Source organism: Parasteatoda tepidariorum, chromosome 4, assembly GCF_982258835.1.
Source record: "Parasteatoda tepidariorum strain Cologne lab strain chromosome 4, Ptep-v5.0, whole genome shotgun sequence".
Lineage (NCBI taxonomy): Eukaryota > Metazoa > Arthropoda > Arachnida > Araneae > Theridiidae > Parasteatoda > Parasteatoda tepidariorum.
The window spans coordinates 68,149,252-68,293,430 of record NC_141758.1 but is presented as its reverse complement, the minus strand read 5'-3'; the positions used below and the strand labels follow the sequence as shown (position 1 = coordinate 68,293,430).

General features: G+C 28.4%; 1 protein-coding gene across 1 annotated transcript; it reads right to left on the bottom strand.

The window, feature by feature from the left end:
- Positions 1-23,468: 23,468 nt before the first annotated feature.
- On the bottom strand, positions 23,469-110,156 carry LOC107438572 (uncharacterized). Its single transcript, XM_071182405.1, has 4 exons — positions 107,966-110,156; positions 29,548-29,639; positions 27,748-27,931; positions 23,469-24,045 (listed from the first exon to the last, which is right to left on the bottom strand). Exons 1-4 carry the CDS (start codon positions 108,978-108,980, stop codon positions 23,750-23,752), a joined length of 1,587 nt encoding a protein of 528 aa, XP_071038506.1. The 5' UTR covers positions 108,981-110,156; the 3' UTR covers positions 23,469-23,749.
- Between the last annotated feature and the right edge of the window lie 34,023 nt (positions 110,157-144,179).

The window sequence follows — 144,179 nt, the reverse complement described above, 5'->3', positions numbered from 1 at the left end:
AAAATCGGTATTTTATTACTTCAATGTAGACTATTAGTTATTGTAATTGTCTCATAATCCAATTAATTGGATAATTAATTAATTTACTAATTAATAAACAAATCAGAAAATTAATTAATTGTTAATTATTTATTAATTGATTTGCTATTACATACTCCAGTTATTAATTTGACACTAATCAATTTGGCTTCCGGACCGGGAGAGGGACTGATGACGCTCTTTTGGAGGTTGTCAATTTTATTGAAGAAGCGCGGCTGGATAATAAACATAGTGTTGGGGTGGCTCTGGACATTGACAATGCATTTAATAATGCTAACTGGGCAACCTTGAAATCTGAAATTAACAGTTTAGGACTTCCAGATAATTTGGTTAAAATTATTTTTGGCTTCCTTAGCCAGAGAGTGGTCACTTTTATTGACGAGGAGGGCAAGTGCATTTTTAGGCAATCCATTTTTATGGGAGTGCCACAGGGCTCATCACTGGGACCGGTGCTGTGGCTGATATACATTAACTCGGTTTTTAGCTATTTTAATTGTATTGATTTTAATGTTTTCCACGATTTTAATCTTAATGATTACCGCATAATAGCATTCGTGGATGATTTATTGCTTTTACTGAGACACCCAATTTTATATCGCTTCGATCAGGTGGCCACCTACTGCCTTGCTGAACTCTCAGCCTGGGCAGAGAGTAATAATCTTAAATTTAGCGATACCAAAACGAAATGCATAACTTTTCCAAAAAATAGAAAAAGAATTGGCAGACAACCAATTATTAAAATGAGTCCAAATCATAAATATTCAGTGAAAAAAGTACAAGAACTTAAATATCTCGGTGTTGTACTCGACCCAGGTTTGACCTGGATCTCACATCTAAACCAGGTCAAAGAGAGAGTCAGCAACTTTAATAACTTAATTAAAAGGGTGGCCAGGGCAACTTGGGGCCTAAAACCCTCTATCCTTAAGTTGATCTACCTGCGGGCTACGGAGCGAATCATTTTATACGCCGCCAGTGTCTGGTACCACAATACTGTTAAAATCAACGAAAAACTTAAATCCATACAGAGAATCTCACTCATTAACATCACTAAGGCCTACTCTACAACCAGCACGGAGGCCCCCCAGATACTGGGGGGGGGGGTGAAACCTATCCATCTTAAGATTTTGGAGGACACTTGCATTAAAAGACTTAAGTGGAATTGGAGACTTAACGACTTTGACTCAGAGATGCAGCAGATTCTCCTCACAGCACATATGGATGATCCACCAACTAGGATTCACCCATCAAAACTTATTTCCGTTCCCTACGGTAGATCACTCCCAACAAACAGCGGCCTTGAAATTTTTACTGATGGATCAAGGATGGAGGTTACCGACTCCGCTACTGATACCACAGAATATAGAACTGGCTTCGGCATTGTTACTAAAATGCACGGTACTTTAATCGAGGCAACCTCCACCAGGATCTCAAATAATAGTAGTGTTTACATGGCAGAATTGGTGGCAATCAATAATGCTTTTCTCTGGCTCTCTAAAAAAGAATATCCAGACGCCACTATCTATACTGATTCGCTTTCCTCGTTGCAAGCCTTACAAAACCCAGTATCAAGCTCAAAAATTGTTGAAAACACTAAACAATTATGGCGATCTAATATACTCTGCAATTGGGTTAAAGCTCATATAGGTACTCAAGGCAACGAGGAGGCGGATCGAGCAGCTAAGAAAGCCACCGATCTCTGCCAAGTTGCCCTTGAGGTCCCAAGCTCCATCGCCCAAATTAAAACTCAGGTTAAATTATATAGCATGAAGCGCTGGGGGCTGGAATGGCGGAGTTCCGAGAAAGGGAGACAGACATTCAAATTTTTTAAAGACCCGAAATTAAATAGACTACAAGCAAACTTCTATCTCAATCAATTTTTAACAGGCCACGGAGTGTTTGGAGAACACCAATATAAATTATTCCACAAAAATCCAGAATGCAATTACTGTGGTGAATATCAATCTATTGATCACTTGTTAATGAATTGTTCTCAATTCCAGACAATCCGGGGCAATAACTTTAATAATATTGATCAACATCAATGCTATGCTAACCTGACTTGTAGAAATATCATAAAAAAGATTATTAAACAAACTTTAGAGGATGCATTGGGGGACGGTCTTTAATGTCTCGGAACTTGTTCCTTCCAGCTTGTGTGTCTCATTTTTTTTACTATGTCTTTTATAAACTCTTCTTCTTTTACTTGCTCCAATTTTATTGTTATTTACTTTTGTACTATTTAATTGGTTTTAAAAGTAATGTTTTTAAATATCTTACAATATTGTTCTCTTGTAAATTTTGCACGTTTATCTTTTAAATTGCTCTTTTAAATTATTCTTTTAATTGACACTTTTAATATATTGCTGTTTTAATGTTTATCACCTTACATGATTTTAGCTGTTCTACGCCCGCCATGTTCATGAGCTGTTGCCATGTCTGATGTGTATTTTATGTAATTTATGTTTGTACTGTTCTCTGGATTTTTTTTGATTTTAATAAACATTTACCCGTATGCCCTAAATAAGGGCGGGTCGGGGTAAATTCTTCCATACTCCAGTTAATTTGGAAAGTTTTTCGAAGGAAAAAAAATTAAGAAAATTTGATGTCAATTTTTTTTTAAAAATTAACCTAACAGGTTTTTCTGAAAAACTACAGATATATAAAATTTTCGAGATCAATTTTGACAATAAATATGCATTATATAGCACGTGAAAGTACCACTAAATTAATTGGAGTATGAGACAATTACAATAACTAATGACAATAACAATAACTAATAGTCTGCATTGAAGTAATAAAATACCGATTTTTCTATATATTGAATTATTTTTTATCTCTCTATGGGCCGAAACGAATGTTTTCCCCTAAAATTATTCCTCATAAGGCATACATCCCACTAGTTTATTTCAAAATTGGCGAGTCACACTTCCCTAGTTTCCCTTGTAAGTCATTAAAATAAATTTCAATTCAAATAAAGACTCATTGACTGAGACTCATTTCTCAATGAATAACTAATAACAATATAAAACAAATAAATTCGTGATATAAATCAAAAATCGTCAAATAAATTCGTAATACATAAATTCGCGAAAAAAAAGCGCTTTCGACAAAATACTAAAATAGAGATCTATCGACAAAGACTACTCACTTCTGCCTAGCTTAATAGAATGAGATTGCCGCAGCTTAATTGTTATTTCCGTTTCCGTTTTTAAAAGCGCTATATGTTGAGCCACCACAGCTAGATTTGGCATGTGACATTTTTAGCGGCAATCATTGGTCGATTTTCTAGCGTTGCCATTCGAGGAGTTGTAATGAGCCTTTTTTTTTGTCGCCGTGTAATAGAAATATATATATAATATAAGTTCAAAAAACTTAATCTAAGTACTGCATTTTGTTCTGAAACTTTAATGTTACTGAAAACCTTATGATCTAAATAACCGAAGTTTTTGAGTAATATATTTTTCTGAGATACATCAGTACATCGTAAATTTTGTTAGGTCTTCGTTTGTTAATTTCTCGTCTCTTACTCCCGTTCGGGTACACATATAAAAATAAACAGAATTTGCATGAAAAAAGATGACGAATCTGAAGTTTCAAGATTATGAAATCAGGAATACTTTTTGTATATCGATATATATAATTGCATTAGAAGTACACTAAATCCTTAAATATTCGTGTAATAGTCACTTACTTAAATTGAAATCTGTGATTATTTTCCGATATGTTCTGAAAAACTTATCAGGTCATTACTGGATATCTTCAAAGCGTTGTGATTTAAAAATTAATTAAAGAAAAACGACAAGCGAAAAAAAATTATAATGTGCTGTATTTTGTTTAAAGTTCCAATTATTTACTCACTAACTTTTAAAACCAGTGATAAAGTTTCTCAACAGGTGGCACTTCTGTCGTAAACTATACAATCATGATTTCTGCTTTATATCAGGTCATTACAACTCAAATATTTGTAAAGAAGTCTGTAAATTATGTGGTCAGACTGCATCGCATTGATGATGAAATTTTTTCATATTGTAGTTTTTTCAGTATTACCATCGGTTGAGAAATTGTAACTAATTGGAAAATCAGGGGAAAAAATATTGGAGGGATTCCATTCCAATCCATTTTATTTTAATACAGTTATTTTCGGGATGATCTATAATTTGCTTTTAAATTGAAAATAACTTTATAATAGTCTACAGAATCTTACAGTCATATATATAATTGTAAAAGGATTATACCTTACAGTTTATAAGAATAGTTTATTATTATTTCTAGGAAAATACATTATTTCCCAGAATAATGAGTTATTATTAAACTAATTATTATTTTTTTTATTTCTATTAGTTTCATCGTAATTCAAATAAAAATGAATTATAATACTTTTAGTGGTCGTTCCGAAAATGATCATTACTTTGTTGTTGTAGTTCATTTACGTCGCACTAGAGCTGCACAATGGGCTATTGGCGACGGTCTGGGAAACATCCCTGAGGATGATCCGAAGACATGCCATCACAATTTTGATCCTCTGCAGAGGGGATGGCACCCCCGCTTTGGTAGCTCAACGACCTGCACGTGAAGTCGAGCACTTTACGGTAGCACAGTTTAACGAGGACCAATACCGCACACCCTCGGTCCCTACGCAGACTGATCCAAGTGGGTCACCCACCCGCACACTGACCGCAGCCAGTGATGCTTGCCTTCGGTGATCTGCTGGGAACCGTGTCTTAACGGTCAATCCACTGCGGGACGATCATTACTTTGAAAATAAATTTAGTAAAATTTGAAAAAAGATAGGAAATTATGGTTTGTAACACACTACGATAAGGAATTAATTCTTTAAGTTTTAAAATTGGTTTCAAATTCATCGTCTGGTGGTAAAAAAATAGCAATATAACGCAATGTTTTTTTGCTACAGATTCGACAGTTCCAAATTAAATATCTCAAAGGTATCTGTTAATTTTATCCGAAGATTGAGTCATTTTTTTCTCCTTCATACAGAAGCGCCATCTGTTTACAAGCTTTGTTAATTACTTCGGAACATGGTGGCGATAAATTTTTGGTTTCCTTTACAGAAGACGAAACATTTCTTTTGTTTTTCATTTTTCATCAATTTGTTTTTTAATCTTTGGGTATTATTTGTGGACACCAGGTAAACATACAGTAGCAATTTTAAAAAAAGAAATAATAATATTACATTATACGGATAGTAAATATTTGAAAGTAATTAAAGCAGCAAGAAAAATATGGAAATTTATACAGTTATAACTGAAAATAGGATTAAAGGAAATTAGAATAATAAAATTTCAAACTTCATTTAATGCTGCAAACAATCATTAAAGTTCGGAAACAATAGGATACATTTATTTATTTAAAGACATTAAAATATTTATCATTTTCTGTTCTGTCTCAGATTCCACATACTTAAAATATATTCAATTAGCGGTAGTATTTTTCTATTGCATACGCGGAAGTAAACATGGTTTATAAAATGATTTGGGGTACCAGAATAGTTTTCAAAAAATAATTGGAACATGATACAATATTTAAAAAAAAAAATTTATACAGGCACTTCAAAATATGTTTTTGAATTATTTCTTTTTTTTTTAAAAAAAAAAGAAGAAAACTGATTTTAGACTTCATTATTTGAAAAATGATTCAGCTGTCTCCAATGTTAACGAGGAAAAACAGATTCAAACAGTATTTTAATGAGGATAGGGAATAAATTAGAATATCAAGTACATATTTCTTGTGGGACAAAAAAATAAAATATTCTTATGAGGCAAAAATATTTTGAATATCATTTAAATTGAAAATATTCATTTTTAATAACTCAAAACTTCTGATTTTAAAATATATATATGCATGAAGCGGTTCTACAATCTTAATTATCCATTATATGAATTATTCACTTATTAACTGTATAATGAATTAGATCTTAACACTTTTAACCTTTTTGGTTATTCTTCTTTATTACGTTTTTAGAATATTTTAAAGAAAACAAACTGTAGTGTATCTACCTTGTGGATAGGAATAGGAATTCGCCAAAATTATTCACTGTAAATGGTAAACTGTGACGCCCGGTGGCTGAGCGGTAGAGCTTCCCGCTGTCGTGCCACAGGTACCTGGTTCGAACCTCGGGCCGGGCAAGGCTGACTCAGCCTTTCATCCCTTCAGTGGGTTGATAAATGAGTACCAAGCATGCTTGGGAACTAAACACAGGGGGTTCCGCGTTCGGCTGACCATCTGATCGTAACATCTGCTCCTGCACCCCAGAGCCCAAGGTCAAGAAAACTGAGATGGGCACAGTAGGCCTTAGCCTTTAAGGGCTGTCGCGCCGCTGAGTTTTAGTTTAGATGGTAAACTGTAGTGCAGATGCACTACCCAAACTATTTTAGCTTAATCTTTTTTTGCAATACTATATTTTAGTACCTTTGTAAGAATTTTTCAAAAATACTATGAGGTAAAAATTATTTATTTTCTTCCACTATAGAAAATTCCGGGTCAATTTATGGTAAAAAGTACCATTACTCAGTGGGCTGGTTCTTTTAATTTTTGCTGGTTCTTTTTTCAAAATCCATTTTTACCGAAAAAAAAAATCGGATATACCATACATTTTTATTGTAATAACTAGCTGAATACACGTGTTTCGAACGGGGTGATTAAAAAATAAATAAAGAATTAATAAATCGGTACTGAGAAACTCGACAAAATCATGCTCAAAACTAAAAAGCAAATACCGACACAGTTAAAGAGACTGATGGAGGAACCACAAAAGTGACATTTTTAGGGGAATTAATGAATCAGAGGAAATAAGAAAAAAGTTGTTGCATCAATATGGGTACGTTTAATAACATAGAACTGTTTTTGCCTTCACTTAAATCTTAACATAACCTAAACACATCAGTTTTTAGTAAGCCAGCGTGATTTTTATTTCAAATTAGGCTAAATAAAAGAAAGCAAGGAATTATCAGTCATGTCTTCTAATAAATTGGTAATGAAAAAGTTCAGATACAACTTTTTTTTCGTTTTGAAAATGTAACTTGCCTGATTCTTCCACTAAGTTTTTCAATTAATATAGCTAAAGTAATTAAATTTGTTTATTTTTATTACTTAATGCTCTTTTCTGCGGCTTTACGCTAGTGAAGTAAGCAACACTCGTTTTTTGTAGTTCATTCCACTAGAATAAAATGTATTCAGCATCACTTGGTATAATACTATTGCACTATTAAGTAGTTTTCTCCTTTATATATCCCTTTCGAGGAGTAGTAAAACGCCTATTTCCAAAGTATCGGTGGTAAAATTGCTTATTATTGATGCTGTTTTAACAATCATCAAAATATATCAATATAATTTTTGCGTTTTATTTAATACTTATATTCGTATTTGGTACTTATTTCATAACCATTCAACATTTAAGATTTTTAAAAAAATAATTCGTCAGGGACTGTCAACTAAAGCAGGATTTTTTTATAAAAAATTCAATTGCTATTAGAACTTGATTAGGGTTTTGGAACATGGCCATTTCTCTATTTGACATTTAATTTATTTTTTAAATATTTATAAGTAGTAGAGTAACATAGCTCTTTTAATTCTAATTCATTAAAATATTAATACACTAACTTTGCTACTACTGAAAAAAGTATTTTCTGAAACTACAGAAAACCAGTTGTAGAATTCTTATCAAAACTGCACCAATTACCAAAATACCAGTAGTAAATATTAGCGTGAGTGCACAATAATTAAGCGTCATCTGTGAATGGCGAGTTTCTACGGTTCTCTTAAGCGAATTTCCTATTAAACTTTTTTTCCCCTTTAACTTTGCTTTTTAGTACATTGTTCATTTTTTTTAATTTCACTTAATACGTATTATCAATTTTAATAAAGCATTAATGTCAATAATAATATGTCGATTTTTTACGATTTTCCTGCACGAATTAGTATCATATTCCCATTAATTTTGCATTTAAATGAATGCATAAATATTTTTTCTATTACCATTGATTTTAAGTAAATATTGTTTTGGAAACACGTCTTAAAAGAATAAATATAAATAAAAAAGCGAATGTTATCAGACAACTTTAAAAGTATAAATTTGGGGGCGTAGACCACGCCTGCAACCACGTAATGTTGTTCCTTGAATTTATCTGACATAGCGCATACAAAAGGATTAATTATTTAAATACGTGCAGTAAACAATTTTTTTTAATCAAATACAGGTCTAAGCCAGTAATTATCACTGATGCTATCGTTAAAATATGTGAAAAATTGAATTGTCTATAGTTAAGTTTAAAACAATGGCAAACTCGCAACCAATCAGAAAATTCCATTTCGTTTATCGCTCATGATTTTATAGATGATGCACCCAAAGTGATGCATAATTTGACCCGGAATTATGTTGCTTAAAATGATTATCATTTAAGCAACAATATTATGGTGAGCTACAGATCTAGCCTCACCTAACTTTATTTAAAGTTTTAAGTTTATTTAACACCGTTGGCAACGTTCGGTTGACAACTGTATTTGTAATTTGGTTTTTAATTTTTTCAGCTTTACTTTTCATTCTCGGCCGTCAGAGCAGATGGTTGTGTTCTTGTTTTAGTTAATAAATTTAGTTTATGTATGAATGATATTTATTTCTTTATGCATAACGCTCAATAGACTCTCGAAGATATGGGGGCCTAAAATTGACAATCATAGCAAACTTTTTTTTCTGATTAATAATTAGTTTTCAATACTATATATTAGTATTTATATATGAAGAAATGCGATGAGATTAATTTGATTGACGTTTCTTACAGTTCAAGGTGAAACCTTTTCTTAAAATGATTATGGGAAATAAATTATAGATACTTATTTTTTTTTTAAAACTTATACTTATTTTTAAAAAATTTTACTGAATGTGGTTTGATCATTCTACTGTAAATGCAGCAATCAAATTCTGGTTTCCTAAATGTATATTTTATTAAAATTTTCATTTTTATGGAGAGTGATAAAAAACATAGTAATTGCAGCGTTGGAAAATATTTTGTATTAAAAATAATAAGCTTGATATCAAAGCATTTGAATTCTACCCAAAATCGTTGGCTTATGACATAAAGAAAAGAATATATCCGCACTACTCTTAAACTGAAAACCGATTAAACTCTTCAGTTTGTTTTCGAACGCCATCGTCAGAAAAGCTTGAAGAGCGCTGACCACTTATACATAAAAGTTTTGGTGTGACCGTTGAGATGAATTAAAAACGGTTAAGATGACTTGCAAGTCTAGAAGGAAGAACAAAAATTTTAACAATTAATGAAATATGCAAACTATTCTAACGTTTAAACGAAAATTTTCAGTTTTAAAATTTTTGTTTGCTTCAATGTTATTTAAACTAAAAAATGGTTATAAAACTTATTTTTTAGCTTAATATTTATTTGTCACTAACATGCGAAGAATATCTATGTACACTCTATAACAAAAAAATCGACGCACCAAGAAACAATCATCCGATTGCTTTGAAATTTCGCATGCATGAATGTTTTGAACAGATCAGGCTGGAATGATGAGGACTGGGGACGTATAGTCTTTAGCGACGAATCTCGCTTCCAACTGTGTCTTGACGATCATCGAAGACGTGTTTGGAGACGCACAGGCAGAGGGGGATCCTGCCTTCACTATTGCACGCCACACCGGCCCTCAACAAGGCATTATGGTCTTGGGTGCCATTTCCTTTGACAACCGGACCCCTTTGGTCGTCAGTAGAGGTACACTTACTGCACAGCGATACGTCGACGACATCCTAAGACCAGTTTTGCTACCGTTCCTTTTGCAGCACCCTGGGCTGGTTTTTCAGCAGGACAATGCCAGACCACATACGGCACGTGTTGCTATGAACTGTCTGCAAGCTTGTCAAACTCTACCTTGGTCTGCCAGATCACCAGATCTCTCTCCCATCGAGCATGTCTGGGATAAGATGGGAAGGCGATTGCATATGGCACGGAATGTTGATGACCTCGTTCGACAATTGGATCGAATTTGGTAGGAAATACCGCAAGAGACCATCCGGGAGTTTTATCGGTCTATGCCACGCCGTGTGGCAGCTTGTTTCCAGACTAGAGGCGGGACAACACCTTATTGAACTTCTTACTGTTACTCTGCAATAAATTATTCAATTGTTCTGAAATTTCAATCATTTACTATTCTGTACATTGTCTTCCTATCCACCAATTTTCGTTTCAATCGGACAACTCCTTCTTGGTGCGTCGATTTTTTTGTTATAGAGTGTATTTAAAAACATTAATTACACAGTATGGAAAAACAAGTTATAACTTACTACTGCTAAACAATTTAAATAGTTTTAGTTAAATTTTTATATCATTGAGGAATAACCAAACGAATTCAAAAATTTCACTATAGATCTCTGAAAAGAAAACTTTCAATCTCAGGAAATTTAAAAGTAAGCCATGTACAAACCTTTTTCTTAAATCTCAAACGTTTCAAATACGAATACATTTTCAATAAATTTTCTTCTTTTCACTGATTCTTATCTGAGATTTTATAAAAGTGCTGCAGTGGGAATTTTCCAACTTTTTCCTTTTCTTCTTCTTTTTGCTTTTGAAATAAAGTTTCCACACTCATACATTGTATGAATTCATAGATATATCTCGACTTACTTTATTTAGTTTAAGGGGATACCCTGACTGAAAATTTCAAAACAGGGATATTTTATATCTCTTCTTTTGGTTTTTCAGCATTTTAAGAGTAGAAGATTCGATATTCGTATGCATGCGGTAGAAGCTTATACACATGACAAGAGCTCAAATAAAACAGAAACTCATTTGAACTTATATAAATAATAATCGAATTAAGTTTATAAAAAGTGAATGCATAGAAATTCAAAAATTAGCACCCTGCTTTTGTGGAAGTGTGTAGATGGTTGTAATAAGCTATCACAAATAAAAATGGGCTAACATAGAGCTTAATGTAAGTAAAATAAAAAAGAGAACGAATAATATCACATAAACAGATATACGATCGTTTCAGTACTATAAGTACAAATATATAGGTACCTAAAAAATTGTTTAATTTCTTGATTTCGAACAGATTTTTTCCCGTCTGTTAAGTCAAGTATTAATCTTAAGTATAAAACCAATTAATTAATATTTGTCACGTTATTTAATATTTGTCAGTTATTTTATTTAAGATGCAATACAAAAGCAAATACTTATGTTTCACGACGTTTAAAATTTACTCAACCATTAAATCTTGAGAGTAACTTTATAAATAGCGTTTTTTCTAAAATATTGACTTTTATAAAACTTTGTCAAATCTCATTATCCCAGTCATATTTTAAAAAACACTTTTAAGCCATAAATATCTTTGACATTCATAAGACCGTTTCCACCGTTACTTCAGTTAAATTTATTATTTGCATAGAAAATCTCTAAAAATTCTACTTTCGTTTATTTTTTCGATAATGTTACGAACTTTTCTTTAGTTCATAATGCAATTTACTTTACGAAAACAAAGATTGAAAAAAAATAATAAAATAAACATTTATTGAAATTTTTTATAGTATCTTAAGAACTTTAGTCAAAACTAACTAAGGAAACTATAAAATCTAACTATATTTATCAGGTTAAATTTTTGTTGTTGTAAATAATAGTAAAGAAATCTCAAGTTAAAAAAAAAAAGGTGTAATGGTTTATTGTCTTTATGTTACTTTGAAGCACTGGAGTGCTAATAAAATGCTAATATGATATAATTAAGGACGCAACATGTCGAATGGTTGATTAGCTTGATATGGTACAAAAGATATATTAAATTATGCCATGTCAAAATTTTGGATTAAAAACGTAATAGAAGGTGTTATAAACAAAATATTAAGCTAAAGTAATAGAGAGAAGAAAAAGAACAAAACTAGCCACAAAGAAAATAAAAGATTTGAATTCTTTACTGTTACAGGTTGAGAAGGATTAGTTTTATCTGGTAATTCATATATCTCCTGTGTTTATTTTATAGTTAAAATAAAAATACATTTTACATAAATTTGCGAATAAAAGAGTTTTTGTAGCTTTTAAGGACATTAAATTGTCCCTGCGTGTCTGCTGTAAGGTAAATCCATAATCACACTAATGTACCTCGCCATTCATCGATTTAAAAGAAAGCCTGCATTTTACTAATAATATTCATAAAAGGGTTGAAACTTTGAGAGTGGAAATTATTTATTTATAATTGCAAAAAAAGATACAAATACTAGTTACAAAGTATTATACCGCCTTTTAAAGTAGCAACCATCAGTGTCTTAAGCTCTTTTTCATCGATAAAAAAGGCACTAGATATATCCATCCGAACCTATTTAGTTAATATTTCGAAAGGAAGGTTAATATTTCAATTAAGTCAAGAAAGTATGGCTAGCGGTACAGTACTTTCCTGCCCCATTGATTCTTTTCTTCTGAAACTGCAATCGGACGACCTATCTGATGCATGTCTGTTACAATTTGGGTGCCTTATTGAAGACCATTACCCACCAGACCATTACCCACCATATTGCAATTAACTTGCAAGACGCTACAGATACCTTGGAAAACCTTTGAAAAATATGGTGACTCTGTCGTATCTTAAGATGTCTGGTGCATTCAATATTTATGTAATCCCGTTGTTTCTATTTCTAAGACATCGTGACAATAAATTAGATTGCTAACTAATTAGACACCTCTTCAGAAATTCTGATGCCGTCCCTGCCAAAAAAGTGACTTTTTCCACAATTGAAGGGAGGAGACGTAGGGGACGACCACCTACAAGATGGATAGATGACGTTGAAAAGGACCTCAAGCTATTGGGAGTCAACCGATGGCGGGCCGTCGCACCGGACAGGGCCAGATGGAGGAAAATCTGCGAGTCAGCCTTGGCCTGTGAAAGGCTGTTGCGCTTATGAAGAAGAAGAAGAAGAACTAATTAGAGGATCTGTTCTTTTCCTCAGTGCGCACGCGCGTGATGTTGGAAAGGAGAGTCCATTTGTTTTGAGGTAATATTGGTATATAGCTATCGGGTTTAAACGAGATTATTCAGTTCCACTGTATGGTGTCTGTTAAGCAATGTAGCCCCTATCAAAATTAACTGTCATATGGTCTTTTCATTTCATCTGAGTGATGTTAAAAAAGAGAATTTATTTGCTTTGGAGTAAGATTTGCTTCAAGGCAAATAAACTCTCTTTCTCAACACGTTAGGAAACTAACGCGCGTTGTAAACAAACAACATTATTCGGTTACGTTGCATGGCGTCTCTTCTGCTGTGTTACCCCTGTTAAAGTTTCAATTCTCATTTAATTTAAATGGATTGAGAAATTGATTTTTTAACACAAGTGCTTGGAGTGTTGAAATGTATTTATGTATGTTTGTATGATTTATAGCTATTATGGAAACAGAAACAAGCAAACAAAAATGTATGGTTAGTAATTTTATTGATATTATACAGATATTCAGAGAAATAGAAAATATTTACACATAAAAGTTTATAATGTAATATATTATTTACAATTTGATCTCTTATTATAGTAGCTCCTATTTTCTTTCATTACTAAGCTATTTAATACAGAATCTTGACATTTTAGGAAACAAATTTTACAAACAAAGGTTATAAACATCAAAAAGGTAAATTAAGAAAAAATATTTACATTAAAAAATTGGTGCATATATTGGCAATACTTGATATATCGTGCTATCTATTCCATTAAAATTTGAAATACATAACAATCGCTTTATGTACAAATATATTTTTGAATAAGCTTCTTATTTTTTATAATTTTTTCAAAATATATATTTTAGACTTATTCACACTTTTTACAATTGTATATTCCATTGAAAACTTGTTAATATTTAGATAAGAGTAAATTACATTCCAAACACTTTATGTTATAAAATATAATATATTGTACATAGTTTATAGTCTTTTAATTTAAATTTTATAAAAACAACTATACTTTTTTAAATTGTGAACCTTAATTCAACATAAACTTTATTTCAGATAACGTTTTTTAAGCATTTTAATGATTTCAAAAATAAATAAATAGATAAACTGTTATACAAACATATTACTTAATCACTGATGTATAAGTTGAAATAACAAACTTAATTACTTATTATAACACTTTATTTTAAATTTATAGAAAAGTTAATAAATACTTACAGTAATGCACTTAAAAATGACTACTTATAAAAATTAAATAATATTTATTTCAAAACATATTTTTGAGAGAAAATTTGGAAACATTTTCGAATTTTCACAAAACTTTTAAAAAAGTTTAGAATAATGTGAGTAATTAAAAATGCTGCCATCAAAGTATAAATTATATTTGTTTAAAAAATATATTCTTGCGAGAAAATAAAAAAAGGACAAATAATTATACATTACAAATTCTAATACTAATCAGAATTCTGTATGAATGCAAGCAGCTGCATACAAATAACTATAAACGACATTTTCAGTTTTCTAAGACTGTTTTCTGTTTTTTCAAGACATTCTGTATCTAACGTAATTAGAGATTTATGACACCTAGTTTACAATCTAAGATTGGTTTTTAAAGCCAAAATAATGAAAATTGCTGAATAACTTCATTTATAAAATCATGAATTTATGAATTAATTGCCAAAATATATGAAAAAAATTTGAAATGAAAATTTTACCTGAGACATACAATAGAGTGATCGTTCTATCTGTGAAATCTCTAAATATATTCTTTTCTCTTCTTCAAAATTATTCTTTACTACTAAAAATATCTGTTATTCTCAAAAAACCATGATAAATAACCAGAAACTTTGTACAATAATAAGCTTTTAAAAACTATGATACCTACAAATAAGTAGTTATCTAACTTTAGAAAGTAAATAAGTAGATAACTAACTTTGATAAGCCTTTTAGTGTTCTTGATAGGAACAAATTGCGTGTAGAAAATTCTACCAGCGAAGGAATATTTTTATAAACGTATAAGTTTTAGATCTGAACCAGTTAATTAATTAATAACGCAATTTCAGTGTTGTGCGTTAATAATAATAAGAAAAACTCATGCAGTACCAGGACGAAAAATAACAAAGCGAAGTTTGGGAATAACAAGCATAACCGACTATCCTGATATCAATCTAGAATATTTTGATATTGCTTGTCATAACTAACTACGTTAGAGACAGGGCCTTTAGGTTCATTCAATACAGGAAAATACTTTTTCATTAAGTTAACATATAATTATTTAAATAATTTTGTCTCTCCTTATAGTTGCATAATTTCATTTTGCCCAGGTAATTATTTATTGCCATTCTTATTAAAACACTATATAATTCGCAAAAGCTTGTGTAAATATAGTTATAAATGTAATTACAATTTTAGCAAGCAAATGCAAACTTTAGCACCAAGGATTGAGATGCTAAACCATGTAATATTAGATAAGAAAAAACCTTCTATTTTCACTACATATGAGTTATTTTGTTTATATGTCTTTGATATTGTTAAACAAATAAGCTCTACTTATATTATATTGCTTATTTATATCAGTTAAAAAGCATTTTTCCTTTCTTTTTAAATTACGAAGCAGACACGCGCATGTGAGAGATATTCTAAAAATGAATTTCATTTTTATAATCCTTATACCGGTGCAAAAAAACGCTACAGGGTTATTTTTCTATTCTGTCTACTATGAAAAAATCCAGATCACATTACGCTAAAAAGTACTGGTACTCAGAGGGTTAGTACTTTTAACGGTAAAATTCATTTTTATAAGAACATTCGTTTTTTCCGGAACCTGTTACGGAACAAAAAATCTGATAAACCGGAATATTTTACAGTAATAGTTTTTGTGAAATCATGAATCATTCTAATTAAATAAATATTTCTATAAAGCTTACTGTTGAATATTTTATGGTACCATAAAGCCCAAGTTCAAGAAAACTGAGATGGGCAAAGTAGGCATTGGCCCTCTATGGACTATCGCCCCACTGCTGAGTTTAGTTTTTTTTTAAAATATGGATTTTATGGTCAAATGAATTTTAAATATGCACCGAAAGTGCCGGTACTTTTTAACGTAATTTAATCTTAAATTTCTTACAGTGTCTTTGTTTAAAGATTGGGAAGTTCTTTGTTTAAAAATTGTAAATCTTTGTTTAAAGATTGCAAAACTCTGCAATGAAACAACTCCAATGAAATTTCAATGCAATGAAACTACTTTCTTCTTTATCCTATCAAAATTTCCATTATATTATAACTTTCACATAAATTTGAATTTGATATTGCAGTTGTCAGTAGAAATGTTGGCAGTTTATCTATTTTATTTTGACAACATTTCAGGACTTCTTTTTGTCTTTATATATTGTTATGATTTATATTTTTATTGTTTCACCACACTTTTATGTAAAAAGTATTTAAATGAGCTGCAACTATTAATCTTACTATGAATACTGTAATTAAGAAACAATAAACATTAAATAATATTCCTTAAAAATAAAAATAAATATTATTTAATATTTATAGTTTCATAAACCCACAATTTGCAATAGCGTATCTAGAAAATACGAGTGGCCTTTAACATTGGTATGAAGAACGCACTTGTTAAATGGTAAAACCACAAATCAATTCTTTAAAAGAATTTGTGTTTTTTTTATCTTCATTAAATATACAAATGATGTTAACAAAATCTCTAAAAGCATGTAAAAAAATAGAATTTGAAAAAGTTGGTGCTGTATTGTTTTTATATAACCTGATTCTACATTTATAGATTTGCACCTATTCTTTATGGATTTTGAGAAACATTTTATTTTTAATTTTGAAAACGTGAGAAAAAAAAAGCATTCAAAATGTTAGTATATTTTTCAAATTCAATGCACGGAGGAAAAATTAAGTAACATATCACTTTCTAATTGCGTTAAAAACATAACTGATGAGCCATTGAAAAGTGATTTAAAAACATGATTTTTCCTATTAAAAGAAATACTTATGGGTTTCATACCACTAAAATAGAAGTCAATTTTTTTAGAAAAGTTTGTGCGTGTTTCACAAAATTAATTAAAGAAATATGTTATTACTTTTTAATTACTTTATATTACTCAGTGTTTGTAAGTCCAAATAAATTAACTATTATCATACAGAAATTAAATTACATTTACAGAACATTAACAATGCAAAATTTTACTGCATGAAGCTTGATGTAAGCAATCTATTTATGATACACACAAAAATTCAGGTGATTATTTACAATGTATATAAAGAAGTCGTATTATAATAAGTTACAAGAGTGTATAGCAGAATAAATAGGAAAGAGAAGTTATAATTAAATTCTATTTATCTTACGTTAAGTAGTAATTAATTAAGTAATTATCCTACTTAAGTATATTACTTAAATAGTCGTTTTCTAAGCTTAATTTTTAATAAAAAGGTTAGAATGAAGTATTAAAAAAGTAACCCTTAATTTTCGAAGACTAACATATTTATAAGTTATAAGCAAATATAAATAGCAAACTGGAGAAGATAAAAAAATAGGGTGGATTAGTTAAAAGCAAGTTTTTAAATTTTATTACACTGTTAGAAATTTTTTGATGAAAATGGTTAAATAGCAATTTATTTCATTGTTATTTTAAGATATTCTATCGAAATAGTCAAATAACTATAAAAAAGATGATATTCAAACTGTTAAATGTAAGGAAAAAAGTTAATTGATTCTTTTTAACTAATACGGTTTAACAACAGGAATTCTATCCGTGCAAGCGAGATCCACTTAATGAAGCTATTTTGTTCCATTTTAGCTTGGTACATACTGTAGCTGAGAGGGCTAATCGATTAATTTCATGATTGACAGAACAGGGGTTCGAATCCCAGCTCGGATACCACAATATTTCTTCTATTCCTTCAATATATGAAAAGTTTCTAGTCTCCTTTAGTCCTTACCCTAGACTTATTAGTTACCCTACACTATAAGAATACGAAACTATCATTCACGCATTAACGGCGAAGCACTTACAAAGCTCAAATGTCCGGTTAAGTTTTATGTTTATGGTTCAATACTATGATGCTTATAAATGATAACAAAACCATGTAGTTTTGTATTCATTTTTTTAACTATACCAATTATAAACGGTTTTATAACCGTAAAAGTAAAGAAATGCTTCTAACCCTAAACTTAATGGTTAATTAGATAAGCAGACTGCCGCTTGTTATTTTCTTATAATATCAGAATAAAAATTCTAACAGTGTATACTTGATATGGTAAGAAACTATAATGCTATTACCTACATTTTAGTAATAACACTTAAATAAAATGTACACTTCTATATACAAGAAAAAAATGATAAAACATAGAAAAATCAATCATAAGCAAAAACATAAATTACAAAAATATTTAGGTCCCTAAATTAATTTACAAAATAATAAAAACTCTCAAACTACAGTAAAAAATAAGAACTCTTTTATTTTCTGTTTTAGAAAAAAAAAATAATTTGTATAATTTTTAGGGAAGTCAGCATAGTTTTAGTTTAATTTACATTTGCTTGATGTAGTAAATATTTTTACAAGTTTGATAGTGAATTATCAGTGAAATGCATTCTTAACTGCAGAATAAAGTATTTAAAAGCATGCTGGAAATAATAGTTAAAAATAGGTTGTTCAAAAAGTTTATTCAGTCTCAGAATTACCGGTTAAATGTTGAACCAAATATTTAGTACATCGTAATACTATGTGATTTTTTTTAACCTTATTACGGTGCTAAATTGAGTCATTACTTTATTCATTGTCAAGAAAGTAATAGTGTAATCAAGTTTAAGAAGTTGCATAACATGGTTTAAAATGGCACCATATTTGAATTATTATAAATTTGAAAAATATTATGGATCAATACGCTGAAAATTTTTTTATGAAACTTTAATATAATATATGCTTTATAAATCAAAAATGTATTAATTAGATAATTTATATTAAGAATTAAGTAAATATAAATAAAAATGCTTACAAGTGGCACCTTTTTGTGCTCTGAGCTCAATATTAATGATAAGCTGTATACGCATTGTGTATCGAAATTTTAGGAACTCTGTATATACCAAATAAATAACGCTTACTGCTAATTTATTCAAAATATGATTTTTATTTTCATAAAATATAGAAAAGTTAGAACAAGTATTAAATTTCCTTTTGGTTTTAGTTGAATAAATGCTAACAAATCTTATGTGCACTGCTTAAAAGTCAAAGAATATACTCAAGTTTCTAAATTTGTTGTATGCTATATATTTATTGTATAAACTATTTATAGGAAGATTTTTTTACAAATAACTATTTTAAATTTTATATATTAGTTTATTTATTACCTATTTAAGAGCAGAAAGTTTCGAATATGAAACTGCGTTTAAGAAAAGGGTAATAATAAATATTTTGAAATTGGTCAATAATTATAATGCGCTGTATCAACATTCTTGTGTGTTTTCTATGCAATAGAACAAAGGGGTCTAATTAGCTATTTAAACGTCGTTATACAAAACATCAAAAAGACCAAAAGTTTTAATCAAAATTTTTTCTCAACTTTGTTTTTTCTTTGAAGTTAATAAACTGAAAAATATTTTTTCAGCTTAAATTTTATAAGAAAATTATATTTGTTTTAACGGAATGAATTGAAATGATGGACAGTATTCTGGCTAAACTATCAATGACAACGATTTATGAAAAGGATTTAAATCAATTTTAGAAAGTGCATAACGAGGAGATAATATTTAGTTATGATATTGTGATATTTAGTTATTCATTTATAAAAACAGTAATATGTTAAGCAAATAACTTAAATTTTCTTAGAATTTTATTTAAAATAAAAGTCAACATGAATAGAATTGCTCGTCAAAGAGAATATAATTCCTTACTTTAAACCACGAAATGTTTTAAATGGGAACTTTTTATGTTAGAATTACAAATTACTTTATAGCAGCAATCATACAGCTTCACAAAATTATCGTTTGTTCAACAATTTATAGAAACAAACGAAGACCATGTTCTGAGAAAAAATAGCATGGTCAAAAATAATAGAATATGGTAAAATTTACCGTGTTTCTGGATCTAGAAACACCAAAAATACGGTAATTTTTTTGATTCACTCCGGAAATGACTTTCGCTAAAATTAAGATTATTATATGGTTTTAACCATGCTTTTAGGTCGTAAAAGTGGTAAAATGGGGTAATTTTATCATGATACCTTAGAGCATGACTTAAAAACAATTTTTTTTGGTTAAATTTGTTCTACAGCTTAGTATTCATACTAAATGCATGGTAATAAGAACTATAATTTTGAAAACCAGAATACCCAGTAAGGCATTATCATATGAGGGCAAAAATTGCGAAGTAATAGGTTAAATTACCCTATATTTTTGGTCTTTTTAACCAGAATTATAGTTTATTATTGACCTTATATGTAATTACCTGTAAAGATAGCCAAGCGAATGGAAAAATTACCAAATAAGTGGATTAAAAACCGTATATTTTGTTTTTATTACCTGAATTATGTTTTTAACTAGAAATATACAAGAATGGAAACATAAGACACATACAAGAATGAAAATTTTACCAGAATATTTTTCCTTGCTCTTGCATTTGAGACTGATTCTTTTCTATGCTTTTCAGCATATCTTATGTAAATAAATCGTAGTAAAGTAAATAAATTTGGCATATCTAAGGTAAATAAATTGCAATTTTAAATGCTGAAATACTAATAACTGAATCGTAAGAGACACAGATTCATGAAAATATCGTTATTTTATAAATATGTTGCTGTTAAAGTGCGCTTCTTTAATCGTTAAAGTGTTTCTAGCTGCTTTTAGTCAGTTTTGAACTGTTTTTAGCTGTTTTGCAATGAAGTGTGTGAGTGTTTAGGCCTCATTTTGTCGCGTTTAGACGTATAATTCAGATGGAATTCAGAAGGTTAGCTTTTATATTCAATTAATCATCAATTGATTAATTACCAATTAATCATCCGCAATAGGGATAAAATGCATTTTTGAGAGAGTTTAGTTACTTAAGATCAATTAATTTATAAAATAACTTTGAAATTGTTTATTTTCACTTTAACAATTTATAATTAGTTATTTCATAGAATAACTAGGTAAAGTATGAAACTTTTCATCTATTATGTACTTTAACTGACATGTCTAATTATTTCATGAAATACCTAGTAGCTCTATGAAATAACTAAACTGTACACTTTAACGGTATCATATATATATATATATATATATATATATATATATATATATATATATATATATATATATATATATATATATATATATATATATATATATATATATATATATATATATATATATATATATATATATATATATATATATATATATATATATATATATATATATATATATATATATATATATATATATATATATATATATATATATATATATATATATATATATATATATATATATATATATATATATATATATATATATATATATATATATATATATATATATGTTTACTTTTTCTATATGCAATGTGCAACACTTTGATTGCAATATTTGTTAATTCATGATTTCAGCTGACTGAATCATGTTTAAATACTATGGTTAAAAAAGAAGTTCGAAAACTCTTTCATTGGATTAACAGTAGAAGCTTATAAGAATAAATCTGAACCTTTGTAATCGAATGATTTATACTAATTCTACTGTAATACGAACGATAAAACCAAAGTAAAATAGCTAACCTTTCTATATTTATACAAAACAACATCTAGTGCATAAATATAAGAAATAAATGTCTTCTTATTATAAAGTTTTGTATTTTAGTATGAGCTAGGAAGGTGCATGAGGCAAGAGAGGGCTATTTATGTAAAAAAAGGATTTTCATTCAAATGTATTATCATGACTACAATTTAAAAGTTGTTTGCAGATGCATCATTATTATTTTTTTCTCTTTTGAAACATGTATAGAAAAAAACTTTTATTTTCGTCTTAAAAATGAAGGTTATCTTAAACAAAAAGAAGTTGAACCACTGTAGTGAAAGCCGCACCAACAAAAAGGAATTTCAGTGCGCATTATATAAATAAAACTGGTATTGAAAGGTTCCTATTTCACACTTAGAAAAATTATGGTCAAAACTACCAGAATTTCGTAAAAGTTTCTGTGTTTTCGGATCTATGGAACAACAAAAAGCTCTATAATTTTAAGTGGTTTGGCAAATGGTTTTGCAATACGTGATAAAACTTGGTAAATGTAGTAAAATTTGGTATTTTCATTTGATGTCTTAGAGCAAGCCATAAAAATCATTTATTCGGTTAAATTTACTTTTATGTTTTGTATTAAACATATGAATGATTATAAGAACTATAATTTTGAAAATCAGAATTTGCAGTAAACCGTGACTACATGAACAGAAAAATTACCAAATGAATGGTTTAAATAACGAATGTTTCCGTTTTATTAGCCAGAATTACGGTTTTCGTTCACCAGAAATGTCCTTACCATCTAATAAGATGGTTTTATCATAATATTTTTGTCCGTGTATTATACGACAGATAAAATTTTTCATTCCATGTACCATGAAGGTGTATATAGTGTATATTTTCAAGCAAAAATGTAGAATATTTTAAAAATTAGGGTAAGTGTTTTTTTTAATTCAAAAATAATTCAACTCCGTAAATATTTTCTGTTACATAGCATTTGCAGCATGTCTGTGCAACGACAGTTGTAGCCTTTTTCACCGTTACAGTTAACGGTTCTTTTACTCAGAAATACTTAGGGTATAGAAACTATTTTTTGGTACATAGCATGTAAGCATGTCAAAAGCTGCAGATTTTTGTTTTCATCGTAAAGTCAAATATCTTTATATTCAAAAAGAGTAATCTTATCTATTCTTTTGGACGTTACATAAAAACGAAAGAGAAATTTCAGTTTTCGCAAAAAAAACTGAAAGTCCTTTTATTCAAGAATATTTTTAACCAGGGTGAATGTTCCAATTGCATCATAAAGTATTTAAAATAATAAATATTTTATTTATTTATTTCTTCTCTTTAGAAATAGATATCTTGAAATTAGAAGAAAAATGCTAGCTGTGCACTTAAATCAACACCAATGCATATTTTTCAAATTATATTCATTAATGAATTATATGAATTATTAATTAAATTTTAAAATATGACACAAAAAATATTTACATATAATTTTAGGTTCTTTGAATCTCACAGTATTTTAAAATCTTTAAAAGTATTCTTAAAATAAGATTCCTAGATAAATTGAGAAAAAAAGAAGTGCAGATTTATCTGCGATAGCAATTGCTAGTTTATTATCATTTATATATTATAAATAATATTTTATGTTAGTTTTATTATTATCAATTGTACTTTATGCCAGGTTTATTATCATTTGCTAATTATAATATAAATTTCATTGTTGGTTTTCTTCGATTTGTAAACTATTAAATGTATTTTATTCTTTACTTATTATTATTTTTAAACTACCCCAATTAGGCTCCCAGTTTTTTTTTCTTTACAAATTATTAAATGTAATTAATTGTTGGATTATTATCATTCTTAACCTGTCAAATGTAATAAATTGTTGGCCTACTATCGTATTATTGATGTTTTCTATTGCTAATTTTTATTATCAGTTGTTAACTTTCAATTTATAAACAATGCATCTACAAACAACAATATCTTAAAGCACAACACAAAGTTTCGTTCTAAAAACAAATAACTTCAGAAAGTCAGAGGACGTACAGATTTCCACATGACTGTGATTTGATTTTTCCTTTGCCCAGTAATTTACTGAGGATGCTACGGGTTTTTCTGCCAGAACCCCCCAGAGACATCCTCTTCTGAAGACTGCGACTTGGTCTGCTGGCCCCACTGTTTTCTGTGAAAGAAGTCATTTCCGACAGTTGTTGAGCTTTAAGCCGGATTTGAGTCACAACACCAACTAAAAGTTCATCTACTTGATGATTGATAGCTGCTGAAGTCTCTATAAACTTGCATTCATATGAACAAGCTATAGACTTGGCTTCTAATATAAGAAAACAAAATCAATAAAATAAAATTGCTCACTTACAAATCCTAAAATACACTTTTGAAAATGTTAATATGCAAAAGAATTAAAATTATTAACAACATAATTTTGAATCTACTGTTTGATAAAGGTCTTCACATAACTTCCTACAAATTTCAATCTACTACTCTTAATTTTCGATTCCCACCTGTCACATTTTTAGTTTCATTAGACCATTTGGTTTGGCTTTCCTCATGATTTGATGTCACAAGAGTAAATGTTTTAGCTGTAAGCTTGCTGTGATTGTCCAGTTATATAGCCAGTCAGTTTCCACCCTTATCTATTTATTGCTGGACAAAGCAAAATGCCCTATCCTTCACTCCTTCTTTGCAATTCAGTTTGAAATTGTTACGTAACTAATTTTAATAAAATAGCCAAATTTTTTCACCGTCTAAATGTAGGTTTTGTCCACGTGGAAGTAATTTTGATTTAAATTTTAAATATATTTTCAAGGGATATCTTTAATGAAGAGAGATTTACTTAATGAATTTTAGAAATAATTAAGAATCTGTCAGGCAACCATTAAATCACAGAAATTATGATAAGTATAATTTTAGGACATTTTAACGCAGCGGCTGTATTAAAATAGTTCCCATCTTTGTAGTGTTATGAGATGGAAAGACTTCCATACTTACTGTACTACTTCCTTACGAGCCACTAGAACCATAACTTATAATATTATAACATTATTGCTCAAAAATAGCAAGCTCCGTCACTAACAATTAGTATGGCGGCAATGATTAGATAATTCCGATTACCCCTAACGATTATATAACGATTAGATTACACGTCACTAACAATTACATAACTCCATTTATCTTTAAAATTTCTACAGCCATTTAAAAAGGATCAAAGATAAACCTTAATAATTACTTCGCAGCAAGCTTTTGATTCCATAAAAATACAAAATTATACTAAAATCTACACGCTAATTTTTTATCGCTACTTAAGTCATTACTTAAGACAACCTAACAAAATGAATAATGGCTATGGTGTTGCCAGTAGATAGTGAAATACCCAGCTTTATGGTGCCACATAAGAGATATGCATATATAGATAGTAAAAAAGATAATTAAGTAAAATACTTAAAATAAATACTTTGCGACCAGTTATTTTTAATCACAGCTTAAATTATTTCTTAAGAAAATCTAATGAAATGAATAATATCTACAGTTTTGCTAATGAATAGAGAAATACCCGAGTCTATTGTGCCACATAAGCGATATGTATATATAAATAAAAGAAAATGACAAAACAGAGACTATTCATCATATGCATATTTTGCACCATTTATCTATGTGGCATGCAGTGCACTGGCTACATTTCAGCCTTATAATAATGAATAACTCTTGACTTAAAACAATTATAAAAATAGCTCATTAATACTTGAAAAGTATTTTATATGCCGGAAAAGGTTTTGAAGGGCAACTTATTTTAGATTAAGAATATAAAATAATTTTAAAAAAATCTTGTGCATTTATCGAATCTATTACTGCTAAGAAACTTAAAAGAATGAATTCAGAAATATTTTTTTGCTAAAGAAGCTTCCAAACGTACTAAAAATATATTCGCATAACTGAAACAAACATCCCCAATTTAAGAAACAAGACAAGAAACTAAGAAAGAAAAATCGCCATGCTAAAGGAAAACATAACGCTTAAGTAATGATTTTTAAAGGGGTTCTTTTTTTCGGAAAATGACATTTTACCAAACTGAATAACTTTTAAGTAATGGTAATGGAGTTGTGCAGATTTTTTTTAAGGAAAATAAAACAGGTAAAATACAAAAATGTTAAATTTAGAAATGCTTAGTTTAGAAAAATGTTAAATTAAAGAAATTTCTCATACTAACTAATGTTGCAAAAAACAGAAATTGGCAAGATTTACGTTCTTTGTTCTTCTCCAATTAATGTCAATTTGATTCCAAAAAAGCGCAGAAATTTTTAAAGTTCTTGAGCATATTAATAAAAAGCTAAAAATAGAAAAGGCAGAAGCATTCTATAAAAAGTGGTACAATTTTTTCTGTAATTTCGAAATTCTGAATTTATAAAGTATGATTAAAGATATAGATTCGTTTTAAAAATGCCATTTTTTTTTATTAATTTTGTGTGTAAACAGTACATACTTCTAATTTTTCTGAAAGAATTTAATTAAAATTTACAGCTGATTATTAATAGCAACATTAAAAATGAATTTATGTCTTTGGTTAAAAATACTTGTAAAATAGTTGACTTTATAATTTTATTTTAATAATATTAATTAATAATGATCTCTCTCTCTCTCTCTCTCTCTCTCTCTCTCTCTCTCTCTATATATATATATATATATATATATATATATATATATATATATATATATATATATATATATATATATATATATATATATATATATATATATATATATATATATATATAATGCAGTTATTCTATGAAATAACTGGGTATTCTATAAATTAACTAATGAGAGACAGTTAAAGTGTAAAATAAACAATTGATCTAAAATGAAATAACTAGGTATTCTATAAATAAACTAATGAAAGACAATTAAAATGAAAAAGAAGCAATTTATCTAATTTATGCAGCGTATAAATGGTATTTACGGAAACGTACCAGAAAATCATTTGTTACAACAAGGATTACTAAAATCACATTTGGAATTACAAAGAACATTATTTCTAAAACAAAAACATTTTTTGTAGAATAGTTCATAAATGCAGTAGGGATGGAAGGTAAATATATTTGTCGTGCGAGATATATGATTATAATATAGATTATTTTACACTTTAACGGGCTGCAGATCGTTATTCTATGAAATAACTAGGTATTCTATAAAATAACGGATTTCATACTTTAAAGGATATATATATATATATATATATATATATATATATATATATATATATATATTAGGGCCCAATACGGAATTTCGTAGCAAAATATACGAAAATGTACGAAAATGGTTTCATACAGTGAGTAAAATGCTTTTATTGAGTCAAAATTTCATTTTAAATTGTACAAAAATTTTGCACAGAACAAAAAAAATTTATACTTGGACATTTAAAATTACTCAGAGAAAAATCATAAATGAGTTATATAATTAAATAATAAATGGTTATAAAATAATAAATTTGGTGCAGATTTATCTTTAAATAAGTAAGTTGTATAATTGCTTGTATATGGGAAAATACGCAAAAAATAAAATTAACTTTTAAGTAATGGTAATTTTATTTTTTGCTCAAGGTATTTTTGGTATTTCTTTTTTCTCAAGTTTAGCCGGACAGTACGGAGATTAGAGGTTAAACTTTCGCCGCCTCTTCAGTTTTAATTATTGTGATCATATCTTCCAGACGCGACAATTTTCCCACATTTTGAGAATCAAGAAATCAAATCTTTCGAAAAAAAATTTTTTTGATTCAGAGAAAATATGTTTTCGTAACTAGTAAAATCGTAGTAGTAATTTAAATTATAAAAATTGCATCTTAGTACGCGAAATTCTAATCATTAGATCAAAAGCGATTATGAGATTTTTTGTTTATTTTGCGCACTACATCTTAGTTACCAACGTACCCCAAATAATATCAAGCATATCTGTTATAACATAAAATAAAGAATCTATCAGTTATTTTTAGGAAAAGAGAGAAAGGAAAAGGATAATTTACCATCTACTGTTATTGCTCTTGTTCTTACAAGATCTGACTTGTTTCCAACCAGTATAACAGCTTTGTTTATTGTGCATCCTCTGTCTCTCAATTTAAAAAGTATGTCAATTGCTTTTTCAAATGAGTTTCTATCGGTGATGGAGTAGACGACAATGTAAGCATCCCCTTCTAGTTGTTCCTCACACTGTAAAAAATAGACATTGACTTGCATTTTCATTGATATTCGAAATTTAAGACAGATTAAACATTGTAAGACAGGGTTAAAAAATTATACTCAAATTTGAATTTGGGAATTTGTAAAGTTGAAAAAACAAATGATTGCTTCGATTCTCTAATCAAATACCTTCGTCAGTGTTGAGATATATTTGATGCCTGTATTTGCCTCGGTACTAGTGGGGGTACTTTTATACAATACTTAGTATAAAAGCGAAACAGACAAGGTAGATATGTTGGATTTATATCTGTGTCTCCGCACGATTGATGGTCTTTTCGGCCCCTACTGAAACTTCTATTTACTCTTACGTACACATTTTGTGCCGGTCTTGTCATTATTGATGTTATTTAAGAGTAGCATCGCATCGATACAGCTGTTTATTCCTTTTGTGAATCGTTTATTTGTGCTTATTACGTTATTTATACATAATTATATTTACTGTTTGTTTGTACAAACTACCGTATTCAAGGCATACATCACAAATCCAAGTCAAGCAACTTGCAAAGTTTTTCAGAGTTTAATATTTTAACGATTTTGGTAGGAGTTCTAGGTAATTTAAATCCCCCGTTCAGATGTCTTAGAAAACACTAAAACCAACGCCTCTTTCCAAATTCTCACATCATTACCAGTGTGCGAATTTTCAGATACGACAAATTTAACGTGCTTGCTGTTTAATTTTTCTTTATAACCGACGTTGAACCACCGATCAATTTCTTGATTTCCGACTATCCATAGCCTTGTAATCTTCAACCCAAACCTGAAGCCAAGGGAACTTCTGAATCAAGTGTTGGGACAAACCAGCCTTCGTGAAGGTTTTTCTTGCTGGATCTAACCCACGTGTGTTTTTCTAGAGAAGAAAACTACGAAAACCTCTCAAGTTTAGCCGGACAGTACGGAGATTCTAATCCATGATCCGTCTATTACAGGTGATATTTTACGTTAGCAAAGTCAGTAATTATTACGACAGTAATTTTTGAGCAATGTATTTGTACCGACCAAAATTATCGACTCTGGGATTAGAACCAGTATTACCTCATTGAAAAGCGAGCACTCCATCACCTGAGCAATCGCAGTTCCCACCTTGCTGTAGGTTAATATCGTTTTGTCGGCTTCTAGGATAGAACTCCAAACTCAGCTCTCCAACAGCGAAGTGAGTGACGCTTGAATAGACTACGTCAATGCAGAGCTTCCGCGTACTGACCAAGGTACCAAAAAATGATATCCTGTAGTTGTACCAAATCACACAATTCATAAAATTTAAAAAAAAAACACTTGAAAATTTGACCACTCAAAACTGTTGCTTATAACACTAGCTAAAAACAAAAGTTAAAATTATCGAGATTACGTGTAAAAACACGTAAAAGAAATACTCACAGGAGCACGAAAAAGGAATACTTCCACCCAGACGCCATGCTTTTAATATCAAACACTAAAACAATATTCTTTTTCTTATCTAGCCGTATAAAGGACATCGTGTTTAAACTTTGAAGGCACAATCACTATAATAAACCTACTCTGCTTTATCTTGTCACCTGTGTTACACTACTTATAAGTTTAAAAAAAAATAAGCAAATCCTTCAACTTACAGGTGTATCTGGCATGGTTGGTGGATCAGCAAAACTAATCTCATGTTCTTCACCATCCAAAAGAACAGAAATATTCTTTTCAGTATCTTCTTCTGAAAGAATTTTGCACAAGTTAGCAAACTTATTATTCTTTGCATTATTTATATAAACTTTTAAGAGCAAATACTTATAGAAATAAATACTAATTAAAATACGTACTTAAAGAAACTAATACTTATCCATACATATGCAGACTTAAGAAAACTTTCATACGTAATCTATGTTACTATTTCATGTATTAAAGATGAAGATTCTTCAGTTAGTTTTAAATTATCAGAAGTTTACAGAACTCACAAAACTTGTAAAAAAAAGTGATATTACGTTGAAAAATTATTTTGTTGATAAACTTAAGTGATTAACTATAAGTTTTGCTTCTCACTTGCTTTCTCATGAAATTTTTTTTTTTTATCATTTTACTAATTTATATAATCATACGGATATTTGATTGTATGGATGCGTGGTTCCAATTAATTCTGATAAATTGTGCTATGAAGAAAGTTTCTCTTACTTCAATGTATTCTGTAATTATTATTATTTTCTAAATAAGAACTCATTCTGCTTAAGAAGTTGTCATGTTTTTCCGTGCCAAAATTGTCATTACCTGCTTATCACACGGAGAAAAAGTTTTGGTAAAATTACCCAACAGGATGGTAAGGTAATTTCTGGTAAAAAAAAACAACATAATTCCGGCTAATAAAGCCAAAATATACGGCATTAAAACCATTTATTTGGTAGTTTTTCCGTTCACATACTAACAGTCTACTGAAAACCTGATTTTCAAAATTATAGTTCTTATTACCAAATGAAAAATATAGTTTCATTTCTCAGAATAATTTTATTATTATTACCAAATATGTTGTAAAAAATGCATAAATGAAAAGTTAATTTAACTGAATAATAGTATTTATGCCATGCTCTAAGACATCATGCTATAATTATCAAACATTATCACACCATGATTTGACCAAAATCATCAAAGCGCTGCGATAAAAAATATCGAGCTAAAATTATAAATTTTAAAACTTTGGTAGTGAAAGAAAAATACTTGCTTTCAAGCTTAGTTATTTTTGCCTCATTTTATATAAAAATTAATATGGTTTCAGATTAATATGGTTACATATTAATAAATACAGGTAAAATTAATATGGTTACAGATGGTTTCTGTCATTAAAATTTTTACTGAATTGGTGTTTTGCTGGTTTAAAAGTTAGATACATTTATAATATTTGATACGATTTGAAATAAATTGCGTAAAAGTATTTGCAGTAGAAACCCTTTATTTCTTATTTTAACCATGCTATGTTTTTCAATTTCCGGTAAAATCACAAATTATGTTAAAATTTAAAAAGATACAAATAAAAATATTCTAAAATATGAAAAACGAATGTTTACACTTAAAAAAAAATTCCGATAATAATTCCGTACCGTACCATACAGATTATTAAAAACATCATATTTTTTAAGAATAAACCTAATACAAACAAATAACGGCATTTAAACCATTCATTAAGTAATTTTTCCGTTCATATGGTAATGGTTTACCAGATATTTTTTTTTCAAAAATATATAGTTCTTATTACCACTTACTTAGCACAAAATAGAAGTCTGAAAATTAAATTTAACCGAATAAATGGCTTTATTCCATGCTGTAAAGTATTATGGTAAAATTGCCAAATTTAACCACTTATGCCAGCTTTTATCAGATATTTCAAAACCAAATTTTATTGTTAGCAATCTCAAACGTTTCGGGGAAAAAATTATCGAGTTTCTTTGCGGTCTCATAGAGCCAAAAACGTGGTAAATTTTACCATTTTCCGGTCTTTTTGAAGACACATTTTTCTTCTGTGCACTTTATTTTAAGATTTAAATTTTTTAAAAGCTACTCTTTGCACTACAGACACAAAACAATTTATCTTCTGAAAGAGAATTAATTCATGAAAGTACTGTTCATCTAATTTAGTTTCTAGAATTTTCTAGATTAATTTGCAGTTATAGTTTCACCATTTTTCAGTTTATTATTTATTTTTATAAATAAATAAAGAGAATAAATAGGAATATATTTAATTAGAATCACAAAGGGAAATATAAAATTAATAGTGATAGCACAAAAGAATAATTAATCTAAACTATTACTTTATTGTCTAAATTAATTATGTTTAGAAAAATATGTAACCACGAAACCTGAGTATAAAATAATTATTCCTTTCTTTTGAAATCTGTCTCTAGGGCATAAACGTAGATATTTACCGGAAGCTTTCGAATAAATAAAAAAGACTTTTTATGTTCTAAACTGAAGAAAATAATGTTGTTTGCATATTGAATATAACGTCTCAAATGACTTTTTATTTGTGTGTGTTTTAAAAGTATCGAATTTAAAAATTATATTAATGAACTGTGTGATAAATTACTATTTACTAAAACTTTTAAACATATTTGTATTCTAATATTTTTTGTAAAACCAAGGAAGATTGGAAATCGATAATTTTTTAAATTAAAAAAAATTGCTAACTAAGAAAATTATCATAATTATAATTTTATAAACCATTACAAATTTTTTATTCAATTGAAAATGTATACTGTCATCAGTAATAGATTAAAATAACATTAATGATTAAAAAGAATATTGTGTACTATGCACTTAAAATTAATTACTAGCCCTTGATTCCCACATTGGATCTGAATGAGACTGGATCATTCCATTTATTTCAAAGGTGGGGAAAGTAGAATTTACTGCGCTTGCATCGGAATTTACTTTCATACGTTGTATTTTCAATAATATGTATGGCAAGTGTTGTTTGACTTAAAATAGGGGTGTGGTATTTTACGTAGTATTTTTTTAAAGTGTTATACTTATGCTTTTTTTTTTTAATCAATTTTTATATCTGTTACCGACAAAGTATGATATCCGGCATTATATATAATGCCTAAAACTAGCCGGCAAAGTATGAAATGATTTATATTTCACACATTGCCTAGGCATTATATATAATGTCAGATGTTATTTAGGCAAAGTATGAAATAAACGTCCTGATGAAGTTATTATGTGAATGATGTGCATGTTACTGTGAATGACCGAAATCGGTGGTTGTTGACTTTCACCGGTGAATGTTGACAATCACATAGTCGCTTTGGTGCATGCAACGCAGTATCATGAACGCCACGCGAAAATATAATTTTTAATTTGATATAAATTTTTTTTTAGAACAGAATGAAGCTGGCTTTTGTTTTGATGAGTTGGTTTTGACGATGAGAGTGGTTTTTGAATGTAATTAGTGTGGTTTAATAAATTAAATTTTTTTTTAATTGTCTGAAAATTGCCAATTAGTTTGGGTTTAGACTAGCGGCATCATCAATAATTTATTTAAAATTTAGTTTGCTGCAATTGGAAATGGGGACAATTAAAAAAATATATTAATTTTTTGAACCAAACTAATAGGATGCCTGCTAATGACGTAGTGTGAGTTTCTTCATGCTGATTGATTGTTGAAACGTGACTTGTTACGTTACCCTGATTGGTTGTCGAAACGTTTGTTTACGTTACGAACTGTTCTTTCCATTCTATTTCGAGTAATCCAAGCGCATCAATTATTAATTCTTAAGGGACTCAGTCGATGCTTTTTCGCAAAGATTTTAGTTCTTTCACTATGTATTTCTTACTTAATACAAAGACAGGCATGTACAACTATGTAGAACATAAACAAACTAATTATGCATTGAAGTTGCCAGGTATGAAAAACAAATATATATAATAAGGTTACTATTGTTGTTGTTGTTACTTATCCTCTTCTGGCCTGACGAAGTCAGACCAGATCTATGAACCCGTTGACCTGAAGAAAATCAAATACCAAAAGAGGAGTAGAATAAATGTCTTCCCAGAGAAGACTAAGACAGTTGAAGGTTACTATAAAATACACGAACAAATAATTAACCTAAGTGTTAAGTAAAAGTCGCAGACGAGAAAAAATTATGTTTCAACGAAATCGGTATTTGATACGGCCCTGTATTTAGTTATCTTCACGTTGATTAACATTCAAACTGATGTGGAAAAACTTAGCACAACTTTAACACACTATTTTGCTTATAAGCAATCAGCAAACGCTGACGCCATAGGTCACATCTGTGGTTATCCGTGATCTTCTTCTAGAAGTGTAAGTACCAAATTGCATCTTATTATATAAAACGCTTATACTTACGTATGTATCAATAAAACCGATGATATTTCTTTTCTTGTGTTGGCAAAAGTTTTCATTTTTAATTGATAGGCTTCGGCGCGCAAGAGCACGTAGTGAGCATCATATGGCTGATCTATATTATATAAAACGCTAATACGTTTTAATTGATAGGCTTCGGCGTGAAAAAGCACGTAGTGAGCATATCATATGTCTAATCGGGTGAATTCTCACCGAATTATCAAAAAAATATCTTCATCGAAGCCGATGCTTTACATCCGGTTTTCAGTACTATTTCATATTGTTTTACAACACATGGTTATAGCCCTCTGGTGGGAAATACTTTAAAACAAAACTTACAGCAGTTACTTTTCTCAACAACTGAAATTTAGAATAGTGTGATTAAGAAAAATATGTGAACTGTTTGCAATTTCAAATTAATATTGAAATGCACAGGTTTAGAATTTTCTACAGTGAAAAGTTTTCGGAACTTCAGTGTTCAAAAAAGTATACAAAAACTAGACGTTAAGAACGTATCCAATGAGCGAGTAAAGCTAGCATCGGATTGCGAGGCAATCCGAAATGAACTGCGAAAGCAGTTCCGGGGGTTGGCGAGCGCCAGTGAGCAGGGGGTGAAGCCTCCTAGTTTTTTTATTATTTTTCTTGCTTTTGGCAACCTTGGTTTCTTAAAAGCCCAGACAAGATGAATCATTAGTTAAAATAATTAAGACTTTTTAAACACGTGAATGAACAGCTTTATTTATTTTCTAATATCAAGTTATCTTGCAATATACTTTTTTTTTTATGGACACGAAATAAAAGTTCTTTTGAAACATAAGCTGATCATTAATCTTGTTTTTAAATGGATGACAAAAACTGCAATCGAAATAATTTAAACATACGAAAAATATGTTTTCATTGGGTCAATTTAATTGAGTTCAGTTTAAGTTTTTGCAAACTTTTTTCTCATAAAAAAAGAGCAGTTGAGGAGAAGATCTGAAGCAGTGACTACAAATGACTATAATACCAGGTTCCATAACAACAGTAATTAAAATTTTATATGTAATTTTCATCTTGTAATATTAGTTAGAAAACAAGTTTTCCTATTCATAAGCATATGAATTGTTTGTCTTTTAAATTATCAGATAAACTTTTATTTCTCTCTTATTCATGTCTTATTCAGTTCGAAAAATTTTTTTTCATAAAAAAGTTTCTTTCATATTTATAAATTACCTTAACAATTTTTCATCATTAATGCGTAAGTTGTTTTAAACATAACCAAATCAGCAGCTTTTTTCCCATATTTTCCTGTTACCCCGTCTCACCCAAAGACAATTACTACGATTCATTTGATTATTTCTTGACAAACTTATGTATTTTTAGTTTTCATGCTTAACTATACGACACATACGCAGGTTTAAATTAATTTTGGAAACGATAATTATCGTAAATAAACTTTTATAACAGCGCAAAACTATGTTAGTTTGCATATTTACAGAAATGCATAAAGATATGGACAAACAGTTTTATCAGAATTACAAATAAATGCATTTATTTAATCTAAAACGTGATTTTTCAGTTCTTAGCGTGATTGAATTTTCACCGTTTTCTTCTTAAAATAAATATTTTCATAGCATTTGTTTCTCACGTTCAATGCACGAGATAACCTTTAACTAACAAGCTCAAAATATCTAAATATTGAGTTTCGCGATAGAAACATAATTCAATAACATTGATTACCAAAAAGAAAACAGGGAAAGCTTGCTTGAGCAACTGCTTTTAGTTTATTTATTGAATTACCGGAAAAGCTGACATAGAAGTTTTGTACCAGTCCGGACATAGATAATGCGATGCCATCGGCAATAAAGAACTGTGAATGATATACGTAAATGTTCGAAATATGTTGAGTATGCAGAAACAATAAAGCCCTTACGGAACTTCTCCTTTTTAGCAAAAAATGTTTTGTCTTAAAAGATAACTTTATTAAGACACTTGACTTCTGCATAAGACTTGGGGGAAAAAGTGCTATTTGTTACGGAAAATTAGGAATCTTTTCTTTATGGAGATTTATTTGAAACTTCAGTAATCGTGAAACTTAAGTCATCAAATATTTGAATTTTTCAGAAGTTGCAGAAAAGTCAGGATTAATTGTTTTAAAACTTTTAATTAGTCTCGTTGCTTAACTATTATGAATTTCAGCATTTTTTTTAGGGAAAATTTTGAAAAAATATTTCCTTTTAAATTTAGTTAGTTTGCATATACGATGAGAAACAAAGCATGGTCAAAACTACCAGAATATGGTAATATTTACTGTGTTTCTGGCTCCATGGGAACACCAAAAAGCTCAGTAATTTTTATTGAACCGCTTTTGTGTTAATTTTGGTAAAACTAGCAAAAATTTCATATTATTATATGTGTTATTATACAGCATGGCATAAGAACCATTTACTTAGTTAAATTTAATTTTAAGATTAATATTTTTCACTAAATATGTTGTAATAAAATCGATAATTTTGAAAACCAGAGCTTCCGGTAAACAAAAAAACTCCATATGAACATCCATATTTCCATATGAACAAAAAACTCCAATGGGAATGGTTTGAAAACCATACAGTTTGGTTTTGTACTAACCCAGAATTAGGGTTCTTTTTTAAACAAAAAAAGTCATTACCACGTAGTATAGTAATTTACCAGATTTTTTTCCTTCGCGTGCTATAAATTTTTAAAAATGTATAAAATTATTAATCTTTGCATTTTTTTAAAGTTTAATTAATAAAACTTACTGATAAGTTTTGAATTTTTAAGATTTACCAATGAATTGGGAAGTAAGTTTTTTATACGTGTAAAGCAGAGTCTATCAAAGAAAAATTGTTGACAGAAGAAACGTAAATTAACTCGTTTGATGCGATTTGTCTTCTTATTATATAACTAACTTTATTATTTAAATAAAATAGATAATTTAATGCATGGTTGGTTATAATTGCTTTGGCATATCTTTTCTTAAAAAAATCACCGAAGAATATAAGAACCGAATATAAGTGCCTGTAATACTCATTTTTATTTACAGTTACTTTTTATGTAGGTGAATACGATTTTTACGTCGGTTTTTATGTAAGTTTTGAACTTTGGTAAATGAGCATTATATTAACCCCTGACGGACCAATGCCGCCATAAGTATGATACTTTAACTTTTACGGCCAAATGCAGCATATATGGTGGCAACTATCTATTGTATTGTTATATATTTTATTATTTCTATTATAATTAATGTTATATAATTATAATTAATGTTATAATTTGTTGTAATTTTACCTTTGGAGAAGTAACGTAAAAAATTTTCGAACCATTAAGGGTTGAACTAAACATGTTTTGTTTTAAATATTACTTTTTCAGCCAATAGTTGAATGCATAATTACCAAAACAGGCACTTAATACTATTTTAATCTTAGCATTAAAGATTCTATTCAGAGATATAAGCTAGTATATTCTATCCGTATTAATCTTTATGATTACATAAATGAATTTTTTTATTTGCGTAGCCTTTGATTAGTATTTTGCAATATTTTTTGTTTCATTTCATTTATTACAATATGTCCTATTGAACCCATCTGGCAAATTTTAAATTTTAAGGTTTTAAATATTATTAAAATCTACATATATATTTCTCTTACACTGCGACAAAAAAAGCCTCATTACAACTCCCCGTATGGCAACGCTAGAAAATCGACTAATGATTACCACTAAAAAAGTCACATGCCAAATCTAGCTGAGGTGGCTCAGCACATAGCGCTTTTAAAAACGGAAACTGAAATAACCTTAAGCTAGGCAGAAGTGAGTAGTCTTTGTTGATAGATCTCTATTTTAATATTTTGTCGAAAGCGCTTTTTTTCGCGAATTTATATATTGCGAATTTATTTGACGATTTTTGATTTATATCACGAATTTATTTGTTTTATTATTGTTATTAGTTATTCATTGAAAAATGAGTCTCAGTCGTGCTTACGCTTTAAGATAGCACATTTCTAATAAGTTTAACGAATAACATGTCATTTATTTGAATTCAAATCTATTTTAATGACTTAGTATTTAATAAAAAGATGTAATTTTTAAAAAAAAAATGCTCTTATATGGATTTGAATGATTGTTTTGATTTCTTAGAATTATGTGTATTTGCAATGTACCTAAGTTAGTAGCGAGCGAAGCGAGCTTGATTTGAGAAGCAAACCATATAAGATTGCGTAGCAATTTTTGGGGGTTGGTGAGCGTCAGCGAGCATATGGGCGCAGCCCACTAGTTATTAAAAATGATTTAAAAGTATTTAAATATAATATTTTGAAATTTGACAAGTAAGCTCAATTAGTTCTAATTAGGGCCGGGATAGCCTGGTCGGTAGGGCGCTGGGCCCATATCCAAGAGGTCGTGGGTTCGATCCTCGCCGGCCGAAGACTCCCCGTGTAGTAAATGGTGACTGATGCACGTTAAATCTGTCGAGTCTCAAAGTCCTCCATGTTCCCACAACAAATCAATACCTCTGGGGGTACTGATTCAGGAGTTTCCTTGTCTTCTGGATTGGTTCAAAATTACAAGGCTACGGAGTTGAACGTAAGTAGTCGTAAACCCATGAAATTGGGTCGGCTGTTTAACGACGGTTATAAAATAAAATAAAATTAGTTTTAATTAATAAAATGAAGCAAGATATGAATATTATTAAATTACTTTATTTAAGAAAATTGTGATTATATCACTCTTCATCTTAACATAATCTATTTCATTCCACTCTGCTGAAGTATATGTTATTACCAGGGTAAATCAATAGTAAATGAATATTTTAATGAAACATTTTGTAAATAGGAGCTTGATCCAAATGCAAGATATAATTTATACCACAAAAAGAAAATCATTTCCTTTTTTTCGTTGGTAATTGCCTTTTTTATGTGTAAATGCACTTCTTTTTTATAACGTCAACCTAAAAACCAAAATTACGTATAACTACTTTCATCATTATTCTCTAATTGTTTTGATGAAGACACTTACTCTGAACAACGTATAATAACTGAAGTATGTAAGATAATGCAGTTCTTCCCGTTTAGGAAATTTCGAAAGTTCCATTTTTTATAATTTATCTCAGTATCCAGTTTAGAACTTAGAAAAATTAAACAGACTAATATGTGTCCTAAAATAAAGTTTGAGAAGTTTTATCAGTCACTTAATAGTTAAAACTGAGGTTGAACATTGATTGTGTGTGACAATTTCAAACATTTGTTACTTTTTTTAAATAAGTTTAGAGTTATATGATACATTTATATTTAACATCATTAAGGAACAAGGTTTATCAAAACATTTTTGCTAAATATGACAGTCATTCGTGAATATTTCCTTTTATAGTTTTCCAAAAACATTTTAAAGTAATTTCTGTTCATATGCCAATTGTCTGAATGCTTAAAAGAAGTTTCAGATTTTTATTACTTTACGCTTTCTTTTGCAGAAAATTAAAGTTAGATAAAAAATTCTAAGAGGAGATATTTTACTTTGTGCAGATAGAAGCAAAATTTGTTTACAAAGTTACGAAATTCGAACTCAATGTTTTGAATTGGATACAAGTTGTTACAAATTATTAAAACTATCTTATGGCATAAAAATACATGGATTTTAAAGGATTCTTTATACAGGTTGTTCGGACTCATAAATTTTTAAGCCATTACCTGACATATTTTAATAATTCTCACTTATAAATAAGATATGAAAAAGCTGTCACTGGAAGCTTTCATCATAATTTGTCTAAAAACCTTTTTTAAAATACATTTTTCCTTAAACAACCAAAACACTTTTAGCGAAAAACATGTATGTTTGTTATTTTTTAATAAATCCTTTTTTTCTAAATACTTCGCTTGTAATCCTTTAAAGTACATACATTTTTCTCTGATACAAGAAAATAAAGGTTTGACAATCAACAACAAAGGTTTGACAGTTTTTAATGAACTCTTTAACCCTCATTTTTTATAGGAATTGTTTATTTTTAAGAAACTTTAATTCTTGAGTCATTCAAATTATTTTGCAGATCTAAAAATTATTTTATTGATTTTCATTGAAAAAATTGTTTGTGCTTTAGAAATTTACTTTCTTAACTTATATTTCGCACAGCAAAACAATTAATAACTGTTTTATAATATATTTCAAAATTGCATTGTGATTATTTTTTAAATATATAATTTAACCAAAAACAAAATATTTATTATCTTATTATATCAATATATTTGAAAAATAAGAACTATAAAATATTCATGAGCTAAAATGGATATACTGTTAAAGAGCTTGAACTGTCTTTTAAAAGATCCGGAATAAGTTTTAACAATACGAACTAAAAATATTCATACGTCGCAATAGCACTGTGTTTAGGATTGTGAGATGCCATTTATAAGAATATTTTAATAATATGAACTATATAATATTCATAAGTTCCATTATTTAAGAGACTGAGCTGTCAGGAACGTTTTTTAAACAAAAAGCTATAAAATATTCTTAAGCCGCAATGGGACATGATTTTAGAAATTAAGCTGCCATTGATAAGGACTAGAGTATGTTTTAACATTAAGAACTATAAAATGTGCATAAAGCGAAAAAGGCACGTGCAATCATGCCATTGATATTGAAATTGTGGAGCATAACCACAATGACAGCCATTAACATCATGACTGACAACCGATAGGTGGTTTGAAATAGAAAATTTAAGTTACTAGTGACCAATGTTACTAGTGAGAGAGTCCACATGTCCAGATCTATTTATCCCAAAATTCTATTTATCCCTACAATTTATCCCAAAAGTCAGCAATCGAAAAAATCTACTCCAACTTCTATATCAATCAATTTCAACTAACCATGGAGCCCAAGGTAGTTATCAGTCAAAATTGTTCGGGAAAGACCCGAACTGCAAAGTTTGTAAAACTTATGAAGATATCGAACACATACTTACTGTCTGTCGAGTTTATGATGACTTAAGAATTTAATTTTTCCCGAGAAATTTCAACTTTTATACCATTAAAAAAAACTGGAACCAAAAGAAACTAAACAAAGGAATTGAAGAGATTTTTATAAGACTTTTTGAAAACGGAATGGAGGATCTGGCCTAAACCAATCCTTCAACAGTATTCTCTGGAGGTCCCGAAATGGGGGCGGGACAGGGTAAAGCCTAACTACATGTCCAGATCTATGCTGAAGTGTATTTTATTCCAAATTTGAAGTAAATGAGCAAACTTTAATTTTTATCTTGAATCTGTTCTCTATTAAAAAAAAATTTCGCTTTTTGTTTTAGAAAAAAAAAGAAGTTTCAACTTCGTTGGTGGTCTTGAATCTTTAACCCCTCTACGACAGGCAGATGAAGAAAAAAGAGCTTCCCCTGGCCCTGCTGAATTCTGAGAATAAACATACTAAGGAATGCGTACGTATTACGAATACGTACTAAACAATAAGAAAAGAGTCACGATGCAAACACTATGACGCAGAAGGATTTAAATAAGTGTGTAGAACTGTAGATTTCGCCAATTAGAGCTTACAAAAAGGAGAGAAAAAAAAGAAAATTGATGATTTTATCTTATACATTTTTAAAATTGATATGAACCTTTTTAAAAAGCAAATTTACTAAAAATATCGCAAAACTTCTCTAAGATCCATTCACTTCTAACCATTCACTTCCCAATTATGCTCCAGCAAAACTTAACTTGAAAAATAAATATAACGTATTCCTAAATTATTATTGTGAAACATCATATATCCAGTTTACTGATATTTTATTTTATATTATATTATTTTATAATTTTATAACCGACGTTGAACAGCAGATCCAATTTTTCGGTTTACGACTACTAATGCTCAACTCTGTAGAATTGTAATTTTGAACCCAATCCAGAAGACAAGGAAACTCCTGGATCAAGTATTGGCGGAAATTTGCCTTCTTGGAGGACTTTTCGATGGAACTAACCCGCATTTGCGTTACATGGAGAGGAAGACCACGAGAGCCTCACACGGTTAGCCTGATGGCAAAGGGACTCTAACCCATGATCCATCTGTCACTGAGGATATTTCACGTCAGCACTGTGTTCGGTGCAAGCCGGATGCGGAATTCGCATCGACTGGAATTCGAACCCGGTTCGCCTCATTGGAAGGCGAACCCTCTATCTCCTGAGCCATCGCGGCTGAGGTTACGAATATTAAAATGTCTGTATTTAGGGCCCTTTAAGTTGTGCAAAGACGCGGAAAATGTCATGATTTGAAATTGCCCGCTTATCGCCAAATGTCTGCAAACTTCTATTTTTTAGCATAACGTCTTCTCGTGGAAAAAAAATTCTAATAAATTAACCGTACTATATGGTAATGATATTGCTGGTTAAAAAACAGAACTCAGATTCTGCTTAATAAAATCAAATTATATGGTGTTGAAACCATTTATTTGGTAATTTTTCCATTCATACGTTAACGGTTTATTGTAAATACTATGTTTCAAGATTATTGTTCTTATTACCACAGCATACTGGATAATAATAACTGCAAAAGTAATAAATAAAAAACTGGTAATAAATACAAAAGTAAGTAATAAAGTAATAATAAGTACTAAATGCAAAACTGGAAAGCGAATCCAGCCGAATGAGGGGTTTTTATGCCTTTCTCAAAGGCGATAAAATTACAAAATTTTATCACATTTATCAAATTCTATCGCATGCTTTAAAAGCATATCGTATTGTTAATATTACCAAAACCATAATGAATCCTATTCGGTAAAATTTACTAAAAATTTCTAATGATCTTATAGAGTCAGAAATGCGGAAAATTTACCACATTCATGTAGTTTCGACTATACTTTTGCTTTTAGTACTGATAAACATATCTTTATGGCTTTTGTTCCGTATATGTTCACTTACTTTTTCCACTTTAAGATTCCTTTTGACAGTTTACTGAGTACTAATCAGTGGACTGTGAAAGAGCTTTATTCCTATTTTAGGTAAAATTTGTACAAAAAATTATAAGGTTTGAAGAATTTAGTTAAAGGAATTCAGTTAATGCCAGACAAAAATGTAATTAAAGCAATAAAGAATCAGAAAAATATTTTTAAAGAGGTTTTCTAATAAGCCATTCACAACATGTTTGCATAATTTAAAAAATTTGCCTCCTCCATGTCAACTAATTTTAAAAATATTTCTTTGCAATTTATTGTGCTTTTCCATAATTTATTAAGAAATTAATTAAACTACTGTTTAATGCTTCCAGAAAAAAAAAACTTCAAAACAAAAACTGTTTAAATCAAACACTACATAATACTGTTTAGCACGTTTTTACTTAATTTTGCTACAACTGTTATCAAAAAAGCTTTCATTTCCATATTATTGAATATTAAACTGACTGCGCACTATTTATTACATAAGACGTAGTTAAAAAAATATAACTTTATTACCTTAAAATTTTTAGTTATTTAAAGAAAAAATAGTAAAAGCGTTAGTTTTCCGTTTAGTTGTTTTTTAGGTCTTCTACAACCCTTTCACAAAGTTTCAAGAAATTACCGCATCCATATCGAATACTTCTGAATTATTTTTGCATAATTTATGCGTTATCTATAATAGATTAAAACGTTTTTAAATATCTATTTCGTACCTGAATTCAAATTACCTCAAAAAATAAAACTGAAATAAAATATAATCTGAAAATTTATTGTTTTACGTGATTTATAATAATTTCAAACAATCACCATCAAGAAACTTCTTATTTGGATCTTGAAACTAACTAAAATTTTTTACTTAAAACTTAGTTACATACCTTACTTTAGTAATTAAAAATCTGTTGTTAAGGCAAGAAAAATATGATTTCTTTTTTCAAATAATTTTATTATTATTCGTTTTAGTTGTTTTCTAGATCGCACAACCTGGTTGCTTAATTACAAGAAATTATCCATGCACCAAAATTACCATACGCAGCCATGTTGCATTGTTTAAAAAACATTTTTGCATAATTTATGATGTTATGATTAAGATTCATGATTATCTATAGCTGTTTAATGACATTTTACTGAATGTTATTAAACTGCTATTTCAAACAGGTAAAAATACCTTAAGAACTAAAACCAACTAAAACATCACATAATCTGCAAATGGTCATGCGTGTTTTAACGTAATTTTACAAAAATCGTTATCAAGGAAGCTTTTATTTCCATATAATCGAATTTTAAACTAACTACACGTTTTTATTTATTTGTAAATAATCAGTATAAAAATACAAAATATAATGACGCTATTGAACTGCGTATCATTGATTTTTTTTCCGAAAAAGGGAAACATTGTCACTGATGCATTTTTTGGCGCGTTTCGATGACAAATTATTCTCCGTAATGGTTTCCTTAGTAATGAATGTCTCAGCTGATAAATTGCAGTCCATTATGGTCACTATCTTGAAAGAAAATGACAAAAAAGGACATCAAAGAAATATGACTAAATGATGTTCTTGAGCAGAGCAGTTAAGAGATTGAAACTGGTCCTGATATTGCCAACATAAAATTTTTACAAATGTCAGTTTTTATCTAAAACTGCGCTTCAATACTTTGAGAATAGGAGATATGTTTCTTTAGGATTATTGTTGGTGCGTTATGTTTTTTAGTAGCTGGTCCATTACCCAGACATATTGATCCTGGCAATTGTGGGGAATTGCGTTTGGGACAGTTTTTAGTTCTTTTAGTTTCTACTATTTTTAGGTTTATTATTTTAATCTTATTATTAAATGTATTTAATTAATTTGGAAAAAGGTTATATGGTATCATTTTTTAAGAAAAATTTAATGATGATTAGAGATTGCATTCATTGTAAAAAATGGATTCTCCAATTCCACAAAACTTTCTTCACTATTGACGAAACCGTTTTCTGGTATATTCTACGAGGAAACATTTCGTCAAAGTGACAAAATAACAAGCGTCACTTCTTCAATTAAACAATTTTCGTGAAAATGAAAGAAATATTTCGTCATTCTAATTTCTTCCAAAGAAATAAAGAAAAAGAAAGAAAAGCCTTGTAGCGCCTAATGTACGTAACTTTTCGAATAATCCCTTTTTTGTGGGCACCATATTGGTAGAACAATGCCCCTAACAACATATGAAGGACAGATAGAACAAAGAGATAAATTACACATATGCCCGAAGCGAGATTCAAACCCGAGATCCTCCTGAGGGAAGCTTACTCCTTGACTACCATACAGGCCGATTGGTTTATTGTCCAGTCCTCATTCTAGCTACCAATCTCCCACAATGCACTACAAAGAAGTTGCGAGTTGAGGGAACATTTTTTTCTTATATTAGGGAGCTCACGTTTTGTCACAAAACACGTGATTTCGTAAGGAAATGACTCTAAAAATTAAAGAAATACAGCTCAAGGATTGCTGAATCGTCAAAAGAGAAAGTTTTATTTCTGAAAATGTTGTCAGAAAATATTTCACTTGAGAAAGTTTCATAAAATATTATACAATATTTCAATTTTTATGTATATCTTTAATTTTATAGTAAATAACTTAAAGAAAATCGGATTCATGGACTTAATTTGGGGGATCTATTTTTAACAGTGCAATTTATTTTTAACAATCTATCTTTAACAACGCATATTCTAACAGTCTTAATGAGGCCTTTTTAAAAATGTAGTAGATTATTAGTAAAATTTTATATTGAACTAATTTTTTTTTTAAATTTTTTTAAAAATAAAGTTGCACTTGATGTGCAACCGAAACTAAATTAGTAATAAACATGTTGTTGTGCGAATTTCCTAAAAATTAAGTAAACTTAGCTCTGAAGACACTCTAACGCATCGTGTATGGTATCTTTCTAAAAATTCTATAATATTTATATAGAATCGTTGACGAGAGGTGGGATAAAATAGGTTTAAGGCCAGGTCTTTCGAAAATTATTTTTATTATATTATTTCATACTGTTGGGGAAACATCTAAATCTCACATAATCTAAATGGTGACTGATGCCAGTTAAATCTGTCGAGTCTTAAAGTCCTCCATGTTCCCATAACAAATCATACCTCTGGGGGTACTGGTTCAGGAATTTCCTTGTCTTCTGGATTGTGTTCAAAATTACAAGGCTACGGAGTTGAACATTAGTAGTCGTAAACCCAAAATTGGGTCGGCTGTTCAACGACGGTTATGAAATAAAATAAAATAAAATCTCACATAATCGAAATGTTTCACTATTTAATGTTAGGGATTTCAAAAGGAGATATTATGCAAGTAATCCCTATAACGCGTGTTACAAGGGATAAATGTGGCAGATTATTAGTAAAATTTTATATTGAACTCATTTTTTTAAAAAAATATTTTAAATAAAGTTGCAACTTATATCCAACCAAAACTAAATTTGTGATAAACAAGTTGAGTGAATTTCATATTAATTAAGAAGACCTCTCTCTGAAGACACGTTAATGCAACGTGCTTGGTAGCTTAGAGTAGCCGAAAGATAAGATAAAACACGTTTTAGGACAAGTCATTCGAAAATTATTTTCATTACATCATTTCATATTGGTGGGAAAACATCTAAATCTCACAAAATCGAAGGGCTTCGCTAATTAATGTTAGGGATTTCAAAGGGAGAAATCTTACAACTAATCCCTGTAACGAGTCTTACGAGGGATAATTCAACTGTTATGATATGCTAGAATACTTTGTGAGAAGTTTCGCGCAGAATTTATATTTCTTAAAGGGAAAAACTTACAATGATAGTTATTACATTCTCTAATCTAAATTTAGAGCTAAAATGCTGGATGTAAATTTCTAATTGTTAGAACGCGTTTCATTTCGAATAATGAATTTTAAAAAAAGGAACATAATTTAGTTAACGAAATAACAGAAAGATTTGTTAAAGCTTTTTATATTATATATTTTTTTATTGGTTTAGTTATAGATGAAGATCATTTTTAAAAGAAAAATAATTAAGAAAAATAAGTGATAATTCATGTTTCAAAACAGTCGAAAGATTTGAATTTTATAATGCTTGTATTGTTTGTTTCATTTTCCCACTTTTTTCTTAATGTTATAACATACAAAAAAAAAGTTTTTATATATTTTGCTGGCCAGGTGGCCGAGCGTGCCTGATTGCGAAGCCAATGGTTGCGGGTTAGAATCCTGCACAGGGCATGAATGATTCTATCTGATCTGTGCTCTGTTGTGTGTTGTGGGAATGTGGACCACCCTATGAACGGGTATCTGCGGCAGTGTGGTGTGGGAAATGTGTGTGTTATTCGCTTCCGCTCTCACGTGACCACTGGGTAATGTTAAAAAGCAACTCTTCTATCTTCTTCCAAGGTAAAGTGAACGAAAATTCAGTGTCTATCATTAAAAATTAGTAACTAAATGAATAAATATATAAATAAAATAATGAATAAGTAATTAAACTAAAAATAAATAAAGTAATTTCTGATAATTCCTTACCCCTTTTACAATTATTTATATTTAGTCATCTAAGTCTTTATCATGTTATTGTCCTTTCAACAAATATTCGTAATAATGTCTTCTTTTCTTTGAACCACATTGTTTCAGAATATATAATTTCCTGTGATATTTAAAAATGTTTGCTTACAAAATATTGGTAAATCTGAATACAAATGTTGTTTACTTAAAATAGCGTTTCTGCATTGAAACATAAATCTGCTTAAAGGTAATCGATAGAAGCGAAAAATAAAATAACCGCCTTTTTTTATCGACTTTGACTACAATATCTCTAATAAGTTAAAAAAATTATTTTAAAACTTATTAGAAATATTAAATTTCCATTTAATACCAACTAAGCTTTCCTGAATAGAAAAATTATATATATAATATTAACTCATTTTTCTTTTATCATCTCAAAAGGAGAATATTCTCATGAAAAATAAAAATGTGGACAAAGATAAGTATTATTATTTTTATTAAAATACTTTTAACTATTACATAAATCCTCCATTCTTCACCGCCTTTATTTGGTTATAGTCAGTTTTATACTTATTTTTATAAACGTTATTTGAAAGGCATAGTCCTTATGTAATTTGTTTAATTCCAGTTAGGCCTTGTTGAACCAAGGCATGATGAAATTTCACTGCTACTTTATATAATACTAGGAGGCTTCGCCCCCTGCTCGCTGGCGCTCGCCAACCCCCGGAGCTGCTTTCGCAGTTTATTTCGGATTGCTTCGCAATCCGATGCTCGCTTTGCTCGCTCATTGGATACGTTCTTAACGTCTAGCTTTTGTATACTTTTTTGAACACTGAAAGTCCGAAAATTTTTCACTGTAGAAAATTCTGAACCTGAACATTTCAATATTAATTTGAAATTGCAAGCAGTTAACATATTTTTCTTAATCACACTGTTCTAAATTTCAGTTGTTGAGAGTTTGTTTAAGTTTTGTTTTAAAGTCTTTCCCACTAGAGGGCTAAAGCCATGTGTTGTAAAACAATATGGAATGGTAGTCTGCCACTGAGCGCCGGATGTAAAGCTTCGGCTTCGACGAAGATAATTTTGTATTTTTAATTCTCTGAAGGGCGCAACCCTAATAATATGGAATTTGGCATCTAATAATATAACAAAACGTGGAATAGTAAAGCGCTCAATTCAAAATAAAATAGCAATAGTATAACACTTCTCATTTCTGCCAATGAAAAGGAACTATTTCAGAACTCAAAACCAACCAACCGTTTTTTTCTCGGCGACAATCGGAGATGTGACACACCCATATTCGGTTAGAATTCGGTGAGAATCAAAGACAAATGTTATTGTGTTTATGTAATGAGTTCACAACTTCTAAATTATGTGGATAAATACGAAAAAAAGTTGAGAGATTTGTACAAAACGCCTACAATTAAAAATGAAAACTGTTGCCAACGCGAGAAAAGAAATATCATCGGTTTTATTGATACATACGTATTAGCGTTTTATATAATATAGATTTCCGTGCCTGCTACCTTACAAATTGAATATGGTTGAACTATTTATTTTACAAAATGAATATACTTCAACCATATTATCATACAACTTGAATATAATTGAACCATACTATCGTAAAAATTGAATATAGTTGAACCATACTATCATGCAAATTGATTATATTTGAACCACGCTATCAAACAAATTGAATATAATTTAACCATACTACCATATAAATTGAATATAGTTGACCAATATTATCGCACAGATTGAAACATTTTAAACTTGATTACATAATTTCACAGCTACATAAAGTAGTTACTACCATTTTTGATGTAAAATTACACAGTTGTTTTACGCAGTAGAATCATTTGTTTATGTTTATAAAAACAGAAACAAATACAATAAGAAAACTTTTTAATTTTATATTAATCTCATTATTTTATGTATTTGTAATTTTTATGCTTCACATGAATAATAAATTTACAGATAAAAACTCAGTAAATGAATTCAAATATTTGATAATAAGAATATAATAGTTAACGTAACATAGAAAAGTTTTAATAAATCAATGAAATGTTTCACTGTTTAAAAAAATTCTTCGTTAAAAAATAAACTTATATTTTAAACATTTTGCAAAATATTTCCTTTTTCTCAAGGCTTGTTTTTTGAAAATACTTTTGGTTCTTAAAAGAGTAATAAATTTTTTGGAAGCGTTCACAATAATCATCGAGATATTTTTTAGTCTGTATGAACACCAGATAATTTCACTTTCTGTCACATTAAAAAGGAGGAAAAGTTTTTTAAAAAAAGTACAAACTCCATCTCTTTTCAACATTTCTGTTTTTATTTTATTTTTTATAAATAAGAGTGAAAAAGCTATACACTTAAAGTTTCTTTACTTCAGTTTCAAAATGTTTTGTTTAAAGATAAATAAAATCAAAATTAAACTAGTTGAAAAGACATATATATTTTTAATTTTTTGAAGTATTGAAGTTTATTAATAAGAAACTCGTATTTCTTAGAATCTGATACTGGATCGCATGACAATCTGGTTATTCGAAAACCTTTCCAAAATTTGCTGATAGAAAATTATCATTAAAGAAAAAACAAAAATGTGTTTTAGTCGACTGTTTTTTATAAATCGTCTGCTTTCTATAAGTCGTCTGCTTTTCATGATAGTGCATCATTATTGATTTTAAACATAAATCTCGCGTTTATTACTGCCGCTAATTATTCTAATTAATATAGTTTAATGTTTGTATCTTAAAAAATAATTTAAAAAGAATTCCGAGCATTCCAACACACGCGTCTAGTCTTGAGAGTGTCGGACGATAGGGGTAACGGCTATATTGAGAAATAACAATCAATTGATTGAAAAATACTATTTAAAAAACTGCAAAACTATTTAGGAAATTTCTAAGCTTTATAGTATAAGTATAATTAGTTTTCTCATTCATTATAGCACTGTTAAAATTTTCACTATAAAACTACAGTAAAATTACAGTTTGTAAATCCAAATCACAGTAAAGTTTACAGTATAGAGGATTTCTTACCTTTACAGTTTTGAATCCGTTTACTACTAGCATTGTTTCAAAACCGTACAAAAGAAATTCAACTGGACATTGGAGCGAGGCTCTTTAGTATGAAATGAGCAGTAGAGTTAGGTTGTGGTTGAGTCATGTTTAATCAAACGAACAGTGGAATGCGGTTCAATAAGTTTATTTGGTTGTTTCATCCATCATAAAAGATGGGAAATAGTATATTTTTTTTGTGTTAAGCAACTTTATAGTGCTGCCATCTATGCGTGAATGAGAGTATCATTTTCTAATGAACCGGGTTACAAATTGGGCAGTGAAGGACACTAGAAACACTTCATTTGTTGAAGGGAATGGAGGAAATATTGTGGTGTCTGCATTAGGATTTAAACCCACATTCTGTCATACATGAGAATGACGGATGATTATCTCTCTCGGCTATAATATGGATTATAGCCGAGGCAATAAATGGCTGCAAGGCATTAAATGGCTTCAATAAGTGGGCTAGATTGTGCAATAAAAATTCCTTTTTTTTTTAATCTGTATTATATGAAAGCAGATAATTAATGGTTTTTCTCGATGTTAAAAGTATCAATATCATTTTATCTGTGTTAATTTGACTGTTTTGTTTGAATATGGTAAAATAACAATTAAATAAATTGCTATTTAACTATTTTTTCCGTAAAATTTCTAATAGTGTAAAATAAGTACATGACAATATTAATCCCGCACTTCAATGTAATATTTATGTAGCTTTTGATTGCAAAAGAGATTTCGTTCAATTCTGTAATTACATTGTAAAAAATTTTAGTGTATCTTAACTCTAAAAATGATGGCAATCACTTTACATCAAACTGGCGTAGAACCAAAGCAAGTTCTTGGTGAAATTAAACCCCAAGAATGTTCTTCATACTACTCGGTGTAAAATAGCTATCACCATGTTTTCGATTCAGTAACGCAATTACTAATAATTACAATAAGATAAGATATAATAAGTAAGATAAGATATAATAAGTAAGATAAGATATAGTAAGTAAGATAATATATAATAAGTAAGATAAGATATAATAAGTAAGGTAAGATATAATAAGTAATATAAGATATTATGAGTAAGATAAGATTAGATCTATACAGTAAAATAAGGTATGCAGATAAGAGTCAATAAAATAATAATATAAAATAAGAATCGCTAATTTCAAAACATATGCTCAATGCGCAAAAAAATGGACTACCTTGAATAAATTCTGATCTAATGATTGGATCTTCACACTCTAGAGCTCAATCTTTATGCTTCGAGGGGATGATCTCAAATATGCTGATTAATTAGTGCAGAATATATTTTTAGTTACTAAATCAGACACAAAAACGTACTTTCTTTAAATAATTAAACCTTCTCTTAATGGATTTGGATTTATGGCTCACAAAATATCGGAGGTAGACGCAATTTTTTTTTTTTTTTTTTTTTTTACTACCGCGGTTGAAGAGCCGATCCAATTTTTTCGGTTTACGACTACTAATGTTCAACGCCGTAGACTTGTAATTTTGAACCCAATCCAGAAGACAAGGGAACTCATTTATTAAGCATTAGAAGAAATTGTGACTTCAAGAAGGACTTTTTGATTCAACTAACCAGCATTTGCGTTTCATGGAGAAGAAGATCACGAGCACCTCCCTCAGTTATCCTGACGGCAAAGGGTCTCTAACCCATGATCCGTCTACCACTGAGGATATTTCACTTCAGCAGTGTGGCTGGTGCAAGCCTGATGCTGATTCATATCGACCAACCATAGATGGGATTCGAACCCGGTTCACCTCATTGGAAGAGATAAGGCCTGGGGATACCCAGGGAAATAGCTGCTCAAGCAGACGCAATTCGAAGAATATGGTCCCTATAGTTTGATCAGGAGAGCAATTGAAAGTGTGGTCTTTTTAATGACAATTTCGATTTTTGTGTATTTCGACATACTTCAAGAATTTTTTAAGCGAATTAGAAAAATTTTGCGCAAAATTATAATATTCGTTTATCTATTCTATACAGAAAAATAAATTTCAGTAAACATTTATTATTTTTTTAATATTTAAATTAATCATAGTCGAAAAAGTTTTAAATTGTAAGGTTTACTGTTTTTTCATCATGTTTAAGTATATAATTTTACATGGCAAAAATACGAAATTTGAACGAAATCGGCTAATTCGTTCTTGAGAAATCGAATGTTAAATATGGGACTTCCTTAAAATTTTGTTTCTCAGGAATTATTCAACCAATTTCGCTCAAATTTTGTATTCTGCCATAAATCATTACATACTTAAAAGGATACAAAAAATGTATACCTCGCAATTCTAAATTTTTTCTGACTATTATTAAACAAAATAATAACAAATAGTAAACATTTACTAAAATTTATAGTTTTCATTTAATCATGTTTGAATAAACGAATTTTATGAGTGTGGGCAAAATTTTTTAAATTCGTTTTGAAAGTTCTCGAAATATGCAAAATAAATCTCGAAATATCGCGAAATACGCAAAAATTAAAATTATCATTAAGACTTTGGATAGCACTCCTGACCAAGCTATGGGAACCATATTTTCTCCTATATTTTTGGGGTAGTGCTCTGAACCTGTTAAAAAAAGTATGTTTATTCAGAGAAAGTACGTTTTTGTGTCTGATTAAGTAACTTAAAATATTTTTTGCAGTAATTAATTAGCATGTTTAAGGTCACCGCCTCGAACCATTAAGAATGAATCTGAGAACGTGAAGATCCGGTCAGTAGATCAAAAGTTATTCTGAGACTATTTTAGTACACTGTACACGAATTCTTGAAATGCGATTAATTTGTAAATTAAACATACGCATAATACGGAGAGAATGTGAAGACAAATTTGAATAAGATTTAACAGAGCAGAAGCAGATAAAAATTATACACTACAAAATTATATAATACAGTTTACAGAAAATCTAACACATAATTAACCTTATTACACAAATTATATGTTTAGCAGCATTGAAAACAGCGCCACTAAATTTTATTTAAATGTAAACAATTTGTAGACTTCCAAAACGCGCCAACGTTCGTGTTTTCGAAAGTGAAAATATTAGAAGAGTATGGTGAGAAAGTGCGTGATATTGGTGTAAACTTTTCCCATTCTAAAAGTTTTAGATATATTTACTTCTATTAAAAAGCATATGAAAACTCAATTTGGTGTAAACTTGAGGAAAAAAAATGTCGCTTCGCAAAATTTTTAGTGTTGTTCAACATCATATTCAGATAAATAGTAGACCACAGTCTTCACAGTGTATCATTCATCGGCCCAACAGTTTAAATTACAGCATTATATTATGATACATACACATCGTGTGCTGTTTTGTTTTTTGAAACTAGTGCATTTTATTTATTAAAACTATCAACGGAATCAACGGAGTTCAGTTAAAAAAATTTTTTTTTATACTATTGTAATTGGCTAATTAGTATTAGTGTTAAGGCAATCAATCAGGTGTCATCCTGTTCTTTTTCCGGCAAACAGCCTATAAAGGAATTTAGCTGTGGACAAAATGTTTGGAAGCTGAGATCTGCTCTTTTTATCTGCTTGTGATTTTAGTCAAAACTAGTTTTTATTTTATTTATGAAGAAATTCATTAAATCGTATATAAATCGTATATAAATTTTTGAAGGGATATACGAAAACTCCATCACTTTATAACAGAAATTGTAATAAATGTAGTAACAGTACAATAACAGTAATTGTAGTTAAAAATGCACTCCATCAAAGGAAAACAGAATGATTAAAAAATTATAACTACATGATAGAAAAAATCATCTTGTCTTATAAAGCGAGAAATTGGGCAAAGCAAACTGAAGTTAAGAAGTAGTAAGAAGACTATTCTCTTGTTTAAGAATAACAGTTGAAGGAATGAGAAACTTAGTTTGTTTTATGGAAAGGCATTGTTAGACAGAAATTAAGGATAAAAAATATCCAACATTAATAAATAACAGCCAAAAGTTATTAATTGTGAATATTGTCTTTTTCTAGTTTTCTTTCTCCTCTTCGTAACTACTGTTTCAATGAGAAATATACTTCATAAAAGTTATTTCATTACTTTTATGATTAATTTATCTTTCTACATCTATATAATTCTTTTATTGCATCAAGAAAAGAAAAACAGCTGTTATAAATCATCACCACTATTTTGAAAACTTGTATAACTTTGGCCACTACTGTAGATGATTTATCGAAGTAACACTTTGAAAAAAAGCTTATTCGTATTTATTTTTTATTAGTTTTAAAGAATTAATGGTACTATTCAATCTTATAAATATGTAATTTATTCAACATAAAAATATAGTTAAGAGTTACACTGAGAAAAAATTTATGGCTGAAACTACCAGAATATGGTAAAATTTTCCATGAGAACACCAAAGTAATTTTTACCGAAGAGCCTTGATAATGATTTTGGTAAAAATAGCAATAAAACATGATAAAATTTGGCGAAAGTGGTGAAAGTTGGTATTTTTACCATTATACCTTAGAGCATGGCATGAACATTTGGTTAAATTTACTTTCAAAATTGGCATTTTTTGCTAAATGCGTGGTAATAAGAACTATAATTTTGAAAAATAAGATTTCAGGTAAGTCTTTACCATATAAATGGACAAATTAAAAAATGAATGTTTTAAATACAATATATTTTGGTTTTATTTACCACAACTATAATTTGTCTTACCAGAAATGTCATTACCATGCAGTACGGTAATTTTATCAGAATTGTTTCTCTATGTAGTAGAATAGTGAAAAGTTAAAATATTTAAATGAAACTGTTACTTAATGTGCTATGAAAAAGTGTACTTTGTCATTATTAACAAAGTTGCCGTTAAATTTTATAAAATAATAGAAAAGCGAACTAAATTATAAAAGAGGGTTTTTATGATTTAAATTAAAAATAATAAAGGAAGCGATAAATTCATAATCCTACTAATAATTATGTGAGCTATTTCTGGAGAAAGGCTCAATTTACACTAGACTAAAAGAAATGTTGCAATTTTCCCTTACATTGCACAAAATGCGTCGCTTTTTCGCATGATCTAGCATTAAAGTGGGAAAATTTTAATAATTCTCTGAGATGCAAACAAACGAAATTGTTCCCTTGAGCAAAAAAATGAGGTCATGCGAAATGTAATTTAAAACTCTTTAAAGAATATTTTTAGGGAGATCATTATATTTTAAGGCGAAACGTATCACAATACACATTAAAAATATATGTATGTATAAAAGAATTTAGTGCTTTTACAACGATGCTTCCTGAAATATAAAACTACTTAAAAAATCCAAAGATTGATGTAGATCTGTATTTTAAAAGCATCATTAAAAGGAATTGTTTCCTAAAATATACATTGTTAAAATGGGATTTATATATTTCTGAACAAGTAAAACAATTTGAGTTTTACTTTTTTAGAAAATATTCATAAGCATCATTACGGACAAACCAATGTCTCCAAATAAACCAAATCAAATGTTATTTATCAAATCATAGTCTCTAAGAAACCAATTTAAATGTTGCTTAATACATATTTATAGATAGTAGTAAGTAATTGCTATGTTCTTATGGGTATGGATTTATTTTCTGTGGTTTAGTGTCTTACCGTGATCGATCGCGTAATTCTTCTTTCCGGTTGATGGTATCATACATGAAATGAGCCTTTTTGACTCGAACGGCTTATGGTTAAACGGATATGATCTCAATACGACACTCACGAATTACATCTCGTGTTAGTACGTATGCGTATTCTGGTAGCCTATATAAACTCCCATCCTGGTTTACGGTATCATACGTGCAACGAGTCTTTCTGACTCAAGTCGCTTATTCTTTATGTGATCATAATGCGGTATCCAACGTATTACATCTCGTATTGGTACGTATACGTATTCTGATAGCTTATATCAACTCCCTTCCTGGCTCACGGTATCAAGCGTGAAATGAACCTTTCTGACTCAAGTGGCTTATTCCTTATATCTCAATGTTGTACTCAACGTATTGCATCTTTTATTAATACGTATACGTATTCTGGTAGTTTATATTAACTCTCTTCCTAGTTCACAGTATCAAACGTGAAAAGAGCCTTTTTGATTCAAGTGGCTTATTCTTTATGTGATCTTAATGCGGTACTCAATGTATTACATCTTGTATTAATACGTATTCTGATAGTACGACATATAAACTCGGAGCTTGTGAGCGTTTGGAAGCTCTGATTTCTCCTGCCAACGGTCCTAAAAAGGGGTAAATTAGAATCTTGGCGATACTTTATTGAAGTCACGTTTTAAACGTATTTCACTGGTAATCATAGGATATCTGTGTAATTTGATGTTACATATCTTAAGAGATAGAAGTACAGACGAAGAAAAAAAAATTTGGTAAAACCTTCGTTCTATATGGTATTATATGACTTCGTATATCCTACTTTCCTGGTACAAAAGATAATATAATTTAGGTCAATAAAACCAAACTATACAGTATTTAAATCATTCATTAGCTAATCTCCTTAAAAGCAAATTTGACCAATGGAATGGGTTTCCTGCTATGTTCTAAGATAACATGGCAAAATTGCGAAACTTTTCCACATTTAACATATTTTATCATACTTTAAAAAACCATATTTTATTGTTTATTGTACCAAAATCATTAAAATGCTTTGACGAAAATTACCGAGTTTGGTAAAAATTCGGAAAAAATTACCGAGAGCACCAAAATAATTACCGAGAGCACCGAATCACCCATAATTTCAGAAACATGTTAAATTTTACCATATTCTAGCTGTAGTTTAGACTGTATTTTTCTCGATGGAGATATGATTGATTAAGTCTATAAATTTAAATATTTGACAGTTGGTCTACTTTGATAAAGTTTTCTTTTTTTTTTGTAAAAAAAAGACTTTTTTGTTCATATTGCATTGATTAAAAGTAAGTATATGATTGTTGAAAATAACTTATTGGAAATCACATATCAAATAAGCAAGTTTTTTGGAAGAAAATGTATTTATCTAGAAAAAAGCTGCCAATTCTTTCCTGCAAAGAGAAGGTGTGTGATTATCATTTAGGGAGATAATGAATAAGAATTAATTCTTATCTAAAATGATTAATTAAGTTTTTATTAAAGTATAGGTGTTAATTCAAAAGCCTTTTTTTTTTTAAAAAAAAAAGAATAATTTTTATATTGGGTTTTTCAAAAAATCTTTTAATTTACAAAAAGTTACGAGAGAACAAGAAATGCAACAAAATAATTCAAAAAACTTGAAATTGATATTTTAAGAGGGAAAAGAGAAAGTCTTGCTTTGAATAAGGAAAGGTAGCAAATGAAGAAAAACGTCAAAACAAAGTGAGTTGGAAAAGCATTGTGCATAGTTACACGTATCTTTGAAAACTCGACTAAAATTTGCAACAGTTTAATAAGGATGCTCGATACCACCCAACAAATTTACCAGATCTTCTTGATATTGGATTTTTAACTATTTTATCGCTATAGCACTCAATTGAAGGAAAAAATTTAAAATGCTTTTAACCGAGTTGAAACTATTGAAAAAAAGATTTCCATCGAAAGAACTTAATGGTTCTGGAGGTATGAAATGTCCAATTTTCCCGAAGGAAATGTAAAACAGATTAGTTACAGCTTATTAAATATATGTTAAATTTTAACTGTTTTTTTCCTTTAGAAGTGAAGAATCCAATTTATCTCTTAACGATGTTTACCATATTTTTAAGCGTACTTTTCTATTTGACTTTACCTCTTCATTACTTCGGATTTCCAAAATACGCTATGAAAAATTTACCGTTCTATACTTACTGAAACATTTGCAGACGTTCAAGCGTTTTTGGGGATTCCGAAAGATTCAGGACATGAAAGTTATTTGGATAGATTAATACATAAACAGAAGTAAATTATGAAAAATGACGCCAAAATCTAGTACTTAAAAACGTAAGTAATCTGAAATATTATCTAATTTAGTTATTCTGAAAGCATTTTTTTCTATAAACTTTATGGTTCTGTAATCTGAATGAAGTTTTTAAATTTATATTAACTTTTAAAAATAAATTTTTAAATTAATTATATTTAAAAATAATACATTCAAGAACATGCAGGTACTCATGCGTGAACCTTCGTATATGTGGCTAAATTTATGACAGAACAGTAGTCAAGCGAAATCTGATAGTATTATGAATATTTAATTTCCTTTATATTAAGTAATATTTTAATAGTGCTAGTGGGCTGCGCCCCCTGCTGGCTAACGCTTGCCAACCCCCGAAAATTGCTACACAATCTTACATGGTTTTGCTTTGCAAACCAAGATCGCTTCGCTCGTTTCTAACTTGGCTTCATTGCTAATGCACAAAATTCTAAGAATTCAAAACAATCATTCAAATCCATATAACAATTTTTTTTTTAAAATTACATCTTTTTAGTAAATACTAAGTCATTAAAATAAATATGAATTCAAATAAAGACTCATTGACTGAGACTCATTTTTCAATGAATAACTAATAACAATAATAAAACAAATAAATTCGCGATATAAATCAAAAATCGTCAAATAAATTCGTAATATATAAATTCGTAAAAAAAAGCGCTTTCGACAAAATACTAAAATCGAGATCTATCGGCTACTCATTTCTGCCTAGCTTAATAGCATGAGATTGCCGCAGCTGAATTGTTATTTCAGTTTCCGTTTTTAAAAGCGCTATATGTTGAGCCACTTCAGCTAGATTTGGCATGGGACATTTTTAGCGGCAATCAGTGCTCGATTTTCTAGCGTTGCCATTCGGGGAGCTGTAATGAGGCTTTTTTTTTTGTCGCCGTGTAAGAGAAATATATATATATATATATATATAGATTTTAGTTAATTGTTTTATGTTAAAGTAAGCACATGCATTAAAAACTCACGTGTTTTTTTCATACTTTTGAAATTTTACTTCCAAGAATGAGACATTTTTATAGCTAAAGTTAGATTCTTTCATTAATTACGTATTACTTTGCGTGGTTTGCATTATTAAAATATTTTTGTAGCTTATTTTTAATCTGGTAATGCATTGTACTTAAACAAAAAGTCTTATTTTTTAAAATTTAATTTTTTTCTAAATAATTATTAATGTTATTTATTATTGTATTTAAATTGAACGTTTGTTTCAGCTTAAGTTGTGATTTAAAATCTGAAAAATTTATATTCCCTTACTTAATTAAAATCGGAAGTACACGAATGCGTAACTAAAATTATTATATCATAAAATTATGTTATAAAATTATATTATAAAATTACATTAGTAAAATTCATGCTTTGCTTATCTTATGACTTACGGAAGTAAAATTGAAATTCGAATTGAAATTCGGAACTGTTAAATATATTTTTGCCATGTTCTTTCATACTTCCGCAGTGAAGAGGTTATTAAAGTCCCAAAAGATGAACCTTTTAAATATTTAAGAGTAAAACACTTGTTTCAGATTTTTAAAGCACTTTAATATTCTAAAGTTTCAAAATTAAAGTAAGTCTTTGAATTAAGGTAGTAGAGTCAAACAAATATTTAAAAGACATGCTTTTAGTTGCTTAAAAATCATAACATTTGCAGCTTTGAAAGAGTTGTTTTTAAGTATGCTCTAAAAATACCTAAATGAAGAAGTCAGAAGAGAAAATGCAGCTGAGTTACATTATTTTAATAAATTTCAACCAATATATTATCTGAAAATTAAATAAATTAGTTTTTATTCTGCATATAAATTCTACTAGAAAAGGCAGCTCCTACTGAAACGAATTTTCCAATAAAGAGTTTATAGACTTTATATGAAATTTAAAGAATGAGTTTAGGGAAAAAAATTCAGCAACTTTATTTTAGAATTTTTATAAGTAAGGCATTTTTATTCTGTTATTCAGAGCTAGAACTTGATATATAGCTTTAGAGATGGTATAGCATTATTCCTCGATGCAGAAGAACATGAAAGAAATTTAATTAGTTTTCCTCCAATCGAAAGGTGAATAAAAAATAGTTACTTTCAAAGAATTATTTTTAAAAAACTGTTTCTTTTCTTACAAAGTATAGAAATAAGAAAAATTAGTTTTTGATTAAAAAAATTAGCTAAAAATTTATAATACGGCTTTTTCAAAATTTCTAAACTGTTATAATTGAGAATAAAAAGAAGATAATTTTATAATTTGTTTTCCTACAAAAAATTAAATTAATAATTGAGGACATTCATATAGGTTTTTTTAGATGAATGAGAAAATCTTGTTTTAAATGAATCTAAGTAATAAATTACATCTTATTACTTCAAATTGTAAGCAGTATGAAATTATCTTATCTCACTGTATTCTTTAAAGTATTCAATAGTAATACATTACACAAAATGTTTTAAACATTTTCAGAGCATTCCGTTAAATTTAAGAACTTAGTTAAAAAGTTACATGTAAAGATATGCATGTAAGTTTTCTATACTTGTGTTGTCTTATTGTTAGACAACGTTAATATGAACTTTTTAAAATACACTTTGGATAAAAACAGTAGCTAAAAAGGTTTTGTTGAGTTGCCTGAAAATTTTACATATTTTATAATCCAAAATTTAAAAAAGGTGTTTTTTAATGGTTTTGTTTTTTGCAAATGAAAATTAATTGATTAAATACATCCATAGATTTTTTTAGTGAATGAGAAATGAAAAAAAAAAACATTTTAATCAAACAATTCAGTAAATTGCATCAATTCACTTCCAATACAAAGAACAATATTAAATGATTTAATCGCACTGCATTCTATTAAGTAACAAACCACAGTACACTTAACACAATGTTTCAAACATTTTCAGAGCATTCCATTAAATTTAACAACTTTGTTAAACAGTTATTTGTAAAAATGTGAATGTGAATTACTTATACAATTGATCTTTTATCAACGTTGTTAATATGAACTTTTTAAAATGATTGTGGAATATGAATCCTCTAACCTTTTTTGTTTTAAGCAAACTAAATTGAAGACTTTTTTTATTTTAACTAACTTAGTAATGGAGCGTTTCTGCTAATTAATATTTTTTCATTGTTTTTATCGCACTCATTTGCTAAAAGTTTGGCATTTCGACTTTTATTAGTGGCTAAAAGAAGTAATTTTTATATCTAATTATTTCCTTTATATTTTCAAAGTTCAAATTTATTGACTTTTTTGTTTTTCAGTTCGTTATTTCTAAACTTTCTCACAAAAAATGAATTTCGTTTCTTATGAACTAAGGGAATCGGAAGAAGAATGAAAAATAAATGAAATGGAACAAGGAAAGAAAAACATTCCATTTATATTATATTTCATCAGTGTTCAATCTAAATGACAAAAAAATGCAAGCAATGTCAAAGCTGCTTTTTGCCCAACTGTATATAGTTGAAAAATTTGAATTGTATACTGTTTAACAACTCCAACTAACAATATTAGCTTTTTCTTCTATCTCTCAGAGTTTGTTGGAGTTTAGATAAACCAGTGGCAAAAGTAAGGAATATAAAATGTTGAAGTTTTGGTTTATAAAATGTTAAGTGTGCCCTAAATCGATTCCAGGGGCAAGTCATCTTAGAATAGTCAATTTCCCTTCAGTTTACGGCAGCGCAATCATTTCCTTTTCTTTGTAAAAGCTGCAAATTGGCATTCAAACAATGTGAAGCCTGCTATAAAATAGGAAGAAAAAAAACAGATAATGGATAAAAATTTTATAAAGTGTGTCTGTCATATGTTAACAGAAAATCTTATTTTCTAAGGGTCATTCTCACTGAACGAAGTTTATGCACTTCCGATCGCCATCGAGGGAGAATGAGAAGTTGATAGGTGAAAAATATGTTCACGCGTAAAACTCACCAATCAGGTTTTCCAATTTTTTCTAAGACACGGTTCCCAGCAGATCACCGAAGTCAAGCATCACTGGCTACGGTTAGTGTGCGGGTGGGTGACCACTTGGATCAGTCTGCGTAGGGACCGAGGGTGTGCGGTATTGGTCCTCGTTAAACTGTGCTACCGTAAAGTGCTCGACTTCGCGTGCAGGTCGTCGGGCTACCGAAGCGGGGGTGCCATCCCCTCTGCAGAGGATCAAAATTGCGATGGCATGTCTTCGGATCATCCTCCGGGATGTTTCCCAGACCGTCGCCAATAGCCCATTGTGCAGCTCTAGTGCGACGTAAATTAACAACAACAACAACAACAACAACAATTTTTTTCTTCTACGTGAACGGCATTTAGAGAGAATGGCTTTTTACGAACACTACAATTCGTGCGAGAAAGTTTGTGTATGCGAACTGAAACTCAAAAACTGTTAACTTCAGAGTTAATGGGAAATGTAACGCATCGAAATTTCAATTTCTTACATGATTCGTAGCATACCTTTAAATGCTCCAAAAGAAATTAGTTGCCATTTTGAAATGTAAATAGATACAGTTTTATAACAATAATAACTCTTGCGTTATTGAAGTAAGTGGCAAGACTTTTAAAATAGTTTATGCACTGAGAAAAATTATGGCCAAAATTATCAAAATATGGTAAATAATTTATGCACAAATTTAAAAAATTAGCAAAATTTTTTTTGTAGTTCTCTCATGAGAGCACCAAAACCCTTAGTAATTTCTAAAAGAGCCGCTTTGCCAATGAGTTTAGTAAAATTAACACTGAAATATGGTTTTTATCATCTATGATAAAATTAGTTAAATCTGGTAAATTTGGTAATTTTTCATAATAAATTAGAGCATGGTATAGTAACCAATTTTTGTTTAAATTTACTTTTAAGTTTTGCAGTTTTTAATAAATGTGTGATAATAAGAATTATGATCCTGAAAACCTGAATATTCGGTGAACCATTTCCATATAAATTGAAAAATTACCAAACAAATAGTTTAAATACCGTGTATTTTGATTTCATTAACGACAATTATGACTTTTTACGGGAAATGTCTTATTTATACGGCACGTTGATTTTTCTAGAATTTTTTAATCCGTGACCTATTTTTTTTTAACATTATCCAATAAAATCTCAAATAAATAGTTAAATGTAATAAAATTTGGGTAATTGTTCAAAATTCTTTGAGCATGGTATAATAATTATTTATTTGATTACATTTACTTTTCAGTTTTCTATATTTCAAATGTGTGATAATTAGAACAAATATATTTAAAACCAGAATATTCAACAAACTGTTTCCATATAAATGAATAAATTATTAACTGAATGGTTTAAATACAGTGTATTTTGTTTTTATTTAGCAGAATTACGATTTCTGTAATTTGTAACATAATTCAATAACAGACATGCAAACGTGCCAGTACAGGCTAATAACTAGACTAATAAAAATCAGTACTGTATAATAACTTTAAAATAATATCTTCATTGAAACCAGTGACTAAGATTTCCTTGATTCTTCCATTCTTTAGCATAATTTGAACCATGGTGTTATCAAGTTTAAAAAGTAAGATATAATGGATCAACTCAGTTCCATATTAAGGTTTTAGCAATTTTGAATGATATTTTGGTTCAGTGAATACAAAATTTTCTATCAGAGAGCAAGCTAAAATAGACTGTATTTTGACTGATAAGGGATTATTAAAATCCTCTGAGAAAATCAATATATGAGATTAATGTTCACCATGATCCATGGATTAGTGTTTAACGTATTTGAATTCGAACTAAGTTTGAATTCCAATCTCCTATTTGAAGATTTCGTGGTGACGGTCGACTCAACTGTTTATTAACCTTGAAACAGGGAAATGAGACATATGCTTGCTTTGGGTGATTAAATAGTAGTTTAACATCGTGTAAGCCTTTAGAGCAGATAAATATTCAGTTATTAAAACAGCAGAACTAAACAGATACTGAAACGAAGACCACTGCTTGATATGTCGAAATGGCTTAAATAAATTTTAGTTATGGTCTTTATTTTATTTTATTTTCCTAACCCGGGTAGTTGGTTTGAAACACAAATAAGTGAGCAATATTATAGTTTTCCAAAAATGAAGAAATTTTGTATTAATAAATTTATAGTGACTACTTTAAATATCCAACATCGTGAAAGAAAAGTTTGCTTTCAAATCAGATTATTTCTCTTATTTATTGAAGCTAGGCTTTTGTTTCAATTTATTTTTTCTCATTTTTATCTTCAGTCTCATTCGTTAAAGAGTTTTTCAAAACAGGACGTTTTTTTTAATAATTTAACTTTAAAGAAAATTTAAAAATAATTTTATAAATCAGTAGTTAATCATCTGAAATAAAGACGTAATTCATTTATTCTATTTAAAGTAATGAAAAGATAAAAATTTACATAAATACCTTTAACTACAGATAACTTAATTTAAATATCCCCAAGTGAGAAATACATTACAAATGGTTTTCGTTTTGATCCTAAGGGCATCACAAGAACAAGTCTATTCCTGTTCCTCTTTTTTGATTTGCTTTAAGTCGTTGAATGAAGTTTGTGTTGTCAATAATACTATATCATTGCTATTAGTATTCTCAAAAACTGACTGCAATTGGGTTCTTGTAATTCAAGAAGATCATGGATACCCACACACGTAACCCATGACGTCAGCACCAACTGATTGCTAAGAAGCAAAATGACGTGTTAAAGTTGAGCTAAGTTTCTCCACATAAGTTGGAATATAAATTAACGTGAAGTTAATTGAATACAGCACGCATCGAATTTATTGAAATATAATTGTTTCTCTTCTACGTCTTCTACTTAACATAGCTTTATTATTTGTTTACATATCTTATTGTAACCCTGATATGTTTTTGATTTGTGCACCTGGCAACTTCGATGCATAATTTGTTTCTGTTCTACATGACTTCATGCCTGTCTTAGTGTTAAGTAAGAAATACATCTTGAAAGAAATGAAATCTTTGGAAAAGAATCTTTGTGTAAGAATTTAGAATGTGCCACTTAAGAGAATTGATATTTGATGGGTTTGGCTTACTTGAATTAGAATAGAAAGAGCCGTTACCAACGTAAACAAATGTCACATTTCAACAACCAGTTAGTATCAAGATACCCACACTACTTAACCTGCAGGTATCCAATTAAATAACTATGGCATTAAATGAAATGAATAATAAAAAGAAACTAAAGTGAAAGAATGCACTCGTATGTAAATTCGCAATTTGTTACATAAATTAAAAGAAGTAGAAGAAAGTCGACATGCTTCTAGAGTTCAAAAACAGGCTCTAGTTTATAAGACAAGCGATACGTGAAAGAAGAAAGCAAAATATACTAGATAAAGAAAATGCAAAATTTCCATTGGAAAGTTGGAAGGTGAAAAACAAAAATCGAAAAGCTGCGGAAACTGAGAGAGAAAACTTTGTAGGCAAAATTTCAAAGGCTTTTTGATGAAAATCTCATGTCAATTAACAAGGAATCAACATTCATATGGAATGAAAAAAGAACATCAAGAGCAGCTGATATGACAGAAAAGGAAAAAATTTGGCTTCCTCGAAATTAAATTTATGCCCAAGATTCCAACAATGCGCAGTATTAGATAATTTATTGGTAATATAGAAAAACCTTAATATCCAACATATCTATTGAGTAAACTTAATCTATTTTGTGATTTTTTTTTTATGTCAGCAAGATTGCACGGTCTGTTACAAACACCCCCGCGATTTTCAATGCAGATAGATAGCATCATTAAAGGACTTAAATTTAATTATGTTTACACACTTTTAAATTACTTCAAAACCAAAACGGGGCAGGAGAGTTTATTAGAGGCTATTAATAAAATTGCAATTTTCGTGTCCATTTTTAAAAAATGAACAATTTTTTATTTTGAAAATGTAATGCTTTTTCTAAATGAACATACAATTAATTCACAAATAAATAAACTAAACAAACATCTCTCACCCAAAATAACTTAATATAGTAACCAAAGCAAAATATATTAATACAATAGTGTGAGGAGCACTCAAGTTTATAAAATAACTACAAATAGAATAGATCATAAAAAGTAAAAATAACATGTAAAAACAGATAATAAAATAAAATAAAAAGAAAAAAACATTAAAAAGGGGGGACTATAAAGCGAGTAGCAAAATCATAACAACTTACATGGACGGATATTTTATTATATTTTTACTATAATTTTTCTTTGTTTTATTTATATGGATATTTTATATATATATATATATATGGATATATGGATATATGGATATATATATATATATATATATATATATATATATATATATATATATATATATATATATATATATATATATATAAGAACATCCCTCATCCGAACTTCTTTAATATTATACTACATAAGAAAAGTCACTAATGCATACTATTTTAGAAACTTAAAATATGTATATAAATAGTTTAATGATGAAATTCAAATATTTCAGATATTTTATATTTAAATATTTCAGATCTTTTTAAAAGAATAAGGAATGCTATTGCAAAAACTTGAGAGCATTAAAATAGTTTAATGTTTCTTTATCAGATTCTGATTTCAAATTAAGTTCCGATTTTGTCTCTGTAAACTTAACCAACTCCTGAAGCAGATATTGTAAGTACACCATTAAATATTTATTCATAATTCTACTCATAATAATCATAAATGCATTCAGAAATGTCAAGACTCTACAAATCTCTCTCTTTCTCTTCCTCCGAAATTTGAAAAGAATTTAAGTAAAGCAACTAAATGAGTTCCATTTTCCCGACTTATATTTCTTAATGCTTAACAGAACTTGAACAAATGTTTATTAAAATTCTCTTTTGATAATTGTCAGAGAAATTTCGAAGCACATTATTACTCAACATTAAGCGGTGCTTGTATAAAATTGTGACTAAGTTCGTTAACTACTATGATGACAAGTTTAAAGTGAATGAAAGACGCTCAAAATGTTTTAAGATTCTAAATTGTAAAGAAATTACTTTTACATTGATGAAAGTCAGATGAAAATGATGGCGGTGTGTGTATTCTAATTGTTTAAACAAATCTCACGGTATAATCCATTTTTCTCACATGAAGATCTTGATTTCTTTCAATTCTCATCCGCATAAAAATACTAAAAAATAAAGGTATTACAAACATTTTTCTATCTTTAATTTAAAGATATAAACTAGGAAAATATCATAACAATATCTTTCAATTTATTTGGGAAATATTATATAAGATATAATTTATATGTATTAAACTAATATTATACTATAATATTGTACTATTATAATATTATACTATTATATATACTATTATATATAATATTATACTATTATATATACTATTATATATAATATTATACTATATTTTATTAGGGTAGTTTAATTATTTCTGGATGGACATTTTACTGGTTTTTAAAGTAACCGAAAATTAAATGGGAATTTCAAAATCAAAATTATATATGAAAATGCAATGACAACCAAACAAAATGATTATGATTTAATTTTATAATAATAAAAGTTGGAACTAAATCTGAGAACCAAATCCTTGTTAATGCAATAAAACTTTTTTGAATCATTTAATTGAGAATTTTCAATTTAGATATAATAATTTGCTTATTATCATGCAACAAAGAAATAATTGTACCAATTGTAGGTTTGGTAAGCGAAGCAAAAAATGCAGAGCCAGATGCAGAGATTGAGGTATGCATTCGCCACGTCGCTAAATGCAAAAAATCTTTAAGTTAGCGAAAAAAAATTGTGTTTTGGCGAAATCGGAGAATGATTTTTCCACTGGAAAGAAATTAAAATTACGTCAAAATGAATTTTTCTAAACAAATCAGTATGTTTTATTCGATTAAATTAATTTTTATTCGATTAAAGTGCTTAATAACCGATTAGAATTGAGTTCAAGTAATATACACCTGAAATAAACTACTATAAAATAGTTTTCTATTATGAAAAATTAATAATAAAAAATTTTAAGATTTGAATTTGGTGACTTTTTTATTTTATTTTATAACCATCGTTGAACAGCAGACCCAATTTTATGGGTTTACAACTACTAATGCTCAACTTTGTAGCCTTACAATTTTGAACCCGATCCAGAAGACAAGGGAACTCCAGGATCGAGTATTCGGAGAAATTTGCCAACGTGGATGACTTTTTGATGGAACTAACCCACATTTGCGTTACATGGAGAGGAAAATCACGAAAACCTTCCGCGGTTAGCCTGACGGCAAGGGGACTGTAACCCATGATCCGTCTACCACTGAGGATATTTCACGTCAGCAATGTGGTCGTTGCAAGCCGGATGAGGAATTCGTAGCAACTGGGATTCAAACCCGGTTCGCCTCATCGCGGCTCTGGTGATGTCTTTTGGAAATTGGTAATGATTCGAAAATTGGCAATTACTTTTGATATTTGGCGAATTAAGTGGCTAATAGTTTGAAATCCTTAGTGCGGGTCCTGATATGGTAAATCTAGGATAAAGATTTTGGATTTATCCAATTAACTATTGCTTCTTTTTGTCAAAAATTTGATATAAATAGACTACAATAATGTTAAAATGCATTGTTTGCATACAAGAATACAATTTAACTTAAGGGTAAATCCATCACAAAATGTAAAATTAATAGAAAATTTCTAAAAATTTAAAATTTTATAAACGCTTTGAAAAGTATGATTTGTTTGATTTAGAAATCACTGTAGCAACAGTTATGGTCAATAGCAGTTGAACACTAATAAAAAGAGTTAATTTTTGCCAAACAGAAAAATATCAATTTACGTTTTAGAAATCATCTATTTTGTAAAATTTATGACTTATGTTTAAACCTTTATTCCTTAATCAATATTCAAAATATTAAATTTAAATCCTATGTAAGAATGTAATTTCTAAATTTAAAATGAAAACCATTAATAAGTTTCCATAAGAACTTTGGCACGTGCTCTCAAAGAAAAAACTATTTTCACGTCGAAACAAAACGTGACACAAATTTTTTGGTGAACTTAACAAGGTGATAAATTACGTTTTATTTCTGTTCAAGTTGAACTGTAGCATTTGGTAATGATTTTTTGGGATTACATCTTTGTCTTATATTATAGTTGAGGCAAACTTTTTGAATATTATGGTTCAACCGTAGACTTCAAAGCAATTAATATTTAATTATCAGGAAATTATTTCTAAGGTACACTTAAAGAATTTATTATTCAAGAAAAAAAATCTTTAGAGGATATAAATGTATTTGATGCAAATTATAAGACAGTTAAAAATGGTAGCATACTGCAAAAAATTCCGAATTAAATTGCAATCAAAAGTATCAGCACTCAGGTGGCACTCAGGTTACTTTTTAAGGCATAATCAATTTTTACTGGAACACGTTACGGAACAGAAAAAAATCTGATCTATAGTAGTTTTTACTATAAAAATTACAGTAGAAATCTAATTAAGTAAAAACATATTAAGCAAAAATAGAAAATTACTGTAAAAATCTAACAGTAAAAATTACAATAAAGAAGGTAACTTGTAAAATAAATATTACTGTAAAAATCACTGAATCACTTTATACATAAATGTTACTGTAAAAATGTTATTTTATGTTATAATGACGGTATGCTATTTTACAATAAAGATAGAGTGATTTTATAGTAGGGGAGAGTGGGGTCAATTGTAACATTTTTTACTTAACTAGTTTTAACTAACAAAAAATTAAATATATTATTAGTATTAATTGACAGACGAGTAAAGTAGACTATCCTCTACTAGAAAAAAAATAAATACATTATTTTAAATGTTATTATATTAGTTATTAACAAGTTTTGACAGTCGTGCACTTGTTACAATTGTCCCCACTTGCGGGGTCAATTGTAACAGTTCATAAATTCAACTAAAACATAGTTAATTATACATATTATCATAGTTGTGATATATTTTTTTATTGATCAAAATGGTAGTGATATTTTAGGAGTAAAAATAATAATGAACAGAGACCTAAAGGGTTAAATTTTTAACTTTAATGGGTAACAAATTTTAATTTATGCTGTGAAAGGTGACAAATAAAATAATGCACATGCAACATAATATAAATGATATAGGAAACTATTGGTGGTTCTTAAAGAGTTAAGTAATGGTTTGTAAACATAAAATTATTTATTTTCAGCTGTTACAATCGTCCCTTTACTTATTGTTACAATCTTCCCCAAGACGCCATATCAGCTTCATTTGTTAAAAACAATGCTAGTTAATTAACAAAACTAGTTTTTTTTTGAAATGCTAATTAAGGTGTCGACTTAAATATTCGGTTAATAATTTTTATTTGTTTAAGCAAAATTACTTTGTTACAATATAATATTCTAGGGGAGGGTAGCCTAAAGCGGGTAGGCATTCGTATCCCGCCGCATGGCACGCAAGCCCCGATATCTAAGTATGCCCTGATTACCCGAATACTCACGAGTTTCAATCAGTCCCAGCGGAGCAGAAGTAAAGCGACATGGCGTAACCAAGCACAAAATAGAAAAATTTATAAGTTTATTAAAAAATTTCAAGGTATGTAACTTGTGGCTAGTCAAAATCCGGTTTTTTTTATTGTCAATATTATTATATTATTCTAACACTATTCACCTATAAACTACGATGTTCAATTTTTTTATTTTTTTATTATTTAAGGTTATAGTTTTTTTTAGTAAAAAATATGCTTTTGGGCAAAGCGGGTAGATACGTCTTTCTAATTCTTTGCGTCTTTCTAATAATTCTGATTACTTCTACATCTGTATTTGAAAACGTGGATCACAATTACTCTCAAGCTTCAAGGATTTCGCTACGACGCACAAACGGAGAAACTTCGTATGATCCAGCTGTTGAAGATGATCCTTCATGTTCTACGACAACTAGTGACAATTCATTTCAACCAGTGGAAGAGCTATTGACACCTCATGTGAAGCCTTTGGATATTAGACCGTTTCCAAAACCTACTTCGAACACTAGCCGTAAGCGTAAAACTTAAAGAGCTGAAGCCTTAACAAGTTCACCATTTAAAAATATGCAAATAGAAAAGGAAGAAAAGAAGAAACATTTTAGTAACAATGCTGCTGTTAAACAAAATTTAAAAAATCTTCCTTCGACAAGTAAACCAGGTAAAACTAAAAAACAAAGAGCTTCAGAGAAAAAAATTGTGAAAGAGTATTTTTGTCTTGTTTGTGGGGGGCCTTATGAGGACCCACCGCTAGAAGATTGGATTGAATGTGGAAATTGTAAAGACTGGGCTCATGGAGCTTGCACAACTTATTCAAGAAGAAGGTCTTATTTTTGCGAACTATGTCAAGAATAACAAATCATAATTTGAGACTGATAAAACAAGTCTAAAATTGTTATTTAAATGCTATTTTTAACGTTTATTATGTGTTTGATTAAGGTCTCATTATTAATTGTTAAGAAAATTAATATGCGCTTGTATTTGTAAAATCTATGGTGCTTACCCGCTTTGCCCGATCGGCTTACCCGCTTTAGGCCCCTTGTAGGGCAAAGCGGGTTTTTTCAGAGTTTTTTTTATTTTTGATAATAAATAATCATGAAATTTAAAATAACACAATAATCATCTTTTAATTTAAAGTTCAAGATCTCTCTTAAGAAATAAAATCAAAAACGCTGCAATAAAAGCCCAAAAACTACAACTTTTGAGAGTTTATTGTTAACCTACCCGCTTTAGGCCACCCTCCCCTAATACTAAAAAGAATACTTACGTAGAGTGAAAATATGTTTTGTGATGTAACGCTTTAAGAAGTGCATAAAAATGGTTGCCAGCAGGGATGTACATGTAGATTTATTAAATACACCTTGTACGCCACCTAGGAACCAAATCTAGAACCCGACACTCGAAATTTTTGCTCTGTTACAATCGTACCCTGTTACAATTGACCCCTAAAATGGACTTTGTAAATAATGCAACCAAAATGCTACTATTTTATACAGAATTTCTTAGGGTGTATATAAAAATGACATACATATAACATTTATATTTCATCTCAATTAAAACAATTTAAAAAAATTAACAATTTAAACAATATTTATAAGACTTTCTCAAAAGTTTTTCGTAATAGTAAGCAAAGATTCGGAGATATAATTCAATCCGAAATAAACTTATGAAATTAAAAAAATATATTTTTAGGAACAGAACAACACTTATTTTTTTATTAATTAATAATTTATGAATTTAAAATGCAAAATAACAGATCTACGGTGAATTATGAATTTGGACTAAGAAAGTAATTCTCTTTATTAATAAACTAAAATTTTCATATTTACTTTAACTGATATAAAAATAGATGTTTTGCAAATAAATAATATGTTATTTGATATGATACAAATCGGTCTAGTTTGAATTGTAACAAAAACACCAAATATCGTGCCAAAATGAATTTTTCAATACCATAGTTAATGTTAACTATGCGAAATTAAAATTAATCAAAATTATACCAAAAAATTAACTAAATAATCTTATATCTTACCACTTTCCTTAGTTTAAGTGATAATAAAAAAAACTAGTTAACCTTAGCTATATAAAGTACAGAAACTTCATATTACGCATCTAGCTGAAAACTATCAATTATTCTGGCCTTAACTTTTAAAAACTATGTATTTAAAACTATATACCCTACTGCATTATGCTTCACTTAACTTTAAATTTCAAATTTTTAGATATATATGCAAATAATTGTGTACGATTCAGTATATGGATATGATGTCTAACAAAATACAACACCTATTAGTAATCGCAATCGTAGTCGTCCTATTTCAGTCACGAATGTTTCTAGAGATTTGAATATTCCAGACTGAGCATAATCTAAAATATTAATTTTCTAAGATGACTTTCTGCGAACTTGAGAAACATAACATTCGTCTATATATTCTTACTATTTAAAACATTTAAAACTATTTAAAACATTTCAAAGCCTGATAATTAAAGTACCAAGTTTCTATAAACCACATCAAAGACTCAGCATTTATTTAAATTCTAGAAATGCAATGGCTTTCAAGAAAATTTTTTCTTCATCATAAACTTTCAGTTAATTATTATCTGATTATTAATTAATTATTTATCTAATAGTTTCAAAAATTTTAAACTTAAACTAAAATTATTAATAGTTTTAAATTGAAATTGGAAACTGGTTGCAATATATGGTGTAATATATGCGTATTAAATATTGCAATATATGGTGATGACATTTCAGGTATATATATATATATATATATATATATATATATATATATATATATATATATATATATATATATATATATATATATATATATATATATATATATATATATATATATATATATATATATATATATATATATATATATATATATATATATATATATTACAAAAAACGTAAGTCAGGTGAATAAATCTAAAATAAAAGGTATTGAAACCACGTATTTGGTAATTTTTCCGTTCTTCTGTTGACGATTTACCGAAAATTCTGGTTTTTAAAATTGCAGTCTTTTCCAAGACACAAAATCATTAAAAAGTACAAAACTGAGATATATATTTAACCGAATGCATGGTTTTAATGCCATGCTCTGAGGTATCATAATAAAATTGCAAATTTTATTGCATATTATAAAACTATATTTTATTGCTAATTTTACCTAAATTATTAACGAAGCACTTCGTTAAAAGTTACCAAGATTGTCTATGTTCCCGTAGAGCCAGATATACGGTAAATTTTAATATATTCTGGTAATTTTGACCATTCTTTTTTCTCATTGTTATACAGCCTATTCTAAATTTTTTATTTCAGATAAAATACCTAATTCGTATGTAATAAAAATATACGTTTATTTTTCCTCAGGCTGATATAAAAATAAATCTTGTAGCATGGTTTTAAAATTTGTCCGTGTTCAATTTTCCAGTTAATACCAAGCATGCAAAATTTAAATTATTAAAATCAAAATTAACTTAAATTAAAATTACACGAATAAAAGTAAAAAAGGAACCTTTAATTTTCAGAATTTGTTTGGATTTAAATAATAATAAGTAAATATTAATTTTTATGAGTGTAAAAGCTTCAAATTGCGTGACAAGAAAAAATAATTTATTCTTGCCACCAATTTTAATATTTTTTGAACTACATAATCTGCACTGTATTTAGCATCACTAAACATCGAAACTAACTGTATAGGATTCTGTACACAACTATGACGTATTATAAAATAATATGCGTCTTCAAAATTATAAATATTTTAGTAAGCACAATCGTAATCATCTTATTTCAGCGGCATAGTTCCCTAAGATTTAAATAATCCTAACTAAGACAACCTAGAACATGTCGTTTGTTAAAATATTTTCTGTGAACTTGAGAGAAATATTATTCGTCGTTCTGATCTTTCTTGTGAAGATAAACGCCTAAAGTTCAAGGCCTAATAATTACGATGTCAAGTTTCTATGAACTACTTCAAAGACTCAACATTTATTCAAATTCAAGAAAAGTTTTCAAAGCAACGTCTCTTTGTTTATAAACTTTTAGTTAATCACTTTGAAACATGAAAGTTGTTTTTTTTTTTATGTATTATGAGCTATGCTAGGTAATCGATATCCGTTTTATGTCAATAATATGTTTGGTTATCATTTCTGTAATATATTTTCGAAACTTTCGTGAAATAAATGGTTTTATCTAAAACGCTGCTAGTTAAATTAAATAAAATGATGCATGTCAATTAATAGGTATAATTTATTAGGATATGATGGAATACATAGCGGTTAAATAATGACAACTGATGTTAACCAATAGAGATAAAATTGAATTTAGGAAAATGGGTAGTTCTCCTTCATGTATACATTAAATATTATTTTAGATTATCAAATAAGTTAATGAAAATTAACTATTTCCTTATAAATGCATGATTGCAAACAGCCACTGCGTGCGTAAAGAAGCTTTCATAAATAATTGGTTTAAAATAAATGTTTTAAATATTTTTTTCACTTGACCGTAAGCTTAAAATTTCAGATTTTCACACCCATCAAATTAATATTATATTATTATTGTAGTTTAAATATATATCAAATTATATATTTTTTATTTGAAATAAGGTTTAATTATATTGTTTGACAGAAATGAAATAAGCTCTCGGTTAGGTTGCTTCTATTAAGATACTAAGATATAGGTAAGGTTATTAAAACTCATCTCGAATTTTCCAGAAAACAGTAAATAGAACATTGTGAGATTTGACAAGTAGTTTTGTTTTATTAGTATAAAAATAAACTTATATAGTAATTTCCATTGGAAAAACTTACACTCCATTTAGCTTTAAGCTATTTGTAGGAGAATAGCTAGATTTTTTTCCATCAAAATTAAATAGCACTTAATTGTTTTCAAACGTCATCCAATATATCTATCCATATATCCAAAAATCAGTGCCCTTATATATAGGGGAGAGTGGGGTCAATTGGAACATTTTTTACTTAACTATCTTTAACTAACAAAAAATCCAATATATTATTATTATTAATTGACAGTCGAGTAAAGTAGACTATCCTCTACTAGGAAAAAAAATAAATACCTAATTTTAAATGTTATTATATTAGTTATTAACAATTTTTGGCAGTCGTGAACTTGTTACAATTGTCCCCACTTACGGGGTCAATTGTAACAGTTCATAAATTCAACTAAAACATAGTTAATTATACATATTATCATAGTTGTGATATATTTTTTTATTGATCAAAATAGTAGTGATATTTTAGGAGTAAAAATAATAATGAGCAGAGACCTAAAGGGTTAAACTTTTAGGTTTAAGGGATTAAAAATTTTAATTTATGCTGTGAAAGGTGACAAATAAAATAATGCACATGCAACATAATATAAATGATATAGGAAAATATTGGTGGTTGTTAAAGAGTTAAGTAATGGTTTGTACACATAAGATTATTTATTTTCAGCTGTTACAATTGTCCCTTTACTTATTGTTACAATCGTCCCCAAGACGCCATTTCAGCTTCATTTGTTAAAAACAATGCTAGTTAATTAACAAAACTAATTTTTTTTACTGAAATGTTAATTAAGGTGTCCACTTACATATTCGGTTAATAATTTTTATTTGTTTAAACAAAATTAATTTGTTACAACATAATATTCTAATCCCCAAAAAAGTACTTACGTAGCGTGAAAAAATCTTTTGTGATATAACTCTTTCAAAAGTACATAAAAATGGTTGCCAGAAGGGGTGTACATCTAGATTTATTAAATACACCTTGTGCGCCACCTAGGAACCAAATCTAGAGCCCCACACTCGAAATTTTTGCTCTGTTACAATCGTACGCTCTTACAATTGACCCCACTCTCCCCTACATAAATAACATCCATATTCATCAATACATCCATATCCATATAAGTATCCGTATCCATAGATCCATATATCTTCCTTCAATCTATGCATTATGACTTTCATTGGCGTAAAAACTAAGTTAAATAAAAAGCAATAGCCTCCATTGAAAAAAATATTTATAAACAAATTTCATATTCAATCGCAATTTAAGTATGAAAAATACGCCAATTTTCAGATCATAAATTTATTTTATAATATTATATTCTGAAATGTCATGTTTATTGATAGAACATAAAAGCACAAACTCTGATGGGCAAAATTTATTCAGGAAAATATGATCTCAAAAATCACATTCACGGTAAACAAAACCCTTAAATATTTTCGCTTGAGCAACTTTATCGAATGCTTGAACATGCAAAAACAAGTCTTCATAAATTCTTAGACTCACATTCATTCATCTAATAATATTCTTTGCTTACAGTAAATAGTTACAGTAAGTACTTAGTTTATTAAATTTAGTTACTGATCTGCACTCCGGGCAGAGTTCCGTTACTGAGAGTTTACTGAGTTATTTATTTTTATACATCCTTCACTAGAGAACAGAATAAAACAAGTTCTCTATTCTCATCGTGGCCTATTTACTTAACCAGTTTCATGTGTAGTCTATTGAGAATAAAGAATGCGTCAGAAGATGAAGAAAAATTGTTCCGTGAGTTTGCTCTTAGCTTGCATTGAGTAAATACTGAAGAAATTCGAACATTTATTTTCTTTTTCTCATAAAACCTATTTTTATGATGAAAAGTGTTACCCTTGATTTTATTTTTACATAACTCAATAACTTTTAATTTTATTTTCACATAACCTAATAACTTATTTTAATACAATAACTTAAACAAAGCGCGCTTTACGTTAATATTATTCTCAATTTATAAAATTTATTATCTGCAATTATATAAAATAAAAAATAACTGAGTTATAAGCTGGGCCGAAATGCAGAGCTAAAAGCTAACTTCTCATAGAAACCAATAAGTTGTTTAATATTTTTCTTGTATGGTATCCCAGGGGTTAGAAAATCGGACTTCGGTTCGGAAAAGGACCGGGGTTCAATCCTCGACTCAGCTAAGACCCACCAAGTACATGCGATATACGTTCTCGTAAATTCAGTGGAATCGAAAGTTCCGTGGTTTCTGGCTGATCAGTGCCATGGCTATAGGGATCATGATCTGAGCAGTACCATGGGTATGGGGTTCTGAGTTAAGACGTACTTTCTCCTTTCGGGGCTTCCTTACCAAACAAAAGGTGCACCCTTTTTGACTTAATTCACACATGGCCAATGCCTAACGAACTTGAATTGTTCAAGTGTCATTGGAAGCAACATCAACATAGTTTTGTTCGAAACGTGCTTATTACATTACGCAAGCAGCATAATAATTTATAGCAATATTTTAAGTTTTAATTGAGATTAATAATTTATGCTAAAGAGAAAAGTGTTTTAATAAAACTGCAATTTGCCACTGTAAATGTGAGTGGGTTCAAAAATTATAGTAACATTACATTATACATTTATTACGTTATTGTTAAAATGTTTATTTATCGCACAATGACAAGAGTTTAGATTAATTATTCTCTGTAGTCTTAATTCATATGATTTCAACTATCATTAACTTAAATTCCAAGTTATATTGTGTTAAAAATTATGTTTCAAATAAATAAATAAATGTTTAATAGAAAATGCATTGAAAAGATTAAGGGTTTAAATATTTTTTTAAAAAAATCATAATTATTTTCAACTTTAAAAAATGATAGAATTGGTCAGAGGTGGAGCGTTATTTGTTACATGTTAGTAGCTTAGACTTTTTTGATTTTAAATTTTATTTAATTCAATTCAGCATAGGGAGTTATTGTTTTCTATTAATATTTAAAATAAATGTCGATTAGAAAAACTGCTTTTTTGGAAAACAATAGTTTGCGTAACGTTTAAGGAATCCATACTTTAAACTTTAAAAATATAATTGAATTGGTGGAGCTAGAATATCATTTTATGTATCAAATATTCTATGTCGATTCTACGAAATCTCATTCAATTCAACTATTTATTTTAAAGTAATATATTTTAAATAAATAAATGCCTATTAGAAGAATTGCTTTTAAAAGAATAGGAGTTTACATTGAAAATAATACAGTTTGCTAAGAATATAATTATTTTTCAAGGAAAGCTAACATTTAATAAATTAAACGAATGAAATTGAAGTATATTTGAATTAAAATTTAAAGTAAAAGGGAACTAATCTACTATAAGCAATTTGTTTTCTGTCTGAAATCCTTGTTGGTAAAAAACAGAATTACTCTGCACAAATTTAACTGTTCTCATTGTGTTACATTATGTTTAGTTCGTAAATATAATTAAACATATTTGAAAATTCGGGAAAAAATCATAGAAAACCATTAAAGAAATAGTAGCATTCTATAATTAATGCAAAGTATTTTTTTTTATTTAAAATTGAAAAATGTAAGTTATAGCGAAAAGGTAACGGACACAGATATGGAAACTGGAATCAAACGTTGTCAAGCAATGAACAGATATTTAAAAAAAAAACGATTAAAAATAAAATTTGTTTTTCTGAAATTTGTAATCCAATTTAATAACTTATTCAATAGTTTAAACCATCAACATTAAAAACAAACCTAAAAACTAAGTTAGTGAATATTCTCGAAAAATTAAAGAGAAATAACCAGATTATATTGATGAAAATGTATTAAAATTGAATCTAGATTTTAAAAAAAAAATGAATAAATAATGAAGAGAATAAAAAATAAAGGGATAAATAATAAATATATTTATAGTATATGTATCTATTTATTTTTATTGATCAAAATTTATTTTTTAAAAATGTTAAATGAAAATAAAAAACCTAGAGCAAAATATATTATACCATGGTAGGTAGGTACTTTATTTACGTTGCACTAGGGCTGTACAATGGGCTATTGGCGATGGTCTGGAAAACATCCCTGACGATGATCCAAAGACATGCCATCGTACTTTTGATCCTTTGCAGGGGGATGGCTCCCTTGCTTTGGTAGCAGAGAAGCCATCCCCCCTGCTCGTGAAGTCGATATAATGGAAACTGTATAATTTCAATAAATAAATAGATAAAAGAGAGAAAAGCTGCTTAAGTGAGATGTTTAAGAGACGAATAAACTAGAGAATTAGTTCGAGAGCCGATTGGGAGGCAGCTTTTCATGAATTCTCATTTTTATCAACATATAGAGACTGACAAAAAACTGCATCATCTGTAAAAGTTAATATTTGGTAATGTAACCACGAAAACAACTTTAATATAATACAAAAAGCAAACCCATCACAAAACCCAATAGAAAGATTGTCATGGATAAGCTACATAGTAAGAATTTGCACAAAATACCAAACTAGATCAGCTTTAAAATGGACCCGGGAAGGAAAACGGAAAAGAGGTTGGCCCAAACTAACATACACTCAAGTGATAATAAAAGAAAGCAACATTCTGGGATGACCTAGTTCAGGGAGAGTACAAGAGAAGCGTCTCTTGAGGTCTCATGTGTCCCCTGGAGTAAGTGAAATTAAGTCAAGTAAAGTAAGTAATGTGAAAGCACTATTTAAAACACATGAAATTATCATGACTGCTAAAAATTATATTCACGAAAAAAAAATCATCACTTTTTTGTGTGCATGTAATGCGGTTTTTTCCCCTCACTTTATACAATGAGCGTTTTATCATTTGTATTATATCAGTTATTCCATATTTTTTAAACACTTATTAATGAGTAATTAGTTATATATACCCATTTTATATTACATCTGGAGTAAATGAAGCATTGGTGGTGTAATATTCATAGTTAACAATTATTTAAAATTATTTTTTAATTATTATTATAATTTTCAAATTTTCATTTACTTTTTCTTTGGTTAGCTTTACTCCTTAATCTTAAATAAATTTAAAACAAATCAATGTTTAATACAATATTCTACTAAGGATCTATTTTTTGAAACACTTAAATAAAATTGATTTCTATCACCAATATAACTAAATAACAAAATTCTTACTATTTTAAAAAAAAGTAATTTGCATAATGCAATTATTTCAATAGATTACTACAACAAAAAAGCGCTTTTAAAAGCATTTATCAATACAATAATTCAATACTATATTGAAGTTGTGATAAAGCTGTATGGATTTAATCGTATCACACAATAAATTCATTTTAAAGCCAAGTCACTTTTAAATTTCTACCCTACGGAAACGATTAAATTTGTCACGCAATTTTTCTCGTCTATTATTACTGTACAATTTATGGCGACCCATTTGAAAATTGCTATAGGAAACAATTTATAATGAGGAATTTATGAATAAGCGAATAAACACGGATAATTTTTTTTCGTTCAAATGTTGTATAGTTTAGGGAAATTTGAACCTAAAGCGCTATAAGGGGACAACTTTATTGGTTTCCATAGAAATTACGACGCAAATAGTTTCTTGCGCTTTATGTAAATGCAATGGCTTGTGTTGCGAGAGGAGCAAACATAACCGCAGGGAATAAATCTGAGATTTTAAGGCAGGAAAACTTATAGTGGGAATATGCTTAAGTTGTCAAATACTAAGAAAGAGTTCTAGCTCTAATACTAATACGTTCCTAGCTAGAATACGTTTTGGAGAAAGCTCTAGTTTTCGAATATTAGAATAAGGATTTTTAAACTATTTGCATTTATGCTTATTAATATCATTGGTGCACGGTCGAAATCATTTATAAAAAGATCTCAGAGACCTACACACACTGTTAGAAATTTCATTCTAATATTATGGTGAAATAACTGGCAGCAATCTGACCATCCAATAAACCGTGAAGTTTACGGAGAAGAATTTTTTTTACCTTTACGGTTTGGAAACCGTTTGTAACTAGTATGGTTAAAAATAAAAGCGTGAATACGAAACTTCACAGTTTTTTGACCATTTACAACTGGCATGGTTTCAATACCACAAAAAAGGAATTTAATTGGGCAGTGGAGCTGGACTTTTTATTAAGTAATGGTTCATACAGCCAGGTAAAATTTGAAGTTGTATTTTATTGAATGAACCGTGGGATGTGGTTTAATTAGTATATCTTGCTTCATCTATCGTAAGAAAGGAAAATTATTAAGAAGCTTTATGGTGCTGCCATCTATGCATAAGTGAGAGTATCATATTCTAATAATCGCCACAAGTTCTGGAATGTAGGACACTGGAAACTCTTCATTTGTTGAAGGGAATGGAGAAAATATTGTGGTGTCAACTCTGGATCTCGAACCCCCGTTCTGAGGGTGATGAGAGTGACAGATTAGCCATCTCGGCTATAATATGTACTCAGCAGCAAGGAACTAAGTGGCTACATTATTTGGGTCTAGTTCAGCGATAAAATTCTGTTTAACCGTATTAGATGAAAGCAGTTAATAAACGATTTTTATTACAGTTAATGGTTTGAATACCATCGTTTTATGATAATTTGACTGTTTTGTTAGAATATGATAAAATAATAATTGTTTGTTGTCGCATAAAATCAATTCAATCAATAATTTGCATTATGGATAATTTTTGAATTCATATTTCATGAATTACTTATCAACCATTGTTGCTGCGTGACTGTAACTGGTTGCATGGTTTATTGTAAGAAATTATTATATAATATCATTATAGAGCTTCACCGTGAGAGAAGGTTTTTTTCAAAATTGAACAGAAATGCGTGAAAATAACTATGAAACAAATAATGAAGAATCTGAAAACATAGGTACTCATTATTAGGTATTCATTATTGGTGCTGAAAATTGAATAGCCTCAAAAATGACACATCATGATAAAATGACGCATCGTAACAAAATGACACATTATCATAATCTGTGACAAAGCTCAATGCTTATAACTATCAAATATTTGAAAAGAATATTGAATTAGATAGAAATTTGCAGCACTTACTTACATTCAAAACGCTTTTTTCGAATAAAGAATGTCGCCCCATCGGTAATCAACATTTTTACTTCCTGACCACCATGTTTATTTACAAATGTAAATGGATTCTAAGAGGTGCTCCAATTTTGAGTATGTCACTATAGTCAATTATAAATACATGGGATTTTCAAATTTGACAATATTTTTGCTTGGGAGCTATTTTGATAGCTATTTGCTAAATTTCGAGAAACATTTTTTATAGTGCTCTACTTATAATTTTAGAATGAATTAAACTAAACATTGCTGATGTGGAGCTGACATATCAAATCAAAAACAAGAAGTGTTGAAATTCGTGAACAATATATAATTCAGACGCATTTTAATGTTTTACTCCTTTACTTCTCAAAAGAAGGAACAACTGCTAATTATAAAATAAATAACGGTACTAATTAGATTACAAAATGTAACTGTAACGTGGTATATACACAATTTTAATTATAGTAAATAATTGTTCTTTCAAATAACAGCACTTAATTTCCTTAATTGAAATTCATGTAAACCAGGAATTGCGAATGAAAATCTTATTTCCCCAAAGCATTTTAATATCAAAAATTAGATCCATACAATCAGTATCGCGTTATAGTTAAATAGCTTAATCTCAGTTTGACTCGTTGTCGCATTGAATAAATGTTACTATCGAATCTCGCCCTTTCCAAATTATATCAAAACCCCATTTATTGACAAGACTTAGCATATAGAAAAGAAATATAGCTAAAGACAATTTCATGTGGAAAATTATGTTTTGCTCGCTTCGAGAAATTTCTAGAAGAACTTAAAACCTACCTCAAGAAAATAGCAAAAGCAGGCTTATTGCTTGCAGATTATAAATTACTTTAAGGTTCAATACGACACTAAAATAAAAACGAAAGTAAAATTGTAATAATAAATAAAAAGTAGGGAGCAAAAATATGTGATGAACAACAGCATCATATTTTTTCCTTCGAATTGAAAAAAAGTGTGTTTCTATCTATGAAATTTTCATTTGTTTCTGAAAGGAAAAGTATTTTCGTGAACAATGAAAAACTTTCTTTTTCTGCCACCTTCAAAAATATTTTCACTAAATTAATAAATATTTCTTCGATAAATCCATGTTATGCTCGCAACAACAGATTTTTTTTACTAAACCAGCCATTAATTTAAAATTCCAAACCCGAGATTTCATTGGATCAAACTCGCAGTGAAAGAAGTCAATTCTTTCTTTTCACGCCATAAATATAAATTTTAAATCTTTGAAATAATAAGAAAAGGTATATTGAATTTTTAATTCATTGGAGGAGTTATTCTAAATGCCGCAATATGAATTTTTTGCACTGTATATGAGGAAAAATGTAAGCTCAACACAACTTTAGCAGATTTCAGCTTTTCATTTCTAAGACCAGCTATAAATTCCAATAAAAATTGACAGGGTAAGATAAAGGTTTCAGTTTTATAGACATTCCACTCTTCTTTCTCAGCAACAATATGCTTTCTAAAGAAAATGTTTCACTTCCTCTATTCGAAGCTTTATGTTGAAAAAAAAATTTTTTCATGAAAACATTCTTTAGATAACTTTATAAGCTTACTGAAGTTTTATTTGCTGTTCAGACGTTTTTAAATGTAAGCACATACCTTGATTTAAAAATTTCAAAATACCATATTTGGAGAAAAATTTATGAACATAGAGCTATTGATTAACAGATCTTTTAATCTTAAAAAAAATCCTATTTAATTGGATAACATAAAGTAATTTCTTGATATATATATATATATATATATATATATATATATATATATATATATATATATATATATATATATATATATATATATATATATATATACATAAATAATACATAAATTTTTCTATTTGAAAAAACTAAATTCAAGAATAAAAATTAATGTAAACCATAAACCTATGTAAGCCTGATAATCATTCTCAAAGTTTATGATATTTCGTTTTCGAAAACCATATCTCAGTTTATTTTATTCAATTTCAACTTATGAATACGCCAAAAGCAAATTCGGAATTAGTACCCAATCCACGCTTGTGAGTTCAAAGCCTGATATTTAATTCAATTCTAAGATTATCGCTTTTAAAGCAATGAAAAAGTATTATTATTCACTTGAAATATATCCAAATTAATTTGTGATCTGTTTTTCTAGTATATACACAGCTGATAATAAACTTTATTTATAAAGTCGGGATCCCGCCAAAAGAAGGTCAATTATATAGAAAGAATCAAGGTCAATTATATACCCTTACTGAAAAGAATTGGGAACACTTCATTCAAACCATGTAGTTAAAGTCCAGTTAGGTACCTCATTTTTAATTAATAATGTGGAAAAAACGTATTAAATTTTTAAAAAAACTAAATTTACGCCGAACATTCAATTTACGAAAAATCCGCCATTAACTACAACTGCATGGTGTAATAAGAGGACAAAGTGTACAAGCAGCAAAATGCAACAGAATAAGTTGCAAAAAAAAAAAACTTCCAGCACCATCTGTCAAAAACGTTTAAACTTAAAATAAGAATTTTTAGGGAGGAAACGAAAGCCCTGTAACAAAAAACTGCTGCTAGAATTATTTCTCTTAAAATGAAACTTTTTTCCGGTTTTAATGTTTTGAAAATCGACATTTATATTATAAATAATGCCATACATATACTTTAATATGATTTGCACTTAATACTTTTGTTTGCAACAGTTTATGATAACTGTCAAACATGCAGGTATCGGCCTAAATTAGGCCGTTAAATACAATAAGTTAATCAGAGTTTATGGCGCGCGAATATTCTGATAAACTTCAAAAGGTGCTCAAAAACTAATTATTTATCATAGCTATATAAAATTAATGTTTTCATTTAGAATTCATCCCAATTGTTAAGTTACACAGATTTTTTTGCTTCAGATTTATTTGAACCACAATTTACGAAATTCAACTTTTTTAGAAGATGATTACAGCCGCAGTTATTTATCTAATTGCCGAAACTCACAAACATATTTATTTAAGGAGAAACTATTAAGGAAAAACTCAATATTGATAATAATATATTATTACCGACAACGTATAGCTAAATTGTAGCTAAATCTAAAGCCACTAACTGACCACGATGCTATAAAAGATCGATATTTTGTTTGTTTCTGCTGTAGCGAGTAATAGAGAGAGAAAATATATTTAAATTCGCATTTGAACCAGAAATATCTTTATTAAATGGATTCGGGAGATTCCTTGTTTGAGATATTGGTTTTGCCAATCTTTACAATCTTTCGCCAATCTATTGATTTTTTTATGTACTTATATAAATACCAAAATTGGCAAATACTAGAAAAGTTAACTTTGGTAGTAATATAACAATGAGATGAAACATGAAACAAGCATAGTATTTTTAGCAAAAGTACCGTTAAGTAAATAGTTTGCTTTGGTATCAGTACTATCGACGCTTTTCTTTGATACTTTTTCGATGCTGAGAATCAGTATTTGAATGCAATACTGTGCCACTATCTCATACTCAATTTAAAATGATTTCTTCAAACTCAGTAGTGGTAAGCAAAAGATAAAAAAATTAATAATTTTGCTAAAAATTAATATTACAAAAAGAATTAACAATTATACACCAAATTTCGTATCAGAAATTTACAGTAAATGATGTACCAAATTTCGTATCAGAAATTTACAGTAAATGATGTACCAAATTTCGTATCAGAAATTTACAGTAAATGATGTAAAAAAGTTTTATTTTTAACGATAGAAATAAATTAATAAAGATATAAGCTGATAACGATATCGTTATCAGATTAATATGACGTAACGATCAGATTAATATGACGTTTAGGAATGATTAGATAATTAATATTTTTATTTCGAATTCCTCAAGTGCTAAGTTAAATAAAGTTATTGACTTAGTAATGTTGGGAAATATAATACTAAGTTAATTAATTTTACGTATTATAGTATAATTATTTACAAATTCCTTATCTAATTAAAAATTTAAATTCAGATTAATCTAAATTAAATTAGAAAACTCAACAAATGTGCTTTATTTAAACTATTACTTTACATAAATTCACTTACTTATATAATTACCGAAACTGACAAATGGGGCTTACGAATGTATAAATGAATTTCAATGATAATATTATATACTATCGATAACTCTAATCTAAAGCATGTACCATTGTTTAATGATACTTCAAAGTATCGATACCTTTCCCGATAGTATTGAGTTGCATCAATGCTTTGTTTCGATGGTATTTGTGGTAAAATTTCATTTTGAATACTTTTTCGATGTTAAGTACTAAAGCCTGTTTTTGGTGTTATTTCAATATATAGTTAGTAAAGTTTCCTTTAAAACCAAAGGCAAAGAATGAAAATAAAATTAAAATTCTTAACCTAATATTAAAGAAAGAATCACAGATTACACCTAATAATTCATCAAACATTTGCATCACAAAACGAAGAAAAGTTTTATGTTAGCGTAAACTAATGAAGATATCAATTAACGATAAAAATTTTCGTTTTGCAACATTTGTTAAAAAATAACAGTGGATAAAAATTTATATTATTAGTTCTATTTTTTGCCATTAGTTAATTAATTTTGTGAGGAGATTGAAAACTTAATCATTTCTATGCTTACGCACAACTAAATACTACATGTAGTTTAACGCTGTTTGCAATTAATTATTGGACAGAAAAACGAAATTAAGTTCAGAACCTTTTTTATTACATTTACTTTCGCTGTATTAATGTAAGTCTAGTAATTACAAAATTTAAATATATTTCATATATGTTTAGTATGATTAACTTTTTCACATTCTTTAAATATCTGAAACAATTTATTTGAAAATTAATGGTCAGTAATTAAAAAAATGAAGCAGAAATACAATGGAGTAAATTAATTATGTAAAATATTCAACTTCAGTTGTATATTCACGAAATTGACCGATTATATTATTATTGAAAATTTAATGAATTTTTATCTCATGTATGCAATCTTCAAAGTAGGTTCGTAAAAGTATTGCTAAGTTAATTTAATTAAGTTTTATTGCTAAGTTAATTTAATTAATTAAGTTCTCATTGCTTTAAATAAACCTTAATTTTTTTGGTTTGCGTAACGCTATAAATGCATCGAGAAAAAAAAGTATGCTAAAAATTACCAGAATGTGGGAAAATTTACCTTGTTTCTGGCTCTATGGGAACCCAGAAAGCGTATTAATATTTACTGAAGTGCTTTGGTAATGATTTTGGAAAAATTAATAATAAAATATGGTTTTATAATCAGTAACAGAATATTATAAATGAGGAAAAATTAGGTAATTTTATCTTCGTACCTTAGAGCATAGCAAAAAAAAATCATTTAAATTTACTATACCTTTTTATATTTAATAGTAAACGTATGGTAATAATACCTACGTTTTTGGAAAACAGAACTTCCGATAAGAGGTTTCCATATGATTAAAAAGATTACCAAATGAAATGTTTAAATACCGTATGTTTTCGTTTTATTTGTGGGTTTTTTTACTAGAAATTTCATTACCGTAGTATAGTATTTTTACCCGAATATTTTTCCGTGAAAAATTACTTGTAGTTCTGAACATTACTTTACGTTGTTGACGTTACATTGGGCATTATATATTTAAAATATTATAAAAGAAGAACTAAATAGCCTAGCTAAATTTTTAAATTTTTCCTGGAGTAATATCGATTTGAAATTTTACATTGTTATTAATATTTTGGCTACTATATAAACATTAGCGAATCAAACAATTTTAAATTCTTAATGAATAAAGTTAAAGCTTGTTATTTAAATTAAGGTCTAAACATCCTTAAATGTTTTGTTATTTCACAAGAAATGTGTGCTATGGCAAGCCTTTGAAATTAAATAATAATTAAGAAATTTTATTGCAAGAGATCAGAAATTTTCTACATCAAGCTAATGCTATAGTGCAATTATAACTGCAGAAATCTCATGTCTAAGTTCTTGCAATAACCCTAATTGAAGCTCATTAAGAAATTTTTCACTAAAATGTATCGAATAAGTTACTTATTTCATGTTTGAACACATTTTTTTAAAAAAAAATAAATACTGTTAAAATTAGTTTAATAAAAATTTTCATATCTTTAATTAAAGATGAATTTCCTATTTACCGCAATAAAATTTTAAAGTAAGTTTTGAGATTTTATTTAACTGTAATTAATCAGTTATCAGTAATTAGAACCAATTTCTAGTACCTTTTTACAACTGAAACAAAACATACAAAAATCTCTATTTTAGTACGCAGAAAAAGAATCCTGGTAAAATTACTGTAGTGTAATGACATTTCTTGTAAAAAAACAAGTTTCTGGTAATAAAAATTATAATATACTGTTTTTAAGCAATGCATTTGGCAATTTTTTCATTTCATATGGTAATTATTACTGAAAATTCATTCTGGTTTTCAAAACATCTCACATATATTGTTAATATTAACTCACATCTAGTAAAAAATACAAAACTGAAAAGTAAATTTTACCTAATAAATGATTTTTATGCCATGCACTAAGGTAATATGACAAAATTACTAAATATTACCTCATTTACCAAATTTTATCACATATTATAAAATTATATTTTATTGTTAATTTTACTAATTATCACAAAAGTGCATCGTTAAGAAATACCTAAGTTTTTGGTTTTCCTATAGAGCGAGAAACACGGTAAATTTTACTATATTCCGGTAATTTTGACCTTACTTTTTGTTCAGTGTAGTTAAAATTTTATGCTAATCACAAAATATAATGTTTATTTAAAAAAAAGAAGGAAAATTTAAATTATCTGAAGATTACTTTTTTTAGCGTTTGTGGCAGTGGAATCCTAAAATCAAACTTTTTACTAGTTTTCAACTAGCTAAAGTGCTCAGATCTCTATAAGAGCTTCAAGTCTAATGAAAATGTGAATTTCAACCATTTTCATATTGTCACAACCAAAATTTATTGAGATAGTATTGGCGACTATCAACCTATGCCAATTTCGCCAAACTGACATTATGGATTCAAGCCATTTTTTGGCCTGTAGAAGACTAGAAAGAAGCTTTGGTTCTCGAGGAGATCACCAAATTGTGATATATTAGGAAACAATAATAATAATGATCTTTCAATGATCAAACTTTAGTTTCTAAAATATTAAATGGAGCTCTGATATAGATACAAGTTGGAATATTTTTTACCCGTTACGAACAATCTCCCTAACAATGTATCAATGGTTGGTATTTATCGTTAGGGAAAATTAGACTTTTTTCGAAATAGTTGGAACATTCGAATTCAATTGCAGATCTGTAGTGGTTAACTATTTTCAATTGTGTTCTAATCATCAGAAGCAAATTTTTTTTAAATTGCAATTTATTTCCAATTAAAAATTGCGGGTTATTTCCGAGTTGCTAGACTGCTCTAGTTTAAACTGAAGCTTTGCGTCTGATGATAATACAGACTATTACTTTTTTTGAATAATGCAGGCATAATTTTACTTTTTTTTAAAGTTTGATAAGTTTTTTAACGAAGTAAAAAATATAAAATAAAGAAACCATGAAATAAAATGTCTTAAAACAGGGTTTTTTTAAAACAGTTTTTAAAAAAAACTCATTTTTGTATCGCTTAAAACTTACACTGAGAAGAAAATTATGATCAAAACTGCCAGAAAATATACCGTGTTTCTGTGTCTATGGGAACACCAAAAGAACAAGGTAATGTTTGCCGAAGCGCTTTAGTAAAGATTTCAATAAAAGTAAAAATAATTCATGGTTTTATTTGATAATTTTACAATATCATAATTTTTTCAAACAATTTATCAATAATAGTAATAATAGTAATTCTATCATGACATAGACAAGACATAAAATCCATTTATTCGGTTAATTTTTTCTTATAAGTTAAATATTTTTTATTAAATGTGTCGTAATAAGAACTACAATATTGAAAACAAGAATTTATAATAAACCGTTACCATAAGAACAGAACAATTACGAAATAGATTTTTTAAATACCACCTATTTTCGTTTTGTTTTATTAACCAGAATTATGTTTTTTTTCACCAGAATTTGCATAACTTTACAGTACGGCAGTTTTGCAAGAATGTTTTTCCTTATGTAGGGCGCAATAAAATTTCACTTACCACCCAAAATTCCTCTTTACGACTTTTATAAAGAATACCCATTATATTTCCAGTTATTTTGAAAAATATTTTTTAAATTTTTATTTAATTATTTTGGTTTTTCTAAGAAAGTGATCTTATTTGATGCAAATATTGTATCTACTTGAGAAGGATGTTTTGGACATTATATATCCTGGATCGTTAATTTGGCTTCATAATTTCGAATAGAATTTCAGAAAGGCCTCTGGATCGTCTGGATATCATCATGATTACCGATGCATAAAGGCAAGCATGATCTCAGAAGGTAATTGTCAATGGATGATTGGTGAAGAGCAACTTTAATTGTGAAGAGTTACTCTGGTGTGCATTCTGTACTATTTGCATTGGGAGAATGAATATTTTTCAATTTCATTAAAATTTGATACGTTTGATTAAGGGCAATTTTGTAAAGTCTACACTCGTGTCACATTAAGCTGGTGAAATGGCTTATTAAACTTTTTTAACATGCTTTTTGTTGCTTTTATTAATATTATTTTAATCATTTCAGAAGGAGATCTACTTTAACTAGAGTTCTCCAGAGGAGCACAATTAAAAATGTAGAGCACTCTACATTTTAAAAATGTAAAGCGTCGCACAGAATATATTTTAGTTTAATAGATTTGAATACGTCAAGTAAGAGGCATTTTTCGTAAAATATATTCAAATGCACGCCACATTAAACTGACGAAAACATTTAACAACTGTTGACGAAGAAATTTAATAACGTTGGTTTATTTTTTTTATATCTGCGAAACGCATTCTATCTGTTTCACGAGTTTTGTAACAATTATATGCAAGAGTATTTATTAAAATGAAATAAATGTTTTTATTTATTTATTTATTCTAGTAACTTATAATATTTGCCATCACTGTTTAAACCTTCAACAAGCGTTTCTGGACGAGCAAATATACATCGTAAAAATATTTCTGTTTATTAAAATTGTTACAACATCAAACAGAACATGCTGCCATCTGGTTATTAGATATGAAACTAATATATTAAACAGTAAAACCAGAACAGAAATTTAAAAGACAAAATTATTGTTTGAAATCTAAGTTTTGAGAGTATTTTAGTAATGAATGGATTTTATGGATGGAATGGACGACATACCATCAACAGCAATCGGATTCCTGCCTTCGGGATATGAATCAGAACTTATGACCATTGGGCAGCTTGAGACGCAATAACAAAACTTTTCGCTATTTATTTGAAATTTTTTTAAGCAAAGTTTTTGCGTTAACTATCACCAAGGTTTGTAAAAAATATATATATCTGACACAAAACAGAAATATTTCATAAACTAGGAAGCTCCGCCCCTTATTCATTTCCTTAAACCTACTGCCGTGGTTTCTTCTCATTCATTATTGAAGATCAAAGAAAGAGAATGGTTTTGGTTCATTTTTCACAAAAATTGAGATTGGAATGCCATCGGCTGTACTTTCAGGAAAATTTTTGCAATTCAATAACGTGAAAACAACAGTTCGTGTCCATGCGCTAATTCGTTTTTTTTCTTCCCGAAATCACCTTTCATGTACATAAACAGCACTGTCTCCTTGATCTTCGAAATTATTTTCCCTTATAAGTCAACTAGCAAATATTATTTTGTTATTGTTAAAATATTTAATTATTAAAAGTTTATTAAAGCATATTTTATCATTATTATGTTATTCGTAACTAAATGAATAGATGGCTGGAACTATAACCTCTTGCTTACAATATTTTACATACAATGCTCGCACTAGAAGAAGTTTTTAACCTCTCTTCAGTCTTCATATTTTTGAAAATTTCGATATATATGTTTGGTTTTCTATTTAGAAATATCTAATCTGTTTCTTGCTTTTATAATTTGTTCATTTTTTGTTACTTTATCCATCAAGACTAGAGCGAGCTGATAAAATGAAAATTGCAAAGAAGAAATATTTTTCTACAACTAGAGATAATTCATTTTTATTTAAAGAAAAATAATGAAAAATAAAACACTTAAAAACGAAACAATTTCAAACAAATAGGAATTTTGAAATAAAAAAAAACTCTCCTGCATTTTATAATTCAAAATGGTCAGATCAACACGTCAAATTTCAACTCTGCAGCTGCACTTTAGAGAAAAGTAGACCGGCCAACATGATTTTTTTTTACAAGTTTAACAGTAAATAATTCTAGAACTAAAATTCAAATTTTATTTTTTATTCCATTGAACTTCTCATAATTTCGAGTTTCCAATTCTTGTAGATTTTAAGCTGCAAAGAAAAATTTAACGTAAAGCAAAGTGAGAAAAAAATCTCAAAAGAGCCTTTAAAATTGCAATAACATTCGAACAAATCGTAATTTTGAAGAAAAAATTTTTTAAGTTCATAAACAAAAATTGTCTTTTTAGCATGTCAAATTTCAACTCTGCTATTGAATTACTGGGGACTGCAGAGTGACCTGTATGGTATACAGCTTTCTATGATGAGAAATTTTCTATACAGTTCTTATACAAATTCATGCACGCATCAATAACTTAAACTTTCTAATTTTATAATTCGTGAACTGCAAAACAAAATGTAAGGTTAAGTTGAGCACACGAGACAGCGGTTGTAATGGTAACTCTTATCAGTTTTCAATTTAGCGAAAAACAATTCAAGTACTATTTCACATAGTACTATTATGTAACCATTTTTAAGAAGTTTCACGAACATCTTTGAAAACATATTGAAGTGAAGTTACGTTTTTTTTTTTTTTTTTTTTTTTTTTTTTGGAAATAAAAAGTTTCAAAAACATCACTGCAGTGTTTTGAATTGCTTAGCTTTTTTTTATTTTCTATTCATATTCTCTAAAAAGAAGTCATATTTTTTTCATTTATTAAGATCCATTTTAAGTAGAATTTTTTTTTGGCTTATATTGTTTATTAGTGTGTTTCTGTTTACCGAATATAAACTGAACTGTGCTCAAGGTATCACTTGGTAACCAACCAAAAATTCTGTATACTGACAATGAAAACAATTTTGTACAGTTAAAAATAGTTATAAAATCATATGTTCTTTAAAACTGTAAAATTTTCACAAAATAGGGTATTAAACTCTACTTTTCAGTAAACAAAAATTATTGCTTCTTTTAAAAATATCGCTTTATGAAGCCATTTGTTATTCAAGTACTTTGTTAAAAAAGGGATTAAAATTATCTTACGCACATTTTCCGAAATATTTTAAATGGAATTGTATTTGAAATATTTTATTTTTGTTTTCTGAATATGCTTTTTATAATATTTAGAGCTAAAAAAGTTTTTACTACAAAATCGCATATCTTATTTCTTTAAAAAATATATAAAATTTCTGCTTTTTAAAAGGAAAAAATCTAAGCAAATTTGTTGCATACGACTACAGACTCATATTTTCTACAGTACAATATTTTTTTGGATATCTTTTCAAAACAATTATAGAGAAATTTTATTTTCAAACATCGTTTAGCGTCATTTCCTACGGAGAAACTGCTGCTTTATTTCATAAAACTAAAATCACCTATTGCTCTACTGAATTAAATATTTTCTTTTTCTGATTTATGGATTAACAAATATCTTAAAACTGGCTAAACTAAATGTATTTTTATCGTTCATTAGACTAAAACTCTGCACTTATTAACTAGAGTTTTGTGATCATCATCCTTTAGCCATTAATATGAAGTCTTAGTATGTGACGATCCCATCACTAGATCAAAAGTTATTTTGGGAGTATAATTTTTCTCTTTTTTGCACACTGTACTTGTACGATACTAAACAATTCAAATATTATGAATACTTGAAATTGATATTATATGCAAATTTGAATTATCTTGAACACCAATAGATCTGCAGATTAATGAATATTCCTTTGGCATTGGACATACAAGATTATTCGACTTAATTCTCTTAATTAATAATAACTAAAAGAAGTTTAAATATTATTTCTTTAATTAAATAATGCATATAAATTGAAGTTCTCCTTGAATGGGAAAGTATTAGTTTAAATTTTGTTTTGAAACTGCTGTAGCCACATTGAACCCTAGTATGCTAAACAATCCAAACATTATATATACTTCGAATTGATACTGCTTGTAAATTTCTGGAACAGCAATGGATCAACAATCTCATGAATATTCCCTTAGAAACCCTATGCGTGATCAAGATGCCATCATAATTAACCATGCATGAAAGAGACCACGATCTCAGAAATATATTGTCATGGGGACAGGATTTTAACCCCTATTATAAAATACTACGCAGGGGAATAGGTTTGTAATCATTAAAGCCTGCATGGATTAATTCCTTCAACTGTATTCAATTAAGCAATGAGAAGGATGGTTTATCTGAACATTATCGTGGAAGATTTGCATGGTTATGCTTTTAAGAAGTTTGTTTTGAATTATCGAATTCAGTTTACTTTGGTCATTTTAAAACAAAAGATATAGTAATTTAAATGACGGTAGGTCAATTTGAGTCTATTTACACAATTATCCATATGACGCAAAAATAAACAACGATTATGCCTTAATTGCAATTCACGACAAGTATTAAATGGAAAAAAAAAGTGCTTTTTAAATTTGACCGTTCGTGACAAAACAGAAGTTTCGATGGTGATATTTGTTTGAAAATAGTTATTAGTAAAAGAAAAAATTGTTTCAAAACTTTCTTCATACATTTTACTATAAATTAAATAGAATTAGGTAAAATCATTATATACGTTACATGCTTTTGGCTCGATTTTGAAAAATTTCACCAACGCCAGAGTGACGCGTTTGACGTTTGTCGCTAAGCTCAAGTTCAACCTCAAAATCACACCACGAATTCCAAATTACGGATGCAAAAGGGTTAAAAGGAAATAATCCCCTAAGTTACACCAAATCTACAGCTACAGATTGAAAATTTCAACGCCGTACCAATGTCGCTAAATTCACCGTGCAACTTATACTAGTATTAAGTCTAGAATTCATCTTAACGTAAGAAATTTCATAAGAGTACATAAGAAACATTTCGTAACATTTCGTAAGAGTTACATAAGAAATTTCAATGCAGAATGTAAGATAACTGTCCTAACTTTCACTACTACGAAATTGAACTCAACATCAAAATTATAATCAACATACTTTATTTATTAAGTTCTGAAATTGCAGGAAATGAGCAAACATTAAATTGCATACAGCTATATACACGCCTCTTAATCGCCTTTTTTTTTTTTGAAATATTTCTTAAAAATATTATTTTGTTTATGAAATATAAAATTTTTATAATTTTGTGTAAGGATATTTTGTCATTGTATTAATCTCAACAAAGAGAACAATTTTTTAATTTGAAAAATAATCAATTCTATTTGGAAAAAACTCTAAGTATATACTCTTGGAAATACAGAATGCATTGCACAATAAAAAGTAATAAATGAGAAGTAATTTAAAGGCTGCCTTATATTATAACGATGACCATATAATGTATAACAGTTCAAATTAGACGTTTCAAATTATACTAAAATACTTTATAACACTTAATGCCGTTATTTATCTCTTTTGATCTTTTATATTTTCAAAACATTTCGATATAAATGGTTAAGATTTTATCTGTTCAATTTTTGTAACTTTGAAAAGAATTAAGGTGCAAGCTTATAAAAAAATTAAACCATTTTTTAACCGTTATTTCATTTATTACCATTATTATTTCCTTTTTTATTTTTTTTTGTGCGGTACCGGTAGAAAAAGGCGAGCGATTGAAAGAGTCAATTTGCAACTTTGTTGAAAGCAAAAGGTAAGAGAGAAATGTTGAATGGTGTATGAATCAAAATTTAATTAAAGTAATTTGTGGGGTCATAAGAACTTTCCCTCCGGTGTCAAAATATGAGTCATCGGAGTAAAGGTAAGTTATTTTGTATTCTATTTAATAAATATTTTAATATATCGTAATAATTTAAATTGTTCTCTTTTTAATCATCAAAAAGCAGCGTTTTTCCCAGTAATAATCGCCAACTTGGCGAAATTTCAAGAGGTGGGCCATTTTAGAATTTTACCTAGCAATAATTTAAGCAGTGTTAGAATAGTTAGTTATATGTTAAGTATTTATTTAGAATTTTTATTTATCGACATAAAAACCTAGCAACAAATGATGGTTTAGATTTATTTTTGAATGACTAGCATAAACATTGCAATGGTGCCACATTTTATGCCAATTATTGGGGACAGAGCTTGCCTTTTTCGGGAAATAGCATATATATATTATATGATAATCAAGTCATAGCTCAAAAAGAAGCTGTACCGCACGTAATGGAACATTGTGATGAGTTTTCTACCTCATCTCACGACAAATATGGAAGTAATTTTACTACATCTGCATCCTACTGTGCTGCAATGTCCTAAACTTATACTTACCGTTATTTGTATGATTTACTGGTTTCCCTCATTTTAAATCATTTGACTCATTTTAAAGTTTTACTTAAATTTAGTATATAAGGAAATTTGTCAATATCGTGGAGATTTTTTCAAAATAGTTGAAATGAAATTAAAGTACTTCCGCGCTGGCAAAGCCGCGGACAGCAGTAAGACGCTGCTAGAATTTAATTAATATATAGTTTAAAGCGAATTTAGGTGTTAGTATTGGAGTAGAGGTTGAAGAATTACAGTGTCTTGGTTACCATTTACTGCAAACTAATTTTGAAAGGTGACCAAGCTGGTAACGAAAGATGGCTAGTTAGTAAATATAATACTAGATTTGGCAACGAAATAGTAATCCATTTAATCGACAAAATTGTGTAAATAATAAGAATACATAAATTTATAGACAGCAGTATTGCACCAAAAATGAACCGTATTCCTAGATTTGGGAATAATAAGTGATAAATTTACCTGAGAGGGAATTGCTTAAATAAATTCATTGCCTGATTTACAGTCAAAAATACTGGACTAAAATATTAGTATGCATAATCTTTCCTACATTTGGGGATTATATAGTTATTCATTTAATCGAGAGATAAAGTTGCTCAACCAAAAAATCTGTTGACAAAATTTGTTGACAAAAATGTTTACCGCAGAATATTTAGAGAATGAGTCACAATTGCATGTTTCCTGCCTCGAAGAAGATAAGAGATGCTGCTAATTGTTCCTTAGAGAGCTTGAAAATGAATCTTTATTACAAAGAAAAGACACCTAATTGGCGATGTTTGAGTTTATGTAAACAACTCATATTTTCTAAGATGATGTTATTCGCTCTTTTTTTGTTCCAAGCTGAATTCAAAGGAAGAATTAGTTGAGAAAATGGAATCTATGTTTACTTTTATTCATAGCTGTAAAGCATGAGAGTTATTGTTTAAAAGAATATTTTATACACTTTCTACAATAAATTGTCGAATTTTATAGAGGGATGTTTTGTTAACCCCTCGGAGAAAAAAAATCTCAAATCTTTCTCAAAAATTACAAAAAAGATCAGCCACCAACCTTAGGAAGTATGTAAAAGCTTATAGCTTTGAATTGACATCTTTTGTCACCTCAATGAATCAAAAATTCAGAAAATTTGACCAAATTTAAATGTTTAAAATTCAAAAATTTAAAAATTGGCTGTTTCAAGTGACTTATCTAAATTTTGGTATCAAGTAGGTGAACGCATGACATTTAGCGATAATTTTAAAAATAGGTCACGTAATATTTTTAATATACAGTAACTTTCAAGCATTACTATATGCATAGAAACAATAACGTTATATTCATTTATTTTAAACATTTTTAATAGAATTTTAACAGCATTTTTCATTAAGAGGCAGAGTTAAATTTATATTCATCTTAATGATGATTAATGGACATTTTTTCTGCTCTGTTCTTAAAATATTTAAAGTACTTGTTGTTTATTGTTGCTATTTGCCATTGCCAGCAAACCTGATTGGGAAACCAAGCGAATTTAAGGCAAAGGGTACGTTTACTTTTTTGTCAGTGGCACCATCTATGGCCAAGAATACGATTTCGGCGACACACGCGTCACAGTCAGCTTTTTTACCAAGCGGACCCATTCATACATTCATTCATTCATCCACAGATTTTAATATTGATCTGAAGCAGACAATTATCAATGCACAATTCAGTACTCCCAGAGGTATTGATTTTCATGGGAACTTGGAGGACTTTGTGACCCCGACTAATTCACAGTGCACTAGTCACCATTTAATGCATGGAAATTTTTCAGCCGGCGGGATTCAATCTCCTGTTCTTACGAACACGAGTTCAACGTCCTGCCAACTAGGCTATCCCGGTCCCCTTTAAGGCACTTACAAGGGAAACTAGGGAAGTGTGACTCGCCAATTTTGAAATAAACTAGTGGGATGTATGCCTTATGAGGAATAATTTTAGGGAGCAACATTCGTTTCGGCCCATAGAAGGTCCTGTAAGAGATAAAAAATAGTTCAATATATAGAAAAATCGGTATTTTATTACTTCAATGCAGACTATTAGTTATTGTAATTGTCTCATACTCCAATTAATTTGTAATTAATTGGATAATTAATTAATTTTCTAATTAATAAATCAATCAGAAAATTAATTATTAATTAATTATTATTTAATTGTTAATTAATTATTAATTGATTTGCAATTACATACTCCAACTAATTTGGAAAGTTTTTTGAAAAAAAAATTTAAAAAATTCGATGAAAATTTTTTTTTTTAAATTAACCTAACAGGTTTTTCTGAAAAACTACAGATATATAAAATTTTCAAAATCAATTTCGACAATCAATATGCATTATATAGTACGTGAAAGTACCACAAAATTAATTAGAGTATGAGACAATTACAATAACTAATAGTCTGTATTAAAGTAATAAAATACCGATTTTTCTATATATTGAACTATTTTTTATCTCTTACAGGACCTTCTATGGGCCGAAACGAATGTTTCCCCCTAAAATTATTCCTCATAAGGCATACATCCCACTAGTTTATTTCAAAATTGGCGAGTCATACTTCCCTAGTTTCCCTTGTTAGACACATTTGTTGCATTCAACCGGTCATATTTGTATTTTTATCCCGAGTTACCGAAAATTATTATCGAAATTATATTATCGAAAATTATACTTAATTATATTTTACTTTCTTTTCGTTTCTTTCATAAGCCCTTTTACTCGAAATTTTACTCGTACATGGAGAAAAAAGAATTTGGCATAATTACGTCACTGATTGGTGATGGTGTTTCTGGTTAAATAAATAAATAAATAAGCATACTTCTGATAATTAGAACCAAAATATATGATATTTAAACCTTTCATTTGGTAACTTTGCCTCCCATGCGGTAATGGTGTCCCGGAAATTCCAATTTTTAAAACACAGTTCTTATTGCCACTCACATTTAGTAAAAAATACAGAACTGAAAGTAAATTCTTACCGATTAATTACGCCATGCTCTAAAGTATCATGATAAAATAGCAAATTTTACCTTAATTAGTAAATTTTATCCCCTACTTTAAAAGTATATTTTATTGTTAGTTGTGCCAAAATCATTACCAAAGTGCGTTGTTAAATATTACCGAACTTTTTGCTGTCTCCATACTGTTCCCAATTTAATTATTTTCTGGTACTTTTAATCATATTTTTTTTCTCAGTGCAGTTTGAGAAAAAAAATCAGTGCTTGAATCGGAGTGCTGAATTTTTTTTAAAATTTTGTTTCAATAAAATATTTTAAAACATCTTCAGACATTTTAATTACTCGATGCATTATAAAACAATATTTAGCTATATTGGTTTATTAATTTCAAACTTAGTCAGCCCAACTGAATAATTAATAGAGCATTTTCTGCTACATTCTAGCCACTCTCAGTTTCTTTAAATGGTATTTTTATTAATCGAAAGTATTGTTTCTAATGCTTCTGTTATATTTTCGTTAATCTGGATTCGTACCGTTAAGAAGATGTGTAATCTCTGGAAAATAACTGTACCTTTTTATTTGTTTCTTTGGAAGATATATTTAGCATTTCCTGATAATATGTATCCGTCTTAGCAAATCACAATGTCACAGAGAAAAAACAATCTGGTAAACGTATCGCACTGAAAGGTAATTGCCTTTAAAAAAACAACAACATAATTCTGATTAATTAATCCAAAATATACGGTATTTAAACCATTCATTACTTATTTTTCCGTTCATATGGGATCGGTTTAAAGGAAATTCTGGTTTTAAAAATCAAACATTTAGTAAAAAATATGAAACTAAAAAGTAAATTTAACCGAATAAACGGTTTTCATGTCATGCTCTAAGGTATTATGATATAATTACCAAACTTCACCACATCTATCAAATTGTATCACACATTATAAAACTTTAATTTATCGTTAATTTTACCAAATTTGTTTTCAGTGAGTTTCAGTAAAAATTACAGAACTTTTTGGTGCTCTGATAGAGCAAGAAATATGGTACATTTTACGATATTCTGGTAGTTTTGATCATATTTTTTTCACAGTGTAATAAACTCTCAAATTAAAACTTTTGAAACTTACATATTTTAGATAAATATAATAAATAAGTAGTCCTCCGATAGCTGAAAATTTAGACTAATTTCGTTACAAATCCCATTAATGTACTAAATTTCTCTGTCCTTATTGATGTCATAGCTGTGGTAATTGCCAAATTTCTTGACAAAATAGTCTTGGGTGTCTTAGACTAACAAAACTTTGCTTTAAATTTAAACTTAAACAACATGAAAAACATGTTTAAAATTCAAAGTTATTAAACATTTTTCTTCTACGTAACTGGAATTCCAATTAGGTTTGATATTTTATGTACTAAAATAATTCAACTTTGCATCTCTACCACTGACCTAGATTTCCGGAAATCATTTCATGTTTTGCAAAATTCTAATAATTCAGTTACTGATATTTAAAGCAGTTTAAAATATCCTAATAATTCAATTACTCATCTTTAAAGTATCGCATTCTTATCAAATATTTTTAAAACTATTTTCTTTAAAATTCTAGATCTTGAAAGTCGGGATACCTCAGTTTAGGCCCAACAGACCTGTTTCTTATCCATCTCCTCTTTTATTGTGTTTTATTTAAGTTTGTTCCCCATCTTCTACTAGTCAATCCCTTTTTTCCTCATTGTAACTTTTTAATTTTTTCTTCCGCAATTTCTGTTTTTTCTTCGTTCATTCTTCGATTGAGCACTTTTGAAGAACCTTCGTTATAGTACTGAAACTGTAGCATGTAAAAGTTTTAAAAATATTTTTTGTGTTCTTTTAATGTTACTTTGCCTTTTTTAAGACGCAGCACCAAGTTAAATCTATCTTACTTTGACGATCGAACCACGGCTCTTCCGGAACAAAATCTGATGTTACAACAGCTGGGCTACCACAGCCCTTCTATATAAAGCTTTGCTTATAACTCATTTAGCAAAAATAATCTTGAAACCTTAACAAATATATGAGATTTGTAATGTACAGGAACATTTCATATAGCCTCAGATGATTTTGTAATTGTTGTTGTAATTGATGATGCAAAGTTTTGTTAAAATGATATAAACTTATATAAATTTCATTTTGTATCAAGACCACTTACGTAGAAGTTATTATGTCATATTATTTTCAAATTAAGTTATAAAAGTATTAATAGATAGCAAAAAAAGAAAAAAAAGTTAAGAGAAAAGCTAAGATTAATTTTTCTTCTTCATTTAACAACTTAAAACTTAAAATTGATGTTCTTTTAGAATTCAACAGAACTTAATATTTGCCAATTATCCTACCTATGAGGCTTTATATTTTCCCTAATGTGTGAGAAATGAAAACGCTAATACATTTCTTGATATCGAAATATTATTTCAAGGAATTTTTTATTCATAGAATTTATTTTAAGTCTATGTGACAAAATTCTAGATTAAGTATATTGCTTTCTGTATTTTTTAACTAACACATTTTTTAACAATTTTCTCAGAAATATATTTTTCCATACGATTAAGAAAAATACAACAGAAACATTTTTAATCTCTGATATTCTTGATCCCTTTAAATATATCTTCTCTGGAATTTTATACTTACTCCAAACATTCAACTTGTTTCTTATGTACATTTATTATTAAAAAATTTCTTAATAAAAATAAAACATTGCATATCGGTTAGGTTTTTTTGGGGAACTTAATTTCTATATCCACCATTTAAATGCTGACAAAGTGTTTCTAAGAAGTTTCTTAGAATAACAAAAGCAGCGTGAGATCCAACTTATAAAACAACATAATTATCAACCAAGCTAAGAATATGCAGGTGGGAATGACAATAGAGAAACGTATGCTTAAGTAATTGGCGCTTCTGTTTATTCTTAGAAAACAAATTTCGAGTTAATACGATGAATAAAAAAAGTATTAATTTTTTTCATGCTTAAACACGTAGTTATTATTAAGAACAAATTTTTATACTAAATTTTATAAATAAATGTACTATATGTATTCTTTGCAACAGATTGTTACATAAAAATTAAAATTTAATAAATGAAATTTTTCATTCTCTTAACACTTTCAATTAGGATAACATTTAAATCAATCAATTTTGCTCCTACGCCATTGCAACTTCATCAAGAAAAATTTGATTTTTTAAAAATTTTAATTTGAAAGTTATAAAAGTTCATTAAATATACAGCTACAGCACCAAACGTTGCTTAAGAACTCAAAACAGTTGTTTTATATTCATTATTTTAATAAGATACCGTGATTGAATTTGTAATAAAATTTTTAAACTTATTCACTGCTGAATAATTTTAAAGTGGAGAGTAAATATCTTTATCATAATCTATTGTATAATAAGATAATATCAAATGATCACCAAGTAATATATGCAAATAAATAAAAGAACACACACAGAAGTTACGAAAGTTTAGTTACAAAACTTTTAATTAATTTTAAATAATAACCGAAAAAGATTGTACCAATAACAGATAATAATATTATGGGATATTGAAGAGATATGCTAATATTGCTGATAAACACCGTTTAATGAGGAATGTACGAATAAATTGCGAGTAATAAATTTTAAACATAATACGTTTTTATTTAACATTTAACTTTGTATTAATTGAAACGTTATAAGTATTTTGCTATTATATTTTGATTATTAAGGATCATAACTCAATTGATAAAGGTATGTGTAGTAATAAGAACTTAATTTTAAAAACCAGAATTTTCAGTAAACTGTTAAATTATGGACAAAAAATTACTAAATAAATGGTTTAAATACGCTTTATTTTGGTGCTTTTTAACCAGAATCATGTTTTTTTTTCTAGAAATGTCATTAGTATGCAGTAGGACAATTGTATCAAAAACTTTTTTTTCAGAAATTTTTTTTAAAAGAATATTATTGAAAAAAAACAAGCTCAATTTTAAAGCTTCTTTTCAGTAAATACGTAGTTAAATTTTTATGATAAAAAGGAAAGTGATTATTTAAAAAAAGTTTTCTACAATCATGACTTTATAAGCGTTATGAGAAATATAATACTTCTTTCGCACTGTTAGAAATGTTTCAGAAAAAATGGGTAAATAGCAATTTATTTAATTGTTACTTTACCACATTAAACCACAACAGTCAAGTAACCATAGATAAGATGATAGTCAAACTGCTAATTGTGAGAAAAACCGTTCATTGATTTCACCTAATAAGGTCAAACAATCAGAACTTTATCGCACTAACTAGGCCCACTTAGGTAGCTTTGTTCCTTTCAAATGGGTACATATATTATAGCCGAAATGACTACTCTATCAATATTATGACCGACAGAACGGGGTTTCGAGTGCCAGCGTTGACATCGCAATATTTCCTTAATTTCCTTCGACCCAAGGAGAGTTTCTAGTGTTCAGCACTCTTCAATTTGTGACCCTGAACTATTAGAATAAGATTATCTCATTCACGCATGAATGGTAACTCTATAAAACTGCTGACATATTTCCAATGCCAAGTTAAATTTCTGTTTTACGATTTTGAAAACATCATGCTAGGTAAATGGCTAAAACACAGTATAGTTTTTATTGCTTTTTGACAATACTAGATAAAAACGGTTTAAAAACCATAAAGGTAAAAAATGTTCTTTTCCGGAAAGTTAACAGTTAATTGGATGAACAGACTGCTGCCAGTTGTTTTACCCTAGTTTTAGAATGAAAGTTCTAGCAGCGGGATAGAATAAAAGTTTTGATTGGACTGAAGTTAAATTCCACAAAAATTAATAAATTTAAATTTTTTACCATAATTTAAATTTATTTGAATTCTAGAATTTTTACTCCAAGTATAAGCTGAAATTCATATGTATAAGAAAAATATATCTTGTTTTACATTAAATTGCATATGAAGAAATAAAATTTGATAAACTCTCTTAATAGTTTTTCTAAAACCAACATTCTTTACGCATGTTTTTCTCTAACTATTCAAGTTTCTATCGATCTAAACTAAGAATTCGTCATTTATAGTTTTAGAAAAATAGTTCGGTTTTGGCTATTATTATAAATATTTTTTTTAAATAAAAAATTTTAAAAATCAACTTTTTTTAAAACTTGAAATAAATAGAAATTAATAAACATCTAAAACTACATTATCGAAAACAGATTATTTAATTGAAAAGAAAATTAGGAAAAAGTATTAGATGCCGCAATTAATAGAATTATTTTATATTTATCAGAAATTAAATACGTAGTTACATACAAAGTCAATATACAATACAAAGTCGTTAATGCAAAGATGACTTTGTATTGTATATAATAATACATTATATACAATACAAAGTCGTTAATACAAAGTCAAATATGTTATGCCGAAAGATATTTTTTTATTCGTTTTATTTAAAATTATATTTTGAATTTAAAAAAAATCATATTTTTAACTTGGTAAAAAATTATATTTTTTTAGAAAAGGGAAAGCTATATCAAAATTAGCATATAATAAGTTTTATTTACTATGTTTGTTTATGCAAGGTTTATTGAAGGGGAAGTAAAAAAACAATATAATGCAATTTATCTCAAATTAGCTCTTAATAGTTAATTTCAATCTCTACCACCAATCAAGGAAATAAAATATTTTAGGTTGTGTAGTTTCCATCATAAATTGCAATACCGCCGTAAAATCCTGTAAATTATTACCCATAAAAGCATCGTAAATCATTTATGAAAGAACGCATGAACGCATTGCTTTTTTTTCCTATTATTTTATTACTTCTTTAGATTTTCTCCTCTTAACATGTATTTGATTTTTCTGGATTAATGTTAAGGTTTAGATAGCAGTAAATATAAGAAAACTACAGCTTGTAAAAAAATATTGTCGACTACTAAATTAGTAAAATATGCAAATCATTCAATGAATATTACTTTAATATATATTTACCCTTTAAAGTACACTGTAAAATTACTGTGAAAAGTACAGGTACTCAGAGTGCCGGTACGTTTTACCGTAAAATCTGTTTTTACTTGAAAAAACGGAACATTACGGGAGAAAAATATCTGATATATTATATTTTATGCAGTAATAACTGCAGTAAAATAACTGAATCATTCTAATTAAATAAATATTAATGTAAAAATTACGGTATAATATTTTACCGTTAAATATTTACTGTAAGAGTGGTGGTACTTTATATCGTAATTTGATTCGAGATTTTTTACAGTAGCAGAAAAATATTACTTTTATGGATATTTCGTTATTTTATCGAAAATATTTCGTTGCATTTATGTCAAATTCTCTTTTTTAAATTTTACAATATATTTTATGAATTATATCATTTTAAAATATAAAATTACATGAAGTAGGGATTTTCTTATGTATTGCGCTAATGAATTTTTAAAAATAAATCATGAACATACTGGTTATTACATAGTGTTCACGAACATTATTAGACACATTACATTAATGTAACAGATATAAAAACAGTTGTCCTTACTATTATTAGTAGCATTCATTTTAAAGAAGACAATGTATCAAAACGTTACTAGATACTTTTAAAAAAGATAATTTTACATGTTCAAAAATATTCTTGAGGGTAACTGTCCAAAGATTTTTATAAATAACGCTCAAAAAATATAAAATTAGATTTTGAACTATTTCTATAATTTTTTTTGTTCTAATTTCCATCTAAAAATCAAAAGACTAATGTTTGTTAAAGTGTTAGGTTGAAGTATCTTCTAGTATCCTTCTCAATTTACTATTCTATTTAATCCTTCTTAAATTTCGAACCTTTTGTAGGTAACTTATTAATATCTTCAAAGCTGCAGACATTTCTAACAATTTAATGTCTAGATATATTTTAATTTTAAAGTAAATAATTAATAAAAAGTTAAAATTTAAGAAATATATTTAAGATTTCAGAAATTTATTTTTAACGCTTTCTTGTTTAAATAAATGTTAAATAGATTTTTTTTAAAATAAATATTTCAATGAATCATTATTTTGATTGTAAAATTTGTTTAGTTGAAAAAGTAAAACGACACAAAAAGGAAATTTGCATTAGACTAATTATAATATATTTTTATTGCATTTAGGCGTACTTTTAAAATAGAAAGATATGTCATGTTTAATTCAGATATATTCAAATTTTATGGAACATTTGTTTATACATTTTCACTTCGAAACTACACCGTTTTGAAACAGTTTAAAAACTATTAAAAAAAAACGATAATGTTTTTCTTAACATTTTTACATAAAGCAAGAAAACGAGGAACTATAAAATTTTTATGCTGAAGAGGAATTAGCATAAAAGTCGAAGCATTTTTTTTTTCAATTTTAAACAGCTATTTTTAATTCTAATGTTGCTAAAAAAAAACAGTTTTATGTTTCCAAATTAAAACTTTTCGTATAAAATATTTTCGCATTTACATACAAACCTTATTTAATAAAAATTTTATTTTTTTTCTAAATATTTCATTTCATTTAAAATCAGAAATGTTCTCTCTTTCTTTCTAAATCTCAAAAAGCATGTTTTAACAAGTGAAAAATATACTTCTATTCAATTTCAATTATTTGTCAGGAAACTTGAACTTGCAATATCAACAACTATTATTAATAAAAATCAAATGATTTTAAATAAAGTAATATGTCACATGTCTTAACAATGAGCAATTACATACTTGTCCTACCAATATTTACTTTGATTTGCCATTATACTTATGAGCAAGTTCATGACCAAGCTTAATAATTTATTGTTAATTATGAATATTTATTATTGTTTTATTATCAATTATGTATATAATTCATTGTATATATATATACAATGAATGTAATATATATATATATATATATATATATATATATATATATATATATATATATATATATATATATATATATATATATATATATATATATATATATATATATATATATATTGTTTTTAACCAAATATACCAAAAGTATACCAAATGTTAATAATTTGACTTACCTAATGATCCATCGTAATTCATATATTCGGATGACATAAACTGCGTTACCAAAGAGGTCTTTCCAACTCCTACGGTACCCATCATTAGTACTTTCTTTGGCGGTAATGTACTATGTGGTTCCGATGAACACGATGTGGCCGTAGATGCACACCCTGTACCACCAGTGACGTTTGATCCCGAAGAAGCAACACTGTTATTGCTTCGAGAACGTTCTCGATAAAGGTCTCCTTTGTTGACCACATCTCCTTTGGAAGTGATGCAAAACTGTCTCAACATATAGTATTTATCATCATCCACTTCCAAAGGTAAGCTGGGTCGAGGACTCACACTTCTGTCTCGTCGTACATACTGGTGAGACGCTCTGCGACCCTTTGGTGGTAGTGGATCTGCGAATGGAACACTATTTCCTCTAGGTCTGAAGTCATCCCATGTGTTTAATCCACCTTTCTTTAACGCCCGGAAAGATAAGGAACGGCTATGGTGAGGACTAAGTGATTTTCTTCTTCTTCGCCGATAGGAATGATCATTGGAAACTGTTAAAGTTTCAGAGAATCTTCTTGAGAGCACCTCGGCTTGTGGTCTATGGACAGTGCAAGCGAGTGAAGTTGCATACTCGCTTGGGTCATCGTTCCATGGACTTATGGAACCCGGACTGGCTTCATCTACAGTCAGTTCAGGTGCACTTCTTGGCAAGCGATTTCTAGAATCTGTCTCGACAGAGAGTAAGTTGTTACTGTTGTCGCGATTGTTTTCGCCTAGAGGACAGAGTCCACCAGGTGCGTTTAAGAACCTATTTCGAACTCCCTTAAGAGCTTCTGGAGTGACGGGTATGGACGCTGAGCGGTGCCGTGCGTGTGGTGGGGAACCATAACTTGATGCTCGGCTTGGAGTTCGTCCGGGTGATATGTTTGGCGATTTGTTTGGTGAACGGTTTGGAGACAAGGCTGGAGATCTAGCTGGTGACAAGGCAGGTGACCGTGCAGGAGACCGTAGAGGTGATTTTGATCCATCCATTTGTTAGTGTTTCTCGATATACAAAAGCTCAAATAAACTTCTAGAAATAGATATTGATATACTTGGTTTCAAATAACTTTTTTCGATATCTCACTACTTCTTATCTTATGATATGTTTATATATCACTGCACTCATAAATGCTATATTATATCAAATTTTTCAAGACTTTTCAGTCCTTCTGAATGGGAAAATATTAATCACAGATTAGTTTTTGAAGTTTTCTTCAACTGCATCGATTTAGCATTGTTCTTTTGTTCTATCAGTCACATAAAAATATTAACATTTTCATTTTAATAGTTAATTTACTCTAATGAATAAACAAAGTTATTTAATTGTTATTAGAGGTTTCTCAACGTTCCTGTTTTTTTTACTATGCTAAAAATGTAATCCATGAAATATTTATGTTTAAAAAATATATTTATATTTGTTTTCTTCCTGCTAAGTAATTCTTAAAATCGAAATGTTCAGAAATATAAAATTTAGATTTAATTTTTATAAATATCTAAGATTTAAGTTTGAAAATTTTCAAAAATAATTTTTGCGTTGAGTACTACAGTATAAGGTAAATTTTGAATGAATATAGTGATGCAAAGCTTTTTCAGTAAATTACAAGCATATTACTATGTATATAATTCATAAAAGCATCTTAAATGCATAAATTACATATCAATTGTTTTGCAATAATTAATGATAAGCAAGTAATTTAATTTTCTTCAAAAAGTTTACGAGCGTATATAATTCAAGTAAGTACTCATTTAATTTATTTTACTATAGATTCTAAGTTGTAAATATGTTATTAAAATTTAAAAGCCTCCATCTACTAACACATTTTATTGATTCAAACAAATATTTTATCAACAACTAATAAAGTTAATCATTTTAGTGTTTTATTTATAAAAAATATTTTTTAATTGAAAATTCCAAACCGATTTGAGTTAAAAGTTTATCTCAATAACTAAAAATTTAAATTTTTATGATGTTTTTTAAAGAAGTTCTTTCAAAATTATTAAAAAGTTAAAATTGACTCTACCTAGACCAGTCATGTTACAGTCAAATTAAGACTGAAAAATCTCTTACTTTAACAGAACAAAACAAATTATTTCTTCACCACCGAATGGCAGCGAATAACAGCGAGTTCCTAAACGTCCGGTTCCTCGAATATTCCCGCGAACTCTGAGGGCGCGGGTGGAAACGGCCGCCCTGTCCACCACAGTGCACACGTGGTGATTGGGGGCGCAGCTGGGCTAGTTTTGATAATAGGTAGTGGGTACCTGTAGAACACAACGAAGGCGGAAAAAAGAACTAGAACGTTTTGATTGGATGAATGACAAAGCGTAGGACAAGAGTCAGAAGTAGAGAATGTCAAATGTAAAGCTTAAAAATATTTTAGAATAAAGTAATTGGAATTATAGTCTGAACTTTGTTACAGGATTTAGAATATCAGTTTTAAGATAATATTAATTAAAAATACTATTTTTTTAATGTATTAAAAAGGATAGTAGATATTAAAGGATAGTAATTAAAATTAAGGAAATTTGATTGATTTTGATTCATCTAATGTATTACATTTGGGTAAATAATTATGTACCGATTATAATAAAAAAAGAATATTTACTTGACAAGATTGAAACAAAAAAGTAAAATATTGTGATAATAAGTAAGAAAACTAATCAACGTTTGAGAGGAAGTTTATATAGCAAAAAAAGTATATGATTACCTGGTTTAATTCCTGTTAAAAAAAAATTTTTATTGATAAAGAACCTCTGGTTGTCAGATGTGAAAAAAACACTATTTTTACATTATTTTTACATTATTTTCACACTTTTTTACAATCATAAAACAATTTTTTTTTTTAATTTCAAAACTAACATTTGTTGAAAAAAAATGTATATTGATTTGTTTATTTCTTCAAACATTTTAGTAAAGTATTACATTATGGTATATTAAAGGGTTTCAAGTTTTGCTTATCATCAGATGTATCAAAATCAATTAGAATAACTTAATTCTCAATAATAATAATAAATTAAATAAAAACTTTCCTTAAATACGAATAAAAATAAATTTACGAATAAAACGAAATTGTAAATTTACGAATGAAAATAAATATTAAATTAAGAATTAAAATAAAGAAGAGCCTTAATCTCGACTTCTAATATTTTCAAATGAAAAGGAAAGAAAAAAGACATTGTAGGGTGGGAACTGATGGTGCATACTAACTTCTGAATTTTAGAGTGTAACCATTTAGTAAATTTTGTTATAAGTCATATTAAAGATTCATACCTGAATGCAATTTTAGTACAAATATTTAATTATCTATCCAGTTGTATACAGTACATACGCTTTACTTTTCTAAGAATTTAAATTCCACATTTTTCATATCATTTATATCATAAAAAAAAGCCATAAATCGAAAAGATGAAAAATTAATTTATTGATTTAATTCAAAAAATAGTGTAAAAACAATGTACAGTGTAATTTTGAAAAGGTCATACTTCTAAAATTAACTTTCTCAGGAACTATTCGACCTATTTCGCTCAAATTTTGTGTCTTGCATGTAAAACTGCTTTATTTAAATGATGCAAAGATTACATCAGAGTTATCTTTTGCATGAAATTATTTTTAAATAAATGAATTTTTTAATTACATACTTACAAGATTTTCAATTAGCTTAAAAAGTTCTCGAGATATGTGGCTTGACAATAAGTCACATTGATATTACTTTATACGCATGAAGTTAAATTAACTTTAATTAGTTTAAACCTGGGACAGCTCTCTTGACTAAGCTATTGCGACCATATTTCCCAGATATATTTTATATTTCTCCTACATTTTAAACGTCTAAAATCCAAATCTGCTGAAAATAAGCATGTGTTTATTCAAAAAAGAGCGTTTTTATGTCTGTTTCCGTAACTTAAAATATCGCATGCTCAAATTAATTAACACATTTAAAATAAACCCCCTGAACCATTGAGATTGAGTCCTAGAATGTGAAAATGAAATAAATAACGATTAAAAATAATAACTAGAATAAAATATTCTGTTTGTAATGAATTAACTTTGCATATGCTTATTATGTGTGTAAATATCATTAAATGAGTGTTTAATGTAGAAATTGAGTGCATAATAAATAATATCGAAGTTATCAATATTATCGATGCATAGTGAATATTATTACTTTATTTAATATCTCATTTAGAGGTTTGCACTGAATTATCTTTTTATTCCACATATTCTACATATTCTACCACATATTCTACCTACACGCTGAACATGTCTTCTTCTTCTTCTCTTTGGCACGACAGCCCAGGATGGGCCTTAGCCTTCTCAACAAGCCTATGCCACGACATTCTTCCCTTAGCCAAGGTTCTCCAGTTTATTATCTTTAAAACTTGTAGGTTCTTCTCAATGCAGTCTAAAAATCTTAGGTTTGGCCGTCCTCTTTTTCTTGTACCTGTTGGCCTGGCACTGTGAACTTATTTGGTTGTCTTGCTATCCTTCATTCTTGCAATGTGGCCTGTCTATTTAATCCTTTGAATTTTGATAAATTTAATGAATTAATTAAATTTAATTAATTCTTTATATGCTTTGTAAAGTTCCATGTTTGATCTTCTAAACCAGGTACCGCTTTTACTTATTCCACCAAAAATGCTTCGCAGCATTTTTCTCTCAAATCTAGCTGAACATGTATTTTATAAAAAAAAAATATTTATATTGAAAATAGCAAAAGCTCTCTCTTTAATTCGCCAATTTCCATCATTTTAATTTACATATAATTTTCAGTGTATCTTTATTGTATGTTAAAAAGTTTACATTAAAATCTTCTTTCGAAATAGCTTTATTTCTACATTTTTTAATATCTTTTCCTTTCTGTTTCATTAAACTGATTAATTTTTTTTTGTATTATACATATCACATTTAATAATGGTTGATGACATACCAATGCCTTGTAAAAACAACTATCATTTCTTCTTTCAAACTATTTTTTAGTTGGAAGAAGTGCTTTCGAATTGAGTTAAGAATAAATTTCTTTTAAATTCCTCAGACTCTTGAGTATACCAGTAGAAATTAATTCAGTTCAGATCAATTTAACTTGTCGCGGAAGTTTAATTCTTTTTGCAACTCACTTAAACTGAATTTAGGTTAAAAGTCTTTTCACCGCAATTGCGTGAAACGTTTTCTCTATTTTAATTAATCAGAATGTTAAAGAAACCAAGATATTTAAGTAATTGGGAAAATTTTATGCTCATGTTTGTGACCTTTTTAATGAAAAGGTATAGAGCTAAAAAAGCGATCCAACCTGAATAACTTTTGATTTTATGACCGGATCTTAACGTTCTAGGATTCGATGGGTTGACCTCCAATATGCTAATTATTATAGGCGATGTCAAGAATGTTTTTTTCAATATTTAAGGAAAGCAGGCAATAATTCTTCTATTATCAACAAGGTATCTGTTCAACGGATATATTATTTATATTAATACTATTTAAGTACATATATAGCATACATTTAGTTTTCAAATATTTGTATGTACAGTGAGCGAAACGGACCACCTTGGTTAACTTTTGATCTAATGATCGAATTTTCCCGTTCTAAGATTCAATCTTAGTGGCTCGAGGGGGTGTGCAGACAATAATTTTTAATGCGAAATTAGACACAAAAAGTATTTTCTTTGAATAAACACAACTTTTTTTCGAAGGATTCGGATTTCTGACCCCCAAAATAGGGGGGTAGCCGCAATCGGGGAAATATGGTCCCCATTGTTTGATCAGGAGAGCTCTCCAAAGTTTGGACCCTTAATGTTAGTTTTATTTTTTGCATATTTTGCTATATCTTGAGAATTTTTTAAGTGAATTTAAACATTTTTGTACACAATTATAAAATTCATTTATCCAAAGATAATTCCATGCAAAACGTAACTTTTAGTAAATACGTATTATTTTTCACTATTTAATTTAGGAATGGTTAAAACAATTTGGAATTGTAAGGTATGCAATCTTTACATCATTTTAAAGTGCGTAATTTTATATGTCAATGTTCAAAATTTGACCCAAATCGGTCAAATAGTTCCCGAGAAATCGAATTTTTATTATCTGACTTTTTTGAAATTTTCTCAGAGCTATTCGAATGATTTCTCTCAAATTTCGTATTTTTCCATATGAAATTACGTACTTTAAAATCAGGTAAAAATTGTATACCTTACCATTCAATATTTGACCATTCTTAAATAAAATAATAAAAAAAAAATTTTGCGTGAATTATCTTTGGTTAAACAATTGTATGCAAAAATTTTTTTTAATTCGCTTCAAAAGTCGTAAGATATAGTGAAATACAGAAAGAGTAAAATTAACATTAAGGGGTCCAAACTTTGGAACGCTCTCCTGATCAAGCAATGGGGAACATATTTCTTAGATAGCGACTACCCTCTATATTTTGGAGGGTCAGAAATCCGAATCCGTCGAAAATAAGGTATGTTTATTCAGAGGAAGTACGTTTGTGTGTCTGATTTTGTAACTAAATATACTGATTGCACTTATTGATTAGCTTATTTGAAATCACCCCTTCGAGCCATTAAGAGTGAGTTCTAGAACCTGAAAATCCGATCAATAATGGTCGAAGGAAATTTCTAATTGAATAAAATTCCCGAGAAATACGACTTTTTTAAAATTTGATGACTCAGGAACTATTCGATTGATTTACCTCAAATTTTGCTATTTATCATGCGATATTACATTCTTTAAAATGATGTAAAAAGTGCATACCTAATAAAATAAAATTAAAAAAGAATAATTACTAAACTTCATTTTTTGCATGGAATTATCTTTGGATAAACGATGATACAATTGTGTTCAAAAATTTGCTTAAAAATTTTTTCGAGATTTGGTTAAATATGTAAAAAATAAAAATAACGTTAACGAGTCCAAACTTTGAACAGCTCTCTTGATCAAACTATCGGGGCCATGTTTTCCAGATTGCTGCTATCCCCTGTATTCTCTGGGTCAAAATTCCGAAACCGTCAAAAGAAAGGTGTGTTTTTCAGAGATTTAGATTTGGAAATTACTGAAAAAATAATGAGCTTGCACCGGTTGTCTAGAGACAAAAGGGCAGGCCGATCGCCATGAATTTTAAAAATTACTTTACAAATAAATATTTAGAATAAAAGGAACAATAAAAATACGAAGCAAAACCACAAGAAATTAATCAAAATATTACTTTTAATTAGCAACAGTTAACATTATATTTTAAGTATTTGTTAATGCTAAATCTTTATTTAATTATTTGTCTTTATCTAAGTTTTTATTAACTTTTAAAAAATAGGCATCTGGTAAAATTGTCATAAGAAAAAAGAGAATCGACAATAACATTTTTACGTATTATTTGTCGTGTTAATAGCAATTTTGATCTTAAATTTCGTTCTTTTTTTAGAATATATTCTAAATATATGCTTATATAGTTTGAAATATATTTTCTAAACATATTTCTTCAAATAAACTTAGTTTATTTAATAACTATATAACTCTGAGACTAATTCTAAAAACTAACTTTTCTATATAACTTAAAATGTACAGGCTTTAAAAATTCCTTTGCCAATCAAAATTTAAACTTCGTTTAGAAATAATTCTTTACTTAGTTGGGAATCAATTTAGTTCAGGTAATAATTGTTTTTCTCAGTTTTTTAAATGAACTTCCTAATGAAATTCTTCCTTTCAATGTCATTATTCGAAAATGTGTGGTCATTGAGAACTAATCCTTCTTATAGGGCATTATCTTCCAATTAAATGTATGGAATACAACAGAAAATAATTATTTGATTCCGTTCTTTTTAAGATTATATCAAAAATATATGCTATCCTTTCTCTAGTGGGGAATTTATTTAGTTTAGATTATTGTTATTTTTTTCTCAGTTTTTAAAATGAGCTTAGTTTTAAAATCCATCCTTTTCAATCCAATTGTTTGAAAATGTAGAGAGTAAATATTCTTAAATAAGTGAAAGGGAAATAATAAGTTAAATCGAAATAAATTTTTGTCTTTATTTCTATTTAAATATTTTTTAACTTACGTAAAGAGATATTTAATTAAAACTCGTCATGAAAGTTAAGTAAAAATAACAGTGAGTATTTCAACAAGGCTATTTTACTCCCACTTACTTAAAATAATAAGAGCAAAGGAAAGCCCCCCCCCCCCCAATTTATACACAATATTTATTGTTTATTAACTGTTAGCAGATTGTTATTTCAAGATTAAAAGAAATATTGCATTAACACAGATTTGGTTTAACAAATTAAGTTTCTCAATTTATTGGAATAAATTTAATTCCTTATAATTTCTTTCGGCTGCAATTGCAAAGTCATTTACAGTTTTTGATTACTGATTTTCGATTATTAATCTTGATTATTAAGTTTTGATCATTTTTAAAAAAACGTTATCGACCTTAATTATCCCCAAGGATTATAAAGCTAATCATAATGACTCAGGATGCAATTATAACAAAAACGCAAGCTGCAGTAATACAATGTATGAATAATGATTATTTTTTACTGTATACTCTAACAAGAAGCATTGAAAAAATGAAGTAATTAATACTGTTATTCCTCACTATATCAAGGTTATTGGAGAATGAAAAAAAAATGCGTTGCAAATGAATGCGTGATAAAGCCATCTTAAAATAACAAAATCTCAATAACTTTTCGATTGCTTTTTCTTTTGTGTTACATTCTTTGTTTTCTTGCAGTAGTATAACGTCAATTTTGCAGTAAATCTAATTGCTAATGCACACAAAAGATGATACAATTTTCTTAATCGCCATTTCCACTAATAAGTAAGATTGCAGATATAAGGGAAATTATTGCCTTCTTGAGTGGAAATAAATTTATTAAAAACTCTATTAGCATTTTTATTATTGGCATGGGGAAATCGTGGTTTTCTGGATGATAAGAATTAGAAATATTTGAAAAATAAAATACAGAGTGAGAGGAATTCTGTCCCTTTAATTACAAATTAATAGATGAAAAATTATAAGGATTTTCATTGCATTTGAAAAAACGCTGTTTTTTTAAGGAATAAAGTGTATTAAAAATATTTCACAAAATGTAAAATTTTATTCTTATGAAGACCTAAGATAATATATCCAAATGCGTGAAATAATTAGAGGAAATTATAATTCATTATCTGCAGTATTTTATTTATTAAAACCACCGTTTAACAGCCAAACCAATCTTTTTTTAGGTTTACGACTATCAATGTTCTACTCCGTAGACTAGTAAGTTTAAACCTAACTTAAAAAGCAAGCGAATTCTTGCATCAAGCACTGGGACAAACCCCTCATTCTTTGATAGAACAAACCTGAATTTACATTAAGTTGAAAGGAAAACTACAAAAACCTAATAACAAGGGAATTACCATACCACTGAGAAAATTTTATGTCAGTATTGTGGTCAGTGTGAGCCGAGAGCAGAATTCGAATCCAGCAGACATGACCGGGATTCGAATCTGGGCCACTTCATTGGGAGGCTAGCACTTTACACCTTAATAATGAGTTAAACAATGGTGGTCTATTTTCAAAATTCGCATTCAAACTCACAATTGTTTTTCTACATTGCAGCCAGTGTCCATTTCTCATATTTTTTACTACTTTATTCTTAACAAACTGATTTTCAATACGTTTTTATGTGATAATGTATCTAGATGATATACAGGGTGATTCTAAAAAGATGGGCAAAATTTTAGGAAGTGATAGTACACACCCAAGCAAACAATTTTTATCAAAGAATGCATATTCGAAAACAAAACGCAAAGGTGCTGGCACATTTGCAAAGTTGTTTGATGCAAACGTGAAAGCTCCATTCCTGTTGCGAGTTACTGCGCTGCGTTACTTGTCGCCAAGTTTTCAACCGCTGCAGGGTAAGTTCGTGATATGCTTGGTGTGTTTCAGAATGTTCGCCTATCTTTTCTTTGCCGTTGCATTGCGTGCATTACCGCTGCCAGCCACTGTTTTGAACACTTATTGTAATCACATGCCATTAAATTTGCTTTTATAACTTCCTCGTTCTTTGTGTGTTTTTGCCTCATATAAGAACATAAACTTTGACGCCCTCTAGCGGTTTTGCGTTTTGGTTTCGACCATGCATTCTTTGATAAAAATTGTTTGCTTGGATGTGTACTATCACTTCCTAAAATTTTGCCCATCTTTTTAGAATCACCCTGCATTCAAAATATGCAATATAATTAAGCATGTAAATTATAATTTTCAGATAACTTTATTTTGAAGTTTATTACAACAGATAATTTTAACAGATAATTATAACAGATAATTTTTACTACCAAATCATTGCTACAATTTGCAATGATAATTAGTTTTAAATTTGAAGATAATTTTGCTGCAATTTTAAAAATATAATTTTTGAATCGAACAAATAGTTTAACAAAGGACTTTACAAGTTAAGCTTAATAAACGTTACAAACTATAAAATCTAAAAAATGACTATCATATCTTTCATTTTACTATATACGCTTAAATTTAGCAGAATAGCAATGAAACTAATTTATGTAGGCATTTATTTAGAAATCTCCATAATTTAACGAAATATTATAGTTTAATAATCACTCTAATTTAGTGGTTAATATTTTAAATTTTTTTATTATTCATTTAACAATCTTTCATTTCACAATCTTTCATTTCACATTCATTTAACAATCTTTCATTTCTTCGATTATTCACTTGAATTTAGCAGAATGTTCAGGTAGGAATCCAACTACTTATTTGAGCATTAATTTAGAAATCTCTATAATTTAACGAAATATTAATTTAATAATCACTCAAATTTAGTGGTAAATATTTTAAAAAATGTATTATTCATTGAACAATTCCTATAATTTATTGGATTATTCCTTTGAAAAAACTTCCATTTTAGTAGAATACCCATTTAACAATTTCTCCTTACTTAGAGGAATGTTTATTTAACAATTCCTCTAATTTAGTGGTATATTCATTTAACACTCACTCTAACTATTGAAGTGCAAAGTTAGGGTGATTATCTGTTGCAATTCAGAATACCAATTTAAACATACTTTTTGAAAAAAGACTCGTTTTACATAACATTATTCTCAGGTTTCTTACTTCAATGTGGCAGAGTCAAAATTTATCTCTCTCTCTCATCTTAATAGTTCAACTTTAGAGATTAATTCGTTTATCTTTTAAACTGTCTGTTTCAAGTTTGCACACGATAAAAAATTCCGGATTAAATTAAAGTAAAGAGTACCGGCACTTAGGATGCTGGTAGTTTTTACCGTAAAATCCACTTTTGCCGGAACAGCTGAACAAAAAATTTAATACACTGTAATTTTTACAGTAATAATTATCATAAAATCACTGAATCACTCTAATTTAATAAATACCACTAAAATTTACGGTATAAAATTTAACTGCAAAATGGATTTTCCCATAAAATGGATTGAATGAATGATGCACCCAAAGTGTTGATGGTTCCTATACTTTTAATTGGATTTTTTTACGGTGTAGTTCATTCTTACATTTCCTAAAACGTATTTTCGAAAATACTTCTCTATCTTTAAAGGAGAAATATGACTAGCACTTTTAATAATAATCGTCAAAGATTGAGTAAAATAATTAGCGAAAACAACATTTTTTTTTTTCTGGAGCACAGTTTTCAAAATTATATGACATGCTCTTCTTCAAAGTGGATGAATTTTAAGGAATTAGCTCATTCTCTGCAACAAACTTCCTAATGAGCCAAAGACTTTTGCGTAAAATTAATAACAAAATCAATAAACACTTATCTTGAAAAATGGCATGATTCCCTCCAAAATAGATAATGAAGGAGGAATTCTACTCACTTCAGATGGAAGTATTTGTTCCAAAAGAATGTTCTTTTTATTTTAACAAGTATAACAGTCATTTGCAAAATGCATACTTAACTAGTCTTTTCTAAGAAATAATTCTTCGCCTTAACTCAAGCAGATCTTCTTTGAAAATAGCAAAAAGAATAAGCAGTTGTGTTTAACAAAATTAATTTTAAGTTTCCATTGTAATTAGAGATTTCTGCATTTTCCTTTCTTTGCAATTTAAAGCATTTTGCTCACGAACAGGGTTCACCATACGTAAGCTAGTGTATTTAAGCAATTAAAATTATTTGAAACATTCTTTTTTTTAATTGTAAAAAGAAAAACTTTCGGTGAGAAATCTTCTTTTCTTTTGCTTTAAATTGAATTCAATATTATAATGTAAGCTTACTTTCTGCACATTTGTAAAGTAATTAGAAATTTGCGCATATTATTTAACCTTGGAAAAAATAAAAAAAATCTAAGGAAATTCATCTTTTTTTAAGGTAAAAAACCTTTAAAAAAACGTTTGGTTTAGTTTTGCGTCAATTTAGAATGCATTTTTTAGCAACTAAATATTATAAAATTCAAAATACACCTTCAGTCTAACTTAAGGAAAATTACATCATGCAGATTCAATTATTAAAACAATTAATGGTAATCAATTTCATTTTAAAAATTGTTTAATTAGTTTATAAGAAAATAATCTCGAAAACTTCAAAATAAAATTTTCAAAAATAAATTATGAAATTTTCAAAAATAATATTTCAAACAATAAATTTTGTAAAAAGTTTAAATTTATGATCTTTTCAAAAGTAGTGAGTCCCAACTGTATGGTTAATGTCATAGTTAATATTACCACAATAAAAAAAGCAAAAATAGGCATGAAACCTCTAGAATTAAATTACGAAAAAATAACATCTTATGCTAACTTTATGCTTTACTAGAAAATAATGTATTTCCTAGTAATTGAAATATTTTGAGACTCTATTTCAGGCCAATTTGAATCCCTATTCAGATAGTATATATTTTGAGTCTCTATACCAGAACTAAATATTTTTTAACAAGACTTATTATAAATATATATAAACAAATATAATATTGCGTTTAGAAAAAACGTGGGAAGAGACTATTTATTATATCTGGAAAATTTAAAAAAAAATTACTTAATATCAGTTAATTATGGTTTTATTAATTTCAGTTAATCTTTTAGTTTAGTTTTATTTTTAGTTTAGTTTAATTAATCTAATTAATTTTAGTTCATCAGTTAGTAAGTAAAATACCTAGTCTTAAACTTTGAAGAGCGTTTACAAGAAATTTTAAGTAAATGGGCAGAATTTTATGGAAATGGATTGGATGAAATTTTAAGTGGGATAACCGAATTTTCAATTCGTCAACATACTTCTAACGCTTAAAAATATTTTCGTTGGCTATTTAAGGATTTTTCTTCAATCTCAGCTACAACGGTTCTCTTGGTTTTGTTTTCACCTACATTTTCATTGTTTTCATTGGAAACTTCACCTTTTCTGTTCGAAATTCTCTTTGTTTTCCTACTTCACGTCCATCGAGTCTTGGAAATGAGATTATTTTTGAGCTTTCACCTTCACATATTTGCCATCTTCATAGGTTATTGAAGCAAATAAATTTTTTATTTTTTTCATTTACATCTTTTCAAATTCAGCTTTTTGGGAACATTTAAAATTATAAAATGCTACTATTTAAAATAGAGGAAAATATGATTTCACATAAAAAATTACAAAGATATTGCATCGATACCGCATTCAACATATGACCATATGTTTTTTTTAAAACCATATTAACTTCTGCTCAAATTAAGGTGGAACATTTTAAGGGTTTTTAAGAGAAAAAGTTGAATGCTTTTATTTTAGCTAAAATTCTAATATTTGATTACTTTTCTGAATGGGTTTAAGGGAGTTGTCGGGCGCTTCAATCAAATACTTTTTTCTTCCGATGCCCACCTGTGTTAACATCCGTCAATTCAGGCATTAACTGGGCGATTTTGTTGGCCTCTCTTTCAGGGGCACCATAGTAGGTAGGCCAACGTCGCTCCCACAGTGAGGACAGATAGTACAGAGAAGGAAAGAGCATCCATGCCTTCCCCGGGATTCAAACCCAGAACCTTTCTGATGCAGCGACATCCAAATACAGTTAGTTAAAAATTTCAATTTTCAAACTTCCAAAAATGGATGCGAAATACAATCTAAATTTTTGCTTTATTGTGAAAATATGCAACGAACAAACCCCATGATTCATTGCGAAAATATTAATCAATCTTTTTTTGTCATAGAATATTTCCTAAGAAAATGGTGTTTTATCTTGAAAACCATGAAAATAAGAGCCAAAACTCTGTTTAGTCAAAATCAGAGAGTGATTATCTGATTTCTACCTTTCCTCTAGGTTCCCAAGAAGAAGGTAATTCCTGTTTCGATCGCCCTCATTTAGTCATTTTATACACGGAAATTACTTTCTGATTTCTGCCATTAATAGTCGAAAGGAATCTGTCACGCAATATTTTATATCTATTATAAGGAATTTCTTTTTCAAGTTGGTCTTTTAATAGAATCGAGCTCTTTGGTATGATGACCAAAATAGAAGATTTCGGTTATTTTTATTTGATGAATTTACTGTTCTAATTGAAGAATTGATTGAAAGAAGGTTTTAAGTGAAGTTTTAGAAAATTTAGGAACATCAGATTTAGAAATGTATCAATCATAAAAGTGTCTTTTCAAATTGGTATTTTAACCAATATTGCTCGATTTTTTATGATGACTTCCGATATTTTTATTTGATGAATTTACAGTTATAATTGTAGAATTTATAGGAAGGAGGTTGTAAGTGAAAATTCGGGAGCATCAGATTTAAAAATATATCGATCGCAAGAAAGTAAATTATTAAAATTTTTATTTTAATCAAAATTGTACTCTTTTGTAAGATGACCAAAATAGAAGATTTCGGTTATTTTTATTTGATGAATTTACTGTTCTTAATTGAAGAATTGATTGAAAAAAGGTTTTTAAGTGAAGTCTTATGACATTTAGGAACATCAGACTTAGAAATGTATCAATCATAAATAGTCTCTTTTCAAGTTGGTATTTTAACCAAAATTGCTTTATTTCTTATGATAATCAAAACAGAAGACTTCTGTTATTTTTATGTGATGAATTTACAGTTATAATGGAAGAATTTACAGTTATAATGGAAGAATTTATAGGAAGGAGGTCTTAAGGGAAAATTCAGCAGCAGATTTAGAAATATATCGATAGCAAAAAGTAAATTATTAAATTTTTATTTTAATCTGAATTGTACTTTTTTGTAAGATGACCAAAATAGAAGACTTCAGTTATTTTTATTTCAGGAATTTTTTTTATTATTTTCATTTGATGATTTTTATTTCTTATTGCATTATTTGATGTTATAGTTAAAGAGCTTATTAGAAGATGGTTTTAAGTGATATTTTAAGAATAAAAGATCCATTATAAAAAAGCACCTTTTCAAGTCGGTCTTTTGAATGAAGTTATATTTTTTTGATTGTAAATTCAAATAGAAAGTTTCATTAACGTTTTTTTTTATAAATTTACAGTTATAACTATAAATCTTAGTGGAAGAATGCTCTTAGTTTTTATAGAATTAGCAAGAAGCAATTTATTAAATTTAACCTATTATCTTAATCAAAGCTGTTTTACTTAATGTCTTGGCAAAAAATACATATGCATATGGTTGTATGGTTTATCATAAGTTCTTAAATTATTGTTACAGGTTTTCTATTTAGAATTTATGCCAACATAAAGCAACAATAAAATTAGTTTCAAAGCACGCGATAATTAGTTTCATTGGAAATAAGCATTCAAATCTTTAAAGTACTTATCTTAACTAGTTTTGTCTGCAATGGATTTCATTATTCAATTAGTATATAAAACACTTGAGGCAATCTAATAACTATATAATGTCATTATAGACATTATATATTTCCCAGCTGGGAAATTATTTTAGTTTTATATATTTAATTTTTTAATCGTCCTTAATTCTGTTATAATCGAATTAAGCTAAATGAAATCAATTATTTAATTTTTGTTCCATTTTATGAAAAGAGAATATAAAAAATTTTATAGTTTTCTTAACAATCAATGTAACGGCTAATTTTTTATTCAATACAAGTGTATAACATATTAATTCACTGTCGCGATTATTCGAGTATCGAAATCATTTTTTTAAAACTTAATTTTCCTTAAGATGCTTTTTTCTAATACCACAAAAATGTTTCGGTTTCAAGGTTATATTAATTCCAACGGTCTTTTGGTGATTAAGTTGTCGAAGGATTATTTACAATTTATTGTTAATAACGCCAAGTTGGCTTTATTATTCTTCGATTACTGGCAAATTTTCGAATATCTCCGAAGCGTCGGTTAACAAGTTTGCATTCACTGTTGATTTAAATTTGCTGACGTGAAGACTGGGGGGAGGGGGGTTGGGTGTTACCATACCTCCACAGTTCAACCGTTTTTATAAAAATGAAAACTAAATAACTGTCTTGATCTATCTAAAAAGGACTACCCGATGTCTTACCATCATGTTATTTTGTCAGCTTATAACTGCGGACATATTTATGATTCCTTAAAAATGAAACAAGGACAGTTTCTTCGTCTAGAATGAAAATTATTTCTTAATGTTTGTATCATATCTCATCAATTTCACTGTTTTAGTACAAAAGCAATGTACGGGATCATGTTATACCATAAAACACAAAAAAATCAACTGCACAGTTTTAAGTAGGAAAAGAACTGTACGATTCCAATGAAATGAATAATACGCTTCTGTTTTTTGAGCCGCCATTTAACTGCAATTCCGGAAAAAGCAGTTTGTCTTAAAACAAAAATGCGACTTTTTACTATTCTATTCCAAAACCTATTCTATATTTGAAGTTTATTTACTCTTATTCTGACATTCCAAAAACGGCATAATATAATTTATTTTGCTTACAAAAATTAATATTTCATTTAATCCTTTTATCCCTTAAATATGATTTTTAATCTCTTGTGTAAGTACATGAAAGTTTGTACAGAAATCAAATTCTATGAACCTATTATCTTTCTGAAATCGCTTAAAACGATAGTATTAAATTCCTAAACCGTTAAATGGTTGCTGAAATGTAAATTTATAAAATTGTTATTATCACCTTCCAGACTCAAACACTTTTAAAATTTTAAAGCTCAGAAAGATAATCTTGCCAATAATTCATAGCTATTTCCAGCCTTTTTGTCCATTGTTTGACATAAGCTTTACAGAGTCCACTGCCACTATACTTAATGACTTGAAACACTGCATTGTTGAGGATCCCCGCACTAAGAAAAGAGTGTGGTTGAAACTACATGAATATGGTAAAATTTACATGTTTCGGGCTTTATAGGAGAGCCGAAATATCTAGGTAACTTTTACTTAAGACTTAAATAAAATTTACAATAAAATATGGTTTTATGATTTGTGACCAAATTTGGTAAATGCGATTCCTTTTATCATGATACTTTATAAAATGGCATAAAAACCATTCATTTGGTAAAATTTATCTTTCAGTTCTGCATTTTTTACTAAATGAGTAGTAATAAAAATTATAGTTTCCAAAACCGGAATTTCCGTTAGACCATTTCCTTATGAATGGCAAAGCTAATAAACTAATGATTGAGCTATCATATATTTCGGTTTTATTACCCAGAATTATGTGCTCTTTTGCCAGAAATCTAATTAACATACAGTGCGATAATTTTACAAAAATTATTTCTAACTGCCCCTTATTAAATTGTTTACAATTACGTAAGCTATCTTAAATATGCGAGAACTATTTATAAACAACCCATTTTATTAAAGAAAAACACAAAACTAATCCAGATACTAGAAAAATAATTTATTTTCCTCCAGTGCTTCATTAATCCCTGTTTGGCGGGAAATTCTAGGCTTTGCAAACGTGACACGTTTACTTAACATGCACTCCTTTGCACTCCATAATTGCCACACAAGTTTAATTTAGAGAGTATTTGCTAAAAATATACAACATAATTCCTCTTGGGATAATAAATTACCCCCAATGTGTCTCGTCTGTGAATAATGCTTCGCTTTGTTTTCACTTGGTGTCTAAAAAATGATCCCAAGACACTATGGGTGATTGATGAGTGGTTTTCACTATTTACTTCAGATGTAAAATCTTATAACTCATAATTATTTGTAAGTGATAAAATCTTATTAAAAAGGATTACACTTTTGTTTAATTATTTCTTTTAACAATAAAACAGACGTTGTTTTTCAGATATATTGTAAATTGGAATTAGTAGAATGTGTAAAGAATAGAACAAGTGTTTAGACATTCGTGTAAAGAATGTTTTTAATTTCCAAATGAAAGGGAAAATGTCGAAATGATTCTGCCAAAATGATTTTGAAAAACAAATTTCAAGTAAAGGTAGTTGTGTAATATTTGAATATGCTTCATACATTGTATGTATTCCATACATTATTATACAGCTTAAGCTTCATGCATTATTCATATTTAATGAGTTCTTCATTATTCGTAAAGCTTCAAAATTCCTCATACACTGAAAAACATTCCGAAACAAATTACGGTAAAAAGCACTGGCACTCAGGGTGTAGTTACTTTTTACCATAAAATTCATTTTCACTGGAACATGTTACGGAGCAAAAAATACTATTTACTGAAATTCTTACAGTAATAACTACAGTAAAATCACTGAATCACTCTAATTGAATATAATTGTGCTTCGTTGTAAATACTGTATACACTTCATATATTTTCAAACTGGGGGAGAGTCACACATTTTTAATACAGCTTATGTTTCGTACAAAGCTGTATTAAAAATCTATATAATGAGTTGAAAATGTGTAATGTGCAAAGCCGTATTAAAAAATACGATTTATGCTGTATCTGCTTTATTTATTTTTCTTACTGTATATTCTTTATATTTGGTTCATACTACGTGAATTTTGCACGTTATTAAAACTGAAAATGCTTCATACCTCATTCAAGCTACATGAGCTTCCTACATCATTTAAATTCAATTTTTAATGCATAATTTATAACAAATGTGCTTCATTATTAATATTACATATGCGTCATGTCTTTGCATACTGAGATGTGCGTCACACAATATTATTACTGCATATGCATCATGTATGCTGAATGAGCTTCATACAATATAAATCTCTCATCATTATGTTTTTATATACACATTCAATGAATGATTGCTAATATTCAAGTTATTGAGAAGAGTGCAATATTTGCGTTTTATTAAAATTAAATACCAACATTACTTTTTTAAATCGCAGCTTTGACCAATTTAAATGTTATTAAAACTTTAAAAATACCATATATTTCTAATGGAGGAAACAATTCGGTAAAATTAGTCTAATGATATTATACTTAATGATATATACCAAATGATAAACCTAATAATATTTCTGGTAAAAAAAACAATGCAATTCTGATTAATAAAAACAAAATATACTGTATTTAAGTAACTCCATCGGAAATATTTCCGTTCGTATGGTAACGGTTTACCAGAAGTTCTGGTCTTCAAAATTATAGTCCTTATTACCACAGATTTAATATAACTGAAAATAAAGTTTATCTAAATAAATGGTTTTTATGTAATGCTCTAAGAAATAATGATAAAATTATCAAATTTTACCACTTTTAGCAAATTTCATAAGGTATTAAAAAACTTGATTTTGTTACTAATTTTAATAAAATCATTCTCCCATTGTTTCGGTGAAACACTATCAAGCTTTTGGGTGTTCCCATAAGCAACTTAAATTTTATTATATTACTATATTCTGGTAATTTTGACATTACTATTCTTCTCATATATATATATACATACATATATATATATATATATATATATATATATATATATATATATATATATATATATATATATATATATATATATATATATATATATATATATATATATATATATATATATATATATATATATATATATATATATATATATATATATATATATATATATAATAAACCTCATAAAATAAATGCATTCGGCTATGAAGTCACTCAATACATGTATTGCTGGCCGTATAATGAGTAATCTTTCAGCTATTATTGATTGAAACACGGAAGTCGTACGACACAGCAGGTTATCACTATGTTTTAAAAGGCTTCCGCAAAGGAAATAACCACGTGGGACTTTTTTTAGTTTCAGATTAATTTAACTCCGTGTTTACATAAAGCTATCTTTGGGTCATTAGCTTTGCGTGAAAACCGCGCCCGAAGATAGAAGGTGTTTACACAGAGATTGCTGGGGAAGATTTATGGTGCATCTTCTGGTTAATATTGTTGTAACTAAAAAAATAAATCTATATATTAGTGATTTCATATTTACAAAATTATATTTTTCCCACTTTCGAATTCGAAATCTTTATTTTAAAAAAGTTTAATTTTTTCCTCCAGTTATCATACTCTTAATTATTTTGAAAATCAAGGAATAAAATGAAATGTGAGGAATAAATCATTAACAAATAAATTGGTTTCTAATTTGATACGTCTTTCTCAACTGTTTAATATACAAAAACATTAAATATTTTTGATGCACCACATTAGCTTGGAATGCATCACACATGTGTTCATTTATCACGGCTAGTACGGATGATTCCAAAGAGACCGAGGATTTTAAAAATAAATAAAAGGAAAATAACCGAAAATGAATTGTACAATTTTCTATGTTCCACTTAGTAAACCATTTATTTATTATTCAAAATTAGTTGCAAAATTCTCCGTCAGCTTAAGCTACTAACTGAAACTCTTTAAAACAATGTTTTCCGACTTACAATTATTTTTAGCAACATCTTGTATAAAATTAATCAACGCCAAGGCAAAAAGTGATAGTAAAATGGTCTGACATAAAGAAGAACACTATTTTACAGTTTTAGCAGTCAACGGGGCCATCTGTTAACCAACTTAACAAATTATAAGACTTTATGTCAGTGAAACTATAAGCTTTTCTTAGCGATATCAAATCTCCAACCAATAATATATATATATATATACTATACATATATATACTATACATATATATACTATACGTAAAACTACAGTTCAGCTTAGGTATTTTTTTCATATTATTTTCTATTTTCCATATTGAAATTTCACCAATAATAGGTAACCAGAAATCTTTGAATAAGGCCGTAATTTAATGTATTGCAGCTCAGCTTTCTTAATATTAAATATTTTAATGTCGATTTCAGAAGAATTCAAACATTTCATAAAATCATCCTCATTATTAAGTAATTAAAATATTTTCCAACTATTTTTAAATCTGAAAAGCGAGTTACTTGAAAAGTGATTTAATTACTGTCACGAACTTTTCCATGCACTGTAAATGGGATGACAATATGTCAATAAAACGATTTTTCAAAGAAAGTATTTCTGGTAAAAGTTTTCTCATCATCTAAATAATAATAATAAAAAGAACAAGTTTTAAGGGAAAAACTTTGCTTTTGCCAGAAACTCTCTTGAGATAAGAATCTAAGATGAAAATGAATATTACGAATTGATTAGGAATGTGTCATTTTGAAAATTTAAATAAATAGAAATCTGTTGCTCAAGAACTATTTGCTATTGCAATGCAAAAAAGATAAGTAGGAATCGATTTGAGATTCATTGTATCGAAGCAATTAAAAAAAGCTGTAAGAATTAAAATAGTAAACAATTGTTATTTCTTTAAGTATAAGTTGAAATTTACTAGCGAATATTTATATGAAAGTGAAAAAAAGCATTAAAAAAACTAGTTGTTATTACAGATTCAAGCGTTAAGTAGCAATCAATTTAAAAAAAACATTGCATAATTTGGAAACATTGAAAGTGTTAAATCGAGTTTCCAAAAAATGTTCAAGTAAACAAAAGATATCTCAATCTAGATTTTTAAGTTGGATTAAAAGATAGGAAGATTAATGTAGTTGGTTTTATTCAATGGTTGGACATACTGTTCGTAAAAAACAGAGTCCTGCTCTTGAGTAAAAATATTCTAGGAAAATACCATACTATATGGTTATAAAATTATTAACACACACTCACACACACGATTCTTGTTAATAACACCAAGATATACGGTTTTTAAACCTTTTATTTAGCATTTTTTTTTGTTCATATGGTGATGATTTACCGTAAATTTAGGTTTTCAAAACTATAGTTCTAATTACCACTCATTTAATAAAAAACATGAAATTGAAAAGCAAATTTAACTGAATAAATGGTATTTATTACCAGCTGTAAAAGTATCATGATAGAATTACCGAATTTTATCACTTGTTATAAAACTATATTTTATTGTTAATTTTACCAAAATAATTACCAAATCGCTTCGGTAAAATTTATCCAGCTTTTTAGTGTGTCCATAGAGCGCATTTTACCATACTCTGGTAAAATGCGCCTTTTCTATTGCCATAGAAAAACATTGTTAACAGAATTCTAACATTCAAGTTAAAATTATTTTTCAAAAAAACTTTTATTAATAAATTAATTATTTACATAAAAAAGTTTGTAGTGCATCACAAAAGACAGAACAGCACTTGAGCGGAAGTTAAAAAAAATTCTTTATTAGTTTAGGATCAATGACTTATCAAACATATGAGATGGCTTTCGCTCTTCAAAGTACGAAATTTTGACTTCCAGTAAGAGTGACCTCTTATGTTATTGATTTTGTATCGTTGGCTTTACCCAGAGAAGAAGTGCCTTCAACACTTGAGTGCATGGAAGCTTGGACTTCCAGTAAAGAGGTCTCTGATATTTTTGCTCAATATCACTTGGCTAAAACAGAATGCTATTTATTAAGGAATCCATCGAAGTGGGAAAGTAAAACAACTATAACTTTAACTTACATTCGTATGTTGACATTAATAATATACTAAAAATAATTCGATCTCTTAGAGGATAATTCTTTTATTTTTCTTATTTAAAAATGATAAATAATTGTTACAGTTTCAAAAAAGAACTATTAAGGAATGAATATGCAAACTTAATGGATAAAGAAATGGTATTACCAGGGGTGAAAGCGGGACGGAAAAGAAGAAAGGCTGGCAGTAAAACCATTTCAGTTACAGCCAGTTTTTGGGAGGAGTTTACTTATTCTTTTTTTAAACTATTTAGCAATATATATTTCAACTTAGAAAAGACGCAGTTATATATATATATATATATATATATATATATATATATATATATATATATATATATATATATATATATATATATATATATATATATATATATATATATATATATATATATATATATGTTTAAATTATGAAGGAAATCTTGATAGTTACAGATATTTTATTTTTCTTGAAGAAAATGCTAGAATGAAATGTTTTTCGTACAAGTTTTTGTTCTTTACCGTCTTGCTATATAAGGGCTTTCAGCCATGGGTATTACCTTGGTAGTTGTCAAAAAGTACTATTATAACTTTACTTAACACTTATATGTTGACTCCAAATAATTATTAAAATGTGCAGTCGTGATAGACAGAATTATTTGAAAACAAAATCTTTTCATGTCTGTGAATTTATGCAAATTATTTCTCTGTGAATTTATGGAATAATTCACCGACACTCACCAACATATTGGTGAGCGTTGTGAATTGAAAATTTATTAAGAACAGAACCCAGTTTAATAGGAATTACTACATGTAATATTTTTTTTTTAGGAAATATTGCAGAAAAATTTAATTGGGTCAAGATAACTAATAATCATTTACAAAATGTAATTCTTTGCTTGGGAATTCAGATTTTAGCAAAAGTACAGAGAAAGTACAAAAATGTGAAATAATTTATATCATTAATAAAAATTGATTTATAGAAACTCTATCTGTAAAAAGTAGGGCTATTTTTTTATATTAATAAACGTAACAACTAATCTTCATGAATGTTTCATTAGTTATGCAACTCGTTTATGAGTTATTAAACGATTTAATTATTATACTTTTTTATTTCGCGATTACTTTATAAAATCTCTTCTCTTCTTCTTCTCATTCTTCTTACTTTTTCTCCTCTCTTAACCACTTCACTTTCATGAACTCTTTTTCCATATCTAAACTCGCATGCGTATATTATTCTTAAACGCATACTTAGTACTTGGCTATCTAAGCTCCCCGCTTTTTAAATAAGTTTGGTAAAATAATGTAGATTTAAAGTGTAAACACTATTATTGAAACAATATTTATTTACTATCAGATCTGTTGAATTAAAACTGGTACTGTTCAATTTATGGTTGTAATTTCTTCCTCACTAGAATATTATCCTTAATATCGCTTATCGAATTATTATTATACTAGGAGGCTTCGCCCCCTGCTCGCTGGCGCTCACCAACCCCCGGAACTGCTTTCGCAGTTCATTTCGGATTGCTTCGCAATCCAATGCTCGCTTTGCTCGCTCATTGGATACGTTCTTAATGTCTAGTTTTTGTATACTTTTTTAAATACAGTTCCGAAAACTTTTCACTGTAGAAAATTCTAAACCTGTACGTTTCAATATTAATTTGAAATTGCAAACAGTTCACATATTTTTCTTAATCACACTATTCTAAATTTCAGTTGTTGAGAAAAGTAACTGTTGTAAGTTTTGTGTTAAAGTCTTCCCCACCAGAGGGCTAAAGCCATGTGTTGTAAAACAATATGAAATAGTAGTCTGCCACTGAACGCCGGATGTAAAGCATCGGCTTTGATGAAGATAATTTTGTATTTTTAATTCCCTGAAGGGCGCCACCTTAATAATATGAAATTTGTAAAATAAATGTATATATTTTTGATTGTTGATGAAGCCCATCATTTTGTGTTTTCATCAGTGTTCAGAAGCAGAACAGCTATAAGTTTTTTATTTTATCACAAAAATATATAATGTATAAAAAACAAAGAAAAGAGTAAGAAAATGAGTATAGTCATAAAAAAAGTTAAAATTATAATATAGTATTTGTCAGTTAAAATAAAACTTTTTGTTTAAGTCATTGCTAACAATTCAAAAGTATAAATTAAGGTAGTATTGTTAAGTAGAAACACAATATTTTTAGTTTTGATGTCAACAATACATTTCAATTTTTCACAAAAAAGATAGTTTCCATTGTGAAGTTCAATGTCAACAATTCAAATTTTTCTGAGGCAACTCTTAACCTCTAAATATTATTTTTTTTATGTACACGTTTCTAAATGTCAGTATTCAACCGCAAAACAACTTGAAGTCCTCAAATTTAGCATGAAGTTGTAAAATGTAATGAAAGAGGGTCATAGCAATAATGAAAGTAGAAGTAAAGTTAGTACTGTAAAATTAAAACAATATTTTTAATCAATGAGCCAAGTTCTTCAAGAAGCAGTTGTAGAAGTAGCTGGATAGAAGTTTTTTTTTATTTAAAACTTTTTATAGAATTTCTTTAAAATCACAATTGTTAATCTGGGCATTTGGCGATACAACACTTATAGAATTGAAGGATTTGTTACGTCAAGCGCTCAGGTATCATAATTTTGATCTAGTTGCGCTTCTATGTCATTTTGATTTTTGTTGCTAAGTTAACTTTCAAAAAATTCCATGGCTGGCAACAGCATTTTTATTTTTTAAGTTGTTTATTTTTATTTCTTTTAGAATTCGTAATTTTTTTAGCAAAATGTTTTTTCACCTTACAGAATTCTTTGCCGACTGTTTTCTCTATAAATGAAGAAAATAAAGTAAATATTTAAGTGCTGTGAAAAGAATCTTATTTACTTGTACAAAGTACTTCTTTAAAAATGAAAACTGTTGCCACCAGCGGAAAAGAAATACAGCCAAAATTTGGGAGCCACGTAAGAGAATTATATATAATAGATTTTTATTAATTTCAGCATGCAGAGAGTTAAAACTAACTCTCTGTAATGGACTAATTAAAGAACATGAAGCAATAAATTCTTTGAGAGGAAATAAAATCTTCTTTTAAAAGTATGTTCTCTCTCGGTGAAGAATTGTTTTAGATTTCATTCTTAATGATTAGTTCAAATTATTGAGTGGACAATTATTTATAATTTTATGCGCCAACTTCAGCAGATAATGAAAATTCTTTAAAAGGGTATTCAATATGCTGAAATTGCCTACGGCATTCAATGCACAGTGTAGATGTAATCATCAATAATTAAACGCACGTACTTCATTTAATTTTCAGAAAATTGTTTCAGATATATAAAAGTTTGCAACTTTTAACAGCTATATTTAAATAAGATATGCCCTCGTGTACAAAGTGCAGTTCAGAAAAGAACACATTTTTAAGTAAAATAAGGGAAACCATTTTTAATGAATGATTCCCTTTATGAATTAATGGTTATCATTTAAACTCATTAGCTCGTGCTCATTAACGAAAAGGGAAAATTTTAATTAAAAATGCGTTTATGTATTAAACTAATCTATATTATGCTTGTTAATGAATTATTTTATTATTAATGATGTTTTTGATTATTGAACACTAATAATTTTGAACCGAAATCAAGAAGTAATTGCGTAAGCTAGTAGCCTATGAGAATTTGTTTCTCACGTCCGCTCAAATCCATCTTTTGTGGTTAATTTTAATCAATTATTTGAAATATTTTTTTTTCCAAATTTTGTGATGCCTAATTGTTAACTTACTCTTATTGATTCATATCTGTTTTTTCAGTACTTTTTAATTATATGTGTAATGTATTAATGGTTCCATGTCATTGCATTTTCCATGTTGCTCCATTTATAAATACGTATTATACATTTATATATATATATATATATATATATATATATATATATATATATATATATATATATATATATATATATATATATATATATATATATATATATATATATATATATATATATATATATATATATATATATATATATATATATATATATATATATATATATATATATATATATATATATATATATATATATATATATATTTATATATATATATATATATTCGTGGCAAAGAGCAAAAGTCGTAAGCCATGTTGCTAATTTTTGCGTTCTCATGTTATTATTGATAGTGTAGGGTTCAGCCGATATTAACATGTCCCATAGCTTTCACTGTTCGCCAAGTTACAATGACGAAACCCGACGCTTTTTCGTTCAAAGGTATGTGGTGTTGATGTTGGCTGATTATGAGTTAAAACACTTTTTTATTATTTATATCCTTCTTTGTATATATATATATATATGTATATATATATATATATATATATATATATATATATATATATATATATATATATATATATATATATATATATATATATATATATATATATATATATATATATATATATATATATATATATATATATATATATATATATATATCTGTCTGTGCGTGCGTGTGTGCGTGCGTGTGTGTGTGTGTGTGTGCGTGCGTGTGTGTGTGTGTGTGTGTGTGTGTGTGTGTGTGTGTGTGTGTGTGTGCGTGTGTGTTGGCAAGGGCCGGCAAACGAGGACACACATAGGCAATTTCACCGTCGAACGAGGACCTCGTGCCAACCGAGGACGTCCTCGGTTAGAAAATGGTATTTTCGTACTCAGGGGGTCATGAAATAGTCCCAGAAAATTTTTTAGCAAAATCTAATTTTGTCCTCGATTGGCAGCATTTATCAAAGTTGTGTATAAAGAGCCGAGTCGAAGTGTGTATGCGTGCAAAAACGACGTCCTCGGTTGGTCGATAAAACCACACGTTCAGCGGGGGTCCTCGTTTGCACTTAAAAACCGCCTACTCGGAAACACACACCCCGGTCTTTTTCGTATTTAACGAATAAGCATGAAACAAATAAAGGAAATGCTTAAAACATATTTACGTACGATGTTAACTGATTTAATTTCATTTTTATCAGATAAATGTAGATGAAAGTTCATCAGTTAATGTATAGGAATAAATAATTGTTTCTATTTGAAATATTATCACATCCATATTAACTAGTAACTTTTCCTTAGTAACTTTTTTGGTATGTAAGAAATGCATAGAAACGTTTTCACGCAATTTTAAGAGAAATTAATGATTTTCTTTACTTTTATTTCTCTGAAAGTGTTTGTATGTTTATAGCGAAGAACATGTTAATGAAAAATAATACCGTTAGCTAGTCATTATTAATTAAAATGCAGTCATTTAATGTTAAATTGTTATCTTAAAAAGCTCTCCTTTTTTAAATTATTTTTTTCTGTTAAATTCAGATGATTTTAACATGAATTACCTTTCAAAATAGCAGCTTTTTAAAAATTCCCCTTACACATATTTTAATGTTTACACGCGTTTCGAAGAAAACCATTTTCTTAATTTTCTTGTATGATAAGACTTCTTTTAATAAATTGTAATCGAATTATTTTTATTTTGTTGATAAAATAATCTAGTGATTACATTAGAAGCTTTTAAAAATTTATATCTGACATTTTCTTAGGACTAAAATATTATTTAAGTCTCTATTATTAATTAGAACTTATTAGAACTATACGTTCGAAAAAAAATAAAATTAAACATATTTTGAAATTAAATTTAATATTCGAAATAAATTGTTCTAAATAAAAAAAAAACGATTAAGCTTTTTGCTTTTTAAATGCATTCTAATTGAGATTAAGCTGGAAATCAGTTTTAGATATTTTCTTCAAACTAGAACTTTATTATTTTAAAGAACTTAGCGAAAAACTTTCGTACACACAGCCTACAATACATACAGCCAAGCGAGGACCTACAATACACACAGCCAATCGTGGACCTACAATACACACAGCTAATCGAGGACCTACAATACACACAGCTAATCGAGGACCTACAATACACACAGCTAATCGAGGACCTACAATACACACAGCTAATCGAGGACCTACAATACACACAGCCAATCGCGGACCTTAATTACTCGCGGCTAATTGAGCTTTTTTAAGGGATAATGAGGAGCTAATTTTATTAAGATTAGTGACTAATCATCCATATGATATTGACTTATACTTTAAGGCTTTGTTAGTGATATTTTTTCCATCAGACTTTAATTTTAAAATTGCAAACTAACTGAAAATGCTCTAATATTAACTAATGCTCGGCATAAAAATTTTTATCTTTAGGTCATTCAGAGTGTTTTGTAAATACCACCTTTAAAAACTATTTATTTAATATTTGTCGAAATTGAAGACAAAAAATATGTTTATATGAGGTCAAAAGTTATATTAACGCAAGGTAAAAATAAAAATACAGAAATACAGTCAAAATATTACATATCACAGTACAGTGAAGCAAATGAAACAGAGAACAAGGCATTTTTGATTGGGGAATAAAACAGAAAACAGTTGAAAAACGATGGTAAAAACATTTAAACCTCAATAAAACTTTTTTTTTTTTTTGCTTATTGGACATTCACACTCCTCTATATTATAGTTAGTTAGATTTCGATAGACTTTCTGTTTTTAATCACTTAAATACTAATTTACAAACCCCAATTACTTGGTTTTCATTTTTAATAAAGATTTTAAATTTACATATAAATTGCGGTTTTTACCGAACACCCTGTACTCTTATAGGTCAAAGCTTAAGAATAAATATTACAGAAACATTATGGAATTAAATTGCCAGAAAATATGCAGCAATCAATTGCAAATTCTTTATTTGAAAAAAAAAGTGTTTAAATTTGGCAAAAGACGAATCAGCAGTTAACCAAAAAGATTTTATTTGTGAACAAAAACAATATTTTTTGCATGAAATTTATTTATTTCTATAACATCAAAAGATAATAGTCTTACAGTTTCTTACTGTTATCTGCACATACTTATTGACCACAAAAATTCTATCTTGGTGTTTTTAACTAAAAAACATCTGAAAAAAGTTCGCCGTCGTCAAGAGGAATTAATAAAAATCATGATCCTACTTTTTTCTTATCTCGTTTGAAGGTATCTTTATTCGGTTCTATTTTGATTACAGAGGTATTTAATATAAATTTATTGAAGATATTTCTAACTTTTTGAACTCTCACAAGCAGTCAAAAATATAAAATCAAAGACATGAAGTCCAAAAAATAAAAGCTGAAGGTGGTGTCCCTTTATTATAATTTCTCATGATGTTATCTAATTACGCTACATTTTTTGATAAGCATGTTATCGGTTTACAATCAATAAACGATAATTAAGTTATATTTGCTTATAAATATTTTTAAGTATAACTACTTCCTATTAACTAGAATAATAAATAGTTGAAAAACATGCAAAATAGTTGAGCAATATTAGAGAGTCATTTTTCGCACTATTTCTACGCTTTTTCTTCAGCGAAAAACATTTAAAATATTTTTATAGTAGCAACAAATTAAGTAGATAAATTGGAGTAAATAATCAAACAAATTTATTACATTTAAATTCCAAAAAAAATAAAATTAGAAATTGTTACATAAATAAAATTAATGTGGGAATTTCATTTATAGAGGATTTAAAAAAGAAATTCGGGATACTTTCATAATTATTTTTTTAATTTGATGCGGTAGCATAGCAAAAATGAATGCGTAGAAGTAATAGGGGTTGATGAGAGAATCGATCAGATCGAACAGATTTTATATATATATATATCTGTTGGTTGTACGGTATTTCTATGAAGGTTACATAACTTAAATTAGGAATAATATTCTTATTTTTTTTTTTAACAGTCGATGAACAGCCGACCCAATGTAGGGTATACGTCTACCATCTCCATATCCTTCCAATTTTTAACCCAAACCAGAAGACTAAGGAACTCATGGATCAAGTTTTGTGAGAAATTTTACTTCGTGAAGGGTTTTTTGAAGTAACTAGACCGCGTTTGCGTTAGATGATGAGGAAAACCACGAAAACCTCTCGCAGTTGGACTAACTGCAAGGGGACTTTAACCCATAATCCGTCTACCACTGAGGATATTAACTCAGCTCTGAGGTCGGTGCGAGCCGGGTGCAAAATTGAAATCTACCAGGCATTGCCGGCATTCGAACCTGGTTCACCTCATTGGGTGGCAATCGTTCTATCCCCTGACCCCAACTGCTCTCCTAATTTTATTATCCTTTTGCTACCACTTAGTAAAGTTTTTCTCAATTATCATTTTTAAAGAGCCATGAATGCATCTGCTATGCTAATCTGGTCTACGTCCTTAGAAAGCTAAAAACTGGTTCTAAAATTTCAAAATTAGTGCATGAAATTAAATATTCTTAATAATCAAATAGAGCAAAATTAGATAGAACAAAAATACTTAGCAAAGGTTCTCTAATTATTTTTTGTAAATAATTGGAAAGATAAAGATGTGAGTTCTCGAATGCTCGTTTAAAAAGATTGCTACCGGTTTTTAATTTTCTGAAGAACCTGGTCACTTTACGCAACGCCGCAGTGCAGTGGTCCACATACCTCTGCAAAAAATGTGGTTTATGTAGATAATATATGAATAATTTCTTTCCTAAGACATAATTTAAGTTTCAAAATTAACATAAATGCTTGAATTTCATAATTTCATAGAATGCGACAAAGATATATATGTATATATTTTTATTATTATGACACAGATGATAACGCTTTACTTCTTCTTTACGAAATATATTTGTGCAATTATGCTGCAAATAACATAATGCAAAATTACAAGGGGCTAGAGAAAAAATTTTCAGTATTTATGTTCTATTTTACTTTCATAATTCAGCATTAACCAAAAACAACCTTGCAGTGTAAGACAATTGAAATCAGCAATGGTCACCGTATAATATGAATGGCTTCCCATTTTTTCATCAGAAACTTTCCATCTCGAATTTACTGAACATAAAATAAAATAAAAATTTAATTCAAATTCCATAAGTCCAATTCTATAATTCCAAAATAACTAAGTGATCTTCTATATCCCTGAATGATCTATTGAACATTTAGTTTTATCTAATACATAATAAGTGAGAGCATGAAACCAATATATTTTAGTTGTAAATATTTTGTGTTTCAAAAAAATATTGCTTGTTAACAAAAAATTACTATACATGAGATTTTCTGCCTACGCATGATATACTTATCTTTTTCTTTTAATTTTATCGATCGTTTTAAGATTTTTAGTTGAAGAGCTTATCTCTTCATTAAAAACTATCAATTTTATAAAAGAATATTCTTATGCTAGATATCAAACGCGTTTTTCTAAGAACTACCTTTTTAAGGTTTACAAGCACACTTTATTCTTTTGGATTATTTTACTGCTTATGCACATTGTTTACATTATTAAAAATCTTGGGTTTTAATTTTACAATCGAATAGTATTTCCTACTTATCTGCCATGCGCTACAATGGTAGTTATTTAAATAATATATTTGATCGTTTTACTTGATTTTAACTACTTCAGGAGTTGAATAATAGTGTTTAAATTCTGCCTTATTACATTACACAGCAGTTAAAAATGTTAAAATATTTCTTAAATAATAATTTAAGAAATATCTATGATGAAAATATGGCTCCTAATTGCCTGTGTTTAAATCTAGATAAAAAAAAATTTCATTCTTCAGATATTATGTTTTCATTAAATATCATGGAAATAGTAATATATATAAATTATTTTTATTAGCTGAGCATTTTTCTGAAGAAAAATGTTTACAATCCTCCTTGAAAGGGGGGGGGGAGCAACGGGGTTGTGATTGTTTACAGTGGGAGACTAAACCATTCTATGCCTGGAAGCTAAAAAGGGAGCCGAGTGATTAAACTGGTTCTTCACTGTGCACATACTCCTTTTGCACAAATGACTTTAAAGAGCTTCTTTTTTAAATCCAAGAATTCCAAAATTTTATCGGAATTGGTATTACACACAAAGTGAATAAAATATTTCTTATTATGCTGCAATCATAATCATTTTTTTTTCTATTTTTAATTCTTTGATGATGTATAACTGAGTTATTCGCCAATTTTGTCTATAAGGTTTTGACGTGGGAAGTACGTTTATAAGAATTAACTACAAATAATTCATTCCCCCCCCCCCTTCAAATTTCCTAAAAATTAGGGAATATGACATTCCAATTTTTTAGTAACTTTCTTAAATCCCCGTATTTTGCAATAAATGCGGTTTTCTAACATTTAAGCACTAATGGAAAATAAAATATCAAATGCAACTGTTCTTCATAAATTTAGTTGAAACTATAAAATATGATAAATCAGTTACTTTAGAAATTTACTAAAAAATTTAAAAGAAATAAAAATAAATTTGTATAAAATTTATTAAAAAATGAACTTTGGAAATTAAAGACGATATTTATCCAAATCACACAATAGATGTGCTAAGAGATTTTCATCTAAAAATTAAATTGACTCGCTGTAAGTTTTTCGCAATTAAGATCTAGAAACAATTTTAAATAAGGTTCTGAAATGAAGCCTGTAGATCAACTGTAGATCAAATATTTAATCAAATTAACAAAATAGCGATATTTTTGTTTCATGAATGCGTCGTTATGCTTGATGAAGGAGAGAAAAAGGTAAAAATAACATAATTAAACGTAATATATTCAAAAAAAATTATGTAATAATTTGATAGTTCATATAAGCACTTTACATCACTTTTAAAATTAAACGACATAAACATACTCAGTTCCCCACCAACCCAAGGAACTAAAATTATGGTTTGTATAACCTAAAAATGAGACTTTAAGAGACAGAGAAGTTCTAAAATGAATATATACATAAAATCGTCGTACCGTTAATCGTTGTATAAAAAAATCGATTTCAAAAAAGTTATTGTCTCCAACAATGCAGTTTGAAAAATTTTTGTTCCGAATGTGCTTCTCATTTTCAAAACTTAAAAACGATTGGCTGAAATTTTGTAATATCAAAATTTTATTGATGCGCTCTTTAATTTTCGAGTTACTTAATGTAGAAATTAAAGAAATTTTTTGTAGGATTGTAATTTAGTTTAGCGAAAATAACTGGAAGGGAAATGATTATAGGTGGAGAGTTTTCTGCAGTCATGTTATTAAGATTTAAAATTTGGAAAATTAAACTTTATTTAAAATTTATAGTTATGTTGCAAAAACAAATTCGATTCTTATAATTTTAATTACCATGATTTATATTCCATGGCGTGCTTTCAACAATAAATTAGATGCTGTCAATCTAATTATAACACTTACGAAACAATTATAAGAAAAACTGTCTTGTAGCCCTTGTCTTTATTTCAGCAATATTTGAAATGTTGCATTTTGTCAGAAATATAAGTTAAGATTTAAAAGTAATAGGGGAACTGGAAATTAATGTCGTTTTTCCTGTCCATTAAATGTTCGTTAGTCTTAAAAACCAATTCATTCCTTTTCGATCCATGTCGATTCATTTTCTATCTGGCATTGAGAGGTTGTTACTAATGAGGGAGAATATATTATTGATTAAAAATAAAATCTTGATACGAAATATCAAATGCACCAAATAGACATTACTTTCTGGTCCCCCTAATATTACAGATTAACCGACTTTAAAATCCCCGTTTTCCAAAATGTATAGGATTTACAAATATATTTTCATTATTTTATACAAACTCTAAAATCAATATTTTATATAATTACAAAAATACTGTATTTCGTAAACCTCGAATAACTCTCTATTATTAGATAACTGGCATCATCAGAAACACTAAGAAACTAGCAATGAAGTTTCTGAAAAAACATTCAAAAATTTACCTTTTTAAAAAAATTATTGTTAGAAAATCTCAGAGAGGGAAAACGTGGGTCATGACAGTGGATTGCAATGTTATTCCGAGTTATCCTGGTGTACCTCAACCTTCCAAAAAATTAATTACAACTGTTTTTAATCATTATACTTAAAAAGTGAGAAATGAAAGTTAGATATGGACTGGGCTACAAATAGATTTTGAATAGAAACACACTAATTTACTAAGAACATTACTTTCCTCTTAGGATATCTTAACTCCAATCTTACTTCTCTCCAATAGGATATCTTTACTTTCCTCCTTCTGTTTGTTATATGAAAATAAATGTAGCATATTTTGGTTATTACTAAACGAACCGAAGTATAAATTAATTCAAATTTTTCTTTTCAAATCTGGTATCATGCTTAATAATTTAAATAACTTTAAAATATTCCAATAACTGATATTTAAATAATGTAGTTGAAATTTTCCTGAAAGCTTTAAATAGGAATAGTTAACAACAAATTTAACTGCAATCCAACTTAAAATTATTATTGTTATTTTTCTTCTTTTTTTCAAGTAACAACCGAATTTTAAAAATCATGAAAAATTTTAACCGCAATCAATATTATTGATCAATATTTTCCGACGTAAAGCTACCGGAAGGAATTAACGAATGAATCCAATACGAGGACAAAACTAATGAAATAAATTGTTCAATTATAGCAGCAAAAAAATTTACAAAATAGGACTAAATGTATCAAAAACAATGGTAAGAGTACGTCTAAGAAAAGGAATAAGTATATCCAAAAATATTGCATAAGTATTTTCAAAAGAATGGTATGAGTATATCCGAAGAAATTGATTGAGCAATAGCTTAACTTTAAATTATTAGAAATCTTGAAATTACGAAGCAGACAGATTTATTTCGTCAATTGATAACATTTTTCAACATTATTATAGGATCACTTAATACATTTGCGTCTTTTTGCTAAAGTTGAAAATTCATTTTAAATCAGAGTTAGCAAAAGAAGAACTAAGGAACTCATGGATCAAGTATTGGGAGAAATTTGACTTCGTGGGGGACTTTTTGATGAAACTAGATTTGCATTACATGAGGAAGAATATCAAGAAAAACTCCCACTGTAAGCCAGATTGAAGAGGGACATTAACCAATGATTTGTCTATCACCGAGGATATTTTACCTCAACACTGTGGTCAGCGCGAGCCGGGTGCAAAATTCGAATCAACCAGCCATTGCCGGAATTTGAAACTGGTTCGCCTCATTGGGAGGCAAGTGCTCTATCCCCGGTCCCACAACTGATCTCCTAATTTTATTATCCTTTTCTTACCACTCAACAAAGTCTTTCTCTATGATCGTTTTTAAGTAGTAGGCATGAATGCATCTGCTATGCTAAGCTGGCCTGCACTCTCAGAAAACTAAAAACTGGTTCTTAAATTTCAAAATTAATACATAAAATTAAATATGCGGAGAATAGAAGTACTTCGCAGAGATTCTCTAATATTTTTTTCAAATAATTAGAAAGCTAAAGAGGTGAGTTCTCGAATGCTCTTTTAAAAATGTTGCTACCTATAGTTTTCTGAGGACCCTGGTCACCTCACGCAACGCGGCGGTGCAGTGGTCCACATGTCTCAGCAAAAAATGTGGTTTATGTATCCTTTCTACGATGTAGCTTGAGTATT

Bases quoted from the DNA above. Each gene is read 5' to 3' on its own strand.
- LOC107438572 (XM_071182405.1), bottom strand. From the start codon at position 108,980: ATGGATGGATCAAAATCACCTCTACGGTCTCCTGCACGGTCACCTGCC. The intron at 27,932-29,547 runs GTAAGTTGAAGG...TATTTTTTACAG, and splicing joins CAACCATGCCAGATACACCT to TGTGAGGAACAACTAGAAGG. The intron at 24,046-27,747 runs GTAAATTATCCT...TTCTTATATTAG, and splicing joins AAGAGCAATAACAGTAGATG to AAGCCAAGTCTATAGCTTGT.